Source organism: Bufo bufo, chromosome 2 (genome assembly GCF_905171765.1).
Source record: "Bufo bufo chromosome 2, aBufBuf1.1, whole genome shotgun sequence".
In the NCBI taxonomy this organism is placed as follows: Eukaryota; Metazoa; Chordata; class Amphibia; order Anura; family Bufonidae; genus Bufo; species Bufo bufo.
The window spans coordinates 348,372,173-348,516,351 of NC_053390.1; the positions used below are offsets into that span (position 1 = coordinate 348,372,173).

Here is a 144,179-nt window from a genome sequence, read left to right on the forward strand (position 1 = left end):
TCGAAGCATCGTGCATTTAACTTTGGCACACGCACGGACACATCGCAGGCACAGATGGCTTTTATTATATACGATTTTTTAACTTTTTTACATGTAAACCATTTGATAACTATTCCTTACAGTCTTCTGGTATACATTTGCCCCATCAGTCTACGAGGACATTACAGTACATTAAAGTGGTTATGCTTAAAGGGCTTGTCCAGCTAAACAAAAAGTGGGGAATGCACTTATTAATGTACATCGTGTACCATAGCTGCTGAAATTTCCCACCACAAGCACCAGGCCTACTACATTTCTGGCGGGGTTCTGACACGGAAAGGGCGTCCCCGATGTATGTGAATGGCTCTGATAGCTAAGCCAGAGAAGAGGGCAGGCTTGGTTATTGTATTGAGCCACTCTCCTTCTAGTTCATTACTACAGCCAGGAGAAGGGGTAGGAGTAGTACAGCATCCTATGGGACATGGCAGAACGGTTGGCTGTTATCTTCCATATGTAATCACATAGATACAGTATGGCATCCTACCGAGGGGGCAGCATGGTGGCTCAGTGGTTAGCAATGCCACCTCGCAGGCCTGGGTTTGAATGCAGCGTCTTCATGAAGCTTGTATGTTCTCATGTTTCCTTCTGGGCGCTCTGATTTTGTTACATACTGAGAAGACACTTAAAGGCTATGGACACCTTCGGAGGCAATTTTTGTTTATGATTGCATTTTACTCATTTTTGGCTAAAAATCATATTTTCAATTGACCTTTATTAAAAAATATTAAGCCATTCTGTCACAGAGGGTTAACTGTTTTTCTAGCTGACTGACACTTTCACTTTGTGCCGTCATAAACCTTATCTCTAAACTACTGAGAGCTCATAAACGCTTATTATCAGTAAGGCTACTTTGACATCCGTTTGCATTATTCAAAGTTAATGGGGACGGATCCGTCCTGACTTACACTGAAAGTCAATGGGGGACGGATCCGTTTTCAATTACACCATATTGTGTCAGTGAAAACGGATCCGTCCCCATTAACTTAAATTGTAAGTCAGGATGGATCCGTTTGGCTCCGCATCGCCAGGCGGACATCAAAACGCTGCAAGCTGCGTTTTATTGTCCGCCTCAAAAGCGCAATGGAGACCAAACGCAGCCAAATTGATGCATTCTGAACGGATCCTTATCCATTCAGAATGCACTGGGGCTGAACTGATCCGTTTTGGGCCGCTTGTGAGAGCCCTGAAACGGATCTCACAAGCGCACCCAGAAACGCCAGTGTGAAAGTAGCCTAAGATGAGAGCTGAGCTATAATGAGTGTTTATAATGTCAGAGATCAGAGATAAGGAGCCGTCAGCATCTGGTCTGACAAAAAAGACTAGTACTAGAGCATCTCAGCTCTGTACAGAAACAAGGGTTCCAAATTTTTTATAAAGACCAATTGAAAAATGATTTTTACCTCAAAATGAGTACAATACAATAATAAAAAAAATTGCCCCCCAAAGGTGTACATGGCCTTTAAAGGGGTTGTGCCAAGTTTAGAAGTTATCCCCTATCCACAGCTTGTTGGGGTTTAACTGATAGGACCCCCATCAATCCTGAGAATGGGCGTCCTGTTCCCCAGATCTGATGAAGCACAGGTTGAGCACGTGACCTGCTGCTCCATTCATTCTCTGGGACTGTTGGAGATAGTTGTCCATTGCTGCTCCATCAGACCAGAGGAATGGGCCCTGATCTCAGGATTGGTGGAGGTCCCAGCAGTAGGACCCCCTGTGTCATGTAGATAGGGGATAACTTCTAAACTTGGCACAACCCCTATGCCACTGATGACTCTACCTTTTTCCAGTAGACCAAACCTGCAGCTGGTACATGCTGGCACCATGAAGGTCCTGTGACCCTACGTACGGTAAAGCTGGTACGGTCAGCGCTGTGGAGTATGTTGGCGCTATGAATATTATAGAAATAAAATAAGTATAGGGTTAAAAGCTGCTTCATATGCTGTCAGTATCCAGGGTCCTGTCTTCCTGAGCTCACACCCCAGATGCCGGCAGGGGGCGCAGCGCCAGCAGGGTGAGCGCAGACTCCGCCCTCTGTCCTCCCGCACACACATATATATGGTCCCCGGGACCGGGAAAGTCTTCACTCTCAGCGGAGCGGAGGTTCTGATTGCCATTGTCTTCCTCCCAGTACGGGTGATCGCGGGGGGTGGATGGCAGTCCCAGGCAGACGCCACAAAGAGGACTAAGCGCAGGCAGCAGCCCCTTTGTTGTGCGCGGACGAGCGGCAGAGTTGTGTGGAGACGTCATTTCTGGGAGGAAAACTTCTTACAGCTCCAGCAACCGGTGCCTTGTGCCATGGGCAGGAGGGCAGTGCCCGGCGCTGTGCACGTGTGAGACACCACCTGGCTCCGGTAAGTGTCCTCTCCAGTGACTTCTGTCAAGTCTCACTTCTCCTATGTGGACCTTACGTGGAAGACCCGGTGGCCAATCAGGTTTCAGCTTGTGTTGCTTTCGTGAAGGTTTGATGTTCGAACCCGCGATCTGATTGGCCGCGGCTCTTCCTGTTGTCTCGGCAGCTGCCAGTCCTCTTTGTGCTCTAGCTGCTTGTATGGTATATATGGAGAGCTTTGTGGAGGTGCTCCGAGCTGGAGATGAGCCAATGACTATGGGGGTCGGCAGTTTCCTGACTGACTTTATGGCAGTGGTCCCATTGAAAGGAGCCGTAAAACCAGCCCAGCTGATAGGAGAACAATAGGTTCTTTGCATTGTGCCTTTAATAGGAGAGACCCCTTTGATTTAGGTTTGCTGAGGGGGCTTCTAGTGTGTCCTTTAGGCTTTGTTCACACCAGTGTCTTTTATCTGTGTGCTATCTGCGACCTCAGTGGTTGTTGCCGATACGTTTCTCTGTTCCAAATGCTCCACGTTGGGGACAAGAATAGTCATTTTTGTTGGACGCGAGGAAATGACAGAACAATAGTTTATGGATTCACTGTGTGCATGAAGCCTGGACGTCTCCAGGTATATGCTGGCACCCCTTCATTCCCATGTGACGTTCCTCCAGGTAGTCATTACAGCCTGTCATGCCCCCTGTCACGAGCCGTCATCTACAGCAGAACCTTGTCACCAAGCTTTCCTAGGGCCCTGAATGGACAGTCAGCATGCGTGACCTTGCTGCCGCCGTGCACAAAACATCCACAAGATGCAGCAGAAGATAGAATATTCCATCTTTTGCGACACGGACATGCAATCGCGTGAGATGCACGGTTCACCCGGCCGTTTTTTATACGAATGCGTAGTTAGGTGGATATGCTGTTCAGGAGTCTTGGAAAGCTTGGAGAACCTTCAGTCTTCATCGTGGAGCTATAATGGTGGACACAATGGTTTTTACAGTTTGCACCCCTCCCCCAATTCCAAAAAAGACACCATGTCAGAAGAAGTCGTCATGTGGGGGTCTACATCCTGCACAACAAAGTGACCATGACCCTTTCTGACCCGGTGATGCCCTTTCCTAGTGATCGGTGGAAACCACAGGGCCCCATCATACGAGGATCTCTTGGGGACCCCTCTCATGAGCTACCAACAGCATCTTCTGCAATCTGCCCAGATAGAGATGTCTCGGTGGTCCTATGATTGCTGGGGGTAATCAGATCTCTCTGTGCATTTCTTCTGTCACTTTCGGCAGATGTGGCCAATAGTTCATCAGTGTCACCCCAAGGGCTCATGCACACGACTGTTGCCCGGCTGTGGTCGTATTGCAGCCCGCGGGTCCGCGATACACGGGCACCGGCTGTGTGCATCACAGATCGCGGACCCGTTCACTTCAATGGGTCGTCAATTCGGGAGATGCGGAACGGAGGCACGGATCAGAAGCCCACCGACGCACTAGGAGTGCTTCCGTGGGTTTTCTGTCCGTGCCTCTGCACCGCAAATAAAGTAGTGCTTGTGGACAGATCACGGACCCATACAAGTTGAATGGGTCTGGATATGTCCCGGCCGCCGAACGGACATTACCCGTGCATTGGTGACCGCAAATTGCTGTCCTCAACGCACGGAACGGCCAGCACACGGTCGTGTGCATGAGCCCTAAGGCTACCTGAACACGTTGGAGATTTTTATGTAGAAAATCCACATCGCCCATAAATCTGCATTTTTTTGGTGCAGATTTTCTGTTTTATTAACCCCCATTGAAGTCTGTGGAGAGAATCACTATGTAGAAGGTGAGGAGTTGCACAGGCTACTGACTGTAGATTGTACAATCCGCACAACAGGTACACAAAGGGGAGAATTATCATCTCCCTTACGCCTGAAAAGTGACCTTAAAAAGACACAAACTACGGTATATGTTTGACTTTTAGAAAAAATCTCTTGAATTTATGCCACCCTCGCCACTTTCCTTGAAAGGGGCATGGCAATGGCAGGGAGGGCACGTGTCCAGCTGCCCTGACAAATTTCTCTTCATTTACACCAGTTTTGGTGCACATCTCGCTCTTCCATTGAACGGATGAAATCCGCAGCTAAAACTGCAAACATGACGTGCGCAGATTTGGAAATCCGCAACGCAGGTCAATCTCTGCACGGAACAATCTGCAGTGTGTACGCAAGATTTGTTCTCCTACACTTTGCTGGGACTGTACTACTCTGGTTTTTCTGCACAGGAATCCACGTGAAAAAAAACACGCGTATTCTGCAATTTGTGCAGGTGGCCTAAGGGTGAATACACACGTGACAGTAAAAATCCACGGTGCAGTACAATCTGTGGACATTTTCTGCGTGGAAAAATGAGCAGGCGATGGATTTTCAAATTCTCAACATTCAGTCTTCGATTTTTTTCAGTGCACATTTCACCAGGTTCAACGCAGTGGCGTGAAATCCATGGAAATCGCATCAAAATCTTCGTTTAACACGTGTGGGTTTTGCGGTTGTTCACTGCCGGGTTGATACGAGATTCACCGTGCATGGACTTAGCCTAAATGCTAATGCACACGACCTCATGTATTTTATGTGGTCCACATTTTTTTTTAAAAGAACGGAAACGGAAGAAAAATAAGTTTGTGTGCATGAGCCCTAATGCAGAACGTACTGGTAATCCATAAAGTTACTGGATTTCTGGATTCTCCTTAGTTCATGGAGCAGCCGATCCTTTCAGGGACATGTCTGCCTCCGGAGTGTAAACTTCCACAGTCTGCGTAGTGCGGCCATCTCTGCTTACTGAATGGAGTCGCTGCCTGTGGCATGAATGCCCGTGCTGAAAACCAGATGCACAGGGTATGTATAAAGGGGTTTCAGAGCCGAACCCGGACATACCCATAACTTCGCCCAGGCAGCTGTCCTGACCGGAGCATTTAATGCTCCGATGCTCTCCTTTGCCCTGTGCTGACTCGCTCAGGGCAAAAGCATTTTCAGGAGATCATATGACGTACCAGGCTCTCCTTAGGGCTGCCAGGTGGAGGATTCCATCCAGCAGCATTTTCGGTGACATCACCGGCACTGATGGGCGGGCTTTAGCGCTGCCCTAGCCTGTAAAACGGCTAGGGCAGCGCTAAAGCCGGTGACGTCACTGAACAACTGCTGGAGGGAAGCCTCTGCCCGGCAGTGTGTTATTGTAAATAAGAGCCCTTGCCCTGCGCGACCCAGCGCAGGGCAAAGGAGAGCATCGGATGCTAACATCAGGGGTTAGCCGGGGTGAAACTATGGGTATGTCTGGGTTGAGATCCGAACCTGGACAACCCCTTAAGACTTGATGCAGACATTTATTGTATGTGACTGTCCCTTTCATCTGAATGGCACTTGCTGAAACACTTCCATTCACATATACATATATAGAATAGATTTGTCGCTAAGGTTTCTGCAGCAGATTTGCTCCATGTGAGTACACCCTCTTCCCGTTCTATCTCATGTGCCCATTGACTCCCATTGGGATGTATCTGCTGGTGTTTGTTCCTGGCAGCCCCCATCTTGCTCCTCACCACAGGTATGCCTGATGGCACTCCGCACAATGCATTACCCAAAATGATTTGCCGATGTGCGTTCACTGCTGTTAATAACATGTTGGACAAACCTGAATTGACCGTCACGGTTGGTGGAACATAGGACCTACTGTAACTTTCTGTACTTCTTGGGGTACTTTCACACTAGTGTTATTCTCTTCCGGCACTGAGTTCCGTCAAAAGGGCTCAATGCCGGAAAAGAACTGATCAGGTATATCCCCATGCATTCTGAATGGAGAGCAATCCATTCAGGATGTCTTCAGTTCAGTCATGTTGACTGATCAGGCAAAAGAGAAAACCGCAGCATGCGCAGACCGAAAAAAAGGTGAAAAAAAATAAATGCCGGATGACACCAGAAAGACTGTTCCGGCATTTCAATGCATTTTTAAGACTGATCAGTCTTGGGGGTACTTTCACACTAGCGTTTTTCTTTTCCGGCATAGTTCCGTCACAGGGGCTCTATACCGGAAAATAACTGATCAGGTATATCCCCATGCATTCTGAATGGAGAGTAATCCGTTCAGGATGTCTTCAGTTCAGTCATTTTGACTGATCAGGCAAAAGATAAAACCGTAGCATGCGGATCCGGCATTTTTTCCCCATAGGAATGTATTAGTGCCGGATCCGACATTCAGAATGCCGGATCCGTCCTCCCAGCCTGCGCATGCGCAGACCGGTGAAAATAAAAATACAACACTGATCCGTCTGTCCGCATGAGAAGTGGAAAGACTGATCCGTCTCTCAAATGCATTGCAAGAACGGATCTGTATCACATCCAAATCGGCGGATCCGGCGGGCAGTTCAGACGACGGAACTGCCCGCCGGATCACACTGCCGCAAGTGTGAAAGTAGCCTTACAAATGCCATCAGTTGGCATACGTTTTGCCGTATCCGGCAGACAGTTACGGCGATGGAACTGCTTGCCAGATCACTCTGTCGCAAGTGTGAAAGTAGCCTAAGGGTGCATTCACCTGACTGTATGTATTTTGCGGTCCACAAAACACTGATCCGCAAAAAAATACAGATGACGTCCGTATTGCATCCCCTTTTTTTTTTTTTTTTCTTTTTTTTCACACTGATTTTCGCGCAGAATTACCTCGCCGTAATACAGTACTAGCAGAGTCTATGAGAATAGACACATCTCATGTTCACTTTGCTTTTTTTTTGGTGTGGATTTTGAAATCTGCAGCATCTGTTTGTGCAGATTTCCCCCTTTGCAATGGAGAGGGTGAGAATTGGGGCAAAATACGTCAAATTCTCCAAGTAATACATGCAGAAATGCAGAGAAATCAATGTGGAATTTCTGCTTTGAATCCCACACCTGTGTGCAGGTACCCCAATAAAGGAAGTCCTTCTGTGGGATTTGCCTGGATAAATATGCAGGTCTCTGTCCTTCTGGAGATTTCTGTATTACTATATACAATGACGCCTAGTTATTACATTATTTCACAATTATATTTGACTGAATTTAAGTGGGCATTTCCGTAGTGCCCCAGCAGTACTTGCACAAGGATATAAACCACACAATTGTTTGAGAAACTCTCTGGCTCTCAGCCAGACCTCAAGGAAACCATTACAACTCATGACTCCTGGTCGAGTCATTCACCTAATTAGACATAGCTGTATGTGGACTGCTATCTCTCTAATCTGGCCCCAAACATGGCATTGTCTAGTAGATTGGTAGCTCTTAAAGGGGTTCTCTGGGATTTTGATATTGATGGTCTGTCCTTAGAGAGGTCATCAATATCTGATTGGTGGGGGTGTGTGCTGATCCGCTGTATGAAGAGGTCAACCTGCTCTGTGACTGCATAGGCCTCTTCCTAAGCCATGTAATGTCCCGTTTATTGGTCACCTGGCCTAGGTGCAGCTCATTCCGATTTTATAGATATGTAAATTAACCTGCGATGAGTCCTGTATGTGAGATGAGTCAGGGACAGGACTCATCTCAGGTTAATTTGCATATGTATCAATTTTTTATATTTTTTATTTTTACACAATAAAAGCACACAGAGCTATGGGGACTGGGTATTGCTGATGTGCTAGCGGCCATCTAGCCACCCATGTCCTCAGCTCTATACACAAAATCCAGATGACAGGTTCCCTTTAATTTTTTTTATAATTAGGAAGGGAGAAGGGCGCAGTGTAAAATCAAATAAAAATACCTTAACTTCCATTAAAAGTCTTCACTTTTCCCATGCAGCCGATCCCTGATTGGTCTGCAGCAGTCACATGCCATTCATTGTTCATCTGATGCTGCAGCCAATCACGGGCCTCAGCATTTGCCAATCATGTACACATGACCAGTGAGGCCAGTGATTGGCTGTGGTGGTCATGTGAACTAGTAACTTGATGTCATCACTACAGATCCAGTGAGGATCGGAGCAGCAGGGACTAGAGCAGTGGCCATTTTAAAGGTGAGTAAGTTTATTTTCTATTTTACAATGCTTTATCAGAGAACCCCTTTTAGCACTGTGGGGGACATTTATGGAAGAAACTGTGCTCCCTCTCCAGCTTTACTGTATTTCATACTCTGCTCTTGAACAGTGAAAGCTGCGCTGTGGTTGCTATGGGCATAAAGGCCGTTTATAAATCTATGCCTTCCATATACAAACTTCCATGTCTGATACATGTCTGCTGATTGGTCATGTGCTTGTTTCTGATCGCTAGGGACAAGAAGAATAAGCCTTACTTATGTAACACTGTTAAAAGTAATGTCAAATGATTTTGTACTTAACAACATAGCATTATCTCCGAAAAGGAAATCGTTGCTATTTCCCTTCATAATTCAGTGTTTAACTTCAGGAAATGAGTTATGAGTTATTGGGCACTTTCTGTACAAAGGATTGTGCATCAGAACATCCATTACCATCCTGACATGCTTAAAGATGGTTTTAAAGTTAGTCTGTCAGCAGTTTTGGCCTCATGCACACGACCGTATGTATTTTGCAGTCCGCAACGGAACAGCTGTCCCCTAATAGAACAGTCCTATTCTTGTCCGTAATGCAGACAATAATAGGACATGTTCGTTTTTTTGGCGGAACGGACATACGGAATGCACATGGAGTACAATAATAATTATTATTTATTTCCGGACCCATTGAAATGAAACGGAACTGACACGGAAAGAAAATACATTTGTGCGCACGAGTCCTTAACCATGCTAAACTGGGGACAGCACTAGCTAGTGCCTGGGGAGAGCAGTAGAAGCATACTTTCTGTGGAGCTTTTATCAGGAGTAGTGTGAATATAAACTTTTTTTGTTCTGCCAGGTTTTGCTTCTGCAAGTGCCATGAAGGTGGAGCTTCAGCATGAAGCGCTCTTGGCATTGCCCTGCCCCTCTGCTTTGAGTCACAGCTGTAGCATCCAACTACGAGACCACTACAGCTGTCACTCAGAGCACTGTGACACAGATCAACACAGAGAGCACTTAGATGCTTTACCTCCATGACCCTTGCAGGAGCAGAATCTGGCTGAAGAAAAACTTCATGTTCACACTTCTCCTGATAAAAGCTCAGCAAAACATATTTTTCTTGCTCTCCCCAGCACCTAGCTAGTGCTGTTGGCAGTTTTGCATGGTCCCTTTAACCCCTTTGGGGTATGACTGAAGTCTGGTCTTTAAAAATGGTGCTTGCCGTAGATATGATAGGCTAGTGGCGTCCACTATTGGTTGTGCAGATTGGACGCAGACGAAAACTATGGTTGTGTGCATGAGGCTTGAAAATAAGCTGCTGCACAACCGTTTGGCCAACGGCTATTGAATGTCTGTGGTAACCTTATCATTAAAGCTATTGTCTGGAAATTTGATATTGATGGCCTATCCTCAAGATAGGTCATTAATATGAAATTGGCAGGGATCCAACTCCGGGCACCCCCACTGATCAGCTGAGCTCTGCTGTCTCTTCACAACTAATACAGCACAGCGCCGTATGTTGTATAACAGCTCTGCCTAGCATTGTAGCTCAGCCCCATTCACTTGAATGGCTGATGTATGGTAACATTACTGGCCCAAGTTCTCTGAGTGCTGTGGCCTCTTTAACACAGCTAATTGGCAGGGTCTTGGGAGTTGGACCCCTGCTGATCTGATATTGATGACCTATTCTGAGGATTAGGTTATTATATATTACCAGATAACCAATTTAATGATGAGCAAAACTAAAGGTTACCATAAACATTCAATAGCTGTTGGCTGGTTAGTTGTGTCTTCAGACAGAGATCCAGCGAGTAGGGACTCTTTAGGGCAATGCTCCATGAAGAAAAAAATCTGCTCCTCTAGTGCCACCTGTTGATGGCTACCCTTGAAGTCAGTGTCTGACCCCATCTTCAGCAGAAATCAGTGTCAGGCCTCATGCACATGGCCGTGGCCGTACTGCAGGTCCAAAGTATGCGGGCACCGGCCGTGTGCTCCCCGCATCACGGATGCTGACCCATTCACTTAAATGGGTCCGTGGAACGGAGGCACGGAACCCTACGAAAGCACTACGCTAGGGCTTCCGTGGTGTTTTTCTCCGTGCCACCGAAAATAGAACATGTTCTTCTGTGTTTTTATTTTTATGGTGCAGATGGATCACAGACCCATTCAAGTTGACCGTGCATTGGGGACCGTAAATTGAAGTCCCCAATGCATTGAAAAACGGCCACACAACGGCAGTCTGCATGAAACCTCAGCCTCCAATTTGTGCCCGGGGTCGTCTTGTAAATCTATGTGGGATTTGCCTTAGATTTGCTGGTTGGTATTAGCTTAGGCTACACGATGAGCAGAGCCCTGAGCTGTGGAGTGCTTTCTGGTGAGCCACCCCAATACTAAATACATTGTGTTACTTATCTTGTGCTTATCCACAGTTCAGCCTGGTGTATAGTCTAGGGATGAGCGAATCGACTGCAGATGAAACATCCGAAGTCTATTCGCATAGAACTTTGCTCCGAGTGCTCCATACATTATTAGAATGTATTGGCTCCGATGAACCACTGGGAATCGAGCCTGAGTTCAGGAAAAGGTTTTTAACAGTAGAAATTAATTTTTGAAGTTATTACCCAAAGTCTCGCAAGACTTCATTAAGTAGTAACTTCAGCTCATCTGAGCCAATACATTCTAGTACTGTACGGAGCACTCGCTCCGTACAGTATTCAAACAACGTTTTATGCGAATTGGCTTCTATTTGCTCATACTATAGTCCAGATCTTCTATTCACATGAATCGTATTACTATTCTGGTTATCACCTGAGCAGATGATTACCCCAGGTCCTGCTCCAAGCTGCTTGCTTTCCCCCTGCAGAATTCTGGAGTCTGTCAGAAATGTGGGCGCTTGTACTGAGCTGCTCTCTTCTGGTCGTCAGCGGGCGGGACCACCCTCCTTGATGTCCTTATACCTTAGGGCATGTTGATAGGGGTTGTCGTCATGAGACCCTTTCATGCTTATTCTAGCATTACTGCCAAGCCATTGTCAGAAACTGTGTGCTTCTGGTGCCGGCATTGTTTTTTTAGAAATGGCCTTTCTGCTGGTTTATTGCATTTGTAGTTCAGGCTGCAGAACTGCTGTGAGCAATTTCCTGTTGAAATGAGAAGTGCAGTATGAAGTGATAGATGTAAATCCTACTTTTTAGTAGCTAGTGTGTTTTGACAGAAGTGAGAAATAAGTCGCATTTGATATTTGACTAGAAGTCCAGCTTACAACCAGAATTGTGCATCATAAGATGTACTGGCACGGCGTTCCACTGGAGAGTACGCACTGGTCAGGATGGATTTAAGATTTGTGTCCAGTTAGTGGACCTGGGTTACTTTTATAGGTGATTTTGTTCAAAAGACCAACCCAATAGACATATCTGTTTAAGGGCACTTTCACACTTGCGGCAGGACGGATCCGACAGGCTGTTCACCCTGTCGGATCCGTCCTTCCGCTATTTCGCCGCTCCGTCCCCATTGACTATAATGGGGTCGGGGCGGAGCTCCGGCACAGCACGGCAGTCAACGGCGCAAAGCCGCCGGACTAAAATTACATAGCACAAAAACAAATCGTAACCCAAACAATGTGGTGGGCAACATCTACTCCCCTCAAAGAAGCCAACTCAACATAGACCAAGCAAACCTACACGAAAAAGAGAAGTCTCAAATGGCTCAAAAAGTAATAATCTTCTTTATTGAATACATATATACAACATTATAAAAATAGAGATGAAATACATAAAAGTAGAAGTGCAGTGTACACCTGAGGAACAGTGTAATAACGCTCTCAATACAGATCGCCCCCAGATGACGTGTCGGGGTGTGCGGTTCTCCTTAGGTGATCGTTCTAATTATGGGTATGTAAGGATTTGTTCTACTTTACATTTGTTGCCTCTTTGAGGGGTTAAACTTATTCATTTATACAGACACAGGTATTGCCGCTGTTTTATATTAAACCTGATTCCATATTGCTATCTTTTTATAGTTGAAGGGAACCTGTCATCTGGATTTTGTGTATAGAGCTGAGGACATGGTTTGCTAGATGGCCGCTAGCACATCCACAATATCCAGTCCCCATAGCTCTGTGTGCTTTTAGTGTGTATAAAAACCGATTTGATACATATGCAGATTACCCGGAGATGAGTCAGAGCTTGAAAATATGACTTCTCTGGTCACACAAGTAAGATATGACTCTTCTCTACAAGTAAGATATGACTCTTTTATGTTAATTTGCATAAAAGGCAGGAAGTACAAAAAATACATGATACTTATTTAATATTTCTGCAAATTAAATGAAAAGTGTAATTTATATGTTTAGGGTAACACAATGAACATTTTAGAAACGCTCAGTGAGGGTAGCATAGTAGTGGTGACAGATTCCCTTTATGTTCTGCATGCATGCAGGACTTTTGTCTCCGCTTCAAAATCATCTTCTGAGCGGAAACATAACGGACCCCTTTAAGTGGTATATACCGGTAGTCGCTGTACTCCCTCTGTATTGAGAACATTATTACACTGTTCCTCAGGTGTATACCGCACTTTTACTTTTATGTATTTCATCTCTATTTGTATCATGTGGTGTGTGTATATGTATTCAATAAAGAAGATTATTATAACTTTTTGAGACTCCCCTCTTTATCGTGTAGTTTTCCTTCATCTTTAGGATTTACTACATTTGGGCCTATTTGTCTCTTGAGATCTGACATGAGCCCTGGCTGTTTTCCAGAAATATGAGAGATTGGTCACATAGTACACTGCTGAGAAGTAAGGCTTTGTTCACATCACCGTTTAGCCTTTCCGTTCTCCTGCTCCGTTTAGGAGCAGGAGAACGGAAAGGACGGAAGAGGCACATAACTGACGCCAAACGGAACCCTTAGGACCCCATAGACTATAGTGGGGTCCGTTATGTTTCCACTCAGAAGATGATTTTGAAGTGGAGACAAAAGTTGTGCATGCAGGACTTTTGTCTCCGCTTCAAAATCATCTTCTGAGCGGAAACATAACGGACCCCACTATAGTCTATGGGGTCCTAAGGGCTCCGTTTGGCGTCAGTGCCTTTTCCGTTCTCCTGCTCCTAAACGGAGCAGGAGAACGGAAAGGCTGAACGGTGATGTGAACGAAGCCTAAGGAAAATGCTGCATGTAACCAAACAGCTGGTTGTACACCCTGTCAATCACATGTTCTCTGGTCACCATGTAAATATGGCCACTCTTAGAGGTGGCTCCTAATGTCCAGCTCCTGAGAAGTGTTGAAGCCATCACTTCTGGTGGCAATCCGATCAGGAAACCTGCTTTACAGAGGAAGCCTTGACGTTCCTGTTACACTTTGATGTCCCCACAAGGTTATTATATTGACAAGTTAGAAATAAAAGCTGCTCCTGCTCCCCTGGCCTGAGCCCATAGTGAAACCGGTGTGGAAATACAAGCAAATGGAAAATGATGAAATAGTAGTTACAGCTTGGAAGGCCTATGCGGGTGTCCATTACAACCACAGTGCACATTCCCGTCCTGTGGCTCCCCTTATCCTCATGCTAACTCTTCCCACAAGTCTGCTCTAAAACCCAATGCCTGTAATGTACATTAATAGGGTCAATTGGAAAAAAAGAAGGGTTTTAACCTCTTCAGGATCAAACTAAATAAAATTTTTTATTTTTAATGGCTTTTTTTTTTTCAATTTAACATCTTTATTACTATGAAAAGCAAATACACAAAGTACAATTCAAGCTTATTAAAAATTTTTCAACATTTTTCCCGCTTAACCCCATTATCCCCCCCCCCCCCCCCCCTCAAAGAAATAAGGAGAAGGCAAGAGAGAGGAGAAGAAAAAAATAAAATAAAAATTAAATGAATATAAATATATTCCAGATACGGTCCTATCAGGACTACCAGCCGTCCCATATCTTAACCCATTTCTCTAATCCTCCTCTCTGCTTATAAAGAATCCGTTTGTATTTGTTCACTTTATTCTCCAGGTTTATGCAATTGTTTACCTCTGGGGCATGACGTGCAAACCAGTTCCGACTAATCAGGAGCCTGGCCAATAGTATAGAATGTTCTGCCTAGTAGGATCTTTTGGGGTTTATGGCTACTTAATGTCGAAAGATCGTTCAGTAAAAACAATTGTGGCTCAAGAGGAATCCGTACTTTTAATTTGTGGGTGAGGAAATTGTTAATACCACTCCAGTATGCCCCGAGTTCTGGGCATGCCCAGATCATATGTAGATAATCCGCACCATCAGTATCACATCGAGGACACTTGGAGGTGTCTCTTATTCCACACTTGTTTAACCAAATAGGGGTAACATATAATCTGTGATAAATATTAAACTGAATTAGAACGTGATTAAAGTTATGGGAAAGTACATCTGGATTAGTGAAAATGCTCCCCCACCCTACCATTTGTATATTTGGGCAGTCCCTCTCCCAGGCCTTCTGCCCTGGTGATTGTGTCTCAGAAAACCGTGACTTAATTAATAATTTATATATATTTGAAATCTTCATTCTTAGTGGTATCTTCCCAAACCTCTCATTTAACAGAGAAGAATTATCTATTTCTAGCAGTGATTTATCATCCAAACTAAAAAGTGCCGAACGAAGCTGAAAATACCTAAACTAAGATAGATTCTCTACACTATGTGATAATTCCACAAACGACTTAATTTCTCCGTTCTTAACAACCTGTGTCGTATAGAGAATCCCATTATTTTGCCAGAATTGATCCCTTGCTATACCATCTAATGTCTGTAAGTGATATTGTGCCAGAGAGGCGTGAATATAAGCGATCCCTTTACCCCCAACCATCCTCTAGTAATAGCCCACATTTTCAATAGTAATTTTGTAGTCCCTTTATGACCCTAGTCCCTATTATTCAATAGCCCAGATTCCAAAAGCGTAAATATATTATTATGTGCAGAGCTTCTTACTAAGATGCTTAAAGAAGTACTATTTGGCCATTCATTACACAGCCATAGCTGAGCAGCGATGAAATGGCCTTTAAACGAGTGAGACTCAAACTAGAATATTTATATAAGCCGCTGGAGCAGGGGGGTTTAAATCTCCCATGCTTTAAAGTTTAAAGCATGGGAGATTTAAACACCCCCCCCCCCCCCCCTGCTCCAGCGGCTTATATAAATATTCTAGTTTGAGTCTCACTCGTTTTCTTCCCCAGATCAAATCATTGATTTAGTCTTTCCATTAGTTTGAAATATTTATCCTCTATCCAAATAGGTACATTCCTAAGGACATAGAGGAATTGGGGTAGAATTACCATTTTAACCAGTGAGACTCGGTCAGCTCTGGATAAGGGGAGTCTCAGCCAAATCCCTATTTTTGCCCTAGTTTTTGTTATCAATGGGGTCAGATTAAGATGTACAGAATTTTCAACCTTGGGGGATATCGTCATACCCAAGTATTGAAAGTATCAACATCTAACTGGGTTATCAAGGACTCATCTTGAGACACCGGGTCTATTGGCATCAGAATAGTCTTTGACCAGTTTATATCCAGGCCTGATACCTCACCAAATAGTTTAACCATCTCTGTGTTATCTGCAAAAAAAATACATCATCCGCGTATAGAGAAATACGATCTTCCTCTCCCAATGTTCCAAATCATTTAATTTGGACATCCTGCCTAATAGCCAAGGCCAGGGGCTCAATATAGATATCGAATAGAAGTGGGGATAATGGGCAACCCTGACGAGTACCTCTATTTAGATCAATACTGGCAGTAAGGCTCCCATTGATACTCAACTTGGCTGTAGGGGATCTATAGAGTGTTTTGATCATGTTCATAAATCTCTCCCCAAAGCCCATTCTCGCCAAAACCCTCCATAGGAACCGCCACTCCACCCTGTCAAAGGCCTTAGAGGCATCTAAGGACAGGATGGAGCGAGCAGACCCCCCCCCCAGGAGCCTGTATATTGGCAAAAAAGAAGATTGTTGTGTAACTTTGTTTTGAATGAAACCGTTCTGGTCCGGGTGGACAATGGAGGAGAACCCCAGAAAGTCTTGTGGCCAAGATCCTCGCCAGGGGTTTTATATCCGCGTTCAACAGCGAGATCCGTGTATAGGATCCCATATCTATGGGGTCCTTACTTTTTTTTTTTTTTGGAATTATTATTACAGCCTCCATCATTGAATCTGGCAGGTTCCCCTCCTCCACCGATTCAGCAAGGACCTCCAACAATCTAGGAAAAACATCCTCTTTATATTTACCATAGAATTCATATGGGAGTCAGTCTGAACCGGGGGTGGAGTTACCCAAACATAGCTTGATTGCATCTTCCAGCACCTGAATAGAGAGATCGGCCTAGAGTACCTTCCTTTGAGCCGGAGTGATAGTAGAAAAGACTATACCATCAAGATAAGAGTCCATCAATTCATCCGTAATCCTACAATCGGCTCTATAAAGGTCTGAAAAGTAATCAAGGAAGACCTTCTCTATGGAGTCTTGTCCCCTAACCATCCTCCCATTGGCCAATCGTATATTATCTATATTCACCCTAGATAGAAGTTTCCCCGGTCGCCCCGATTCAGTAAAATACTTTTGCCCTTTGAAGAATAAACTCTGTTGTGCCTTCTCCAACAAGAAGTCAGAGTATGCTTGTGCAGTCTTCTGCATATTTTCCCTATTTTCTTCTGTCCTATTTATATAGAAAGATTGTGTGGCTGAGGAAGCTTGTTCTTTAAAATTTTTCTCATTTTTCCCATACTCCTTTCTCAGATTTGCAATATGACTGACCACTATACCCCTCATATAGGCCTTAAAGGTATCCCATACCATTTGGATTTTAGTTGACCCATAATTGGTTACCCAAAATTGGTTTATTTCCTTTTGTATTATTTCATGATTCTTTATTAGTGATGGCCAATAAGGATTTAATCTGAAAGGAGACCTCCCTATTTGTATGTCCCGGGCCTGGCAAAACTCAGAGTATCGGTAGATGATCCGAAAGTCACCTAGTCTCGTACTTTATTCGTGTTACATATCGTACATATTTTTTATTAATCAATGCAAGGCCTATTCTGGACATGGATCTACCTAATTTACTAATACATGAGAAGACCCTTCTCCCCTGACCCAGACCTCCCCAAACATCCTCGGAACAGAAACGTGCCAGGGGGGACCACTGGACAGGGGCGTCTCCCTCCACACCCATAGCAACCCTATCTACTGTCGGATTAATAACCCAATTGAAATCCCCAATAATCAATGTGGGGCATTCCGGCCATTTATCAATAAATGTTAGCAAGGAGTTAAGCACTGAGAAAGAGAATGGAGGTGGAATATAGACAAATGCCAGAATGCACATCTTCCCGGCCGGGAATGGCATTTAGGCTCCATTCACACGTCCGCAAAACGTGTCCGCATCCGTTCCGCAATGTCACGTGTGGACGGAATGGATGCGGACAGCACACAGTGTGCTGTCTGCAGCCGCAATTGCGGAGCGCGGCCCCGATTTTGGGTCCGCAGCTCCGCAAAAAGATAGAGCATGTCCTATTCTTGTCCGCAGCTTGCGGACAAGAATAGGCATTTCTATGGGGGTGACGGGCTGGTGTGTTGCGGACACCGTCGCCCGAACTGCCTGCAGGATCCTTCAAAACGTATGCCAACTGATGGCATTTGTAAGACTGATCAGTCTTACAAATGCATTGAAAAGCCGGATCCCTCATCCGGAAAAAACAGATCTGGCATTTATTTATTTTTCACATATAATATATAAATATTTTCAGTCTGCACATGCGCAGATCAGAAGGACGGATCCGGCATTCCGGTATTTTGAATGCTGGATCTGGCACTAATACATTCCTATGGCAAGTGTTCTTTTTTTTTTTTTTTTTTTTTGGCCGGAGATGATAAATACTGTAGCATGCTACGGTATTATCTCCGTCCTGATCAGTCAAAGACTGAACTGAAGACCTCCTGATGCATCCTGAACGGATTGCTCTCCATTCAGAATGCATGGGGATAAAACTGATCAGTTATTTTCCGGTATTGAGCTCCTAGGACGGAACTCTATGCCGGAAAAGAATAACGCTAGTGTGAAAGTACCCTTAGATATGTCAATTAATTTCACTCCAGATTTATCATTTGACTTTTTAAGAAAGTGTTAGGTGTAAAGATGCATCAATAATAATGTCCCCCTCCCATTACTTTAGTCTGTGGCGTTATGACAGTATATACAGTGATCAGCTTTTATTTCCTTGCAGTGCTCTTGTATAAGAGCTTGACATACAGGGACAAAAAATAAAATAAAATGGGTGATGGTTCTGGTAGTTGGACCTCTGCTGATCAGATGCTGATAACCTACCCTGAGGATAGGTCATCAGTATTAAATGCTCGGCCAACCCCTTTAAACACGAGTGGATACAAAAGATAGGACAAGTAGCAAGCTTTCCTTTATACTTTTTGGGTCTACAGAAAACTTCCCCCAAAAAACTGCAAGTTTCCAGAGTGAAGGTAAATGTAGAACTATCCCTCTGCATAATGGTAAAGTTTAAGATGGATGGTAAGTCTGGGACGAGAGAGTTGAGACGTTATAGGCAGGAGGGGAGGAATGTACCGTGTAAAGCAGTTCACAAGAGCACCTATCGTTTTGGTGGAGAGTGGGGGGTAAGGGTCTGATATGTAATGATGTGTGAATACAAAAACCTAAAAACAGACTACACAGAGCGACACAAACAAGCTTCACCCATTGACTTTTAACCTAGGTGTGTCTGGAATGAGCAGAGGTGCGCCGTCTATATCCTGTCCCTAAATAGCCACCCCTACGTCAAGCTTTCTAACGTGCAGAAAAGATCCTGGGATCCGGATGACCCCTTTGTGGGGCATTACTTATCTGCCTTGCAGCTGATATTTTCCTGGAAAATCTAAAGGAAGAGAGAAAACCATAGCTTCAGCTAAGTTCTGGGAAATAACTGCTGACAAATCCTTTTTACATTGATCCTAGGACTGCCGACCCCAAGTAATGAGTCACTCTGTATATTCAGCAGGGCCGCACTGGAGAATAGAGAATCAAATGGGCTCCCCGAAACCCTTGGGGAAAAAGCATTACTAATGGTGGGATGTAGACTCCAGCTGAGCCACGGGATTGATCTCTTAAAAGCAGAATGGCCGCCCCCCTCCTCATGAATGCAAGCAATTATAGCTTCAGTTCAAGAGTAAAAACAATACAGATGTAATAAAAATGCACCCATCAAACACACAAAGCCATCCATCCATAACTGCACCGCTGGAAAGAATGTGAATGTGTAGATTTTCTACAAGACCAGGGAAATATGGCCCTCAGTCAGTTCTAAAGAGAACTCCAATAGTAGTTTAGTATCGTGAAATTACACGCCTAACTGATTCTCCACTCGCTTGGTTTACTGGACTCTGGACCAGTTTATAGGTGGCCACACACGTTTGAGTAGGGTTGGCCTGACCAATTTAAGTGGCACCAGCTGATCATGTAATGTGTATTTGATGGTCAGCTAAAGTTTTTTGGGCCTTCGTCGGAGAGCAGGGGTGTAGTGCATGTTGAATTGCCCCTTCCCTGTGTAGAACACATTGCACACTCTGCCAATAGGAACGTAAAGGAGGTCGAGGGCAATGTTGGCTGAACAAACCTTTGACAACTTTTGAATGTCTATAGCCTTCTTAAATGCCTGTGCACCTCATGCAAGTTATACTTTCCCTGCTCCCCGGGACCCACGTCGCTCCTGATGCCTGCACAGCCGCCGCTGCATCTCCCCATTGCGTGGATTAAAACGTCCAGTAATACGGGGTGGTGGTGGGGAGGGGGGGCAGCCAATAGCAGGCCGCGACGGGGACGCACCTCCCTAGCGTCACCCGCTATAGGGATAAGGGACTGATGTGGATAACATTCTCTGTACAGAGCTAAGGAATATTTAAGTGCTATGTAAATGAATAAAATAACTACACTGGTGTCAGTCACGCGGGGGGAGGGGGATGGGGGGGCGACGCTCATGAGTACCAAAGGAGCTCTGAAAAATGAAAGGAGGAATCTGGTTGCTATAGACAACTAAGCCACTTCTACTTTACACCAGTTTGATAAATCTCCCCCATTGTCTTCTCATACTGTATGTCCTCTTAGTGCATGTGTAAAAGTATGAGGATTGCAGTTCCCCCACAATCACAAGACCCCACATTTATCAGCTTTTGCCAGAATAAAACAATGGGTGACATCTGATAGCCAAAGAGAAATATATGAGCGCTGATGCTGAAAGGTGAATAAGTTACTTCCTGTGATAAGCTCTGCTAAAATCCTGAGGAAGGATACACTAACGGCTATCTGTGCCACAGTGACCATATAGGTTATGGAACACGTCATCAGCCTGATCTTCCCAATAATGTGTGGTTGTAGGGAGCCCGCTAATATACACAGCAGCTTTTTTCCCTGGAATACCATCCACTTCCAGCACAGTGTTCCCATGTCAGAACAGTATACTGACACTTCTAACCGTGAGGCTGCGTTAACATAATGTATTTTTTTTTTTTATTATAATGTTTACTGTACACCCATGACATATACTTAAACCGGATGCCTCAGATGGATGCCATACAGTGTTATCCTTCACCATAGGGTTCCATTGTGTTAAAGAAAAACAAAAAAATTGCGGAATGAATCCGGACCCATTCATTCTCTATGGGGCCGGAAGAGATGCGGACAGCACAAAAAAAAATAGAACACATTCTATTCTTGTCCGCAATTGGGGACAAGAATAGGCAGTTCTATGGGGGTGCCGGCCGGGTGTATTGCAGATCCGCAATACGCGCTACGGACGTGTGAATGGACCCTTAATGATACATCTCTTAGACTCTCCCCCCTCCCCCCCCCCATTTTGCTGAGAAGTGTTCATGGGAAGACTCGTTAGTGATTATCTGGCGGTGTAAATATGCCACTGATTACCCGATAAAGAAGGGAAACGCTAGACAAGTACGCAACTGTTCTTTCCTGACAAGAACCTGCTAAATTGGCCAGTGTAAAGGGACCTTAACTCACGGTGATTGTTAGAACAAGTCTCCTGTGAAGTCTACTCTGCCATAGTAATGGGTCATCTATCTTTAAAGAGAACCTGTCGCCTCTCCTGACATGTCTGTTTTTGTAAACAAGATGGCTAAATGTTGCAGTAGTGTAGGCGGGAGATGATGAGGGCATGTACCAGCATTTTCTTGAGGCCTCATGCACATAACCTATGTTTTGTACTTCACACACACCTCAGATCCATAAAATAAGGACACTGGATATGTGTATGCAACATCTTCTTGCTCCCTTTACTAAAGCTTCCTATTCTTGGATATCGCTGATGCATATCTGAATGTTTTACGTACCTTTTTAAAGGGTTCTCGATGACTTGCCTATAGATGAACTATACTCAGGGTAGGTCATTAAAGGGAACCTCTCATCAACTTTATGCTTCCCTCACGGAGGGCAAAATAAGGTTGTGGGTGACATGCCTAAGGCTGAGTTAGTGACGCATTGTGACATTAGTGGTCAGGAGCTAATAAGTACTTGCTGTACATGAATCATCTCCTGGGCCTGAGAGAGTCGCGCACGGAGAAGAGTCTGCTACTCAAACTCCTGCTTTCTCTGCCCACCCGCTGATTGGCAGCTTTTTCATAAGGAGAAAATTAATGCAAACCCTGCCAGTCATCAGCAGGTGGACTGGCATAGGGAGAGCTTATGAATAACCATGACTCTTCTCATGAAGCTGTGACTCTTCCCCATCACGGGCTGTGATTATTCAACAAGGTCTCGGCAACCATTTAATATTAGCTCATGAGTGATAGCTGAAATCGGTGTGTCTGTCGCGACTTGCCAGGGCTTGAGGTTGATGACTGGTTTCCTTAATTATCATATTGGCCGGGGTCTAACTCCTGGGAGCATCACTGCAGTAACCAGGCACAGCCACTACTCGGTGGATAGAGCTCTGCCGCTCCGACAGCACAGAAGTCCGACACCCTCCAGTCTGAAACTGAAATAGTTACTGCATGGTCATTATAATAATTTAAAATTATAAAAAAAAACACACACAAACCTGCTGCCAAATGACAACAGGAGGCGCCCATAAACCATGGCTCCATTATCTCCTTGTGGAATATCTTACACAGGAAGATGTCCCATATTTTCCATAAAGATACCAGTTAATAACATGGAACCGTAGAAACACGTACAGTATGGCATCTTGTACCATGGTCCTGGGTCATCGGTATGTAAGAGCCTCAGCAGATCGCGTCAGACCTCGCAAACTTTCCCAGGAACAGCCGACTGCCATAGGAGGACCTATTCCAACACCGCCGGTGGGTGGGTAAGTGAACTCTGTAGCCGCAGACAGCGTGGGACGCCACGCTTAGGCACAGAGCACCTCTCTTTTTCCCACAGCACTGCGCAGGATCACAATAATTGACTGTACTTCATCAATGTGGCATATACAGCCTTAGATTAAGGAAGTCTGCTCCTGTATTGAGCACTACATATTTCTATTTTTGCAGGACTATCCCACGGAGGACTACTTTTATTAATACTACCATTCCTTTTAACATCATCATCATCATCTTTTATACTTATACGCACATGTGGCCTTTTTATATCTTATCTATTTTTATCATACCATATTCTATTCATTTTATTTGCATTCCCCATTATCTATATTTGATTCCTTGATCTTCTATTCCAAGACATACTTTATATATTTAACTATATATTTGAATTATTTATTAAACTAATTTCATTACCAAACTATTCAACATATACCTATACCCATATAAATAAAATGGCAATATTAATACCCTTATGAGTGTGCCTGCTTACCTTCCTATCTTCCATTCTATACTGTCCTGACTGGGTGAGTCAGATCTAGCAGTCTTGCACCTCTACCATTTGCATGAACAGTAGAGCCGTCTATATTAATTATATATATATATATATATATATATATATATATAATTTTTTTCCCCCACTTGTATTCAATCTCTTTACGCGATTTGAACATGCTATGGAGCAATCAGTACATTCCTGTGCCATCTAAAAAATGCTATGCTGCCTGGGGACAGGCAGGCAGGGCTCCATATGAATTATCACTGTGGTAGCCACAGAGATTCTACCAAAACTAAACTGCTCCCTCAATCGCCATGTGAGGAAGCCATTTGGGCCTGGGAAAAGCCTCTCGGATGCCTTGATTACAATTGAACACAGCACCTGATAGGGCCAAATGTCTGATTGCTGATATCACTGATCAGACATTAGCTTTGGGCGTCTGCAGCTTAAAACGGCATAACACTGGTAGTATATTATCTTCTCTTTAGCTTAGTCAGGTCCCCTTTCCTCCCCTGACAATCCAGTGTCTGGCTGTAAGATAACTGGCTGAAGCAGGAGCTGCCTCCCCTATGCTCTGTCTGCAGCAAGACACAAAGATCTTTGAGCTCTGTCCCTTTTTAAGAAGGCCCACCCCTCAATTGTTCCCCAGCCTAAGTGGTAAGGATCAGCAGGAGATTAGCCCCTGTAGCTGGGCCATTATTGGGAAGGTAGTGCTCCTTCCCGAAAACTGGCTGATCGTTAAGTGGAGGTGAAGGTGTGCATTTACATGCAGTGATCACCTCCACAGCATGAGGATGAGAGATGGCTATTGCGATTACTCGTACAGCTGCATTGTTTCTGGGCAGCAGATCGCTGTTTAGACCGCACCATCTGCTGTTCAGAAACGATAATTTAGGTGCCTAAAGGAACAACGGTTTAACTCTGACTAGCGTTTCGCTCGTTGATCAGGTGATCGGCTGCACCTTTTTAGATGAGCAGATTGTTGGGAGCTTTCGTAGAAACATTCGTCCCCGATAATGTGCCTGACAATCGAGCCGTGTAAACCCACCAGAAGGCTCTGCATGCTGAAATCCCCCTCCTTATTTCCCCATCAGGAGACCATTTACTCCATATTAAGAAGCTGCTGTGTCATGCACGTTCCAAGTATATTCACAGAAAAGCACACGTACGCTTGAAACCTCAAGTTCACATTGCAGAACTAGTTTAGCTGGTAATTGCACAGTAGTTTCTAATGAGTACACATCATTGCAATGCTGAAGGCATAGATTCGCCCTTAAAGGGGTTGTCCCATGAAGAATTCTACAGTTTTCAAACTGACTCCGCTCTTGGCATAATGGTGTTGCCCTTTGTGACGCTGTATATTGCATATTATGGCTAATCTGGGAGTGGGCTTGGTAGATTTCTACAATAGGAGGGAAGTGCTAATCCTGGATGGTCTCCATCGCCCAATTATTCTGTCATGGTTTATCGTTGCCAATCCTAGCTTTGCATTACAACTCACTGGATACTTTAGAACTAATTTGTAGTAAATTCTAGGGCAGGGGTCAACAACATCCAGCACTCCAGTTGTTGTGAAACCACAACTCTCAGCATGCTCCATTCGCAGATGTGCATGCTGGGGGTTGTAGTTTCACCACAGCTGGCGTGCCAAACCTTGCTGATTCCCACTTCATCTATTTTTAGTTACTGGTTGTATTTTATTAATTCTTTTTCCTGAACATGGATTTTGGGGGCGGCCATCTTGCCTGATCTGTTTTTAACAGCATTTAGAGAGCTGCTTTATAGCAGCCACCATGGGCCAGGTCGCTCACTCTCCACCTTGTTTGGTATCTCCTTATATTTTTTGTAATTCTCTGTGCTCACACTGTTCTAAAAACACACACACTGCCCCCTGCCAAGGTGGAATCTGGTTGCTATGGACCACTAAGCCAGTTCTACTTTACACCAGTTTGATAAATCTCCCCCTATATTTTTTTGTATCGACAGACATGGAAATTTAAAAAACATCACCAAAAATTCTTTAATGGGGTTCTGCACTTTGTTTAAACTGATCTATCCTCTGGCTAGATCAGCATCTGATCGGCGGGGTCCGACACCTGGGACCCCTGACTATCAGCTGTTTGAGAAGGCAGCGGCGCTGGCATTAGTGCCTTGGCCTTCTCGCCGTTTACCGGAAGCCCAGTGACGTCACAACTAGTATCAATGGCCTGGGCGGGGCTAAGCTCTGTTCACTTGAATGGAGCTTAGCCCCGCACAGGCCAGTGATACTAGTCATGACGTCACTGGGCCTGCAGTAAACAGCGAGAAGGCCGCGGCACTACTGCCAGCGCCGCTGCCTTCTCAAACAGCTGATCGGCAGGGGTCCCGGGTGTCTGACCCCCACCGATCAGATGCTGATGATCTATCCAGAGGATAGATCATCCGTTTAAAAGGGGTTCTGTAGTTTTTTTTTTTTTTTTTTTTTTTTAAACAGTAGGCAATTTTAAGATGACCCTTCCCTTTAAAAATGTAATACTTGCAGAGACTGATGTACGCTTCTTTAACCTCCTGCCGTCTCGCTAACGCCGAAAGGCATGATTGCAGCGGCTCTCCCAGGTCACACTAACGCTGATCGGCGTCATCTCGCGTGAGCCGAGATTTCCTGTGAATGCACGCACACAGGAGCGCGCGTTCACAGGATCGGAAGGTAAACGAGTTCATCTACAGCCTGCTAGCGGCGATCATTCGCTGGCAGGCTGTAGATGCGATTTTTATTTTTTTAACCCCAAAAAGGTATATTAGACGCTGTTTTGTTAACAGCGTCTAATATACCTGGTCCTCTGGTGGTCCCTTTTGCTTGGATCGACCACCAGAGGACACAGGCAGCTCTGTAAGTAGCACTACACTACACCCCCCCCCCCTGTCACTTATTAACCCCTGATCACCCCATATAGACTCCCTGATCACCCCCATGTCATTGATCACCCCCCCCCCCCCCCCTAAGGCTCCATTCAGATGTCTGTATGTGTTTTGCGGATCCGCAGATTCGCAAAACACATACGGATGTCTGAATGGAGCCTTACAGGGGGGTGATCACCCCATATAGACTCCTCATGGCAGAAAAAAGAAAAGTGTAGCAGCACAACAAAAATTATATATAGTTCCTTACTGTGGTGGTGCCCGCTGTGTCAGAAGCCAGTCTTGAGTTTCCCCTTGAGCTTCCCCCCTTTTTTTTTTTTTTTTTTTTTTTCTTTTTGGCACAAGTTAGCTGAAATTGTATTTTTTGTCACAAGTTAGTGGAATATGAAACTTTGCAAAAAAAAATAAAAAAAATCAATCTCCTATGAACTCGCCATACCCCTCACTGAATCCAAATGCGTAATTTTTTTTAGACCTTTTATATTCCAGACTTCTTCTCACGCTTTAGGTCCCCTAAAATGCCAGGGTAGTATAAATGCCCCACATGTAACCCCATTTTGGAAAGAAGACACCCCAAGGTATTTCGTGAGGGGCATGGAGAGTTCATGTAAAATTTTATTTTTTGTCACAAGTTAGTGGAATATGAGACTTTGTAAGAAAATTTTTTTTTTTATCATTTTCTGCTAACTTGTGCCAAAAAAAATAAAATATTCTAGGAACTCGCCATGCCCCTCACGGAATACCTTGGGGTGTCTTCTTTCCAAAATGGGGTCACTTGTGGGGTATTTATACTGCCCTGGCATTTTAGGGGCCCTAAAGCGTGAGAAGAAGTCTGGAATCTAAATCTCTAAAAATGCCCTCCTAAAAGGCACTCATTGGAATTTGGGCCCCATTGCGCACCTAGGCTGCAAAAAAGTGTCACACGTGGTATCGCCGTACTCAGGAGAAGTAGGGCAATGTGTTTTGGGGTGTCTTTTTACATATACCCATGCTGGGTGAGAGAAATATCTCTGTAAAATGATAACTTTGTATAAAAAAAAAAAATTGGAAAAGTTGACTTTTACAGAGATTTCTCTCACCCAGCATGGGTATATGTAAAAATACACCCCAAAACACATTGCCCTACTTCTCCTGAGTACGGCGATACCACATGTGACACTTTTTTGCAGCCTAGGTGCGTAAAGGGGCCCAAAGTCCAACGAGTACCTTTTAGGCTTTACAGGGTTGCTCACAATTTAGCCCCGCCCAAAATGCCAGAACAGTAAACACACCCCACAAATGACCTCATTTCGGAAAGTAGACACCCCAAGGGGCATAGTGAGTCCGTGGGAGTTTTTTTTTTTTTTTTTTTTTTTTTTTTTTTTTGCCAGAAGTTAGCAGAAATAGAAACTTTATTTTTATTTATTTTTCCTCAAAGTGTCATTTTCCACTAACTTGTGAAAAAAAAATTAAATAGTACATGAACTCACCATGCCCCTCCGCGAATACTTTGGGGTGTCTTCTTTCTAAAATGGGGTCATTTGGGGGGTATTTATACTATCCTGGCATTCTAGCACCTCAAGAAACATGACAGGTGCTCAGAAAGTCAGAGCTGCTTCAAAATGCGGAAATTCACATTTTTGTACCATAGTTTGTAAACGCTATAACTTTTGCGCAAACCAATAAATATACACTTATTGGATTTTTTTTTTTTATCAAAGACATGTAGCACAATAAATTCGGACACAAACTTGTATAGAAATGTAATTATATTTTAACAATTTAACCAGAGTTAAAAATACACTTCTTTTTTTTTTTTTTTTTTTTTTTTTTTTTTTTTAGAAAATTGCGGCCTATTTTGATTAATATCGGAAAGACAAAAAATGTCAGCAGCAATCAAATACCAAAAGAAAGCTATTTGTGAGAAGAAAAGGAGATAAAATTCATTTGGGTGCCAAGTTGCATGACTGAGTAATTAACCGTTAAAGTTGTGAAGTGCCGATTTGTAAAAAAAAGGGCCTGGTCACTAGGGAGGTATAAACCTGTGGTCCTTAAGTGGTTAATGACCAATCTAGAGTAAATAAGTGAAGCCATCGATGGATCTTGTATTGGTATTTCGCTGAGTGCAGCCTTTTGGAAGAAAATGTTTTGCTTCTTATTGAATTAACTTCTTCAAGTTAGGCTACTTTCACACTAGCGTTCGGGTGTCCGCTCGTGCGCACCGTTTGAAGGGGCTCACAAGCGGCCCCGAACGCATCCGTCTGGCCCCAATGCATTCTCAGTGGAGGCGGATCCACTGAGAATGCATCCGCCTGCCAGCGCTCAGCCTCCGCTCCGCTCAGTGAGCGGACACCTGAACGCTGCTTGCAGCGTTCGGGTGTCCGCCTGGCCGTGCGGAGGCGAGCGGATCCGTCCAGACTTATAATGGAAGTCAATTGGGACGGATCCGCTTGAAGATGACACCATATGGCTCAATCTTCAAGCGGATCCGTTCCCCATTGACTTACAATGTAAAGTCTGAACGGATCCGCTCAGACAACTTTCACACTTAGAAAATTTTCTAAGTTTTAATGCAGACGCATCCGTTCTGAACGGATGTGAACGTCTGCATTATCGGAGCGGATCCGTCTGATGAAACATCAGACGGATCCGCTCCGAACGCTAGTGTGAAAGTAGCCTTATCTGTGCCCTCCTGGGCATGGTGACATGGTGTAGCAAGACGAGCATAATACAGAGGGTGGATGTTTCAGAGGTTATTTAGCAGCAGCCTTCATATGTTCAAAATCTGTCCATGAATGAATGGTACGTTTCCTTCAGGTTCTTCATGGAAGATAACCTGTAACTAGATCAGCCTGGTTGAACAGTGTGGTTAATAAAACTAGTGTTTGTGAGAATCACCATCCAGAGTAAGATTTCTTCTCAGGCGTTATTTGAAGCTTACATGTGGGATAGAGGTTTAAGTAATGTATTTTGCCTATAAATGGTGTTTAGCTCCTCTCCAAATGGTACAAAGCTCAATATGAAAGTGCGTAGGGTTAGTCATGAAGTTTCTTCACACTGTGTTGGTTGTGACATGCTTGTTTTCTACCTCGGCAAGCTAGAATTACAAGAAAGGACCACAAGTGAGTCACACAATTGCACTATATCTGGCCTGAGCCCTCGGATCACCAGACCCATCTGTTAATGTAACTCCCCTGGATTGACAAGGCTAGGTGACATGTCTAGCACTATCTTCTCGTGCCTGCACCATGACTCAGTGTATTGGAGCTCGTGCAGTGGATCTGCACATGCTTCCCAAGCTGCACTGATTTTAAGGCACAAGTGTGAGAAGACCGGCCTACACAATAGAATAAGGTAAGAATTGAGCTCTGATAAATGTAATGAGTGTTTGAGCTGTCAGGAGCTCAGAGATGAGGGCTACAGACTGAGTAGTCAGAGCTGCTGTTGATTTAGGCTAGTATCACATCTCCGGCAGTAATTCCAGGAGGCTGCTGAGGTTTGTGTCTGGGCAATTCCCAGCATTCTCTGCTGGATCACAATGCTGGAGGTGTGAAACTAGCCTTGGGGTCCATTCACACGTCTGCAGTGTATTGTATGTGATCCGCAATACACTGCAATTGCGGACAAGAATGGGACATGTTCTAATAAAAATAATATATAAATATAAATATTAGGGGTGCACTGAAATGAAAATTCTGGTCCGAAACCGAAAATTCAGGATGCCCTTGACCGAAAACCGAAACTGCCTTTTTGCCCAAATACTTTTAAAATACTTTTTTTTTTAAATGATTTTATTAATAATTCTTTTTCATGAATGAAATTCATCTGTGGATGGCGCTGTTATGGAGGGCGGGATATGTGCACTGTTATGGGCATAGCAGTGCACAGATCCCCCCCTCCCCATAGCAGTGCACAGATCCCCCCCTCCCCATAGCAGTGCACAGATCCCCCCCCTCCCCATAGCAGTGCACAGATCCCCCCCCCTCCCCATAGCAGTGCACAGATCCCCCCCCTCCCCATAGCAGTGCACAGATCCCCCCCCTCCCCATAGCAGTGCACAGATCCCCCCCCTCCCCATAGCAGTGCACAGATCCCCCCCCTCCCCATAGCAGGGCACAGATCCCCCCCCTCCCCATAGCAGTGCACAGATCCCCCCCCTCCCCATAGCAGTGCACAGATCCCCCCCCCTCCCCATAGCAGTGCACAGATCCCCCCCCCTCCCCATAGCAGTGCACAGATCCCCCCCCCTCCCCATAGCAGTGCACAGAGCCCCCCCCCCCCCCATAGCAGTGCACAGATCCCCCCCCCCCCCCATAGCAGTGCACAGATCCCCCCCCCCTCCCCATAGCAGTGCACAGATCCCCCCCCCTCCCCATAGCAGTGCACAGATCCCCCCCCCCTCCCCATAGCAGTGCACAGATCCCCCCCCCCCCCCATAGCAGTGCACAGATCCCCCCCCCTCCCCATAGCAGTGCACAGATCCCCCCCCCTCCCCATAGCAGTGCACAGATCCCCCCCCCCTCCCCATAGCAGTGCACAGATCCCCCCTCCCCATAGCAGTGCCATAGACCGATCCCCCTACCCATAACAGTCCCGGCCCTGCTGCTCACAGCAGACTAATCACTCACTGCATCTTTATTTTACCTTACAATCGTGACGCTCCAGTAACAACTCTGCAGGCAGAGCGGAGGGCGGCGTAACGTCACTTACTCACATGACGCACCTGCTCCGCCCACTTTATGAATGAAGGAGGCGGAGCAGGCGCGTCACGTGAGTAAGTGACGTTACGCCGCCCTCCGCTCTGCCTGCAGAGTTGTTACTGGAGCGTCACGATTGTAAGGTAAAATAAAGATGCAGTGACTTAAAGTAAACCGCCCGCCCGGCGCGGGTGACAAATCCCACAAATCCCAAACCCCATATTTTCTGCCGATATGGATTAGGCCCATTTTCGGCCGATATTTTCGGCCGCCGGAATTTCGGTGCACCCCTAATATAAATAAATAAAAAATAAAAAATATATATATATATATATATATATATATATATTTTCCATAGCATCATCACGACGGCATACAAGGAGATTGACCTCTGTAGGGGCAGGAACAGAGGTTAAATACCCCCCCTCCCACCACCAACACCAGTGTTTCCTGTCCCTACAGAGGACAGGGCAGAGAAAGGTCTCCCTGTATGCAGGGAGATGAAGCTAAGGAAATTTAATCTACCTATTTTCTTTCTTGTTACCTGGAGAAATCGCCGGCATCCTGAATGGGTGTGGGGTATAGTCTCGTCCCGGTTAATCCGGGGCCTGATCCCTTGGCGTCGACTCCCTCCTGGCCTGCAGAGGCTTCAGCTGGGTTGCGCGCCCGCGGTGCATAGTTATGACGTCACTTCCGGCGTTCCGGAAGTGACGTGGTCGGCGCCCGGCTTAAGGCCGAGGCCTGGACACCAGTATGCTTCTGTGGATCGGTTCCCACAGCCTGCGGAGCCCTTACCTATTCCGGGAAAAGGACGAAGCATCCGGCCACAATGTCTGGGACAGAGCGGTCCCCTAGAGAGCCCGAACCGACGCTGCCACCATCATCCGTGAGTCCCCTTCGGGGGTATTGTTGCTTGGTCAGGGAGTCTATTGATCCCCCTCTCCTGCTGTAAGAAGAAAAGGGGGGGGGGGGGAGAGTTTGTTATCCCAGTTTAAGCTGTGGGTCTTATCTCTCTTCCTGGTGGGATATCTTTTACAAGAAGCTCTCCTCAGCCCGGCCCCCCCCCCCCCTTTAGTTTTGTCCATTCCCTTATAGCTACCTTCTCCCTTTTAGGTGTCTAAAGAAACCCCAAAAAGATCAAGAGATCCCTCAGATGTATCTCCTGTAGTGGCAAACTTCCTGACAATTCTCAAACTGTGCAAAAATTGTATATCAAATATTGTACAGGATGAAGCACCCTCTCTGAAGGAAGAATTAAAATCTATGATTCAGGAGGAAATCCGTTCATCTTTAGCCCACCTATCTACTAATCCCCCCCCCCCCCCGATTTACCGCAACGTAAGAAAAAGCGTGTTGGATCACCGCCCATTCTGACTCTGAAGCCATAGCGGACGAGAGCGTCCACTCCGCCAGGTCATGGGAAGAGGGGGGAAAGTCTCTGATTCGGACTCGGTAGATAGTGGTCGTAGATCCAATTTTTCTACTGAAGATATGTTCGACCTATTAAGAGCGGTCAGATCTACTATGGGAGTGGAGGAAGTACAACGTACCCATTATGTACAGGAGGAGATGTTTGGGGGATTGAGAGTTAAAAAAACACGTGTATTTCCCATAAACGAAAGTATTAAAGATATGGTTCTTGAAGAATGGGCAGATCCGGAAAGACGTCTGGGAGTCTCGGCTTCATTTCAAAATAGATTACTATTTGACCCTGAGGAGTCCAAAATTTTCAACGAGATCCCCAAAATTGATGTCCAAGCTGCTAAAGTGAACAAAAAAACATCCCTTCCATTTGAGGATGCCTCCCAACTCAAGGATTCTATGGATCGTAAAGCTGACAGCCTCCTCAGTAAGTCTTGGGAGGCTGCCATGTTTAATATTAAAACAAACATTGCGGCTACCTCAGTAGCTAGATCCATGTATCTCTGGTTGGGAGAATTAGAAGACCATATAAAAAAATAAAACATCTAGAGGAGAAATCCTCAATTCTCTCCCTCTTTTAAAATCTGCCATGGCCTTCCTGGCGGATGCTTCGGCCAAGTCGGTCCGATTCTCTGCCAGAGATGCGTCACTTTCCAACTCGGTCCAGACGAGCACTTTGGATGAAATGCTGGTCTGGGGACAAGACTTCTAAATTGAAACTTTGCTCTATACCCTTTTCCGGAGCATATGTTTTCGGCCCGGTACTAGATAAGATTTTAGAGAAGGCCGCGGACAAAAAGAAAGGGTTTCCGGAAGATTGTCCCTTCAGGTGCCGATTTCCCTTTCGCTCTTCCTCGAATCAATAGAAAAGCTACAGGGGGGAAATGGAAGTCAGGGTGCTGGAGTTATCCCAAAGGGGGAAGAGGAAGAGGTCAATCCTCCTCCCACCAGAAATCGTCCGAACAGCAATGACGCCAGAGTGGGGAAGACTCTCAGAATTCCTGGAGACATGGGAATCTGTTTCCCAAAATCCCTGGGTCTCCAAAGTAGTCGGTACAGGCTATCAAATAGAGTGGTCTTCAAAACCCGCAAACAAATTTTCACTGACACGATTCCAACCCAACCTTTGGCAGGGAGTCCAGAAGCTTCATCAGATGAAGGTAATCTCACCAGTTCCACCTCCAGAAAGAGGCAGGGGTTTTTATTCAACATTATTTCTAATCAAGAAAAAAAGGCACATTTTGGACAATCCTAAACCTGAAGCCATTAAACAAGTTTATTCTTTACCGAAAATTCAGGATGGAAACCCTTGCATCTACGATACCACTTTTAAGCAAAGATGTCTTCATGTGTACAATAGACCTGCGAGACGCTTATTACCACATTCCCATTCACGCCGATTCACAGAGTTTTCTCCAATTTGCAATCCAGGATATATCAGGGAAAATTCATCACTACCAGTTCAGAGCCCTTTCCTTCGGGATCTCATCGGCCCCGAGAATCTTTACCAAGGTGGTGGTAGAGATGGTCGCTTTCGTCAGGAGAAAGGGACTTATGGTAATTCCCTACTTGGACGACTTTCTTCTGATCAGCGAAGATCTCAATCAGATCAACTCAAATTTGAGATATTTTCTCTCCATCCTAAACGACCTCGGGTGGATTGTGAACGAAGACAAGTCTGTCCTCACCCCCTCGAGGAAAGTTCGATTTTTAGGCATGATTCTGGACTCCCGGAAGCAAGCGGTATTCCTACCCCTAGACAAGATATTGATTCTTCAACAAAAAATCTAATCCTTTCAGAAAAGAAAATCTTGCTCCATCAGAGAGGCAATGAATATGCTAGGTCTGTTAACCTCCTGTATTCCGGCAGTTCCCTGGTGCCAGATTCACTTCAGACCTCTTCAGTCCTGGATCCTGAGTGTCTGGAACAGGTGCCAATCCTCTCTGGATCGTCAAGTGATCCCACCAATCCTGGGTACTGCAGACTCTAAATTGGTGGAAGAACCACTAAAACTTATCCAAGGGGGCTCCCTGGCAGAAAAATCCCCTATTGCAAGTAGTAACAGACGCAAGTCTGTCCGGCTGGGGCGCAAAAGTGGGGGATCATCTATCAGATCCCAGTCGTCTAATTTCAGGGAACTGAGAGCAGTCTGGGAAGCATTGAAGGCAGCAGAGGGAAGACTATCTCTTCATCACATAAAAGTGCTATCAGACAACACTACGGCCATCGCTTATCTTTCCCATCAAGGGGGAACACTGTCAAAAACTCTTCAAACGCTGATAACGAAAAAATTTTCATGGGCAGAGCAGAAGGTGGCCTCCATATCTGCAATTCATCTGAAAGGAACACTAAATTGGGAAGCGGATTTTCTCAGCCGCCACAGGATTGATCATACGGAATGGTCCCTAAGCCCGGAAACATTCAGGTTAGTGGTAGAAAAGTGGGGGATGCCCGACGTGGACCTATTTGCCAGCAGGGCAAACTCAAAGGTGGAGACATTCTGTTCCTAAAACCCCAGGGACAGACCTCATGCCTTGGACGCATTCGCCATCCGTTGGCATTGGAAACTATGCTATGCCTTCCCTCCACTCCCCTTAATTCCGAAAGTAATCCAGAAAATTCGCCAGGACAAGGCCACGTTAATTGTGATCGCTCCCCTATGGCTGAAGAGAAGTTGGTTCACATCTCTCCAGAAATACTCCCTCCAGGATCCTTGGCCCCTTCCTATGCGGGGGGATCTACTCAATCAGCATGAAATTAGCAGCATGGATCCTGAGTCCCAAACCCTGAGACTTCAGGGCTTATCAGATAAAGTTATTACTACCTTAAAAGTCTCCAGAAAAAATGTAACATCAGCAATCTACCTTAAAATCTGGAAGCGCTTCTGTTCCTGGAGCGGTGACAAGTCTCCACACTTGCATAGACCTAACATTCAAAGAATCCTGGATTTCCTGCAACAGGGTCTCGACCTGGGGCTTAGACCCTCTATCCTGAAGGTCCAAATCTCAGCCCTAAGTCTCTTTTTTGACCAAGACATAGCTAGTCATCGTTGGATCAGAAGATTCATTAGGGCAGCTACCAGACTCCGCCCAACAATCACCTCCTGGGATTTGAATACCGTTCTTACGGGTCTCACTCTACCACCATTTGAACCCATCTCTGATTGTTCAATAAAATTATTGTCTCTAAAGACTGCCTTCCTAATTGCAATAACCTCGGCCCACAGATTAGGCGAGTTGCAAGCTCTATCCGTCAGGGAACCCTACCTCCGCGTCCTAGATGATAGGATCATTCTCCGACTTGACCCCGGGTTTCTCCCTAAAGTTGTATCCAGTTTTCATCAGAGCCAGAAAATTACCCTGCCTTCCTTTTGTCAACACCCCTCTAATGTCAAAGAATCCTCCTTCCACTCTCTGGATGTTAGATGGGCAGTCCTAAACAAACTATATTGCTGCGACTGAAAAGTTTAGGAAATCCGACAACTTGCTAGTTCTCTTTGGAGGAAGGTTTAAGGGCCAAAAAGCCTCCCGGTCTTCTATAGCTAGATGGCTCAAAGAAACTATTTGTCTGTGTTATCAAATACAAAATCTTCTGTGTCCAGTCAACATTAGGGCCCATTCCACTAGGCCATGTCTTCCTCTCAGGCAGAAAGAGCTGGGGCATCCCTGGAAGAAATCTGTCGTGCTGCCACTTGGTCCAGCATTCATACGTTTATAAAACACTACCGCCTGGATCTTTCCAAATCCTCTGATCTGTCCTTCGGACGGAAAGTCCTCCAGGCCGTAGCCCCCCCCCCCTCCTTAACTGATATATATTTTTTATATCTCCTTGTATGCCGTCGTGATGATGCTATGGAAAAACCGGAATTAGTCTTACCGGTAATTCTGTCTCCATGAGATCATCACGACTGCACGTTATTCCCTCCCTACTGTTCTAAATTTTTACTTTGGAGGGTCTCCAGAAGGTATGAAGCAATACCCTTTTTTTTTTCACTGTTTGTCACCACCGGGTTACTCTGTGTGATTTTGGAAACACTGGTGTTGGAGGTGGGAGGTGGGTATTTAACCTTTCTCTGTTCCTGCCCCTACAGAGGTCAGGGGTCCATCTCCTTGTATGCCATCGTGATGAGCTCATGGAAACAGAATTACCGTAAGACTAATTCCGTTTTTTTTATATATATATTACAGTTGCAAGAGAAAGTATGTGAACCCTTTGGAATGATATGGATTTCTGCACAAATTGGTCATAAAATGTGATCTGATCTTCATCTAAATCACAACAATAGACAATCAGTCTGCTTAAATTAATAACACAAAGAATTAAATGTTACCATGTTTTTATTGAGCACACCATGTAAACATTCACAGTGCAGGTGGAAAAAGTATGTGAACCCTTGGATTTAATAACTGGTTGAATCTCCTTTTGGCAGCAATAACTTCAACCAAACGTTTCCTGTAGTTGCAGATCAGACGTGCACAACGGTCAGGAGTAATTCTTGACCATTCCTCTTTACAGAACTGTTTCAGTTCAGCAATATTCTTGGGATGTCTGGTGTGAATCCCTTCCTTGAAGTCATGCCACAGCATCTCGATCGGGTTGAGGTCAGGACTCTGACTGGGCCACTCCAGAAGGCGTATTTTCTTCTGTTTAAGCCATTCTGTTGTTGATTTACTTCTATGCTTTAGGCCGTTGTCCTGTTGCAACACCCATCTTCTGTTGAGCTTCAGCTGGTGGACAGATGGCCTTAAGTTCTCCTGCAAAATGTCTTGATAAACTTGGGAATTCATTTTTCCTTCGATGATAGCAATCCGTCCAGGCCCTGACGCAGCAAAGCAGCCCCAAACCATGATGCCCCCACCACCATACTTCGCAGTTGGGATGAGGTTTTGATGTTGGTGTGCTGTGCCTCTTTTTCTCCACACAGTGTTGTGTGTTTCTTCCAAACAACTCAACTTTGGTTTCATCTGTCCACAGAATATTTTGCCAGTACTGCTGTGGAACATCCAGGTGCTCTTGTGCAAACTGTAAACGTGCAGCAATGTTTTTTGTGGACAGCAGTGGCTTAGTCTGTGGTATCCTCCCATGAAATCCATTCTTGTTTAGTGTTTTACGTATCGTAGATTTGCTAACAGGGATGTTAGCATATGCCAGAGACTTTTGTAAGTCTTTAGCTGACACTCTAGGATTCTTCTTCACCTCATTGAGCAGTCTGATCTGTGCTCTTGCAGTCATCTTTACAGGACGGCCACTCCTAGGGAGAGTAGCAGCAGTGCTGAACTTTCTACATTTATAGACAATTTGTCTTACCGTGGACTGATGAACAGCAAGGCTTTTGTAGATACTTTTATAGCCCTTTCCAGCTTTATGCAAGTCAACAATTCTTAATCGTAGGTCTTCTGAGAGCTCTTTTGTGCGAGGCATCATTCACATCAGGCAATGGTTCTTGTGAAAAGCAAACCCAGAACTGGTTTGTGTTTTTTATAGGGCAGGGCAGCCGTAACCAACACCTCCAATCTCATTTCATTGATTGGACTCCAGTTGGCTGACACCTCACTCCAATTAGCTCTTGGAGATGTCATTAGTCTAGGAGTTCACATACTTTTTCCACCTGCACTGTGTGAATGTTTACATGATGTGTTCAATAAAAACATGGTAACATTTAATTCTTTGTGTAATTTAAGCAGACTGTGAGTGTCTATTGTTGTGACTTAGATGATCAGATCACATTTTATGACCAATTTGTGCAGAAATCCATATCATTCCAAAGGGTTGACATACTTTTTCTTGCAACTGTGTATATACATTTTTTTTAATTTTTATTTAATTTTATCCCCCGGAGCTACAGACCGGAAGATTGGGGCTGCGCTCTGAAAATGCGGAGAGCACATAGTGTGCTCTCCGCATCCATTCCTGCCCCATTGAGAATGAATGGGTCCGCACCCGTTCCGGATATTGTGGAACTGATGCGGACCCATTCCACGGACGTGTGAATGGGCCCTTAGGGTACATGCACACGTTGAGGATTCATGTTCGGAGAATCCGTTCTGAAATCTGCAGGTGTTTGCAGGCAAATCTGTGCGGTCAATCCACATCAATTGGTGCGGATTTTACTAAGTGAATGAAGAAAATACGATCAGGAAAAAAAAATAAAAAATTGCTGCGGATTTTAAAATCCGCGCGGAAAAAAATCTCCATTGTGTACATTGAGAATTTCAAATTATCATAGAATACAATGTACATGACCTACGGTACGGATTTTCCACACTCAAATCCATGCGGAAAATCCGCACGCAATCCTGATCGTGTGCATTTAGCCTTAGTGTCAACAGAAAGCAATAGTCTGCAAAAAGACAGAAGCTGACAGCTGTACAGAGAAAACTGCTGAAAACCTTTAGTAAAAACCAATAGAAGAAACGAGCTTCCAGTGGGACGCAGATTTCTTCTATTTCTCTGTAGAGATGTTTGTGCAATCCTTCATGTAGTAATCCATCTTCCTCTAGTGAAGTTTCAGCAGGAAATGTTGATAGAACCCTTACTGGCCGTGTTTCCTCTTCATCGGTAAATAGGAATTGAGGGCAGGAATAACTTCCCCAGGTTGGTGGAGGGTTGGACATGGTTTGCTTGTATGGAAATCTGAAACACATTTTTTATTGTTTAGGATGATAAGTACTTTTCATGTGTAAATGATTAACCAGTGTCTCCCCATGTGGATACCAGTCCTGCGTCAGATTTGTCCTCCACCTGGAGCTGCTGGTAAACTTGATGCAGTCCCATACAGCTTAAGTTTACACAATCTATCGCCTTAGTAAACCAAACCCCCCCCCACCACCACCACCACCACCACCACGGCAGAGAGATTTGAGTGATGAATACATACATGTCAGTGCTGAAAGGAATTTTCTCTACACATAATGTTGGCATAGGTCTGCCTGTACATGTTGTACCATTTGGTTTACTGCATGCCTGTCCTAGCCCTGTAATCATCCAGCGTAATGGTAACATGGCTGAGTTAGGTCTAAAACGCCATGTAAAGCTGCTATATCTGCCGACTTGTTTCTTGAAGATTGCTTCAGAGTATTCGCAAGGCATAGAGAAATGAACGCCCTTGTGCAGAATGTTTTAAAGCATTCCATATTGCAAAGCTACATAAAAAAAGTGAAAACCGTTGCCTACGTCGGAGTACATTGCAGGGTGTAACAAGGACCTGTGGGCCCCATAGCAAAACTTAGGATGGTCCACACACCATCATGACCACTTTTGGTAGCATGAATATGGGAAAACAGTGTATATAGCAATGAATGATAGATAATGGCGGTTTGTCACAGTATCATATGTGTCATATTGGCAGATCACACCGATAATCGAATACTCACACGGCAATCTGACTATCCATCCCTAGGGAGATCTTTCTGAGAAGACCCAGAACTGTGCATATTCCCCCAGTAGACATGCTGCACATTATGCCAATCCAAGTGTGCATTGTGTATGGCAATTCATGGGAGATGACGTGGCCACCATAAGCAAAATAGCTGAAAAGTGACCCAGCATTTTCTCAGGGTATATTAGTGAGTGCACTTGGCGCCAAAGGCCATTGGGTGTACTCCTGTGGTAGCAGAGCCAACCTCGTTGTAAATGGTTGAGCAGAGGTCTGAAACGGTGCTTGGTCCAATCTCAATAAACAGGCCTTGTAGAATGGAGGAGTGTTATCTCAGCCATGTATGGTCTGCTTTGACCCCTATTTTGTGCTGGAGAAGAGGGGGACTTGCACATCCTATTCATTAAAAAAAATATATATATATTAGCGATAGCAGTTGGACCTATAGAAAGCTTCTTTTTTTTTGTGACCTGACAAGATGGCATGTTTTATGTCTAGATAAAAGAAGGTTTCAACTTCAACATAGACAGGGATTCTTTATCATAAAGGCATTGAGACTATGGGACTTTCAAGTTCAAGAAGGCCCTAAATGCCCTAATATGGGGTAATTGGCTACCACCTCAGGGGTTTTTGCCTTCACTACTTGGTAGAATTATTGGTTGGACTTGATGGGCCTGTCATTTTTCAGCCTGGTCAAACAAATATACAGCACCTGTAGAAACGTATAACTGCTGTCTGTTTTCAAGGCCACGCGGCAGAGTTCTGGAAGCTCCTATGCTTAGGTAGGAAACCGTAATTAAAAAAATAGAACAAACCACAATTTTTTTGTAGGAATTTTCAGTGTTCTGTAGATTTGTCCAGATGTTGGTGTGATCTACTGAGTATGCATGATGTTGTGTTGATCAGTCTCTTCTTTTTATTTCAGGAAAGCATCACATCCCAATCATGCAGTCTCCTGACTACAGGGGAGGATCACGTCTCTTCCTCCAGCCTCAGCCACAGAATGTCAGCAATATGCGATCACCAGGCTACGTACCTGGCAGAATTGTCCCATTACGTCCTCCACCTCCTCCAAAGAGTCAAGCAACAGCCAAATTTAATTCCTCTGGGCCGGAAGCACATACAACATTTGGGTTTTCAGGAGATGGACAAAACAATCACGCACAAGTTAGTCGCAAGAGAAGACACAAAAACACACTAATATGCGTTGCAATTTCCAGTCTGACTTTTTTCATCACGCTTGCCATTGTTTTAGGAATATCTTCTAAATATGCCCCTGATGGTAAGTGTGATCACTGATACTCAATCACATCCTCTGCATATCAAGAAAACAGTACAGATTTACAAAAGAAAGCTGACCGTGTTTGCACAATAAAAATGGGGATGTTACATCTGGAAATAACGTCAAGGTTTTGTTAAATGGTTTTTATAATTTTTTGGGTGGGTTTTGTTAGAATTGTCATACCCCTAGCTATATTTATAACATTTCTAAAATCCTGCATTTTTTTGCAAGCTGGCCACTAGGCCTAAAATGGACCATAGACACAATGGACAGGAGGGGACCTCATTGACTTCTAATGATGAGCTTTGATTTCATCAGTTGTGAATGGTGTATCCTGTGATATCTGTGATTGTAATCCTGCCTGTGATGATGTTATGACTGGAGAAAAGTGATCTGTAAAGAGTAGTTTTGACACTTTTTTTTAAGCCCATTATTAGCCACATTCTATTTAAAGGGAACCTGGCAGCATAAACGGGCACACTGATTCCAGTTTGATCTGTTATGTTTGAATGCTTGTATGGGTCAAGGTGGCGCACCCGTTCTCTGATGTGGAAATGGTGCACTGATCGTTATGACTCACCCAATCAACCGTTAAAACTTATTTACTTCGAATGATCGGCACTCTGCATCTGGGATCACTCTGGATATACACTTTATTTATAAATAAAAACTTCCCTTTTATGTGCAATAAAAATAGTGAAACAATACTGTAAATAAAATGGTCGAAAGTCTCTCTTAGCAGTGAAAAATCGCCGCCATGGAAATGTTCAGATGTGGAGTGAATGTGTCACGCCCCACAGCAATCAATTGTGACAAGACCTGTCGGCGGTATACCACTGCTGAGTGAGCGCCATCAAGGGTGTATTATATGATATACAGAATAAGTTCCGTCGTCGGGGCTCTATGCCGGAAGAATCCTGATCAGGATTATCCCCATGCATTCTGAATGGAGAGAAATCGGTTCAGGATGTCTTCAGTTCCGGAACGGAACGTTTTTTGGCCGGAGAAAATACCGCAGCATGCTGCGCTTTTTGCTCCGGTCAAAAATCCTGAACACTTGCCGCAAGGCCGGATCCGGAATTAATGCTCATTGAAAGGCATTAATCCGGATCCGGCCTTAAGCTAAACGTCGTTTCGGCGCGTTACCGGATCCGACGTTTAGCTTTTTTTGAATGGTTACTATGGCTGCAAGGACGCTAAAGTCCTGTTTGCCATGGTAAAGTGTAGTGGGGAGCAGTATACTTAACGTCTGTGCGGCTCCCGGGGCGCTTCAGAGTGACGCCAGGGCGCCCCACGTGCATGGATGACGTCATTCTGGAGCGCCCCGGGAGCCGCACGGACTGTAAGTATACAGCTCCCCCGCTCCCTGCTCCTACTATGGCAACCAGGACTTTAATAGCGTCCTGGGTGCCATAGTAACACTGAACGCATTTTGAAGACGGATCCGTCTTCAAATGCTTTCAGTTCACTTGTGGATCCGGCGGGCACTTCCGGCAAATGGAGTACATGACGGATCCGGACAACGCAAGTGTGAAAGAGGCCTAAAGAGACCAACAAAATAAGAATGTGAAGTGTGCTTCAGCAGTACAATTGGATACCGTGATGTATCCAAGTTTATCTCTGGATAGTGAGTCTATGGACGAAATTGATTCATTTTGATTTGCATGCTTCATGTGCACATTTTGTAAAAGTATTTTTTGTTGTTCATCCAAATTTGTATGTCTCTAATAGCTGGATCTTTTTCTATAGACAAATATTGGTTAGTGAATCAGTTAGTGTAGCACACAGTTGCGCGATATGTTGGTTTATTACTCACTGTTGAGGAGCGGAGCTGGGTATCGGTTGTAATGTCCCACGTGTTGCAGAGCACTGTTAGGAAGCGGGGCTGAGTGTTTGTTGTGGCGTCCCACCTGTTACAAGGCACCTGTATGACTTGCCTCCATGTCTCCTAAGTCGTGAGTGTCATGCCCTTGCTCTAACTTTCGTGTGGTGCAGAGAATCTGGTTGGCGTCCCACGTATCAGATGGTTTGGTTGTATTCTTTCCTTCTGTTATTCAAATAGTAACATAAGGATCCTGGAGTGCTCCTACTTCAGTGGTCACTGAAGAAGGAGCACATTTAAAGCTCACTCTCCCGGGATAAACTTGGATACATCACGGTATCCAATTGTACTGCTGAAGCACACTTCACATTCTTATTTTGTTGGTCTCTTTAGGATATTGTATCAGGTGCTTATTCTGTATATCATATAATACACCGTTGATTGATGGCGCTCACTCAGCAGTGGTATACCGCCGACGGGTCTTGTCACAATTGATTTATGTGGAGTGTGACACATTAACTCCACATCGGTGAACTTTTCCATGGCGGCGATTTTTCACTGCTAAGGGAGACTTTTGACCATTTTATTTACAGACTTATTTCACGATTTTTATTGCACATAAAGGGGAAGTTTTTATTTATAAAGTGTATATGCAGAGTGACTATCTGTTATGTGCCTATAATGTAGTTTGTGTTTATTAGCAGTAGTGGTGTGAGGAAGTTCTACTATTCTTAAACTGCTGCTGATCTTTCTCCCCATTACTGTGCCCATGGAGAAGGCTATCAGTCATCGGTGGGTGGGCAGCGTTATCCCCACAGCTCATCAATGGGAGGGCTCTTCCCTACAATGCAATACCAGCTTTGCCGCTAATAAAGTTAAATTCTCAGAATTAACATTTATAGGCACATATAACGGAGACACTACAATCTGCATGCTTGTCACTATTTGTAGTGACAGATTCCCTTTTAAGAGCTACTGAATTTTTGGTATCTGTATTAGTTGTATGATAACTACTGTGTATTATGTCTTGCATCAGAAACCACAATGACTTTTTATGGTCACTCAGTAGTTTGTTTGAAGTTTTGTGATTAGACTGTAAAACTAATGTAATGGTGTTAGAAGGTCCTGACTTGTTTTATTATAAATATACACTCACCTAAAGAATTATTAGGAACACCTGTTCTATTTCTCATTAATGCAATTATCTAGTCAACCAATCACATGGCAGTTGCTTCAATGCATTTAGGGGTGTGGTCCTGGTCAAGACAATCTCCTGACCTCCAAACTGAATGTCAGAATGGGAAAGAAAGGTGATTTAAGCAATTTTGAGTGTGGCATGGTTGTTGGTGCCAGACGGGCCGGTCTGAGTATTTCACAATCTGCTCAGTTACTGGGATTTTCACGCACAACCATTTCTAGGGTTTACAAAGAATGGTGTGAAAAGGGAAAAACATCCAGTATGCGGCAGTCCTGTGGGCAAAAATGCCTTGTGGATGCTAGAGGTCAGAGGAGAATGGGCCGACTGATTCAAGCTGATAGAAGAGCAACGTTGACTGAAATAACCACTCGTTACAACCGAGGTATGCAGCAAAGCATTTGTGAAGCCACAACACGCACAACCTTGAGGCGGATGGGCTACAACAGCAGAAGACCCCACCGGGTACCACTCATCTCCACTACAAATAGGAAAAAGAGGCTACAATTTGCACGAGCTCACCAAAATTGGACTGTTGAAGACTGGAAAAATGTTGCCTGGTCTGATGAGTCTCGATTTCTGTTGAGACATTCAAATGGTAGAGTCCGAATTTGGCGTAAACAGAATGAGAACATGTATCCATCCTCTGGCTACTTCCAGCAGGATAATGCACCATGTCACAAAGCTCGAATCATTTCAAATTGGTTTCTTGAACATGACAATGAGTTCACTGTACTAAAATGGCCCCCACAGTCACCAGCTCTCAACCCAATAGAGCATCTTTGGGATGTGGTGGAACGGGAGCTTCGTGCCCTGGATGTGCATCCCTCAAATCTCCATCAACTGCAAGATGATATCCTATCAATATGGGCCAACATTTCTAAAGAATGCTCTCAGCACCTTGTTGAATCAATGCCACGTAGAATTAAGGCAGTTCTGAAGGCAAAAGGGGGTCCAACACCGTATTAGTATGGTGTTCCTAATAATTCTTTAGGTGAGTGTATGTGTGTTTGATTAAAGTGGTTAAGGATATTTATGGCCTATCAAAAGGAGAGACCACCAATATCACATCAGTGGGGGTCCAACCTTGGGCAGCCCGCTTATCAGTCACTCAAAGGTGTACCATGGCAGCGCCACTGTCTTTGTTTACATTGTTCTGTCTGCAGCAGTGCAGGGTATTTCAGCTTTGACCAAAGCTCCAATATCCTACACCACTGCAGGTAGAAGGCCCATGTCAACAGTGTCATCTTCAAGCAGCTGATCAGGGTGCCACAATCTGGTATTATCCATCAGCCCACCACCGATCTGGTATTGAAGGCTTGTCTTGAGGTAAGGCAGTGCATATCCTGAATCTGGAAAACCCCTTTAGTTTTTAACACTAAACCCGGACACCAGGTGTAACTTTTTTTTTTGCATGTCCCGGTTCTACCACTTTTTATGGTTTAGGATAACCATGGGGAGGAGAACATAAACCAACTGCTCTCCTCTTCTCTTGTCCCAACCCTACTTTACAAATCTTGATTTATATCCCTGACTGATTGTACTCTTGTGCACAAAATGGCACCCCCCATTCTTTTTCTCTCCTTCTTTTTTTTATTTTTTTTTAGCGAAGGTACAGGGAATCTTTGAAAAGAACTACTAGCAATACTCGCCTCAGTATACTTTTGTTGTGTCCTGCATTGCAACAAGGAAAGAGTCGGCTCTGCTTACCTTGACTTGAAGACAACAATAGGATTGGATGGGTTAAAATCAAGTCATGGGTAAAAACTTGAATTCAAAGCCTGCCTGATAGACCCAATCGGGAAAACTAGGATCCAAAGGGGAGATTTATCAAAACTGATGTATTGCCCATAGCAACTAATCAGCTTTCACCTTTCATTTTTAAGACCTCATTTGGAAAATGAAAGGTGGAATCTTATAGGTTGCTATGGGCAACTATGCCAGTTTTTCGTTACACCAGTTTTGATCTCCCCTATGCATCCTAGTTTTCCCTATTGGATATATCAGGCAGGCTTTCAATTCATGAAGACTTTGGAGAGGACCATCTATTGGAGCAGTGCTGTTTTTGCTCAATTGCAGGTCCAGCATATTTTTGGAGATAAAATGTGACACATCCTTGGTTAACTTGTCCCTTAAAGGGGTTGTGCAAGAATGGGGGCAGGGGTACTGGCAGACCCTAGCATTCTGCCAGACCTGCAAGGGAAAGATGACTTACCTTTTTCCCGGCGCTGGTAAGTTGTCCTCTTTTCCCTGGGCAGGTTCCCCTATTTGTGCACTACCCCTTTAATTTGTCAATGCCAATAATCATACAAACTCTTGTCCCCCATACAAAATATGCTGCTGATCACCTGCTTAATAAGCAACCTACTCATTTGTTCAGTGACCCGTAGTTTGCAGTGCAAAAAGTGAAATCTGTGGTAAACCCACAGAGGTTCTACACTGACATTTGCAACAGATTTTTCCTGCAGATGTAACCTGTCAGTCCTTGACAGGCGGACTGTACTCCCCTCGGGTACATGCTACTGGCATTAAAGAACCACTGCCATTCCTCCCCCCCCCCCCCCCCCCCCCCCCGACTGGTCTTTCAAATAGATATTTAAGGGAATCTTTCACCAGTTTTATAGGTCACCCTAGCAAAATGCTGGATCACTTTCTTTCATTGATCTAGACCTTTTTCCAAAATCTTGTATTGAACAGCACCAGCCCATGCCAGTGAGTCCCCATATTGATCAGCTCCTGGCATTCCCTGCCCACCTGCTGCTGATACATATGGGGGAAAAAAAAAAATACCAAAAGTAAGTCAGAGGCAGGTTGACGTGGAGAGCCGTAAGCTCATCAATATGAGGACTCATTGGCATTCGCTGGAGAAGTGGTTAGGATTTAAAAGGAAGGGCAGCAGAAAACTGGTGACATTGCCTTTAAACCTCTTTACTAATAAAGTAACATTTTTAGATGTGTAGTTTATACAGAAATTGGCATCTTCATTTTCAGTTTCTGCATCATGTGACTTAGATGGGACTAACCAGTCTGTCCTCCTACTTGTGTGTTCCTCTGGAAGTCCGTTTCTCTCCTTCCTGTGGAGATGGAAACTACAAGCAGAGACTAGCGGAAGATCGTCATTTGCTCAGCAGCTCTTCAGTCTTCCCACTATAGACCCCACCTCCTCATTGGTTTTCCCACCCTGTACAGTAGCCTTGCACAACACAATATTGTATGAATATACACAATATTATACTGACTGAAAAAATTACTGTTCTGTAAATGTCCAAGTGAAATCTGTATTATAAAGGTATACAGACAAACACCAGCATAGAGTGCTTAGAATCACTTATCTGAAAGGACCTTTTGACAAGTGACTAGATCAAGTCACATGGGGGTTACGCTTTTCAGAAAAATGAAACCACAAGCAAATGCATGGATCTGGTAACTGTCCCTTTTAGGCCTTATTCACACGTCCGTTGTTTCTTTCCTGATCTGTTCCGTTTTTTGCGGAACAGATCTGGACCAGATCTGGACCAGATCTGGACCCATTCATTTTCAATGGGTCCTGAAAAAAAACGGACAGCTCAATGTCTGATTTTTTTTCAGGACCCATTGAAAATGAATGGGTCCAGATCTGGTCCAGATCTGTTCCGCAAAAAACGGAACAGATCAGGAAAGAAACAACGGACGTGTGAATGGACCCTTAATATTAGGAAAGTAAAGGTAATAATTTAAAACAACTGGTGAAGTGTGAGAACTGAGGTCACATGACCAAGTGACCGCATAAGGTCCTGTCAGGAGGGGTGGAAACAACATTATAGAGGAAATGCCCACCCTCCTTTACACTCCCCCTTAGGACAGCAATATTCTGGGACTTGTAGGCTAGACTGGAGCACCATGGGAAGGAATTTAAACGCAGCAGCCGCCGCCGCCATTTTTAATGAATATAGTAGAGAAAAGGAAGATAAAGCTAGACCAGCACATGAAAAGCAGAAATTAGACTTGTAGTAGGGATAAAGCAACAGTAAGAACTGTTTTTCACATACTTGTAGAAAGATTCTTCTTTATATAGTAAATTCTCAGTAAGTCTGTGTCCCTGTGTTATGCTGCTTTCAGTGAAGACACATAAAAGATGGGACTGTTTCCCTTTAACACGTTGTGTCAAGTTTAAGATTGCTACATCTGTATGTACTGGAAGCCCTATTTTACATATTTAGTCATTTGAAAAAACTTGTTCACACATGCTGGTTTTTTTTAGATTTTTTATTTTTTTTTATGGAAATACTGTCGATATTTTTACAGGATCTTTTTACAGTCATTTTCCACGACAGGATATTGCCTATTATGTAGTCTAACAAGAATACTAATGCCTTTTTGGCAACTTTTCCTATGTCATATAACAGATGCACAATAATCTCATAAAAGTCACATGTACAGTGCCTTGAAGTATTTGTACCTCTTGAACATTTCCACATTTTTTCACATATGTGATAGACCAACACAAAGTAGCAAGTTGTGTGAAGAAAATGATAAATGGTTTTCAAAATTTTTAATAAATAAAAATCTGAAAAGTGTGGCGTGCATTTGTATTGAGGCCCCTGTACTCTGATACCCCTAAATGAAATCCAGTGTCACCATCTGCCTTTAGCAGTCACCTAATTAATAAAGACCACATGTGTGTAATTTATTCTCAGTATAACTACAGCTGTTCTATGAAGTTCTCACAGGTTTGTTAGTGAACATTTGTGATCAAAAAGCATCATGAAAACCAAGGAACACACCAGACAGGTCAGGGATAAAATTCTGGAGAAGTGTAGGCAGGGTTAGATTATAAAAATAAAAAAATATATATATGTGTGTGTATGTATGTATATATATATATATATAAATAATATTCTCCCAAGCTCTGAACATCTCATGGAGCACTGTTCTATCCATGATCTGAAAATGAAAGAAGTATGACTCAACTTTAAACCTACCAAGACATGGTCAGCCACTTAAACTGACAGCCCAGACAAGGAGAGCACTAATTTGAGAAGCAGCCAGGAGGCCCATGGTCACTCTGGAGATGCTGCAGAGATCCAAAGCTCAGATGGGAGAATCTGTCCACAGGACAACTATTAGTTGAGTATTCCACAGAGCTGGCCTTTATGGAAGTGGCAAGAAAGCCATTTTTGAAAGTAAGCCATAAGAAGTCCAGTTTGCCACAAGCCATGTAGGGGACACAGCAAACATGTGGAAGAAGGTGCTCTGGTCAGATGAGACCAAAGTTGAACTTTTTGGCCTAAATGCAAAACGCTATGTGTGGTGGAGATTTAACACTGCACATCACCCTGAACACACCATCCCCACCGTGAAACATGGTGGTGGTGGCAGCAGCGTCATGCTGTGAGGATGCTTTTCTTCATCAGGGACAAGGAAGCTGGTCAGAGTTGATGGGAAGATGGAGAGAGCTATATACTGTACATGACAACCCTGGAGAAAAACCTGGTAGAGGCTGGAAAAGACTTGAGACTGGGGCAGGGGTTCACCTTCCAGCAATCTGCCTGAGTTTGAGCTATTTTGCAAAGAATGTGAAAACATTTCAGCCTTTAGATGTAGTAGAGCTGGTAGAGACATACCCCAAAAGACCTGCAGCTGTAATTGCAGCGAAAAGTGGTCCTACAAATTATTGACTCAGGAGGGCTGAATACAAATGTACGCCACACTTTTCAGATTTTTGTGTATTCAAATTTTTGAAAACTATGCCTCCATTTCTTTTCACTTCACACATACTTGCTACTTTGTGTTGGTCTAGACACATTTACATTTGTGGCTGTAACGTGACAAAATGTAGAAAAGTACAAGGGGGGGGGGGGGGGGTATGAATGCCACTTGTTTTACTACAAAGTATGGGTAGCAGTTGCCTAAAAGAGTACAATTAAAGGTGTATTCTGGTAATTTAGAAGTTTTCCACTATTAGATCGTCAGAGGTCCCACTGATTATGAGAATGAGGGGTATCCAAAGTGAACAAGGCAACAGATTGGGCATGTGCATTGCAACTCCATTCATCTATATGGGACCTGTCAGAAATGCAGTAGTTGAGCGCTATACTTTGCTGTCCCCAGCAGTCCCATAGAGATGCATAGAGTAACAGTGCGAATGCAAATTTTATTTTAGGGGACCCTGTAGTGGGGTCCAATTAGTAGGACCTTCACTGATTTTACTAGGTAGGGGATAACTAGAATACCCCTATAATGAAATGTTATAACAAATGCAATAGCACTAATAGCCAATGTATTTGAGTTTTATAAGAGCACTTTATACATAGTGATGCACACATTGCTTGGGGAGAACAATCATTTGTGCTGACCTTCATTGGTATACTGTCACTCTGTATTGGAGCCAGTATATAATAGTCAGTTGGCTTCACCAGCTTTACAAGTTCCAAGGCATAACTGGAGCCAGACCTCCCAGGAGCAAGCACAATATGATCCGAGCCTGTCACTTGGCCAGCGGATGTCCACATGGGTGTTGGAACCGTGCAATGAAGTTTCTGTGTGTAGCACTTAGATTGGTCCAATCATATAAAAGGTTCGTCAGCAGGATATTTCATATGAGACCGGGAACCTCTCTATATAATTAAAGCCACGCCAGAGGTGTGCTCTCTATGATTCATGCTCCCACACTCGCTCATGTTTCATTAGATCATCCAGATGGTTGCAATACACAGTTCATTTTTTTGCAAACCTCATGCTTTACAATTTAGAAGGATATCAGTTTGCAGAAGGGTAAGCTGACTACTAATGATTTCCATATTGGGCTTCTGTGTGTGCAAATCCACCCTTTCTGGCCCAGAATGGTGTGAAGTGTATCAGCCTCGCCTCTAATGTTTGACGGTTACTTCTGAGAATGGGCCACCACTACATAAAAGAAAGGAAGTTGTGTAGGCTTCTTTCACACTGGCGTTCGGCTTGTCCGGCAGGGGAACAGCCGCCCCGACCCCATTCACTATAATGGGGACGGGCTGGAGATGCGGCTGCAGCATGGCAAACATGCCAGAGGCAGCCGGACAGAAAATGCAACACGCTGCGGTTTTTGCGCGGCCGCATCTCCAGCCCGCCGGCATTATAGTGAATGGGGCCGGGGCAGACTTCCGGCAGCACATATGTGCAAACGTTATTACGGATCGGATAGGCTGTTCTCCTGCCGGACAAGCCTAACGCGAGTGTGAAAGAAGCCTTAGCTTGCACATAGGCAAAGGGAAATCTTTTGTTTTAACAGCTTTAGTAACTGGTACAGTTTGTAAGTTTATTCTCATTTTTATTGACCCCTTTTCTCTTTTCTTTACTTTCTGATTGACCAGAAAATTGTCCAGATCAGAACTACTTTCTCAGTAACTGGAATCCTGGCCATGACCCAAATAGGAGAGTTGTCATCAGGAAAGGGGACCTTTTGCGTTTGCAGTCTGATGCCACAGTGCACTCTATAACCATAGAGGATGGAGGTGTGTACAGTATTACTATACGTGTCCGGAGTCGTCAGCTTTAAGCCTCAGTCACATGTCAGTGTTTTGGTCAGTGATTTGGAGCTAAAACCAGTTGCGGCTCTAAACACAGAACAGTTGCAGACCTTTCCCTGATACCGTATGTCTGTGGAGGCTCCAATCCTGGTTTTGGCTCACAATCACTGATCGAAATCGCTGACCAGAACACTTATGTGTGAATGAGGCTTAATATTAGATGTGTATTGGCTAAACCTACCAAGTTTGGTGGGATCGGCTGACTAATGTGTATGGCAGCCTTCTGCCTCTTTCCTCTTCGGCCAATGTCTGGAGAGATGAGCATCGGTCATGTTGGATTTTATCTATGTGATCCCTTTGTTCTTGGACAGATGAGGAGCAGTTAGAGGTGTCTGGCAGAAGCTTTTTCCCCTCTCCACATTCATTGCATGTCTTGCCAGCCTGAGCCAAGCCTGCATATGTAAGGGAGAATCGGGAAAGATGGTGTTGCCCAAACCGTTCTCATGTGTATGGCCTTATACAGCCAGATGTTATGAGATCATTTCTGATTTTAAAGGGGTTGTCCAACAGTGGACAGTTATCATCGATCTACTAGAATTAGGATAACCAAGACCCTCGTTCCTCCTCATTGGACGATCTATTCTCAATATTATGCAGACATTTCAAATGTTCGTTGTTTTTCAGGTAAACTAGTCTTTGGTGACGATGCAAGCGGTTCAAAAAATATAACTCTTAGGACTCGTTTTATCCTAATAAAGGATGGTGGAGCGCTTCATATTGGAGCAGAGAAATGCAGCTACAAATCCAAAGCCAATATTATCCTATATGGTAGATCAGATGAAGAAGGCAGTGTGTCAATATTTGGGAAGAAGTTCATTGGTGTGTCACCTGGTGGAACACTGGAATTACACGGATCTGAAAAGCTATCTTGGACCTTACTAACAAAATCTCTTACGTCATCTGGACTTCCAGCAGGAGCATACAGCTTTGAACGTCTTTACTCTAGAGGTCTTAACGTGAGAGTTGTAGACCCAGAAACTGCTCAAGTATTGGCGTCTGAAAAATATGACACCTTCCTTTCTGAAGTTGACAGCAAGAAGCTGCAGGATTTCCTCAAATCTCAACCACCGGGGCGTATAATTGCCATAGCAGTAGGTGACTCTGCGGAAAAAAAGCTGCTTCAGGAAACTCGCTTAACTATTCAGCGTCTTCTTGGTAGTAATCTTGTGAAAGGCTTGTCATATAGGTATTTGGACTTTATTGTCTATGCTGTCAAATTTAGCTTTATATCATGTAGTGCATGTGGAATATTGTTTTTTATTCATTGCTTGGTGACAAACCTTATTCTTTAGATCTTCTAGAAAATCTCATGTGACCTTTGTTTAGGGTCTGTCGTAAAATGAGGTTATCCCACGAAACCTATTTATCACCTATCCACAGGATAATTATAGTATATTAAGGGTAATTTCGGCGTCTGCACTGCTGCCTCTTTTTGGGGTGTACTTAGAACGCTTCTCGTGCGATCCATAGGTGGTGCTCAGCAAAATAGACCAAGTTCATATGGGATGTATAGAATAAATTCCTTTTCAGCTTGTTTATTCAAGTTTAAAACATAGCTGCTGGTGCAGGCACTCGCTCAGCTACAGGCGATGGCCATTTTGCGCTATCCGCGTTTCGTCTGGCCTCCCACGTGATGGTGTCAGCACCGTTACACAAATTGTTAAATGAAGACTGCTAAATCATTCTGATCATTAAAGCCTAGAGGCAGATTTATGATTAAATCTAGATATTTAAACATAGGAGGAGTAAAACATATAGTGAGACAGTTTCTCATGTAAAACACAGTTTTTGGTTTACGTTATATTCTGCCCATGTGGGAGATTTTATATAGGTAAAACCATAAGCTGTGTGTGTGTGTATGTGCAGGAATAGAAATAGAAATAGTGGGAGCACTAATAAATGGAGGAGATAGACATCGTGCATTACTTCAAAAAGAAGCCTCTATGGATAATTAAGACGAACGCAATGGGGCCTCTAGGCTTTAATGACAAGAATGATTTAGCAGTATTCATTTAACAATGTGTGTAACGGTGCTTTGTTTTTAAATATATGTTTGTGTATCGTTGTCATAGTAAAGACGTCAGACGTAGCATAAAGAGATGCGCGTGCTGACGTCATCACGTGGGAGGCCATACGAAGCGCGGCTAGCACAAAACGGCCGTCGCCTGTAGCTTAGTGAGTGCCCGCACCAGCGACCCATATTTTAAACTTGAATAAACAAGCTGCAAAGGAATCTGGTGAGTGCCGCAAGTTTATTTCTTCTGTCCACTGGATAGGTAATCGTAGGCGGTCTGGCCATTCGGACCCCCATATATCCCGAGAACAACTGGACCCAGAATCCTTCTTGTGAATGGAGGATTAGTTGGCATGTTGGTCAGCCACCCTATTGCGCCTCTTTCACACGAGTGAGTGTTACGAGCATATGCGATGCGTGAAGCAAATGCATAGCATCCGGACTGACCCATTAATTTCAATGGGTCTGTATGTATGAGCGTCATTTTTCACGGATCATTTCTGCTATCAATTTGTAGCATGTTCTATGTTCTGCTTTTTTGACACAGCCCTGGCTTCATAAATGTGAACGATGCTTGCGTGAAAAACGGAAGGCATTCAGATGCAAAGAAATGTCATTTGGAATTAATTTTTTAAATTTTTTTTTTCCCACACGCGTAAAAATGCATCAAAACTGACTGAACTTGCGTGCAAAACCACCCATTTTTTTTCTGAACAGATCTAGACACAGTCCATATCATTGGTGTGAAAGAGGCCTTAACCTCTATAATACTGATGGAGTGCTGCCAACATCAGCATTATTGAGGAAGGATCTGTAATATATGTTGATCCGAAACATGTTGATGAAATGAGCCTGATGTTTGGTTTTTAAGCACGTTTCCTAATAAAACACGCACTGCGAGGTGAAGCTGGACAATCTATTTTTTTCGCTACTTCTCAGCCTTGGTTCTGGTTCTGTGTCCGTGCTCCTCGGCGGTGTATGGTGAGGTGAGCTCCAACTTGGTGTTTTAACATCAGCATTACTGTTCCACTCAGAAGGGACTTTGGGACCCATTGTTCTCAGGATTTCTGGGGTCCACCCCTTCCTTCCCCCGCAATGCCATAATTATCATCCGTCCTGTGCATAGGTGATAAATACTTTGTAGGATAACACCGTTAGTACACCTTATACAACTCGGCTACTACATCCCTAAAGCCATATTCAGATGGAGTGTATTTGTGGTACTGGTTTGGCATTGTGAACCCACAGCAGTTTGCAATACAAGTTTCTGTATCCACATACACACATAGTGATATGATAGCTATGAAAGCCTGTAGCGGATCTCGCCATTTGCTCTTCGTAAGGTGATATGTATGGTGAATCTGTAGCATTATCCCCTGCATATATACAGTGAGATCCATAGTAGGATTATTCCTCCACTTCTGCAGATCTCCCATGTATGACTACCTAGAATTTGGGCCCTATAGCCTAGAATGCCCAAAGGCACAGGGAATAACATTGGGTGTTCTCTCTGCTTTTCTATATCATGCCTGCATCCTATTATTAATTACAATAATATGATAAAAAATAATCCCAAACTAGTCATTCCAGCAATTATTAGCAACACACCAAAATGTTAACTTAAGTGTAGATGACCTCTCCTCCTTCCTTAATAGCTGCTTGTATAATCTGCTTGCCCACATTGGTCTTGTTCAGATGGGATGTAGTTCTGTGTATTGCAGTGGTGTGACATCCATATTGTTTCTGTTTCTTCATATTTCCTTATAATATGCTTTTATGCATATCACTGGCTCCTCTATCTACAGACAAGCTTGGGCTCTCGTCAGCGTTATCGGTGGTAGCAACACCTCGTGTAGTGAAAGTGCCAGAGACTACGAAAATCACAGCACGCAAGGAAAAGCAGAAGCCATGAAAGTTTTTACGACTTTGGATGGACAGAAATTTTCTGTGAAAGCATACAGTGAATGGAATCTAGGTAAATCTTGTCGGTTTAACTTTTTTGGCTGGCCTCCAGGCTTTAAAAATGACTCGTTAAGGTGGATTAAACATAACTGGAACCAAAATGACCTTTTAGTCAAGAGTTTTCCCCTAGCAGCATGCTATCCCCATGTGATGGCATGCTGCTAGGATATGCTGTCCCTTTCTGATCATTGAGAGGGGTTCATCCTCTGGAACCCCCACCAGTCCTGAAGATGAGGAAACCACAGTGCTGTTGTAACACTGCATCTCCTTAAAGAGTAACTCCAGTTTTTTACATTTTTCTTATAAACTTTTCTAAATAGCCCCCAAATAATTTTTGTAATATACTTTTTATTAATTAACAATGCGGTTTTCCATCTTAAAAAAAGGACCCAAAGTCCTGGATTTTACCACATCTTAAAATCCTCATTCTGGTACAGCGCTGGCTGCCGTGGAGAACGTTGCACAGGACGGAGGACAGATCGTTGCTCCTGCCTGTGCTCCCCTCAAGCTAATTCTGGCACAGCAAATCGGTACCATGTACCAATGTGTTCTGCCAGGATTTGGCGCTCCTGCCTGTGCCCGCTTCTCTCAGCTCAAGGTTCCTCTACCGATGTGCTATAAAGAGCCTTGACAGGAGAGGTGCTGGCACAGGCAGGGGCCTGCTCCGCTCAGCTAAATTGTGGCAGAGCATATTGGTACAGGGTACAGTGTACCAATGTGCTGTGCCAGAATTAAGCCAGGCTTAAGGGGAGCACAGGCAGAAGCAGCTCTCTCCACGGCATCCAGAAATCCATACACCAGTACAGTGCTGACAAGCCAGCGCTGTACCAGAATGATGGTTTTAAGATGTGGTAAAATCCAGGAGTTTAGGGCCTTTTTTAAGATGGAGAACATCATAGTTAATAAAGTATATTACAAATATGATTTTGGGGCTATTTAGAACAGTTCACTTACTCTTTAATGTTTCTCTTTTCTCCTGCAAAGTGGGGCCCTGACCGACTACAGAGCCAGTAAATGGATTTGTCCTACAGTCCCCTGCCGGGAGCCCCGCTGTGCACAGAGAACTTACAAGGGGATGCAGTGCTAAACTCTTTACTCTGTGTTGTTGGGGGTCTACAAATAGACTTTTATGGGCTCATTTATCAAACTGGTGTAAAGTAGAGCTGGCTTGGTTGCTATGGGCAACTAAGCCAGTTCTACTTTACACCAGTTTGATAAATGACCCCCTTAGTGTTCTGTGCTAGTGTGTGTATCCTAATTCTTCTTTCTTCCCCCGATTTACTATGTGGTTAAGCTCCAAAACCGTATACACCTCTATGGCTCATTGACGATGGCTTGTTTAGCTGTACTCGTCAAGCTGTGAGTGCTACTCAGTGTAGACGTACCACTTGTCTACGTTTCTGGGGTATGCACTCGCTTCTCCTGTTACACAGATTTATTTATTTTAGTATAATGTGCGAGATCTCTCCTCATGAGTTTTCAGACCTCTTTAAGATCTATTTCCATGTTGTATCTCCTCCAGGTAAAGCCTTTTCTGGATTCACCATTGACGCTGTTGATGGTGTCGTGCTCAACCTCATGGATGATGTGCGCAGTTGGCAGCCAGGGGATCAAATAGTTGTTGCAAGCACCGACTACTCAATGCATCAAGCTGAAGAATTTACCCTTCTTCCCTGTCCAGAGTGTAATAAGTTTCAAGTTAAAATTAAAGGTAAAATTAAACTTGTGTTTAGTCACCCGAATCGGTCCCGTCATCTATAAGCCCAAATACCTATAAAGAAAACTGTGGCTCTATTTGGACACCCACTGCTGGCTAAATATTTCCTAATAGGACGTGCAGCAATGGGGTTACTGAAGCAGATAACTTTTATTTAATTGGGGCTTTGTAAGGAAAGAATCACTGTATAAATGAATAGCTCTGTAACTTTCTAATATATTTTAACTTCCAGTTCCTCACTATTTTGAAGAAACATACGGTACTTGACATAATTGAGTATGAGGACCATTATTTTACATACATCAGGCTGCATACCAATATATAGTTAAAGCGGTTGTTAGAGCTAAAAGAAATGTCCCTGCCAGGCATAAAATAATACAAGAACATGTATTGTCTCAGATCACCCGCTGCAGCTCTGATCCACCATGGTTACAGATGACTATGCTTTACTGTGACATGCGGCAGGCGCGGTGAGGGAAAGACGCTCACAGGTTGCCAGCTTCCTCACCGACTACTGAACGGCGCGAGATTTCACCAGAGCACAAGGCTGGCAGACGGATGCGAGCGCTGCCTGGCCCTGTCAATCAGGACTCGGAGGGAGGCGAGAAAGGTGGGAGAACGGAGCCTCTAGGAGCAGGAACAACGCCCCCCCCTGCTCCTAGAGGCTAATTAGCATAGTATAAAAGTCAGATTTCTGGCGTAACGGGGGCATAGATAAAAGTAGGAATAGGCTAGTTAGGTTTAGCTGACATTAGCACATCGCTAATGTCAGCTAGCTTAATAGGGTTAAATCTAGTGACAGAAACCCTTTAATGCTGTACATCTGTTTAGCAGGGTTTTGTAAAGTTAATAAAAGATGATGGTCACTTTGTATGGGTAAAGGTTATCTGTATAATGTTTCCTGTCATGTGACCACAAGAAAATATCAGGAAAGACATTTATGCTGAGGTTGAAGCCTTTTCTCTCTGTTTTTGTACTTGCTAAGTGCTGTTTTGACAGTGTTCTCGATTTCCCCTTATGTTACCACTTGACACATCTGGTACACAAGATGTAAGGTTCGACCACAGGATGGCCATTATTCTTCAAACTGCCATGTCTCATACTGCCCTGAATAGCCACCCTTCTGATTTCTCCAAAGTAACAGGATTTGCCATGTGACAGCCATATGATGTGTGCAGTTACTTTGGGCTACAAAGAGGAGTCGTAGTTTAGTGTTCCTGGAAAATACAGTGTTCTCGATTGCCATGTGTAGTTTATTTTGCATATTGGAGTAATTTCCCACGAAGAAATGTTGTAGATATAAGGATTTTTACTTCTTGGATTTAGAAACACCCATGTATTTCCATATGGGAGAAATCACAGAAGGTTTGGACATGAGGGCTGAAGTGGGAGTCCTTACAAGGAACATTGTCATCCAAGGAGAAATGGAGAAGACTTGTTATGGCAATAATCAATGCCAGTTCTTCAATTTTGATACCTTTGGAGGGCATATTAAGGTATGGCAGTACTATTATGTTTTAACTTTTTGGAGAACAGTAATACAGTGTGTCTAAATTTTAATGTGAATATTAAAAAAATATCCAAAGAACTTTCATGGAAAGTAACCATGCTATACAACCATGCGGGATTGGTTAGAATTCCATCTGCTTGATTTAGGACGCTTTTACACGTGCAGTTTGAGTAGTGGTTACTGCTGTTTGCCGGGCTGCACCAGGAAGTGCCACTTCAAACAAAGGTGCTATCCAGGGTGCAGCCCAGTAATCGGTGGTAAGAGCAGTGCAGTACCCCCGGCATAATCCACATGTCAACTAGCACTCTTGGCCTGGTCTTGAATTGGTTAAAAAGCCTGTGTCACCAAGGTCAACGCTATTAAACCTGGCATACAGCCTTGTAAGCTTGATCATGGTGACTAAAACAGACTATGGTGACTATGCAGTTGCAGAGAAATTATTTTAGTTATATGCAAAGCTCGGAGCACCGAAAGGTTGGCCTAGCCCCTCGGATCACCACTTCACCTCCCACCACTTTCCGCTGCTACTCCCCCTTCCAGTGAGGTTGACAGGGTCAAGCATCCTCACTTCTTCAATACCGGTCTCTAAAATCTTGTGCAGGTGCCGGTGGCAGTACCATGAGTGCATGTACAGGGAAGATCTCAGAGCAGGGACAACTGCAAGAGATCTTCACTGCATCAGTGAAATATTTCAGGGCCAGGCATCGGAGACGTGAGTATGCTTGACCCTGTCAATCTTACTGGGAGGGCGAGTGGCAGCAGGGAGAGGCGGAAGGGAAGCAGTGAACCCAGGGTCTAGACCAGGCCCTTGGTGCTCTGAAAGCCTCAATAACATTTAACTAAAATTTAAAGAATTTCACTGCATTGGTAATATTGATTTAAAAAAGAAATGGCCCATTTTAGTCATTATGATCAATATAATGACACCTTACACTTAGTGATCCGTTGCTTCTTTCTGGGTGCAGAAGTGCAGTGAGGGCGGCCCCAAGCCACTGTGTGCCCATTTGTTCCTTCTGCTTTTTCTGCCAGCCTTTCTCTCTCCTCCTTGATTAACAGGGACATGTTTCTGCTTTATCATGTCACCTGGCACTGCTAGTCCAAAAAGGATCGGGAGATGCTGGCAGAGGAATCATGAAAAGTGAGGGTGCACAGAGTTGTTTGGGCCCACCCTTAGTGCACTTAATTGCTAATTTACATATGGATTATGTAAAGAAGCAACTGATCACTAAGTGAAAGGTATCATTTTATTCAGCTAAACTAGCTCTACCAGGGCTTGTGGCTGCTTTAGCAATTATTTTTATGGTCACAGATTGCTTTTAATGAGAGGTTTATCCTGTCTAAATCATAGTAAAAGTATCCTTTAGAAAGAGTGTATAAATACATCAGAATTACAGTATCACAGTGGCTCAGATTGTATGATGATTCTTGTGCATTTATAAAACTGCATGTCTAGCAGTTTAAAGGAGTATTCCCATCTGGGACATTGAAGGCATATCGCTAGTCCCACCTCTGGGACCACCCCTATCTCCAGAACAGGGCCATCAATCCGGCCAGATATTACATTTATCAACTAAACCCTTACAGGCAGCAGAAATGAAGCTGCTTGGTAGGAGCCTCTCCTTTGTACCAGCGCCATCATTTAATTTGTTTAATTGGGTGAAAGATCTAAATTTGTTTGCAAGGAAGCTGAGATGGCGGAAACGCTTTCAGCTCTTGAATAAAAGAGAAAGTAAGGAACTGGGTATCCCAGTAGACGTTTTGCAGGATGTGCGTCTCCTATATAGTCTAGGGGAAAGTGTCCCTCAAGAAGAAGGCCCGTTTACGGCACTAAAAAACAAAAGTTGTTGCATGCCACCAATGGGAGACCCCTCCTGCATAGACGTCTTTGTGAATCAGGTTTTCTGTGAGTTAGAAAACCTGACACTCGATAAATGTAAATTTAATTGTACGAAGGCTGAGTTTAAGGCCTTGTCTTCTTTGGAAAGAAATAAAGAGCTAGTTATTCAAACCCTCAGATAAGGGAGGTAACATTGTCCCCATGGACTCGGCGCAATATAAGGGAATGTGTTTGAACCTTTTACAGTATATCAAAAGAAATTGATGACTATCTTGCGGGCAGCCAAAAGTGATGGTTTAATTTCCGACTATGTGTCTGATTTTTATCCAATGTAAGCATCCTACAGTGGCGACCTTTTACATTTTACCAAAGGGACTACCCCGTTAAAGTGGCGTCCAATTGTGTCAGACATTAATAGCATGAGCCAAAATGCTGGAATTTAGATTGACTCAATTTTGGCACCCTTTGTGAAGACCCTGCCCTCCTATGTGTGGGGCACAGGGGACCTGCTGGGTCCCTTAGAGGGAGTCTTTCTTGAGGAGGAAGCACTGCTGGGGTCAATTGATGTTGAGGCCCTGTACTTTTCGATCCCACACCATCAGGGGATGAGGGCAGTGGCGGAAAACACGAGATGTGGTCGGCAGATATAGACCGGTGGTGGATTCGCCAAAATTATTTAGAGGCCGGTGCCTCTACATAACTCAAGGGCTTAATAAATGACTGGTCTTAATAAATGACGCCCATAGTGTAGTAGATTGCTCCACTTAACAGAAAATAACTACGTATTAGTCAGTTTGCCTTGACTTTGTAAGTCTAGCTCCTTACTCCTGGCATCAGTGCTGTGTTCTATTAGATTGGGCACATGTGGATATAAACACCTCCTTGTGACTATAGTTTGGGACTAGGAACTCCTAATGAACTCCATAAATAGCAGTACGCCTTCTAATTGGTAGCTGCTGAAGCTTCTCTTTCATGTGCACTCGTACCGACGCCTTATGTAATAATATGCATTTTCTTTTGTAGATATTACAGAACTTCACCTCTGTTCATTTCTCCAATGTTGAGCTGAAACACATGGGTCAGCAAGTAATGGGCAGCTACCCTGTGCACTTTCACGTGTGTGGGGATGTTGATGAAATGGGAGGCTACAACCCTGGCACCTATGTGGACGGCCTGTCGATTCATCATAGCTTTTCCAGATGTGTGACCGTCCATGCGACCAATGGCTTGTTGGTATGTACAGTTGGAATTCCTCTCACATCTGACATTCATGTTGATTTAGACAAGATACCAGACAACCCCTCTTCCTGTAATGCTGCATAATTTGGTGCTGACTCTGTGCCAGAAACCGCGCAGAGGCGGATCGGAAACATAAGCCCATTGTTTTCTATGAGAGGACATGGTGTATGGCCGCAACTGGCCCAATTAAGGACATGTCCTTTCTTGAAACCGTTGCAGCCATAAACTGCAGATGCATGAATGGCAGTGCTGCCTTTCATTGAAAACAATAGGCAGATTCTGCACGGCTGGCCAGCAATTTTTATTTATTTTTGGTACAGAATCCATGCCAAATTCTGTTTGACCGTGTGAATGGCCCCACAGGAAAGATAATAAATGTCTAATCACTGTGCCTCACACTGATCACTAGAAGGGGGTCCCTAGCTCCCATCTAGCTCCCTGCGAGACCACAGTGAGGAGGTGTTTGAATGAACTGGCCTACAGGCATGCACCCTGCCTCTCTGTACAGTGCCAATGGGTATGATGAAAACGGCAGAGCACTGTACTGTCTCCGTCAGTCCCATACGTTTTGAACGAAGCAGCACTATCCATGCTCAGCCAGTAGTCCATTCAAACATGAGACCTCCATTCTAGTTATTAGTGGGGGATCCAGCAGTGGGGCCCCCAGTGATGAGACATTTATCACCTATCCTGTGAATAGGTCATCCTGTGTGGAGTACTAGGGTCCTCTGGACCCCCCTTCTAGTGATCAGTGGTGTCTCTGTGATCAGACGTTGATCAGCAGTCCTTTGGATGGTTTATAAATGTCTTTTGTGGCAATGTCCTTAATTTGGTGGATTTGACGTCCAAAATAGTTGACAGTTGTGTGACTACCTTTTAAAACGTCTCCAGCTTTCCCCAAAATGGACTGAACTAAAAAAAAAAAAAATGCTTTTCTCCAAACAGAACCAAGACCTTGCTGAATTCTCCAGTAAACACTGTGAATGAGTTACTAAAGTTACTTTTCATAACTAAGACTTGCCAAATTTTAAAACTGTTGCAAAATCCTTACTAAGAGAACCATCAGGCTTATTTGATTGCCATGAACTAAGTGTACTGATATAGGAGGTCACAACAATAGAAATTGGCGCTCCAGATTACCAAGAATTAGGGCAAAAATCAGAAAGTGGGTAATCTAAAATTTAATATTTATTGATAATGCAGATAAAAAATGGTTTCCAAAATAAAGTGTGCAAAGGACATACCTTGGGATAGAAATGATGTGTAAACCCTAGGGTAACCCAGGTGTCTATCCCAAATGAAAATAACAAAAAATTACACTAGTATAGTGCACGGCGGCACCAGTAACCGTTTGTCCTACCGGTACCGCGCAACAGGATGCGGATTGATCACCACCGTCGTCAAGCCTTCGGTTTAGGTTTCTTCAATTCAAGGTAAGGATTGAAAAAATAAATGAACATTAGGCAGTGATGCACATGTGTGCAGGGTCCCTGTTGAGGCCCTATGGCTAGCTACGATGTATATCCCTAATACTAGATGTAAGTAGCAGCCTCCCCACAGGGCACTCGTCCTTACAAGGATGACCCCGTCCGGATCCTGTCCCTAAAAGGAATAAACTATGTGTCCCTAAAGGATCTAAAAAGAACTCCCTACACGCATGTTTCACTGCCTAAAAAACTAAATTAAAAGGCAATTCATCAGGGGAGAGATAAGGGAAAAAGTACTAGGGATAGGTATAAGATAAACCTTTCATCCCTAGAGACCAGCCTAACTAGATACGTCAGCCAGTAGTGGGGGTAACCAGATGGTGGAAACCTCCTGGGGCGGTCTCTATAGATACGGAGACTATGGTGCATGCAGTAACATGATAAAGAGAAGACTGCACATCATTTTAGATTACCCACTTTCTTATTTGATTGCCATGCAAAGCTTTCCGGTAATTTCTTGGAACATAATCAGACCTTGAAGTCAAACAGTTTGGCATTTCCAGTTCTACCCAGTTTCAGTATTGGGGCTGTATGTTTAGCATTTGGGGGGGACAATGCAGTGGAGCATGTGGTTACTGTAAAGACTACCCTTCTAGACATCCCTCTGCAGATGATTAGCCAGCAACAAATGCTGTGAGATTTTAGCTCTGTAGCTTTCAGAATTGTGAATACACCACTGAACGACAGTAAATCTGTAAATTTGAACTTGGTCTGAGCAACTTAAAGAGAGTCTGTTAGCAGTTTTAAGTATGCTAAACTGCTGACAGAACTAGATCGGGACTCGGGGGAGCAGTGCAAAACATCAACAATCATTATCAGGAGTAGTATGAATATAAACGTTTATTCTGCTACACTCTGCTCCTACATACAAACTGCAAAACCATTATTAAATAAAAGGGAGAAAAAAATCAGGAGACCTAACATTGATGAGCCTTCTGTGCCTTGAGGGTAGGCAAAGCAAATGGATCCACATCCCATCTCATTCTTGAATGGCCCCCATAAAAATATGAATCCTGATTTGTTTTAAACATTCTTAGTACCTTCATGCTTAGGTTCAGGTTTCAGAAGCTCTCAGTAACTTATTAGTCAAAAGCGCGGGTTACTACTGGACAGTAGCCATTGTGCATTTGCCATCCATTCATTTGCCGTTCTTTGAAGGCAAGAGGATCCAAGCTTTGGGTATCATATCTCACACTTTGTACTGGCCAAGAGATGAACCCACCACTCTGGCCACATGGTCCAGCACACACAAATTTGTATGGCCTATCCACCAGAATTTAACTCCTCTGTGGCCAGTGCCATATAGTCATGTCAGTTTTTCATTACTGATATACAGTGAGGAACAGAAGTATTTGAACACCCTGCGATTTAGCAAGTTCTCCCACTTTGCTCCTGATGAAGGGGACTAAGGTCTCTCCCCGAAACGCGTTGAGCCAATTTATTTAAATAAAAAGATTGACGAAGAATCGCTATTTCGTGTGCCGTATATATCCAACTTGGTACAACTGGAGCGCTGACGTCAGATCTTCTACAGGCGACCTTGGCTGGGGGGTTTCTGCTCCAGGTGTCTTGAGCTTTATCCTGGTGGCACACCCCCCTGTGACGTGAGTGCATCAAGATTGTACACAATCTTGATTTTTTTAATTTTTAACTAATTATTTTATGATCTATGTTTTAATAATTCCAGTTGTGATTTTTAATTGGCAACTAAGCTCATATCACTGACAATAATTGTGAGTATGCGTGCTTTGGTATCTTCCTAAACGTTGTCGACGCAGTGTGTGGTCGATACCCCAATATATGCATGTGACATTTATGGTTTACCTGTGGGCTTTCAACATTATTATTATCATCGTTTACTATGAGTGGCGCCGAATTTTGTTTATTGTTTTCTTTTTTGTGGTGGGGATAAGGCCGTCTTGAGACTGCTTTTGTGGACGTTTCAGGCACACACGGCCCATCCTTGACCCATCTCTCCACTTAGAAATCATGGAGGGGTCTGGAATTCACATTGTAGCTGCATTCCCACTCTGAGAGACAGAATTAAAAAAATATTTTCAGGAAATCACATTGTATAATTTTTAAAGAATTTATTTGTCTTGCACTTCTGAACATAAGTATTTGAACACCTGAGAAAATCCGTGTTAATATTTGGTACAGAAGCCTTTGTTTGCAATTACAGAGGTCAAACCTTTCCTGTAGTTCTTGACCAGGTTTGCACACACTGCAACAGGGATTTTGGCCCACTCCTCCACACAGATCTCCTCTAGATCTGTCAGGTTTCGGGGCTGTTGCTGAGCAACATGGAGTTTTAGTTCCCTCCAAAGATGTTCTATTGGATTTAGGTCTGGAGACTGGCTAGACCATTCCAGAACCTTGATATGCTTCTTACGGAGCCACTCCTTGGTTATCCTGGCTGTGTGCTTCAGGTTGTTGTCATGTTGGAAGACCCAGCCACGACCCATCTTCAATGCTCTGACTGAGGGAAGGAGGTTGTTGCTCAAAATCTCACAATAAATGGCCCCATTCATCCTCTCCTTAATACAGTGCAGTCGTCCTGTCCCCGTCGCAGAAAAGCACCCCCCAAAGCATGATGTTACCACCCCCATGCTTCACAGTAGGGATGGTGTTCTTGGGATGCAACTCATCCTTCTTTTTCATCCAAACACAACGAGCAAAGTTTAGACCAAAAAGTTCTACTTTGGTGTCATCTGACCACATGACTTTCTCCCATGTCTCCTCTGGATCATCCAGATGGTCATTGGCAAACTTCAGACGGGCCTGGACATGTAATGACTTGAGCAGGGGAACCTTCCGTGCAATGCATGATTTGAAACCATGACGGCATAGTGTTCTATCGACCTTTGGAACTGTGGTCCCAGCTCTCTTCATGTCATTGACCAGCTCCTCCCTTGTAGTTCTGGGCTGATTCCTCATCTTATCATCAGTGATACCCCACGAGGTGAGATCTTGCATGGAGCCCCAGTCCAAGGGAGACTGATAGTCGTCTTTAGCCTCTTCCATTTTCTAACAATTGCTCCAACAGTTGATCTATTTTCACCAAGCTGCTTGGCAATTGCCCCGTAGCCCTTTCCAGCCTTGTGGAGGTCCACAACTTTGTCTCTGATGTCTTTTGACAGCTCTTTGGTCTTGCCCATGGTAGTAGTTGGCGTCTGACTGACTGTGAGGTGGACAGGGGTTTTTAAAGAGCTCAGACAAGTGCTACTAAGTTAGATTAATGAGTGGAGTAGAGGTGGACTTTTTAAAGGCACAGTAACAGGTCTTTGAAAGTAAGAATTCTTGCTGTTTCTCAGGTGTTCAAATACTTCTGTTCAGCAGTGCAAGACAAATAAATTCTTTAAAAATCATACAATGTGATTTGCTGAATATATTTTTTAAATTCTGTCTCTAAGTGGGAATGCACCTACAATGTGAATTTCAGACCCCTCCATGATTTCTAAGTGGGAGAACTTGCAAAATCGCAGGGTGTTCAAATACTTCTGTTCCTCACAGTATATAAACTTGTTTGACCAGCATTTATCTCTCCCAACTCTCTACACTTGCAGTACCTGTCAGCTGAACCCTTGTTTAACTGACTGCCAGACTATGAGCATAGCTTGCCCGTGCATACATGTTTATTTCAGTGACTAGAGGGGAATAAAACACTTTTACCTTGCAGAAACAATGGATTGGGCATATTAAAGCCAATTTTCTTGATCCTTCTATTCGTATGAGATCATTGTTTGACTGCATTTAAATTGGTAAATAATCTGTATGTCTAAATCAAGCTTAAAGCGGTTGTCCATATTTTTATTGATTTTTTTTTAATTTATTTATAGTTGTGCTAACATACTATAGGAAAAAGCACCAGCCTATGTTCACTACCATGGTCCTAGCCACCAGAGAGGCCTGCACTTTTTATTATAGTGATATAGAATGGTCTTAACCCCTGGAAACGAGCAGTGTATAATGTGATGGAAAAATGAATCCAGCCAGCAAAGGAAGCAATATGGACAATCACAATACATTAATAAGGGCCTTTTATTAACTTTCTCTACATGATAAATTGAGACAACTGAGACAACCCCTTTAAAGCCCAAAATATGCTGAGGATCACTCCAGGAAAACGGATCCACCTAGTGCAGGGCCACAGCAGAATGCAGTCATGAAATGTACTGCACCCTATATCATTATGTATTCAGTATATTGTTTGACATTAATCTAGCTATATAGACATAAACACACATTTTCTGATTTTGTCCAGATAAAGAACACAATAGGCTATGAGACGCTGGGGCATTGTTTCTTTCTGGAAGATGGCATAGAACAACGGAATACTTTGTTTCACAACCTTGGACTGGTTACCAAGCCAGGCACTTTATTACCTACAGACCGAAATATTACCGTGTGCCCAGCCATGAGGGAAAAAGTGTATGGAAACTACGTTCCTAATCCAGCCACTGACTGCATGTAAGTATTTGGCAGTGTGACCACCTATTTTCAGGTCAGCTTGTGACACTTGGCATCCATGGTGCAGTGCTAGAAGTTATTAACATTGCCGTCCATGTACATGTGCGAGCTCCCTTTGCTGGCTGTATAGAAAAGTCAGTCACTCCCTGACGGCTGAATGTGTATAAGGCTGTTTGATCAACAAGGGAACGGGTTGGATTTCAATATGCCTGAGTAAAGGCGGGTTTAGGCACTCTGATGTACAGCCGATTGTCGGGGAGGAAGCATTCCTCCTGGACAGTCGGCTGCTCGTTCAGTAAAGGAGACTGCTGCATTCACATGCAGAGACCCCCTCCACAGTATAAGAACGAGGGTTCGCTATTGCGATCATCCTCATACATAATCATTGTTTCTGGGCAGCAGATCCCTAACCCGCTGCCCAGGAATGATTAATGGAGTGCCTGCACAAGCAACAGGATCACCCGATGAATGAGCATTTTGCTCGTTCATCTGGTGATCGGCGGCACATTTAGATGGGCAGATTGTTGGGAACTATATGTGACCATTCTTTTTCTTGTGTCTGCTATTTTTTAGAAGTTTTCCTCTCTGCAGCCTGTAATTCTCCGCTCCCCCAGAGCTAGTGCCTGCCCATAGAGTACACATGGAGACGGTAATTCTGCTCCCGCTCAGAATCCCCTTATACCATATAGGATGTTAGCGATGTTCTGAGCAGTGATATGACTAAGCACTTGGGGTGAGATATGGCTCCAGCAGTGTCTGTCTGTGTTTCTCTGCCTCTCTCTCACTGAAAGCCACTCCTTCACCCCCTCCCTTCTCCATTAATTGGTACGGATGCTTATAATCTCATCCTTCATGTCTTTAATGAAGCGTCAACTAGGGGTGGGCGATATGGCCTAAAATCTATATTGCGATATAATTTTAAGCATGTGCGATATATATTGCGATATATTGTTTTCTATATTTGGGGGGGCGTGTTTAAACTTTATTTTACTTTTTATTTAATAACTATTAGTCTCCTTAAGGGCTAGAACCCTTGTCATATTCACCCTAATAGAGCTCTATTAGGGTGAATAGGACTTTACACTCTCCCTGCTGCCCTGTGCTTTGTGCACATAACAGCAGGGAGCTAATCCCCCTCCCCTAAATGGTGCCATCCACAGATCCCCCCCCTCACCTAAACTGTGCCATCCACAGATCCCCCCCCTCACCTAAACGGTGCCATCCACAGATCCCCCCCTCACCTAAACGGTGCCATCCCCAGATCCCCCTAAACGGTGCCATCCCCAGATCCCCCCCCTCTCCTAAACGGTGCCATCCACAGATCATCCCCCCCCCCTCCCCTAAACGGTGCCATCCACAGATCATCCCCCCCCCTCCCCTAAACGGTGCCATCCACAGATCATCCACCCCCCTTCCCCTAAACGGTGCCATCCACAGATCATCCCCCCCCCTAAACGGTGCCATCCACAGATTTCCCCCCCCCCCCCCCCCACGCTCACAGGAATACGTTTAAAAACTAATCAGTAACTTTAACTTTATTAATTGGTGATCTCTTTACTGTATACCTTACTAGGTCTTAGCTTCGGTAACAGCAGGCAGTGCGGGGGGCGGCGCTCACTCACTGACGTCACACGCCTGCGCCGCCTAGTGGGAGGAGCAGGCGCGTGACGTCAGTGAGTGAGCGCCGCCCCCCGCACTGCCTGCTGTTACCGGAGCTAAGACCTAGTAAGGTATACAGTAAAGAGATCACCAATTAATAAAGTTAAAGTTACTGATTAGTTTTTAAATGTTCTACTGTCAGCGGCGTGGCCCTGTATGTTCTAACCCCCAGGCAAGCGTCCCTGTCACCATGGGAACGCCTGGGGGTTAGAATATACCATAGGATTTGAGTTTTCACGCGCTCACTGAGATCGTGAAAACTCAATGATTTACTGTCAGTCCCTCCCCTCCTCCTCTTGTCATTGGTGGTCAGCGGCAGCCGCGCACAGTGGGGAGGGAGGGACTCTCTCCTTCTCCACTGTGCCGGCTCAGGATCATATCGCGGTCCGGCGATATAGGCGATATGCTCAAAATCCATATCGTGGCACAAATTTATATCGCATATTGCCTATATCGTCTATATCGCCCACCCCTAGCGTCAACCAACTTGCTATATTGTCGATCAGCACTCATCACAGCAGAAATCTGCTTGTGTCAGAGGACCCTTACTCCTATCCCCAGAATAGGTCCTCAATATCTAATCGGTGGGGGGTCTGATATCGGACACCCCCTCTGATTAGCTGTTTGAGGAGGCAGCGGCTCTCTGAGTGCTGCAGCCTCTGACATCACGTTCATCAGTCACATGGCTTATCTGCAGGTCAGTCCAGTTCAAGTGAAAGGGCCTAGGCTGCAATATCAAGGAGGCTGCGCTGCTCAGCAGAGCGCCGTGACCTCTCCTAACAGCTCATCTGTGGTGGTCAGACCACCGCTGATCAGATATTGATGACCTGTCCCGAGGTTAGGTGATCAGTATTTTACTCCCGGAAAACTCTTTTAAAAGTTTGTTGGCAACACTGGTAAGGCATCGGGTAATCTTTTCTGCTATCGGGCATTTCAGGCTGGAGATAGTAATCCTACTGAATAGCACTTCTGTCTGACGAGAAGTACTGCATATCTCTATCCTGAGACCCCCTATACATATGCGTGCCTCTTATTGGAAACTCTTTGAGATTTACATAGTAGAGCTCCACATATTTCTGAATCCTTTGGTGGTTGGATGATGAGTGGGCGATCCAGACGCTTACATCTGCACCGCCTCTGCCCCCTGCATTTTCTTTAATTCCATTGCCTCTAGCAGGCGTGTTGACCTTTTTAGCCCTTGCTTTAATTTTTTTTCTTCATTTTGAATGTGTATACTTGTCAGTTTTCCTATTGTTCTGTTTGATTTATTAGTTTGGGGCTTAAGTAAAATGACCTTTAGAATTGTATAGCTTTTCTCTTATTAATATTGGTGGCAGAAAGGGGATAGGGAAATTAACTTGTGTTTTGATTTGCTTTCAAATTAGTCTACTTTCACGTTTTGGCTTTCCGTTTGTGAGATCCGTTCAGGGCTCTCACAAGTGGCCCAAAATGGATCAGTTTTGCCCTAATGCGTTCTGAATGGATAAGGATCCGCTCAGAATGCATCAGTTTGCCTCCGTTCCGTCTCCATTCCGCTCTGGATGTGGACACCAAAATGCTGCTTGCAGAGTTTGTGTCTGTCTGATGAAACTGAGCCAAACGGATCCGTCCTGGCACACAATGTAAGTAAATGGGGACGGATCCGTTTTCACTGACGCAATTTGGCACAATAAAAACGGACCCGTCCTCCATTGACTTTTTAATGGTGTTCAAGACGGATCCGTCTTGACTATGTTACAGATAATACAAACGGATCCGTTCAGAACGGATGCAGACGGTTGTATTATCTGAACGGATCCGTCCATGACGGATCCGCACAAAATGCGAGTGTGAAAGTAGCCTTACAAAAGTATAAGACTATAATGTTTATCTTATGTAACTGTAGCGTAGATTATTTGATATATTGTAACATCTTTTCGTTGCTTTAATCTTTTCAGGGCGGTATCAACATTCTGGATTGCAAATCCTAACAATAACCTGATAAGTAATGCAGCGGCTGGTTCTCAGGCAAGTTTTGATAAATTATCTGCAATAAATGTAACATTTATATTTGAAACAAACTTAAAAAAATCTCGGTCTGGTTTACAACCTGAATTCTTCCGATATCCATTTCTCTTGTGTTTTGGGATGCAAATTGACCTGTCGGAGCACAGCATTCTGGAAGTCTTTAAGACTGCAGAAAATCTTTCTGTAGTAGGTCTTCTACTTTTGAGGAGATCTATGCATTAATATATACCTAGAAAATGCCATCAGTGTGTGATCAGCAAGAGTCTTTGAAATGAGACCATGGGGGGCATGGCGTTATGTATACAATTGTTTCATGTGTTAAGGTTTCTGGTGGCAAGATATTGAGGACATATCCTCAATATCAGGATATCAGATCAATGAGGGTCCAACACTTAGCACCCCACTGATCATCTGCTCCCTGCCGCCTCCAGTACTACTACTAGAAGCACCGTTCCATTAAGTGTAGTGGCGGCGTCCGGCATTCATGTGAGCTGAGCCGCAGTGACCTGACATGGTCACCACTCGTTGAACAGAGCTGGAAGCACCGCTGTACTCAAAGTGGGAGTTCTGGGGAATACAGGAAACGGCTGGTCTGTGGGGTGCTGGCTGTCGGACCCGTACTGATCTGATATTGATGACCTGTCCTGAGGATAGGTAGACTTTTTAGTAGTTCTGTAAGATCAGCAGGAGAAGGTATCTACAGTACATGTTAACATATCAAAGGAAGGATCTGATGTTGGTGTATTATTACATTATATCAGCAGTAACTATTACATTTTTAAATTTTTGTGGTTAAAGTGTACTTCCAGTCATATAGGCAAACAATTATAGAGCATATCATTTCTCTATATACTAGAAAAGACATACAGAGAGCTGTCAATCACTGATGGGACCTCCTCCTTGACTTCAAAGTCCAGAATGAGCAGGAATTTAAATGAATAAATTACAAGTTATACTGAGTGGTTTCTCTCAAAACTTTAGAGCGATCTGCTCCGCTCCTCCTGCTCTATAACATGCCACATTGAGCCCTAGTAATACAATTATAGTGATATTCTCATCTCAGCCATTCATGTCTGGGATCAGAATGTCCATCGTATGCAGCAGCCACAGATGCCCGGGATTACGGAAACCGCCAAGCTCACTGAGCTACGTTATATCTCTAACTCCCAGTGAAGTGGATGGGAGCTATGGAAACAGCGTGGCAGAGCTTTGTGTTTACTGTGAAGTACCATACTTTGGTGGTGGAGGTCCTGCATCTAAACAAACAAGCCCCAGTGCGATCACTGCTGGACCAGTTTATTCTGGACAAAGGTTTTCCATACAATGAAGGGTTGTTAAATTGATTTTCTTAGCAGTAGGCACTATCATGTTTGGTGATTTTGGAGCTATGGCTAATACTACCTTTCTTTATTTAAAGGATGCGGGGATCTGGTATGTGTTCCACAAGTCTTCAACTGGAGAATCCCACGGGCTCTATCCAGATACCAGATCGGAGCTCACACCTCTTGGTATATTTTACAATAACAGAGTCCATTCTAACTTCAAGGTAACACGGGTTTCATGCTGTACCTGGCTAACGAAACAAGATTCAGTGGCGTTGTCTCATCATAGACAATGACTGTTGTGTCCCCTCCCGATCACTGTATTAAAGAGGCAGCAGCATTAGGAGAGTGCTGTCCAGCTTTGTCTCATTGGCTCCACACAGCCGGCTGGCTATATGGATGGCTGCTATTGGTTGTGACCCTTTACTATATCCATCCGGCCATTATTGGCTTTGACCCTTGTAGTTTGCCCCCCAGTATCTGTGAAGGGACCTTCATATGCTTGTGAAAAGACACTTCCCTTGAATTTGGGTTGTGCATTCTGTATTAATTTAAAGAGTAGATCACTTACAATACAACTAGTTTGGCCTTGCCTTTTTGCACAAAGATATTATTCCCTTTTTTTTTCTTTTAGGCAGGCTTGTTCATTGATAAAGGTGTGAAAACCACAAATGCAACTGTCGAAGACCCGAGGGAATATCTATGTTTGGATAATAATGCCAGGTAAACGTTCATGCTAATACTCAATACTATCGCTTATACATCCTTAAAAGTCCGCAATAGAGCCGTGCATTTGCATTGCTGCCACTTTTACATATATCTTCTTGAATGGCTATCTTTTAACACCATGTTTTTCTCTTAGGTGCAGAATTCTGTGCTGATTCATTTAAAAGGGTTGTCCGGTAAATACTGATGACCTCTCCTTAGTATAGGTCATCAATATCAGATCGGCTAGGGTCCGACACTCGGGACCCCCACTGATCAGCTGTTAGAAAAGGCTAAGCTTTCAGTGAACACCGCGGCCTCTTCCTAGGCCATGTGACGTCGCCGTACATAGGTCACTTGGCCTAGTTGCAGCTTAGCCCCTTAGAGGTGAATGGGGCTGAGCTGCCAGCAAACACAGCCGCTATGCTATGTACGGTACTGTGCTTGGGAGAGATGCTGGGAGCGCAGACTCGGACCCCTGACGATGTGATAATGAGCTGTCCTAAGGATAGGTCATCATTATATATTACTGGATAACCCATTTAATAAAATATGTTTGCAAGGGGCAAAGCTCTTTCTCTAAACCTTAGATCCAAAAGCCCTGCATTGGCATATATTGTAGGTTACAGATATAATTCTGGTTTCTTGCTGTTGTCTTTAGGGGAGGCTTCAGCTCTTACTGCGCACTGTGTTATTAGGGCTTTATATACACAGTATGCAGACTGGAATACTCCAGATACACATGGTTTGTATCCAGTGTATTTAGGAGCAGAGCACTCCTTCCCTCGCCCCTTCCACAGTGTTTGGCTGGTCTCTGTGTATGTAGATACACAGCAGCTAGTGGTCAATCCCTGCAGATAGTGGATTCTGCTCCTGAATCCACAAGACTCATAAACTGTGTCCAGTGCATTCTTCATCCACCTCCGGCAGTCAGATGGCACAATGGGGGTCATTTATCAAAGATTGTCATTTTAGGCTGGTCTTTGATATCCCCAGAACTGGCAGAGGATGCTCTTAATTTATGATAAGGTGCGGGCCTTGTCATGAATTAGGTGCATCCTGTGGCAACCCATGCCCCTAGCAGGGATCGGCAACCTCCGACACTTTAGCTGTTCAGAAACTGCAACTCCAAGAATGGTTCGTTCAGTTCTATAGATGAACAACCAATCGTGTTTGCATGCTGGGAGTTGTAGTTTGATAGCAGCTGAAGTGCCAAAGGTTGCTAATCCCTGCCCTAGGGGAGTAGATTTCAACTGTCATTTAGTCTGACATGTTAGTGAATTTCCTTAATCTGATGCCCCCCCCCCACTCCTTCCCAGTGGTAAAAACAGAGTAAAAACGTCATGTGCGCCTAAATTTAGGGGCCGTGCAACTTTTTTTTATGCCAGTTTCCAGCATAATGGGGGTCATAATAAAACATCCCGAATATTTTTTGGTCCGTTTGGCTGCCCTTACATAGGTGTATGCCATCTCTTGCCAGCCATTTCCATGACTGCCATTTATGCCGTCCAAAATGCCTGGGCACGTCATACAGGTTATAGTTACCCCACTCTTCGGCACCCGTGTCGCTTACTACTAGCTGCCACACGTCGGGGAGATGCAGCGATGCGGGTGCCAGGGAGCGGGGTAAGTATAACTTGTATGAGGCGCCCAGGCATTTTGGGGGTCATTATATGGGTTGGATAACCCCTTTAATGCAAGGACTGCTAAGTCCTCCATATCGGGAGCCAATCTTAAAGTGGCATAAGGGAATGTCTTCATCAGGCATTCCCTTTTTTAATATCAGAATCATTTTAATATCTTCTGTAGTGGGAGATGCTAAAAAAAAGTATATCAATGCACACCTCCTCCAAGATATGTCAAAAAGGACCCTTTATTAGCTTACATCGGGAAAATGGAGTCCTATGGATACGTTCAGCATATGCACCTATAGTTGTCTTGTGTACACTGCAAAGTCACCACTCACACTGACACGGACATATTCTGTTCAGTTTATTTCATTAGTATTTGTAAGCCAAAACTAGAAGAGGAACCTTCGTAGGAAATGTATTTCTTCTATGTTTCGGTTCCTCTTCTGGTTATGACTTATAAACTCTGTTGCAAATCATAAACTAAAATACTGACATTTGCAAGTGGCCAAATGTGAAGGCCATGTATTTGGGATCCACACATGGTCTCTGTGACTACCCAGGGTGACGAAAATACAAGACATGTTGTCAGAATCCCTATGGAAGCATGTGGTCTTTACATTTCTAATCCTAGTTGATATCCTTTGCATGCGCCACCATTGTTCATCGTGGTAAGGGTGGCACCAGTCTAGGGAAGAACTCAAACGGTGGAAGAAAATGGCATTCAGTCGACGGAGCTAGAATTCCAAACCACAAAGATGAAACAGATTTTTGGAATATTTAACATTCCTGTTCTGTCTGGGAATAAAAGCTTGGTGCACAAATGAGAAGGTCCAGTCTTATGTCAGTGTGTAGAACATTGTTTCTGAACGTGTATATATTGTGCTGGGGGTGAAAGTCTCTCATCAGCTAAACTGCGTATATCAATGGGAAGATAAAGCCCCCATTTACAGACTCGTGAATTTTACATTCCAGCATGGAAATCTATTTTACTCTCATTTTATTCTTTCTACTTCAAAGACTTTCCATCTCTCCATCCTCAGGGTGGTGGCATGTTTATCAAGAGCATTTTTCTTTTCTTTTGGGAGCCTATTCCTAGCACTCAGTAGTCTTTGGCAAAGTTCTGCTTCCTGATCTTTCCACCCTGTGTACATGCTGACAGCGTAGTCATCAGCTCTGTTTCTTCATCGTGTACTCCCATCCTGAAGGTTGATGAATTTCTGGGTTTATTTTCCTAATTGACATCTGTGTTTGACTTAAACACGTGCGATTCTTCTTACACCATCTAGTTTTTCCAGCAAACTCAAGGAAGAAACACAAAGACGTTTCAAATGAGGCAGAAGGAAAAGTTGTGCGGCTTTCTTTACTGTTTTCATTGTCCTCCTGCTGTCAGTGAAAGAAAATGACAAGAAGCGGCTGAAAACTTGAGCTGCGGGTTGCTGCAATGTAGGCAATCAAGCAATCCAGTCCAACAACACGATAGCAAAAGTAGTCAGTAGTCAGCCTAGTGAAATAACGAAATGTGCAGGCGACTGTAATGTCAAAGATGCAGCAGTGCTCTGTGAGCGCAAGATATATACAAACGGAATATTTCTATCATTATTTTATATTGTATTAATATTCTTAGAAATTTTTGCATACATTATAATCAAGTAGTGTGAGCCCCCTGTCTCAAGGAAGCCTATTTCAGCAGCCCAAATCTTTTGTCTTGGGGTTTGTTACAGTGTGACAGTGTATATAGCAATAATCTCAGAGGATTGCCTAAACTCTCAGCTCACAGTATCATAGTAACATAGTACATAAGGCCGAAAAAAGACATTTGTCCATCCAGTTCGGCCTGTTATCCTGCAAGTTGATCCAGAGGAAGGCAAAAAAACCCTGTGAGGTAGAAGCCAATTTTTCCCACTTTAGGGGAATAAAAAATTCCTTCCCGACTCCAATCAGGCAATCAGAATATCTCCCCCTCTCTAGTAGCCATCGGATACGTATAGTTTAAAGCCACTGGAAGTGAACAAGAATCTTTCCACTCGCTGGCAGCATAATCGTCATCTTATCACCGTCCACGGGATAGGTCATAAATGTCTAGCCGGGGGCCTGTCCCCATCAGTCACATAGACTTTGAATGGAGTGTCAGCACACATGCTCAACCACTGCTTCATTTAAACCAACAGTTGTGTGATGAGGAGGAATGGGGATATGGGATCCCTGTGATCGGTGGGGGCCAGATACTTATTACATATTATGTGGATAGGTGAGAAAGCCCCTTTAACAGACTGATTTATATTTGATTTTCAATTGTACTGCCTTCTGCTGTCTTAAGACTTGGACAGCGCTGTTTGATTGTAAAGTCTCATTACTATAATGATTTAGAACTATGTGACTGCTTGGACTTTCTTTACTGATATATTTCTTCTTAAAGAGGACCTGTCACCACAGAATTCAATGTAATCTACAGGCAGCATGTTATAAAGCCGGAGAAGCTGAGCAGACTAATTATATTTTTGTGGGAAAAGAATTCAGTATAGTCCCTTTTTTTTTTTTTTTTTTTTTTAATATACAGTAAATCTCTCCTATGTCTGACTTCAGTTGATTCAGTGATTGATAACCTTCTCTCTGTGTATATACATAGCTATCTGTCAGTCACTTATAGTTGTACACAGGGAGGTGTTATCAGTGATTGATGGCATTCTCTGTGTAAGTGTGTATACATAGATAGCTGTCAATCACTGATAGTTGTACATAGGGAGGTGTTATCAGTGATTGATGGCATTCTCTGTGTAAGTGTGTATACATAGATAGCTGTCAGTCACTGATAGCTGTACACCGGGGAGGTGTTATCAGTGATTGGTAGCATTCTCTGTGTAAGTGTGTATACATAGATAGCTGTCAGTCACTGTTAGTAGTACACAGGGGAGGTGTTATCAGTGTATACATAGATAGCTGTCAGTCACTGATAGCTGTACACCGGGGAGGTGTTATCAGTGATTGGTAGCATTCTCTGTGTAAGTGTGTATACATAGATAGCTGTCAGTCACTGATAGTTGTACATGGTGAGGTGTTATCAGTGATTGATAGCATTCTCTGTGTAAGTGTGTATACATAGATAGCTGTCAGTCACTGTTAGTAGTACACAGGGGAGGTGTTATCAGTGATAGCATTTCCTGTGTAAGTGTGTATACAGAGATAGCTGTCAGTCACTGATATCTTTACATGGGGGAGGTGTTATCCGTAATTGATAGCATTCTCTGTGTAAATGTGTATACAGAGATAACTGTCAGATAACTGTCAGTCACTGATTGTTGTACACAGGGCAGGTGTTATCAGTGATTGATGGCATTCTCTGTGTAAGTGGGTATACATAGATAGCTGTCAGTCACTGATAGTAGTACACAGGGGAGTTGTTATCAGTGATTGATGGCATTCTCTGTGTAAGTGTGTATACAGAAATAACTGTCAGTCACTGATTGTTGTACACAGGGCAGGTGTTATCAGTGATTGATGGCATTCTCTGTGTAAGTGGGTATACATAGATAGCTGTCAGTCAGTGATAGCTGTACACAGGGGAGGTGTTATCAGTGATTGATAGCATTCTCTGTGTAAGTGTGTATACATAGATAGCTGTCAGTTACTGATAGTTGTACATGGGGGAGGTGTTATCAGTGATTGATGGCATTCTCTGTGTAAGTGGGTATACATAGATAGCTGTCAGTCAGTGATAGCTGTACACAGGGGAGGTGTTATCAGTGATGGCATTCTCTGTGTAAGTGTGTATACAGAGATAGTTGTCAGTCACTGTTAGTTGTACACAGGGAAGGTCATAAGTATAGAAAGAGGTTTAAATGTATAAATTAAAAGTTTTACTGAATCTTTTCCCTCAAAACTATATATCGATCTGCTCCGCTTCTTCTGAGCATGCGTTGTGCAGATTCCACTACATTTTGTGGTGACAGGTCCTCTTTAAATGATTTTCTATCAGTTGTTTACTGAATGAAACAGAGCTACAGCATCCTAAAGAAAAGTATTGTCGTCCTGGATGCAGTGCACGCTAATCTTGTGTTTCTGTCCCTTATACAGATTTCGACCCCATGTTGATGCTGATCCTCAAAAACCAAGAGTTGCTGCACTAATTGACAGTCTTGTTTCTTTTAAAAATAATGACCACGGTGCTTGGGTGAGAGGAGGGGACATTATAATCAGTAACTCAGGGTACGTATGACTGTACTGATAGAGGCCTATACCGTGTGCTGAAGTGAGTACAGAACGTTCTGCCTGATATTGGTGGTTAGGGTCTGCCCCTGCACCCTTGGGTGAAAACCCCTCATTTGGTGATTGTATCACAACATACCTGTAGTCACTGCTCTGATGACTTTTATGGGGGAGCATTGTAAAGATAAGAATGGTATCAAGAGGCAAAAAATAACCCTGACACCTAGTACTACCCCTCATTTAATAGACATGTCTATGTAGGTAATTATAGTGCCCCACCTAAAGCCTCTTATAATAAGAACTGAAGATGCTAGTAAAATATATATATTAACATTGCTGGCTGTGAGTGCTTGTTTCTTTTTATTATGGTGGGTCCATCTTTTTATTTTGTGTTGTTTTTTTCCAGATTTTCTGACAATGGAATTGGCCTCACATTCGCTAGGTAAGGAGCCATGCTTCTAACACAACTGAAGACATACAGTATATACATATTATATATACATGTGTAAATGCCATCTGGCTGTTGGCTTGTATCTTCTGCACCTCAGTGTAGGAGGGAGAAAATACTGTTTCTGGCACTCCTGGTGCTCTTTGGCATGGGTACTCATAGAATGAATGACATGAAAAGGATTGCGCACTCCTGGGACCCCTGCTTCTCAGCTCAAGCTAGAATAGTGTGTAGTTAAACTGTGAAGAGGACCGCACTTCGACCCCCTTTAAACAGCTGATCAGCGGGGTCTGGGGACTGATGTTGGGTCATAAAAATCGTAGCATGCACAGCCCCTTTAAGGCTCTCAGACTAAAAACGTTGTGCACCCCTGCTGTCTATCTGTATTTTTTTTATTGGCATTGTCTTAATTAGCGATGGCTTCAGTTGCTCTTGTTTTGGATTTTACTATATAAATGCTCATCAGTGAAATTGATGAAATGGCCATCAGTTCATCTCATGTTGTGCAGACTCTTCTCTCTCTAGTTATCATTTTAAGAGAAGCTGTCACCATGAAATGAGCTGAGCACATTGCTATAGTTTCATTCACTGAAATCTCTGCCCTTTCTGTGCTTAGTCCAGTGGCTGAGTCAGCTTAATGATGGACAGCCATCTCTGTATGCCGACTTGTGCAGGGAAGGCTGTCCTTCACTGCGTAGAAAGAGCAGACCTATAGAGTACAAGTTATACTGAGACACTTCCCATAAGACTACATATCAATCTGCTCCGCTCATCCTGCTCTATAACATGCTGCCTGCAGATCAGAATGCATGTTCAATGTGGTTCATTCCCTTTAATAACTTCTGCAATGCCAGACACAGCCTGTAGATGCAAGTGGCACTTTTCCTGGGACAACTAATACTAGACAACTCCTTTAAATTATTTAATATAGGATATGAACTGATGGTGTCAGTGCTTGGAATTCCCCCATTTATAATTCTCTGCTTTTTAGGCCTCATGCACACGACCGTTGTGTTCCGTTCCGCAAAATGGGGTTCCGTGATCTGTTTTTGTTTCCGTGTGTCTTCCTTTATTTTTGGAGGATCGCCAGACATGAAGGAAAGTAAAAAAAAGTCTAAGTCAAGTTTGCCATGCAAATGATAGGAAAAAAACAGACGCGGATGACAATCTTGTGTGCCTCCGCGTTTTTTCGCGGTCCCATTGACTTGAATGGGTCCGCGAACCGTTTTCCGTGAAAAAATTTGTACTGGTTATATTTTTTTGACAGACTGGAACCACGGATCACGGACGCGGATGACAAACGGTGCATTAGCCGAGTTTTCAACGGACCCATTGAAAGTCAATGGGTCCGCAGAAAATCACGAAAAACGGAACAACGGACAAGGAATAAAACAACGGTCGTGTGCATGAGGCCTTACCGTGACCCAGGTGTGAGTCACACGTGCTCTAGGAAGTTATGCTGCTTGGTTGGTTTAGTAGTAGTCTGGGAAGGTTGCCAGGCAGAATATGTCTAAATGGTTTCCAGGCCTGTATCATCAAGAAGCCCATATAAAGGGACTATTTACACTTTATCCCAGCAGCAAAGCCTTTACATAGTAGGGTCCCATCTACATGGAGGGGGGAGACAATATCTTAATGAGACACTTGGGCTTCATGGGAATGTATCATCAGAGGATTACCTTTTTAAATAAAGATTTTATGTTGAACATATTTTTTTTTTAAATGTAAAAAAATATATATTTTTTTTTCTTGGTTGAAAAAAAATCCTGAAAGCTTTCACTCTGGCCACCTACTCACGTATAGGCTGGCACCTTGTCTACATGGAACAGATACGCTGCTGATTTTGTACAACTGATTGGCGGGTGGAAAATCTGCAGCGTATTACAGTACCAGCCAAGTGTATGAGATTTTACCAAGGCCTCATAAACGTATTTTCTTTCTGTGTCCGTTCCATTTTGTTTTTTTGCGGACCGTATACGGAATCATTCATTTCACTGGGTCTGCAAAAAAAATTTAAGTTACTCCATGTGCATTCCGTATCCGTATGTCCGTATTTCCGTTCCACCAAAAAATAGAACCTGTCCTATTATTGTCCACATTACGGACAAGGATAGTACTGTTCTATTAGGGGACAGCTGTTCCGTTCCGCAAAATACGGAATGCACACGGAAGTCATCCGTATTTTTTGCGGACCGCAAAATACATACGTTCGTGTGCATGAGGCCCAAATCTCATCTACATGGTATGTAAAAAAATAAAAAATTTACCTGCGCCACAGTATGTCAATTTATGCAGCAAATTTTCAATGTTGGTTTCACCCTTTGCAATACACAGCAAATCCGTAACGAAATCCACATCTTAGGCTACTTTCACACTGGCGTTTTGGTTTCCGTTTGTGAGATCCGTTCAGGGCTCTCACAAGCGGTCCAAAACGGATCAGTTTTGTCCTAATGCATTCTGAATGGAAAAGGAACCGCTCAGAATGCATCAGTTTGCCTCCGTTCAGTCACCATTCCGCTCTGGAGGCCGACACCAGCTTGCAGCGTTTTGGTGTCCGTCTGACGAAACTGAGCCAAACGGATCCGTTCTGACACACAATGTCAATGGGGACGGATCCGTTTTCTATGACACAATCTGGCACAATAGAAAACGGATCCGTCCTCCGTTGACTTTCAACGGTGTTCAAGGCGGATCCGTCTTGGCTATGTTAAAGATAATACAAATGGATCCGTTCTGAACGGATGCAGACGGTTGTATTATCTGATTGGATCAGTCTGTGCAGATCCATGACGGATCCACACCAAACGCGAGTGTGAAAGTAGCCTAAATCATGCAGACTCATGGACTGTAGCAGTCAGTTTTCAGCAGTCATCTCATTATCATCACAGGCAGGATTACAATGAAATGTAGCACTTCTATATAGATAACGCAAGACCCATTATTGCTTGGCTGTTGCCCCATTCCTCCCTTTTGTGAGGTTGATAGGACTCCAGCAGTTCTTACATCACATTTATAGCTACAATGCTGAGAGAGTATTTACCCCCTTCCATAAATATATATGTACATATAGATACAGTATGTGTGATGGTTTTTCTTTTTTCTCTATTTTCCGCAGTGATGGAAGTTTCCCAAAAGACGAAGGCTCCAGCCAGGAAGTTTCCCAATCGCTGTTTATTGGCGAAAGTAGAAATTATGGATCTCAAGGAGGCCAAAACAAATACTGGGGGACTGGAGGAGTGTATTATAGGAATCGCACACTTCCTCGAAACAGGTACAGCTGAACTCCTGGCATGTCTATAAGATGAGACATTACACATACTATGTTTGATACAGGTTTACAGAATAGACAAAAAATAAATCTAGCTTCACCATGTGATAATATGGCACATTTTATGTGGACTGACCAAACATTTGTAGGAATGGTCAGGATTATTGGCCATCTGTGTGCTGCCTTTTAGAAAAGAATAGGTCTGTGAGCAGACTCCGATACAAAATGCGGTTGTGTTCATAAGGCCTTCGGGTATCTGCACATGTTGCGGTTGGCATGGATTTTTGTGCAGCATAATGCAGTACCAACAAAGCGAATGAGATTTGACAAATCTCTTGTACACGTACACTTTGCGTATATTTCCTTGCAGAATTTGACCTGCCATGCTGCTGATTGCTTGTGCATTGTAAAGGGTTAAATCGGGGGAAAACCGTAACATAAACTTGTTATGGTGGCTCACCTGATTGTTACCATGTATTGGGTGCTCAATGTCTATCTGATTAACCCAATCAGTAAGGTAAAATGTGATATATCTATAGAGACAGGCACTCCTCACCTGGTTGTACGCAGAAAAAATATTTATTACTAAAATGCATAAAAACAATTAGGAAAAAACGATCTATTAAAAATATAAAAAATGTACATATAAAAAAATAGCGTGTTTGTACAAAAATAAATGCACAAGGTAGGAAAATTTCTTCTAAATGTCCAGTTAGTAGTCACGTTTTCCCATAAGATCAGGAACACTTAAGGATACTTTTATCTCTCCCCCCCCCCCCCCCCCCCCCCCCCCCCAGTTCAGCAAAAAAGTGCAAAATGGTCAGTTTTTATGAACAGGCTTCTTTTGTGGACATAAAGCGTCCTCCTGTCATATTTCTGCGGTCATTGTTTCGTTAATTGTCATGAAAAAAGTATTATATAGTGTCCTTTTCTAATTGGCAATATACTATTTATGCTGCCAGCAGTATGTCACTGGGCTCTTTCTATATACAGAATGATGCTACAATAATTCCCAGTGATTTATAGAGGCTATTAAAGTGTAGCAAAGCTCCAGTAATGTGCCAGTTCATTTATGGCAATGTGACTTGATAATGAACTCCCACAGCGATTGTAAAATTGTATCTCATTTAGGCAGCTGGATATTGAGCCATCTGTGGCGTCCCTCGTGGCGGTACTTACAACATCCAGAGCTGCCGTTACTTGTCCTGGAGTCTTCACGGCCTGTAGCTGCTCGTGCAGGTCCGGCTCCCCTTCTGGGGTCTCACGATAGGTTGGACACGTGGCCGTGATGTCAGTCCTTCGGCGTCTTGCGTGTGTTATGCCAGTCTTGTTCGGCCGATCCGCCGATGAGGTACAATGCTGTGGGTGAAAGCGCTTCCCGGAAAAAAAGAGATGTTCACTGTTTGTCACATATGGGATGCGGATGTCGTCCACCTGGTGCAAAAGGACGACATCCGCATCCCATATGTGACTTACAGTGAACATCTCTTTTTTTTTTCTTTCTGGGAAGCACTTCCACCCACAGCATTGTACCTCATCGGCGGATCGGCCGAACAAGACCAGCATAACACTCGTAAGGGCCCTTTCACACTTGCGTTCTTTTCTTCCGGCATAGAGTTCCGTCGTCGGGGCTCTATGCCGGAAGAATCCTGATCAGTTTTATCCTAATGCATTCTAAATGGAGAGAAATCCGTTCAGGATGCATCAGGATGTCTTCAGTTCCGGTACGGAACGTTTGTTGGCCGGAGAAAATACTGCAGCATGCTTCGCTTTTTGCTCCGGCCAAAAATCCTGAACACTTGCCACAAGGCCGGATCCGGAATTAATGCCCATTGAAAGGCATTAATCAGGATCCGGCCTTAAGCTAAACGTCGTTTCGGCGCATTACCGGATCCGACGTTTAGCTTTTTCTGAATGGTTACCATGGCTGCCAGGACGCTAAAGTCCTGTTTGCCATGGTAAAGTGTAGCGGGGAGCGGGGGAGCAGTATACTTACCGTCCATGCGGCTCCTGGGGCGCTCCAGAGTGACGTCAGGGCGCCCCACACGCATGGATGACGTGATCACGTCATCCATGCGCATGGGGCGCTCCGACGTCATTCTGGAGCGCCCCGGGAGCCGCACGGACTGTAAGTATACTGCTCCCCCGCTCCCCACTACTACTATGGCAACCAGGACTTTAATAGCGTCCTGGGTGCCATAGTAACACTGAACGCATTTTGAAGACGGATCTGTCTTCAAATGCTTTCATTTCACTTGCGTTTTTCCGGATCCGGCAAATGGAGTGCACGCCGGATCCGGACAACGCAAGTGTGAAAGAGCCCTAAGACGCCGAAGGACTGACATCACGGCCACATGTCCAACCTATCGCAAGACCCTAGAAGGGGAGCCAGACCTGCACGAGCAGCTACAGGAGAGCTTGAGGATTTAAGATGACCACCACCACCTCTCCCTAACGACCCTTTTCCAGCAGAAAAGCACAGGGCAAAAAAGTCTGGAAATGGGTAATTGAAGAGTGAACGTCCTGTGGTCTTAGAAGACGACTGAAGTCCATGTACCTTCTAACTCAGGTCTTGACCACTGTATGTGTATAGATGACGTTAATCCAACCATTAGGGCCCTGATTTATCATACCTTCACTCCAGAATTCTGGCGTCAAAAAGTTGCAAAAATAGAGCTTTTGCATGTTTTTGCACTCACTTGCGCTAAATTTTGCAACTTTTTGGCACTCACGCGAAACTTTTTACATCACTCACTCCAGTTCTGTAATGTGGGTGGAAAAGTGGTCCTGGTTAGCTATGTAAGGGTACTTTCACACTTGCGGCAGAGGATTATGGTGGGCAGTTCAGTCGCCGGAACTGCCTGCAGGATCCAGCAATACGGACGCAAACTGATGGCATCTGTCAAACGGATACGGATTTTTTTGTGCATTTTTAAAGGTCTGCAGCATGCTGCGGTATTTTCTCCGTCAAAAAAAATGTAAAAGAAACTGAACTGATGCATCCTGAACAGAATGCTTTCAATTCAGAATGCATTAGGATAAAACAGTTTTTTTTTTTCGGTATTGAGCTCCTGTGACGGAAAAGAATAACGCTGGTGTGAAAGTACCCTTAATGAGTTTCACTCCAGATTTATTATTAGAAAAAAATAAAAAATAAGTTGAAATCTCACTCCAGGAGGAGGTGGAGTAGGAAAACTGGAGAAGCTTCTCTAGACAGAAGTGTTGGGACTAAGGATAAGACAAACTTACCAGGTAACATGAGGCATTTGATAAATGTGGCATAAAGTACTCCAGCGTAGACTTAACATTTTCCCCTTATGATAAATCCCCCCTAGGTGTTTTTAATTAACAGGGCCCATCGAGTGCTTTGTATAGAAATACTATAGAGAAATTAGATACACATTTCTCAGTGTGGAAATCATTGAAATAGCTTTCCCATTGTTCATTTTAGATATGTTTGGGTTGTGTACTTAAAATCAGCGCAGTATTAAAAATGAATGTGAAGAAAATAGTTGAAAACAGACCTCCTAAATTATGGCTGGAATGGTCTCTGTGTATTTGTTCTGTAGTGAATTAATGGAATGCTTTCTAATGACTCTGCTTCTTGGAAAGCCTTCTTCCAAATTGTACTTTACATGAGTGTTGTGGACCATCATTCTTCATATGATTGTATCTTTCATAGTTCAGTAATCATGCCTCAGAGATTGTGTTACTCATGCTGAATTAAAGGGAACATGCCATCAGAAAATGACCTACTGTTTAAAGGTAACCTGTCCCCACAAAAGGAAGGGGCTGAGCAGATAGACATAGTTTTGTGGGAGAAGATTTAGCCATACTTGTATTTTGTTCTCCCGGAGCTCAGTAGCCATGTAGACAGTGGTTTCAGTGACTGACAGCCTTCCCTGTATAAGTGTGTATACATAGATAGCTGTCAATCACTGATGGGACCACCCACCGTGCTCAGAAAGAGCAGAGATTTAATTCAATCGACTACAATTCATACTGAATCATTTCCCATGAATGAAAATATATAAATATATTATATATATATTTCTGGTAGCAGAAATGGAGAGAGAAGTGTGGGAGCCCCAGTCTACCAGTACAGCCAGGTCTTTCGCTACTAGGTGGGTATAAGCAAGCGCCAGGGACTCTGAACTTTGAGAGGCCCTGGAAAAAAAAACTAAAAGTGGCCCCCATGTTGTAGGTGGGTCCAGATTGACAGAGGCGGGGCAACATAGGTAGATGGAGCCAACTCGAGTAGCCTGGGTCAATAATACCATAGTGCAGCACAAAGTACTTTCTTAGCGGAACCAAATAACACAGCGCAGCACAAAATACCTACCTAGAAGCTGTCCCTCTGTGGTGGCCAGCACCAGTGCCATGTTCTGTCCTCCTTAGGAAGGTAGATGTTGGCCACAGCACCAAATTAGCCCTAACTTCAGCATGCTGCCTGGTCTTCCCCAAATGTCGACCCTATAGTGCCACCAGTAGTATGCTTCCTAAGTAGTCAAGAAAATAAGAGAAAAAATCAAATACCCAAGTCATGTCTTTAAGTTGCAGCCTCTGATGTCTCTGCTCTATTTGTACGCTGCCGCATATAGTGGCCTATGAGGGTGAGCAACAGGGCATTCTTGTGTACCAGGCCATGGACTTCCATGCCCCATTGCAGTATTCAACTGTATCACACAAGGCTAGAGATACAGTTGAATTCAGGAGGGCACTTGTGGCCCCCAGCAGTACAGAAGTAACTGATGCTCCCAGTGTTAATTACCATTGAGAGCATCAGATCATTTTGTACCTGGTCAGCATCAGCAGCTGTGAGGAGGGTCTGGGCGGCCCCCTGAGCTTTGGCCAACTTGGAAAATACTCTGTAGGGCCTATGGCCAAGACCCCCCAGCCAGGTATGCAATCCCTTAAAGGGAACCTGTCACCACTACTATGCTACCCTCACTGAGCGTTTCTAAATGTTCATTGTGTTACCCTAAACATATAAATTACACTTTTAATTTCATTTGCAGACAAATTCAATAATTATTGAGCATTTTTGTACTTCCCGACTTTTATGCCAATTAACATAAGAGTCATATCTTACTTGTGTGACCAGCGAAGAGTCATATCTTACTTGTAGAGAAGAGTCATATTTTCAAGCTCTGACTCATCTCAGGGTAATTTGCATATGTATCAAATCGTTTTTTTTTTACACAATAAAAGCACACAGAGCTATGGGGACTGGATATTGCGGATGTGCTAGCGGCCATCTAGCCACCCATGTCCTCAGCTCTATACCCAAAATTCTGGTGACAGGTTCCCTTTAAAGATGGGTGTGGAGCAGCCAGAATGAGCTCTCTAGCTGGAGACACATGAAAGATCTGTATGAGAGAAAAGACAGAAGTCATCTCAAGCAAATCTTACAAGCATAGACAGTATATATGTGTGTGTGTATATCTGCTCCTGCTCAGTGTCATGCTGCCTGCAGATTACACTGCATTTTCATTTTGACAGGTTTTCTTTAACTTAAAGGGTTTCTCTCACTTCAGTAAGTGGCATTTATCATGTAGAGGAAGTTTATACAAGGCACTTAGTAATGTATTGTGATTGTTCATATTGCTTCCTTTGCTGGCTGGATTCATTTTTCTATCACATACACTGCTCGTTTCCATGGTTACAGACCACCCTGCAATCTCAGTGGTGGTCGTGCTTGCACACTACAGAGAAAAGCACCAGCCTATGTGCACTCCTACAGTCCCGGCCACCAGAGAGGCTGATGCTTTTTCCTACAGTGTGCAAGCACGACCACCACTAATGGATTGCAGGGTGGTCTGTAACCATGGAAACGAGCAGTGTATAATGGGATGGAAAAATGAATCCAGCCAGCAAAGGAAGCAATATGGAGAATCTTGGTGATCTTTTTAGGGAGATTTTTTTTTTTCTTTTTAGTTTTTATCTAGCATAAAATCCTGCACTTTCTGCATTGGCCACTAAGGCTGACACTTCCTGTTCTGTATAGATCACTTTTGAGCAGTCATCTCATCATAAGCCCAATGACAGATAACTCCTATATATAGCTAACAAAGGATCACACCATAATAGGTGATGACACAGCTTATCTACTACAGTGACCTTTGCACAAGACTAGAACACTCTCCTATAGAAGTCAATGAAACTCCTGTTCTGTCTATGGTCCATGTGACTGCTGTCTCTAGATCACTTTAGCCGCTCATGCAAGGTGGCTGCCCTCATGCAAAATAACATTTAAAAAAATCTACAATCAGAAAATCAAAGCTGATTAGTAAACGTGCGTCAGAATTGGGTTTTAATTGGTAAAAAGCACATAGGTGACACAATGCATTTTCACGCTTTTATTTTTTATTTTTATTTATTTTTGTTGATAATTTGACCCTGGGCTAAAAATATTTTATTTTCAAAATCCGTTTTTTAAGAGTAACAGGTAAATCCAGTAAGCCAAGTAGAGGAAAATGTCTTTCACCAAAAGATTCAGAGAATGATTCTTGTCCGGAAGTCTAGACCCCACTGAGCTGATGTCTGTGGTCACACTTGTTAATCCACAGTGACATGTTTGGGTCCTTCAACCATTTCTAATTTAGCTGCTGCTGCCAAAAATTCTAAGGGATTTCTGGACTTTTTTGGGCATTATTTTTCTGCATTATAATGACAGATGGACATTATAGAGGAGTTCCTACCATGTATTGTATGATCGGCCATATGAGTATATTGAATGGCGGGCACAAACAGCTGCTGTCTGGATGTTGGGGAAGATTGACACCCACAGAACACCTTTTTGAAAGTGAAGCCAGGTTTAATTCATAACTATTGCCGTGATTATCGTGGTGAGGAGCCTCTACTACAGATGGGGGCGCACACGCTGTACACAAATCATGGCACGTATTGAACCATCTTTTGCTTCCACATCTTTAGCATCCTAACAGTCTAATCTGTAATTGTCTTCCAGAACTTTCCCCATCAGAGGCTTCCAGATTTATGATGGGCCGATTCGTCTTACGAAGAGTACTTTTAAAAACTTTGTGCCGACGCCTGACCGCTATACAAGCGCTATTGGCTTCCTAATGAAAAATCAATGGCAGCTCACTCCTAGGAACAATGTTTCATTCCTTAAATTTGGAGCGAATGTAAGTATCTGATCTCTTACTTTACCTTCTTGCAAGACTTCCAATTTGTTGGTGTTTCTCTACATTCCCACCACCTTGTACTGACTCTACAGTATAGCAGGTGTGAGCCTGCCCATCATGGCTGTTCCTTCATACAGTATATGCTAGTGTTTGTTGTAATAAATTGTAGTCAGAATATGAATGTGTCAAATCTAGATGGAAGGATAGCCATGATCAGAGAATATACAATGTACATGCATTAAAGTGGTTGTCTTCCAAGACAAGCCCTTTCAAAATTGGCCCCTGGACTGACCAAGTGACTTCCTTGGATCCCACTCCCAGGACCCCTAGCAAACGGCTAGCTTTGCTGGGGAAAGCTGTGAGAGGTGAAACACCGTATTACATCAATGCTGTTCTTTGTCATACATGGACAGCTTGAGTCCTCCAGAAAAAAGCGGCTCTCCGTTCAGGCTAATAGAAGAGGGGTCGGACCCGCTCTATGACATCTGTGTGCCAAAGTGGGATACATTGATATAAACGCCCTTCTTGAGACAAGCCTTTTAAAAGGTTTGCTAGATATTTATTCTGGCCTCCATCTCTGCTCTGTATCTTCAGGTTGACCTATGGGAGATGTAGTTTTCCTTGAGGGAGAGCCAGCAGAGGACTTGACACTATGAAAAATGTGTTCTTGTTCATTATTTGAGTTACTGCCACCTGCTTGTCAAATGTGACAGACTACGTAGGGGAACGTGTCCCTGAATCCTACGGGGTAGAGCATCGCCTTATCTATCTAGATTAATAGCAGCTGGGGAATCCAGGAGGTGGTGGATCGACGGCATAAAGGACGCTTTCAGATCCAGCCAGCTACAGTCATAGGCCCAGTTTTCAGGTTGGTAATTCTTTCCAGAAGTGCAAACGCTGAAGCTGCAAAGTTGTTCCAATCCCGGATGGGGATAGGATTCTCTTGTAGCCGGACTGTTTAATGTCTGTCTGAGGGGTTACCAGATACAGCAGTGGAGTTTGCTGTTTATTTAGAAGTTTGGATATTTTTCACTTTCACTAGGTCGCTCGTAGCGGTGAAATGTTTTCTCCATGTGCGAGGACATGGCAATGGTCCCTGTGCATATAGAGGTATTCAGCAAAACGGCAGCTCTGATTCTGCAGATGTGAACTCTTTCCCAGTGCTGTGTGTAGCCGATGATGTCATTACCACCAACAGGATGCTTTATGAATGTACAGTTCTCTTAACCCCTTCAAGACCTCTCCATGCATTGACTTTTCAGCTTTAGTCCTTGCTTTTGCACGCTTTTTACACCACCATTTTGTGGCACATTTATTAACATTTCTGTTACATTCATTTATAATTTGGAAGAAACGCCAAAAAGCAAGGGGTTATTTTTCATTTCAAAATTGTTCTTCACTATGATGTAATATCTGCCTGGTGCAGTAAACTGCCATATGGCCAAAACGTAAGCAGAATAGTATGCTTGCAGAATACAGTACGTCTAGGGGTTGTCCCCCAATCGACAGTTGTGTTACAGGGCTGAAACTATCCAAAAGGTAGGTTATAATGTGCTTTTTTTATGTTAATGCTGTACTTTGCTGTCTCCAGCAATCCTATATAATTTTAATGTAGCAGTGTCGCACATGCTCGGCTGCCACTCCTTTCAAACGCCCCCTCAATGTGGTTGTTCTCTGAAGAGGAACAGGGTCTCGAGATCCCCTTTCTGGTAATCGTGGCGGGGCCTCCAGGGATCAGACATTTATCACCTATACTGTGAAAAGGTGATGAATGTCCCAGGGCTCCAGCCTAAAAAAAATACCTAGTAGCCATTGGCTCCTGAACTGAAAAATTTAGGAGCCAAATCAAATTTTTAGTCGCCAAATCGAAACTGAATCAAAATTTTGGTATCGTGACAACGATATGCCGATCAGATCGGCGTAGGGTTGTTTTGATACCAAAATTTTGATTCGCTTTCGTCACCATAAAAAAGTATTGCGATACTCAATAACGCGCAAAAAAAAAAAAAAAAAAAACAACAAAAAAAGCCGCGTGCATTTCGCATTTTATGAAACATTCGGCCCATAATAGAACCGTCCTATCCTATTTTTTGGGGTGACAAGTTGACTAAAAAATGGCAAATGCTCACCGCATAGGAGATATTTTTGAATAATTTAATAGTTTGGACAGCGCTATGTAATATGTTTATTTATTTATTGTTTATATATTTTATATGTAAAATTGGGAAAGGGGGGATTTAAACTTAATATTTTAGGGTACTTTCACACTAGGGTTATTCTTTTCCGGCATAGAGTTCCGTCACAGGGGCTCTATACCGGAAAAGAACTGATCGGGCATATCCCCATGCATTCTGAATGGAGAGTAATCCGTTCAGGATGCATCAGGACGTCTTCAGTTCAGTCATTTTGACTGATCAGGCAAAAGATAAAACCGCAGCATGCTACGGTTTTATCTCCGGCGAAAAAAAAATGAAGATTTGCCTGAATGCCGGATCCAGCATTTTTCCCCATAGGAATGTATTAGTGCCGGATCCGGCATTCAGAATACCGGAATGCACCCGCACTAAATCCGGACCCATTCACTTCTATGGGGCTGTGCACATGAGCGGTGATTTTCACACATCACTTGTGCGTTGCGTGAAAATTGCAGCATGCTCTGTTGTGCGTTTTTCACGCAACGCAGGCCCCATAGAAGTTAATGTGGCTGCGTGAAAATCGCAAGCAAGTGCGGATGCGGTGCGATTTTCACGCATGGTTCCTAGGATGAAAGTCTATTCACTGTATTATTTTCCCTTTATAACAACATGGTTATAAGGGAAAATAATAGCATTCTGAATACAGAATGCTTAGTAGAAGGTCAATATAATAAACATTGGTGGCGCAGTGCGCCCCCTCCAACACCCCAGTATAATAAACATTGGTGGCGCAGTGCGCCCCTCCAACACCCCAGTATAATAAACATTGGTGGCGCAGTGCGCCCCTCCAACACCCCAATATAATAAACATTGGTGGCGCAGTGTGCCCCACCATCACCCCAGTATAATAAACATTGGTGGCGCAGTGCGCCCCTCCAACACCCCAGTATAATAAACATTGGTGGCGCAGTGCGCCCCCCCATCACCCCAATATAATAAACATTGGTGGCGCAGTGCGCCCCCCATCACCCCAGTATAATAAACATTGGTGGCGCAGTGCGCCCCCCCTCAATATAATAAACATTGGTGGCACAGTGCGCCCCCCATCACCCCAGTATAATAAACATTGGTGGCGCAGTGCGCCCCCCCTCAATATAATAAACATTGGTGGCGCAGTGCGCCCCCCATCACCCCAGTATAATAAACATTGGTGGCGCAGTGCGCCCCCCCTCAATATAATAAACATTGGTGGCGCAGTGCGCCCCCCCTCAATATAATAAACATTGGTGGCGCAGTGCGCCCCCCCTCAATATAATAAACATTGGTGGCGCAGTGCGCCCCCCATCACCCCAGTATAATAAACATTGGTGGCGCAGTGCGCCCCTCCAACACCCCAGTATAATAAACATTGGTGGCGCAGTGCGCCCCCCCAACACCCCAGTATAATAAACATTGGTGGCGCAGTGCGCCCCCCCAACACCCCAGTATAATAAACATTGGTGGCGCAGTGCGCCCCCCAACACCCCAGTATAATAAACATTGGTGGCGCAGTGCGCCCCCCCATCACCCTAATATAATAAACATTGGTGGCGCAGTGCGCCCCTCCAACACCCCAATATAATAAACATTGGTGGCGCAGTGCGCCCCCCCATCACCCTAATATAATAAACATTGGTGGCGCAGTGCGCCCCTCCAACACCCCAGTATAATAAACATTGGTGGCGCAGTGCGCCCCCCCATCACCCTAATATAATAAACATTGGTGGCGCAGTGCGCCCCTCCAACACCCCAGTATAATAAACATTGGTGGCGCAGTGCGCCCCTCCAACACCCCAATATAATAAACATTGGTGGCGCAGTGTGCCCCACCATCACCCCAGTATAATAAACATTGGTGGCGCAGTGCGCCCCTCCAACACCCCAATATAATAAACATTGGTGGCACAGTGTGCCCCACCATCACCCCAGTATAATAAACATTGGTGGCGCAGTGCGCCCCCCCATCACCCCAATACAATGAACATTGGTGGCGCAGTGCGCCCCCTCAAAATAATAAACATTGGTGGCGCAGTGTGCCCCCCCCAATATAATAAACATTGGTGGCGCAGTGGGCAGTGCTAATGAGGGTTAAAAAATAAAAAAATAATTTACTCAACCCTAACCCGCCTCCTGTATTTGTATAAGAAACGTTGGTGGCACAGTGCGCCCCCCCCCCCCCCCCCCCCCCCAAGTATAATAAACATTGGTGGCTCAGTGGGAAGTGCCAATGAGGGTTAAAAATAATAAAAGAAAATTAACTCACCTCCTCCAGTTCATCGCGTAAATGCCGGTCTCCAGTTCTTACTTCTTTCTTCAGGACCTGTGGTGACGTCACTGTGCTCATCACATGATCCATTACCATGGTGATGAGCTCAGTGACGTCACCACAGGTCCTGAAGAAAGAAGTAAGTACAGGAGACCGGCAGCTATGCGATCAACTGGAGGAGGTGAGTTAATTTTCTTTTATTATTTTTAACCCTCATTGGCACTTCCCACTGTGCCACCAATGTTTCTTATACTGGGGTGTTTGGGGGGGGGGGGGGGGGCGCACTGTGCCACCAACGTTTCTTATACAAATACAGGAGGCGGGTGCCGGAATCAAATAGCCGGCACCCGACCTCTGTGACAGGGAGCTGTGATCAGCTGCAGTTAACCCCTCAGGTACCGCACCTGAAGGGTTAACTCAACTGCAGCTGATCGCAGCTCCCTGTCATAGAGGTCGGGGTATTTGATTCCGGCACCCGCCTCCTGTATTTGTATTACAGGTCAGTTTTCTTCATTGGTGGCGCAGTGGCCACAGCCCCTCCCCTCCTTCTCCCGTCTCTTCTTATTGGTGGAGGCGGCGGCAGCAGCAGCACAGGGGGGAGGGAGAGACTCCTCCTGCGCTGCTGAGAACATCAGCTCCTGTGCCGCCGCTGTATTGAGCAGAGCTGCGGCGGCGGGTCCAGTCGCAAATGGCGACAAGACTAAAAAGTCTTGTCGCCATTTGTAAATTCTAAGTCGCATTGGCGACCATTTTGGTCGCCATCTGGAGCCCTGTGTCCAGTATAGGAAAACCCCTATAACCCTTTCCCCAACACACAACCTGTATGTATGTATGTATGTATGTATGTACATACACAAACTTACTGATGCATGCACATGTCTTGGTGACCATATGGCTGACTTTGCAGGACAGATAATGTCTGTGGGAAACAGATATATTTTGTTACGGAGAACAGTTATTCATCAAGGATGGTATCAAACAAAATATAGTGGTCTGGATAGAACAGTTAATAAGTGAGTGAATTCCATTTAGCAGTAGTGTGAAGCCTAAATGTACCCCTATGGGTTATGGCAAACTCTTTCTAACAAAGCTAGACCCAGCCCTGTACCTCACATGGAGAGATCTCCTTATTCATTTCTCCAAATAGACTTATTTCAGGCTGGTAGCTCAGGGGTGTGTCCTTTCTCAGGGAGCATGTTCTGTCTGCTTCAGCTCTCTTCCTATCACAGATCAGGGGTGTGTCCTTTTTCAGGGAGCGTGTTCTGTCTGCTTCAGCTCTCTTCCTATCACAGCTCAGGGGTGTGTCCTTTCTGATGTAATCTTTCATTGTAACGGTCACAGCTTCTAACAGAAGATATAGCTGGTGACAGTTGAAGATTTAAACTGAGCATGTGCGACCACATCACTGAGGTGGACAAGAAATAAGGAGAAGAACAAACATGTGGCGCCATACAGATACATTTTATTGAGTAGCTCAGTGACCATACAAAATTTTTAATTACATGCAATTACAAAAGTATTCAGATCCAGGCGCTGGTTTGAAAAATGCATAATATTTTTTATGGGACAACCCCTTTAACCACTACATATGCGTCATGGCAGTCTGTGAATATACTGGCAGTTGCAGTATTTGGGATGTACGGTATAATTTAGTACATTGTGAATTTTCTCCATGCATAATAAACATACTATATTTGGCCCCATTTCGCCATATAACATGTGACATTGCATATGTTCTTCTGCGTTGCTTAATTATTGACCACCAAGAAAAGGATTGTTTCTTCACTCTTTGGAAATCTGGCATGGAGCAGACAGCTTCTCTTGATTATAGCAATGTTTCCTTTGTATATTTTACTATGCCTTTAGACCAGATTTCCTATATTACACTATGTAGGTTAATAACACGTGTCTTTGCTTAAGCTAAAGAACATATTGTAGTAATGTAAGATGTTCTGTTTTGAATTTGTAGAATTGATCTCTTTTAAAAAACAACATGTATTTCTTAAGGCTGATCATGATGACCTGCTGTTTTTTATGTTTATTCCCTTATGCTAATAGTTACACTATGTCCTTGTGTCCACGTGACAGCTGCTTTACATTGCTGAGGCCAGTGATTGGCTACAGCGGTGCCTTAGGTATGTGGGTACATCACTGCTGCAGCCAAGACAGGGACATCATGGCTTTAGCAATAAAGGAGGGTATATGTTATTTTATTAATTTATTGAAAATGCTGTCTTATAAAATATTTCGGACAAGCCCTTTAAAGAAAACCTTTCAGCTCTCTTGACATGTCCAAGTATTTGCCCCCTTACAGATTTCTTTCATTTTGCACATTTGTCACACTAAAATGTTTCAGATTATCTAACAAATTTGAATATCAGACAAAGATAACTTGAGTAAATACAAAAAAATCTGTTTTTAAAGGGAACCTGTCATCAACTTTATGCTGATCTCACTGATGGCAGCATAAAGTAGTGACAAATGCTGATGTCAGAGGTGTGTCTCTCATGAGCTAAAAGTAAGTGGTTGCCGAGAACCAGCATCATAATCATTGCAGACTGGGCCTGGAAAAGAGTCAAATCTACCTGAGAAGAGTCCTGGTTATCCATAATCTCCAGCTCTCCTCGCCCACCTGCTGATGAGTGGCAGTTCTCTCCTAGAGAGAGAGGGAGAAAACTAGGTAGAAGACTGTCAGTCATCAGCAGGTGGGCAGGAGAGCAGGAATTCATGACTAAGGGCTCATGCACAGGACCGTATGCCCTCTGAGACATACGGTCCGTGAGCAGGCCATATGTCCCGGAGCGGCATTGATCGTGCGCACGGGAGTACACAGCATCATAGATTACAATGATGCTGTGCACGTCGGGCCGCCCGCGGGGCTATTGTCCCGCACCCATAAGATCTTATGATTGCGGGACAGCGGCCCGACGTGTACAGCATCATTGTAATCTATGATGCTGTGCGCACGATGTATGCCGCTCTGGGACATATGGCCTGCTCACGGACCGTATGTCTCGGAGGGCATGTGCATTAGCCCTAACCATGACTCTTCTCGGGTAGATCTGACTCTTTTCAAGGCCTGGGCTGCAATGGTTATTATGCTGGTTCTCGGCAACCACTTACTTTTAGCTGATGATAGACACACCGCTGAAACCAGCATTTCTGTCACTACTTAATACTGCCCTCAGTACGGTCAGCATAAAGTTGATGACAGGTACCCTTTAAATGAGGATTTTGTTTATTAAGTTAAAAAAGGTATCCCAAAACAGCCTGGCCCTATGTGAAAAAATAATCTCCCCCCCCCCCCAAGACTTATTACTGCCAGACCTGTAGAATCAAGAAATCACTTAAATAGAACCTGTCTGACAACATGAAGTAGGCCATAAGATCTAAAAAAAAGCAACACATCATGCCCCGATCTGAAGAAATTCAAGTACAGATGAGAAAGATTGACATCTATCAGACTGGAATGGGTTACAAAGACATTTTTAAGGCTTTGGGACTCTAGCGAACCACATTAAGAGCTATTATACACAAACGAAAAAAACATGGAATAGTGGTGAACCTTCCTAGGAGTGGCCGGCCTACCAGAATTACGACAACTCATACAGGAGGTCACCAAAGAACCCAGAATAACATCTAAAGCGCTGCAGGCCCCACTTGCCTCAGTCACTGTTCATGATTGAACAATAAGAAAGAGATTAAGCAAAAGTAGTATCCATGGGGGAGTTCCAAGACAAAAACCACTGCTGACCAAAAAGAACACAAAGGGCAGTTTCACATTTGCAAAAAAATATCTTGATAATCCCCAAGCCTTTTGGGAAAATATCCTGTGGACTGACAAGACAAAAGTGGAACTTTTTGGAAGGTGTGTGTCCCGTTACATCTGGTGTAAAACTAACACAGCATTTCAGAAAAAGAACATCACACCGACAGTCAAACATGAGGGTGGTAGTGTGATGGTCTGGGGCTGCTTTACTGGACAACTTGCTGTAATTGATGAAACCAGGAATTCTGCTCCCTTCCAGAAATTCCTGAAGAGGATTGTCCGGCCATCAGTTTGTGACCTTAAAGGGCACTTATCATGTAGAGAAAGTTAATACAAGGCACTTACTAATGTATTGTTATTATCCATGTTGCTTCCTTGGCTGGCTGGATTCATTTTTCCATCACATTATACACTGCTCGTTTCCATGGTTATGACCACCCTGCAATCCATCAGTGGTGGTCGTGCTTGTACACTATAGGAAAAAGCACTGGCCTCTCTGGTGGCCGGGACCATAGGAGGGAAACTAGGCTAGTGCTTTTTCCTATTGTGTGCAAGCACGACCACTGCTGCTGGATTGCAGGTGGTCGTAACCATGTGAGCAAGCAGTGTATATTGTGATGGAAAAATGAGTCCAGTCAGCAAAGGAGACAATATGGACAATCACAATCTATTAGTAAGTGGGTCGTATTAACTTTCTCTACATAATAAATGCTATTTGCTGAAGTGAAACAACCCCTTTAAGCTCAATGATCCGAAGCACACCATCATGTCCACCTCTGGCTGAAAAAAAAAATGAAATTAAATTTTTGGAGTGGCCTAGTCAAAGTCCAGTTACATCCGAAGTCGCTTCGTTCATAACTTCGGATTAATGCTGTATGGAGATCAGTCTTCGTACAGTATTAGAATGTATGGGCTCGATGAGCCGAAGTTAATTATTCGCGAAGTCGCCCGTAACTTCGGTAATTGATTTTTAAAGTGAAAAAACACTTTAAAACTGAACTCTGCTTTGGTTCCGACTGGTACCTCTGCTTCACTCATCTCTAGTCCAGACTTAAGTCCAATGTGGCTGAATTAAAACCATTAAATCAATATCGCAAACGCTTGATTTCAGTTTTTGCCGCCAAGGGTGGCACAACCAGTGATTAGGTTTAGGGGGCAATTGTCTTTTCACATAGGGCCAGGTTGTTTGGAAAAGCTATTCTCCCTTAATAAATGAAATCGTCATTTAAAAACTAAAGATATCGGTAAGGGGGCAAATACACTGTATATGTGTGTGTGTATGTGTGTATGTGTGTGTGTGTGTATATATATATATATATATATATATATATATATATATCTATCCATAGAAAAGGTCTGGCAGCACTCCCTTGAAGTTTTGGAATGTAGGGTGCCCTCGGTAATCCCTCGATTCAGGACGGAAAACAGACAATGAAAGTCCGCAGCACTCCTTGAAAAATAAAATGTGCTATTTTATTCACACACATATCAAGTGACAACGTTTCGGTTCTCTCTTTCACCTGACTTGAAAAAGGTTCTGTGAGAGAACCGTAACGTTGTCACTTGATATGTGTGAATAAAATAGCACATTTTATTTTTCAAGGAGTGCTGCGGACTTTCATTGTGTGTGTGTGTGTGTATATATGTGTATATATATTTTTTTTTAAATCGGATCCTTTTTATTGAACATTTTACAGTGTAAATACACGTTTTTCCACAATACATACAAGGATGACATAGAGACATATTGTCCATAGGACTAATAACAAAAAGGGCACCAAACTATGTGTATTAATCCAGTTTCAATCCAACCTCCCCCCCCCCCCCCATCCCACCCCACCCTAACCTACAAAATACAAAGGCACATTTTTAAACATTTCTATTCAGACGTCGAATCCCACAATTTTTCAAATTTCGCTGGACATCCACGCTTCTGGTACACCATCCGTTCATAACTCGGCATTGTGTCAACCGCACTTAGGAATTCGCCTAGGATTGGCGGCGCTGTCTGTATCCAATGTAGGGCTATTTAACTTCCTAGCGACATATAACATTCTCCCTGTAGCTATTTTATGCACCTGCCCAGTGGCCAATTCAGAGACATATCCTAACACACACACTTTCGGGTCAGAGGGTATTCGTACCTTGTATACATCCTGTATTGTCTGACGTACCAACTCCCTATGTGTATATATATAATATATTATATTATATAATTTCTAAAGCATCTTCTCTTAGAACTTTTATTCCTCTTTTAGTCTACCTTATTTTTTTCATTATTACATTACAGGTTTCATTGAGGGCATACTTTGGTCAGTCTGGGCCATGGTTTGAAACCGGTGATATGGACGGAGACAAAAACTCTATCTTCCATGATGTGGATGGATCTGTATCAAATTATAATGATACTTATGTGGCAAGAATGGACAATTTTTTGGTCAGACATCCCAAGTGTGTCAATATTACAGAATGGAATGGGGTCATCTGTAGCGGAAAATATGCACAGGTTAGATTACTGAAAATTTGTGACACTTTTTTTGTTTTCTCTTATTTTACATGCTGATTAAAATGCTTTTGTTATTCTGGCAAAATAATTATGCCAGTCCACTAAGGCAGTCAGTGGCAGAAAGTTGCTTTCTAGCAGTGTGACATGCAGCTGCCACACTGAATGTAGGTGCACATACTTACAACAACATATTCAAAGGAAAATACAGCCAGCCAATATACACTCACCTAAAGAATTATTAGGAACACCTGTTCTATTTCTCATTAATGCAATTATCTAGTCAACCAATCACATGGCAGTTGCTTCAATGTATTTAGGGGTGAGGTCCTGGTCAAGACAATCTCCTGAACTCCAAACTGAATGTCAGAATGGGGAAGAAAGGTGATTTAAGCAATTTTGAGCGTGGCATGGTTGTTGGTGCCAGACGGGCCGGTCTGAGTATTTCACAATCTGCTCAGTTACTGGGATTTTCACGCGCAACCATTTCTAGGGTTTACAAAGAATGGTGTGAAAAGGGAAAAACATCCAGTATGCGGCAGTCCTATGGGCAAAAATGCCTTGTGGATGCTAGAGGTCAGAGGAGAATGGGCCGACTGATTCAAGCTGATAGAAGAGCAACGTTGACTGAAATAACCACTCGTTACAACCGAGGTATGCAGCAAAGCATTTGTGAAGCCACAACACGCACAACCTTGAGGCGGATGGGCTACAACAGCAGAAGACCCCACCGGGTACCACTCATCTCCACTACAAATAGGAAAAAGAGGCTACAATTTGCACGAGCTCACCAAAATTGGACTGTTGAAGACTGGAAAAATGTTGCCTGGTCTGAGTCTCGATTTCTGTTGAGACATTCAAATGGTAGAGTTCGAATTTGGCGTAAACAGAATGAGAACATGTATCCATCATGCCTTGTTACCACTGTGCAGGCTGGTGGTGGTGGTGTAATGGTGTGGGGGATGTTTTCTGGGCACACTTTAGGCCCCTTAGTGCCAATTGGGCATCGTTTAAATGCCACGGGCTACCTGAGCATTGTTTCTGACCATGTCCATCCCTTCATGACCACCATGTACCCATCCTCTGATGGCTACTTCCAGCAGGATAATGCACCATGTCACAAAGCTCGAATCATTTCAAATTGGTTTCTTGAACATGACAATGAGTTCACTGTACTAAAATGGCCCCCACAGTCACCAGATCTCAACCCAATAGAGCATCTTTGGGATGTGGTGGAACGGGAGCTTCGTGCCCTGGATGTGCATCCCTCAAATCTCCATCAACTGCAAGATGCTATCCTATCAATATGGGCCAACATTTCTAAAGAATGCTCTCAGCACCTTGTTGAATCAATGCCACGTAGAATTAAGGCAGTTCTGAAGGCAAAAGGGGGTCCAACACCGTATTAGTATGGTGTTCCTAATAATTCTTTAGGTGAGTGTATAGTCGTTTGGTAGATGGTGCCCGCTCTGTTCTGTGTTTTAGCTGGGTCCATATGCTAATATAAAGGGTGTCTTCTGCAAATTTTTCATTTGTGTTTTATTTTTTTTTTCATTTGTAAGATGGATCGTTCCATGAATTAGAATCTGCAGTAAAGCAAATTGAGGCTTCTAAAAAGTGATGTTATTAGTGATCCCTCAAGATACAATGGTCTCAATATACAATATGTTCAGCATACAATGGTCTTTTCTGGGCCATTGTAAGTAGAAACTAGTGTCACCATACAATACTCCGGCTCAGACCCAACAAATTGACATGGTGATTTCTTTGGTAAACACCGGTTTTGGTTGTCTAGTAGCTCCTCTTACAGTACAGTGCAGTACTATATGTCATGTGCTGCCCTCTATCTGTGCCAGGTTGAGTTCCTCCTTTTGGATGAGCTCCTGTCCTCATCATAGAAAGTGATTTACAGTTTTCATCATCTATTCCTGTTATGCGTAAGGATTAGCTTTGTCTTAGTTATCTGCTTATTTGTCATACATTTTTATTTTCTGTTATCTTGGGATGACATTTTAAGGCTTTGGAACCAATTTCTAGTTTTCTATAGTTATGGACTCGAGTTACAATGGGTTCAACAGACAGTAATTGTCCAGGAACCAATTAACATTGTAACTTGAGAGACCACTGTACTGTTTTATAAATGTCCATAATGTTATTCATGTATTTCCCCCACAAGATCTATGTTCAAGCACGAAATCCCCAGAATCTCACCATGTCCATTGTGAGAGATGAGTATTCTTCCAATCCTATGACTCTTCGGGGAATCAACCAAAAGGCTCCTTACCAGCAATATCAGCCAGTGGTGATGTTGGAAAAGGGGTACACCGTTCACTGGAACGCACAGTCTCCACAAACAACTCATCTTTACCTCATTAACTTTGACAAGTAAGCAAATTCCTTTTGCATAGTTCTTTTAGCTTTATCCTCTTCATTGCTTAATCAAAAGTACCTGAACATTGCATCCAAAAAGTGTGCAGATTGTAGAACATTTCATTCCAAAAAAAAATGTTGCCCTTTTCTTTGCAGTTATAGCCTCAAATCTCATGAGTAGAGTCTCCACTAAATTTTAAAACATGATCTAGGTATTCATTAGTTAGATCAGACACTATTAGGTGATGAGTCTTGGTTTTGAGTAAGCAAATGCGTAGAGTAAACTGACTGGTCCTCTTGATTTTCTATGGAATACCATGGCACCTTATGAGGTCCTTCTCATAGATAGTAGTGAATTATGTGTTATTTATTTTATAGGGGGGACTGGCTTAGAGTTGGTCTGTGTTATCCTCCGGACACAACCTTTCAAGTGACGTCACAAATAGTCAAGACCCAAACGTTTCCTGTTGAAGAATATCAGCCAGTATCCTCCATAGAAGAACTGCAGAAGAGACGGACAGAGGGGAAATTCTTTTTTGATAACAGCACAGGGTAAGGTGTTTGCCAGATTACTGCTTTTGCTTTTATTGTGCAATTTATTTATTTAATTTTTTGGGGGAGTTTTTTTTTTTTTTTTTGTTTTGTTTTTACATTCAATAGAAGGTCTTTGAGATCCTGTCACTAAAGATAGCCATAAAACTTTAGATGGCTGTTGGTGTTGGCCATCTAATTTGTTAGGCAGACAGCTACGGTATTCCTCCCAATCTCCCATACAGACGGTATTCCCCCATATACACACATGCTTGGTTTGGTGTGGTGCGAGTGTTCTCAGTAGGGGAAGGTGAATAAGCTGCTGCCTGACACCAGGTGTCTGGTGGCAGTCCCTTGAGAAAAAAACTGATTTGGCATCATCTGACATTTATCTAATGTATGTGCCCACCTGAAGACTGCCTCTATACATCAGAGGCTCAATGTGATACTCGTATGGCGCTGTGATAGTAGTTGCTCCATCTAAAAGTTTACCAAAGTGCCAAATTGGGGGGCTAAAAACCAAGCACTTTTTAGTTTTGGGGATCATATGATCCTTCTCAGCTGGCCAGTAACTCCTCAGAGAAGTCAGACTGCATCATGTGATCTTTCTGAAGGTACGGGCCACTTACGGAGTAAATGCTGAGAGTTTCCCATAGCGGAATTCTGTGCAGAAAGTCTGTGACGTTTTATAGTCGCAGCAAAGTGGATGAGAATTAAATACATCTTATCCATATGCAATGGAAATTGACATGTGGTGCGGATTGTAACATTTTGCTGTGGATTTCAAGCTTGGATTTTACCCTTGGTAATGCACAGGATGAAATCCAGGTCTCCTCTGCAAGCAAAACCTGTGGCAAGAAACTAATTATGGCTAGTGGAGAGCCGTAAGTGGTGTTTCATGACTTATTTGTTTCCTTTGAACCTCTGAGACCTGCACTGCCCCCTCAGACATAATGCATCTGTTTTTCTTGGGAGCAGGAATACTAATAATAGTGTGATCAGGGTGGTAAACCTCAAAAACAGCATCTGCTGACAGTTATCTAATATGTATGGCCGACTTGAGTAATGTTTTATATTTGCTTAAAGGGGTTCTCCAGGAATAAAAAAAAAAATTACTTAAATATTATTTTATAATAAATATATTCACAAATACCTTTCATTACTTAGAATGGCTTGTTTTGTCTAGGGAGCAATCATTAGGAGAAATAAAATGCCCGCTGTCCTATCAGTACACACAGTACCTGTCCTAATCACACAGGAGGACAAGTTACTTCACCGTAATGAGCCATAGTGCTGCCTCATCCTCCTCTTTGCTCTGCTTGTCAGGAATCATGATCCTGAATACATGTGAATCTCTGTGGGAATGGAGATGATGATGAGACATGAGAGGAGGGTGAGGTGTGGCGAATAAGCAGAAGCACTTGTTTACAGTCTCCATTACCACAGTCTGTCCTATCCATCCTCTCTGTACTTCATGTCTCTTCATGAACTAAATTCCCCAGAGATTCAGCTAAAGTTCTTATCATCTATATTCAGGATCATAATCCCTGACAAGCAGAGCAGAGAGGAGGATGAGGCAGCTCTTTACCTCAGTGTTGTAAAGTAACTTGTCCTCATGTGTGATCAGGACAGGTTTTGTGTGAACTGATGGGACAGCGGCCTTTTTGTTTCTCTTGATGATTGAATAAATCATGAAACTTATTTGAGAATATATTTATTATAAAGTAATATTAAAGCATTTTAATTTTCCCTAATTCCAGGAGAACACCTTTAACCTATTCTTACTTTAAAGATTCACTGTGAAATGGGTGTCATAACTGTGCAGCTACGAAGATAATGGGTGCTGGCAGTTAAGTTAAGAGGACAGTTTAAATAATGTAATGGCTAGAATTTTTTTTTTTCCCAATCCATTTTAGATTACTTTTCCTCTTTCTCCAAGCAAAACACAGCCGGGACAGCCACGGCTACTGCTCTTCTCAGGGATGTGAAAGAGTTATGATCAATGCCACATTTCGATCCAGAGCAACCGGCAACTGCATGACCAACGCATACCCTAAATATGCCAAAGCACCTTCCGCAACAAAACCAATGCCAGTTAAATCCACTGCAACTTGCACAGACTGTGGAGCATCCCAGGTACTGCTAAAGATACTTATTCATAAATAATTCTGCAGCTGGATCTCCAATATGTGACCAGCTGAACCTGACATCCCATTACAGGATGACCAACATGGACACACATGTGAACAGGTTGGCGGAAGTGCACCAGTTATATAGCGGCTCTTTACGGCACAGAAACCCAACACGAGAAGACTAAGTAATTTTTTCACAACATATATGAATTATTAGTCCTAACTTATTCATATGAAATTGGAGGCATATGGAGGGACAGTAGAGTCCTACACACATCCATAATTATCTCCATTATGGCTCTCTACAAGACCATAATGCAGCCATATGCGTGAGGCTGAACTGAAAGATCATGTAACAGGAAAGGGTTAAATTGGCTTCACAGGAGAGAGAATATGTTAGAAACAATTACAAACGAGTTCTTCAGCAGTCAAGGATAGAAATATCTGACTGTTCAGCGACAGAAGAATAGGTGCTGTTCACAAGTGTAGGGATGGCTCTTGTGGTATAGCTGCACCCCCATGTTTGCGTTTTATGAGCAGAATTTCTCAGTAAAACTGGACCAATAACTAACTTTAAAATTCGATAAAACTGTCTACTGGGAGCTTCAAATTTGCGAGGTTGACCTCCAGATGTTTGCTGAGAAATGAAGGAGTTGTAACTGTCCTTGTGCAAAAGGAACTTGACATGTTGAACTTTCAGGAGCTAAAGTATCTAGCAAAATCACTCGTACTGAGTGGTTCCTGGACTCCTTAGGAGACCGAAAGGTACATGTTAAGTTTTTATACATATTTATGTGGCATCTAGTGTACCAAGTGTATTAAATTGGCTGGTCAGTGGTGATGTCGCAGGTTATGTAATTAGCCTTCAACACATGCTCTGTATTGAGATGTTTGTCATTTTGGCTGGGCTGCCAAACACCGGTTTAAACTTCAGCCACACACCGCACACGGATGGCCGTGCTGAAGACATTCAGTCTTGTTTGAGGGAAACTGTGTTCCTGAAGTGTCGTAGGTGTCCTTGGTAAAGAGCAAATGAAGCATATCCCCTGAATTTCACTTCACTCTGTTTTTGGCTACTGCTTTTCCTACTGGAAATTTATGAATCTATTGCCGTTGGGTGTTTATAGTTGAAGGTGTTTCCCTGCATAGTCTTTCACTGTTCAATCATTGCTCACAGTGCCATACTGTATTATTATTATTATTTATTATTAAAGCGCCATTCATTCAATGGCGCTGTACATTTGATAAGGGGTACACATACATAATACAGACAATTGCAACGAGCATGAACAAGACGAGTTACAAACTGGTACAGAAGAAGAGAGAGCCCTGCCCGTGAGGGCTTACAATCTAGAAGGTATGGAGGAAGGACACAGTAGGTGAGGGTAAAGCTGGTCATGACTGCATAGCAGCAGCAGGGTCACTGGTTGTAGGCTTGTCTGAAGAGGTGGGTTTTCAGGTTTCTTTTGAAGGATTCCACTGTAGCTGAGATGTAGAGTGTTGGGGTAGAGAGTTCCAGAGTATGGGGGATGCACCAGAGAAATCTTAGAGGCTGTTGTGGGAAGAGGTGATAAGAGGAGAGGAGAGAAGGAGGTCTTGTGAGGATCGGAGATTACGTGTGGGTATGTATCGGGAAAGTAGCTCAAAGATGTAGGCAGGGGACAGGTTGTGGACGGCCTTATATGTATTTGTTAGAATTTTGAACTGAATTCGCTGGACAATGGGGAGCCAGTGAAGGGATTGGCAAAGGAGGGAGGCAGAGGAGTAACGGGGGGAGAGGTGGATAAGTTGGGCAGCAGAGTTGAGGTTAGATTGGAGGTGTGCAAGGCTGCTAGATGGAAGGCCACAGAGGAGGATGTTACAGTAGTATAGGCGGGAGATGATGAGGTCATGTACAAGCATTTTTGCAGACTTGTGGTTGAGGAAAGCTCCGATGCGGGAGATATTTTTGAGTTGGAGGCGGCAGGTGGTGGAAAGGGCTTGGATGTGCTGTCTGAAGGAGAGGGCAGAATCCAAGTTCGTTCCAAGACCGCGTACTGGGGAGAGTGTGCAGCCATTGATTGTGATTGATAAAGATGGGGGAAAGATGATAAATTCTGTTAGACTCATACCCCTCTGAGAATGGAAATGACAACGCCAAGTTGTCAATTTTATCATTACAATTCCAGGAACATCCTAACTCAGAGTTCTAAGGAATGATGCCCCTGAATTTTTTATAATGGGGAATTCAATTATTTATTTACTTAAAATCTGCATCTCCGGAGAGGTGACTGCACAACCAGACTGACAAATATGAGTAGTCTATTGGCCTATCCGTATGTACCCATATCTGGTGGAGGTCTAGCCTGATTGGCTAACTGTCTAACATGCAGCTAAATTTAATGGCTTGTAACCAAAGTAAAGAGAAAATCTTTATTTGCACAATTTGTATATTTGCATTTCAGTGAATAGAATGGGAATTGTATGATTAATATTGCGTATTTTATGCTCTGATTGTAGGTTGTCTTTACCAGCGATCCTCATAATACCTACCTCCCCGTGGAAATTCAATCCCTTAGTAAAGAAGAAATCCAACAAGGGGCTGCCGAGTCTTTTATTTCGGTAGGATACCATGTGAGCTGTGAAGTGGAATAGTGAGATTGTGAGGAGGAGTTGAGCAGCTTGATATTTATACTGATGACTTTGGGCTTATGAGTCCGGTGGGTGGTCTTACTCAATGACAGTCTTTGTGGATCTAAAGATTGCTGTCAATCACACGCCGAAACAGAGGTTTACATCAAAGGATTCCAAATGACACAATATTTTCACGTCACATACATGCATCTGCTCAGCACCTCCTGTTTAATAAGTCTGTCTATAGATAAGGCAGTATGGTCGGTATGACAGGTTTCTTTTAAAGGGTTTACAAGGTTATTTCACCTTTCACTGTGATCATGGAGACTATAGAATTTTTCGCGTTCTGACAACTGTGAAAATGCCACTATTTAGTTCTGCACAGAGAACAGCATTGTCCTTTGAGCATAGAAAATAAAATATTAGCTGTCCTACAAGTTATTGACTTTAACTTCTTGGCTGTCCTTTTGGCCAGGGATTTCTCTATTTTAGGCTCCTGCAGCAGTGAGGAAATGTACATGAAATTTAGCTCTGAGTTTTCAGTCTCTTCAGAAAGATCTTTATTATAAGAAGTGTCATCTTAGGTTTGGATGAGAGGATATGAAAGAAAATGGCTTGTGTTCCTATTATGGTTGGCAATCTTTTTGTTGCTTTCATCTGTTTTCAGGTTAATGGCACCAAGTATTCCTTCCAAGAAGTTGGTTTATTCGTGGTTGTCATTGACGCTTGCACTGGAGCAGTAAAAGAAGACTTGTTCTTTCCGCAAGAAGATCTCGAGCGACTGGAAAAATATTTAGAAAATAAAATCCCTCAAAGGTATATGTTTATTTTTAGTCTTTCTGCATCTTATCGGTTTTCTTGGGAACTTGTTCTGTCTTCAGAAAGTTATCAACGAGCACTGCATTGGTGGTAAATGCAGAAAAATGTCCACACTTCAACATTTAGGCTACGGCTTCACAGAGACTTGGGATTTCTAGGTAAACCACTTAAAATAGCAGTTTACCGCAACTCGCAAGTAACCAGATTCTCTATGATGGGGCTGAGACAGTATGACAATCACAAGACTTCCATCCTGAGGACACAGAGAAACAGGAACATTTTACTTCAGAATTTCTCCAAAGGGTTACAGTTGTTCTCTGGAGGTCCCATCAGTGTGTCACCCTGTATTCAGCTTAACCAAAAAGTAAAGCACTTATAGTGGCCATAAACACAAGATTAAATTTGGGTGGAATGGCTGATTTCAACCATTCCGGCCGACTGTCGTTTGAAAAACTAGTGCGAACAAACATTTGCGATTGCTGACAGTAGACTCTTGTCTGCCTAGCATGCCATCCACCGTACTGGAAAACTTTGGCTGTTCATTGGCCGAAATTGCATCTTGATGGCATGATCAGCTGAATTCAGCCGATCACTTGCCATTGTGCTCAAACACCAGGGAGTCTGTTTTTTATAAAAAACTGACTCCCTGGTTGGGCAATTTAGTTGGTGGGATCATTCGTATGACCGACTGCAATGTGGCCAATCGTTATCTCAAATGTGTGGCCAGCTTAAGGAGCATATTGACATCATGGGGGTGTCTCCTGCTTGGGAACCCCCTCAATAAGCTGTGTAGCAGCACTTCTCCATCTGCCAGACTTGAGCTGTCTTGTTTTGCAGGTATCTGAATGGCTGCCATGCCACACAAAATGCCTAGTAGTTGGCTGCGGCTTTCACCAGCAAAATCAGAAGTTTGCTGGGAGCAGGACCCTAAGGTTTCCTGCACACATTTTGGATTACGCAGGTTTTTTGTGTGTAGATTTTTGTTTCGGGGAAATACCACAGCATAATACAGTACCAGCAAAGTGAGTGAGATCTGACAAATCTCATGTACACTTTACACATTTTTTGTACACGTAAAGTGACCTAACAATATTTTGTGCAGATTGTTAATGTGGATTTCACCCTTTTCAATGTAAAAGGTGAGATGGGGGGGAAACCTGCATCAAAGTCCATAATTAACACATGCGGATTTGGTGCAGAAACACTCAGAAATGCACGTGGGAAATCTGTTTGACAACCCAAAGCTGTGTGCAGGTAGCCGCATTTCTAAAGGGCTTTTTTATTTCTCTGTGATTGTTATTATACTTAGTCTGAATGTTTATTTTATGTACTAGATCAATAGTTGCCATTGCATCGCGTGGATACATTGTGGATTATGGGAATATTGCACATCAGCTGTACTCTCTTGGAACAGCCAAGCCAGCGTTTCTTCAGAAGAAAGGTAAGCAGTAAATGAAAGTACTGGGTGGATATGCACACCTGTAAATAGGCCTCTAGCAGAACCTCTGATGCAGATGTGATAGAGGCCTAAACCACTATTTCTCACATGTGCAGCTAAAAGTACGTGGCAGTAACCAGAATCATTTACTGGGCTGTTGCCTTAGAAAACATTATGTTCTGAGGATAGGCCATCAATATCTGATGGGTGGAGATCCGACCCCCGGCACCCCTGCCGTTCAGCTGTTTAAAGTGGAGGCAGTGCTCATGCAAGCGTTACTTCCTCTTCAAGATTACATTGCAGGTCGCCTTAGAAGTCTCGGTGGCGCAGTGTAATTACACACCCATACTCTACTCGCCTGTTTTCTTGTACCTAATTTAAAGGGTTTCTATCACTTGGTATGACATAATTAGCTGTCAGACACTAGCGATCCGCTAGTGTCTGCTCTGGCCAACCATCCTAATATAATAGCTTATTGTGCAGCCGTTTTGCTAAAAAAATAACTTTTATAAATATGCTAATGAGCCTCTAGGTGCTATGTGGGCGTCATTAGCACCTAGAGGCTCCGTCTACCTTCATACACAGCCACCGCCCAGCGCGTCCCTCCAGCCCGCCCATCTCCTGCTGAATGCGATCCTCCGTGTGACGCAACGGACGAATTCTCGCGCATGCGCCGTGCGCGGCTGTATTCGGCGCATGCGCAGTGAATGTCTGACCGCTTCCCTGCTCAGACATCTCCACTGCGCCTGCGCCGATGACGTCATAGTGCTCCAAGGAACAGGCGTCACACGGAGGATCGCATTCAGCAGGAGATGGGCGGGCTGGAGGGACGCGCTGGGCGGTGGCTGTGTATGAAGGTAGACGGAGCCTCTAGGTGCTAATGACGCCCACATAGCACCTAGAGGCTCATTAGCATATTTATAAAAGTTATTTTTTTTAGCAAAACGGCTGCCCCAAAAGCTGTTATATTAGGATGGTTGGCCAGAGCAGACACTAGCGGATCGCTAGTGTCTGAGAGCTAATTATGTCATACCAAGTGATAGAAACCCTTTAAAGGGATATTCCAATAATTTGAAGTTAGATGAGATTGGGGGGTCCTGCCTCTGGAATCTCCACTGGTCATCCAAACGGCAATGGTTCACCCCACGCGATGCCCTGAAATAAACAGAGTACAGGTTGAGCATGTGCACTGCTGCTCCTTTCATTTCTATGAGACTGCCGGAAATGGACAAGTACAGTGCACAGCTACTTCCAGCAGAGAGGGGCTAACTTTAAATTACAGGAATACCCCTTTAAGCCATTTGTCAACTTTGTGACTGTTATTCACAGTGGGTGGAAACGTTGTAAATTAAATAAAATTTCAAAGTTTATTAGGTATAGGTTAATAAGAAGGGGGAGGGTGTGCGGGCCCTATCTCAATGTGTACAAACATAGATATAAACGACAATACAATGGTCAATCCTCTGAACTGTAAAGAAGGGCGGACAAGTAGCCCCTCAAATGGAATTATTGGCTGTATAAAGGGTTATAACCCAGAGTGTATGCAATTAGGTAAAGCTATACACACTGCAGTGCATTCAAGCTGGTATATCTAATGAGGCTGCTGTGACGCAGTATATCCTCCGGATATTACCAGCCGCTGCTAGTTCAGAGGTAAATAATCGCCAGACAAGTGAGTTATGCGAGGCCGGGATCTACTTATATTCAGTGGCTAACATATTGCTAGCCTCCCCACCAATACTATATAGTCCCCTCACTGCCTCTATTGTAAAGTAGCCAAGTTGCCTGGCTGCTAAAACGTAGCGGCTGTCTACCCTATCCCCACATCAGGGGGTTGTGCCGAACCTGTACCCTCTGCTCTACGTTTCGCCATAGAGGCTCATCAGGAGCTAGGTAACTGGATTTCAGGACAGACATATAGAACGCCGTATGCCTCGTGTGGTGAGGCTGTGGCATCGGCGCTAGGGTTCACAAAATATTACACTTTGATGCATAATTGCATGAAGGTGCTCATGCTAGTGATATTTTCTTGTCTTTTCTTTCAGAAAATACGGTGTATACATTTTTTTTTATATAATTCAGGCATTATTTGTGTGTGTCAAAAGTTTAACACCATTTTGTTAAAAAGTGTATACCTAGGAAATGTTGATGACAATTGAAGCATGTTTCCCATGTTTTTCAAAATGAACCATTTATAATCTTCATGATATCTGCTTTTTTAGGTAGCATTGCCTTCATTGGATACAATGGAAAGTTTAAACCACCTTGGACAAGACTGTTCATGAGTCCTGAAGGGCAGGGCTTGGGACTACTGGATAGCTACCTCCCTTTACAGCATGATGCCTATGAATGTCGAAGAGTCCTCTCAAAGAAAAGAAAAGATATGGAACTATTGAAGAGAGCTTTAACTACACATTAGATTAATATATGCCTTCAAGGGCATGTTAAGCCAAAATGTGAACTAACTTATTTAATTTATGGCAGTTACACTGTTATCCAGCATAAACCACATTGCTGTGTTTATTACAGCTGTGGGCCGAAAATCCAAGCCCCACGCCAGTGCACCTTCTAGTTGTATATAATCCTTAATGAGTTTTTTTAATGACTGTGTTGTAAACCTGGGTTTTGCAGATCTTATGATTTTTGGTGGTTTTGTATGCGCTGTAAACTGTATTTTTATACTTTTTATATTACTGATTTCATGGTGTATATGTTGTGGATATGACTGGAAGCATTTTTAAGTGTGTCTTTATTTGCACAGTGGTTTACATGAAAGATATTTATCATTAAAATTCTTTCTAAAAGTCTCTGATAATGGTATTCACTGATTCTTGGAGGTGGTACAGGTAAAGGCAGGTTTATGTACATATTCCTCTGGTCAGGCAAGCAGCTTTTCACTTCTCTACACAAGCATAGGTTTTGCTACAATGGAAGAAAACTTTGCATAGAAATAATAAAATTTTAACAGCAGGATAACACTGCAGACATATTGACGTGTTAAGTTTGCTGTAGTAACATAGAGGGACATTTATCAAATAAGATGTAGGTTTTGTGGTTTGAAAAAGTCGCAAGCCATGGCAACTGTGCACTTTTCTGCGAAAATTTGGTCAATTACGGGATCCTCGCCACTTTTCAAAGTGGTCAATGTTTAAGGGCTAAAAGCGAGATTAGACCTGGATTATGGCTCATTTACTATGTGTGACCTTTGCAAAAGTTGCAACCTATGCCAGGCAACCCCCTGGTCTACTTTTACATATATAAGCCACATTGCACTCACACCAAATATATTATTAAGGTGCACCATTTCATAAATGTGGGGCAAGCACTCAAAGACAGGCTTATAACAGACACACTAAATCTCCACTGGATATAATTTAGTACCAGGCACAGACACAGTCCATGGACAAGCATGGTCCTGTTTCTGTGTGTACAGTGATCCTTCAAGATAGAATGGCCTCAGGATACAATATTTCCATTTCGTCCACCATGACGGCTCTACTATGAGATTGACCCCTTGACCTCTGTAGGGGCAGGAACACAGAGTTTAAAAGGCCACCACCCACTCTCACCCTCAGTGTTTCCTGTCCCTACAGGGGCACCGCACAGAGAGGCCTCCTGATGGAGGTGAAGACTTTTATTATTTTAAATAAGTCCAGCAACAAAAAACCCTTATATAATAGATAACTAATGTTTATTAGAGAAATGACAAACTAAACTATATAGTTATCCAGGTAGGACCACACTAGGCTAGGTTGATCTAGCTAATGGGTGGGGAAGGTGTCCCTATACTGCTACCCTAGTCTAAGACCTCAGCCCAGGGACGTCCCCTGATGGTGGGGACTCCCTGTCCTCGAGCCTAGCCTCAACTCCTGTCTAACCCTGACAGGAGGTGAAAGCTGGTGTAAGGGTGGCCTACCGTAGGATGACTAACACAATGACAAACAAAATAGAAAAAGGTGCCCGCTGTATGCGACCCTCGTGACGGTACGCCAGGAGGTACAGGGTACACCGAGTATAATAAAAGCTTTTATTATACTCTGTGTACCCTGTACCTCCTGGCGTACCGTCACGAGGGTCGCATACAGCGGGCACCTTTTTCTATTTTGTTTGTCATTGTGTTAGTCATCCTACTGTAGGTCACCCTTACACCAGCTTTCACCTCCTGTCAGGGTTAGACAGGAGTTGAGGCTAGGCTCGAGGACAGGGAGTCCCCACCATCAGGGGACGTCCCTGGGCTGAGGTCTTAGACTAGGGTAGCAGTATAGGGACACCTTCCCCACCCATTAGCTAGATCAACCTAGCCTAGTTTGGTCCTACCTGGATAACTATATAGTTTAGTTTGTCATTTCTCTAATAAACATTAGTTATCTATTATATAAGGGTTTTTTGTTGCTGGACTTACTTTATTAAATCATTACCCTCATTTATCTACTATTATAATCCTTGCTGGACTTGTATTTTTTTAAATACCTTTGGGATCTGTGTGCCTTCCCTCTGCCCTCCTGCGGTTGAGTCCAAAGCTGGGCAGAGGATATCAATGGAGCTGATCTCGTTCCTGTCAGCAAGGGCCTGTATCTCTCCTCACAGCGTCGGTCTCCCTTCCCTACATTGAGGAAGCTGACCACGCGCCGCAGAGACACGCTGCACGCCGACTCCTGGTTGAATAGCCTCAGCGCTGCACTCTGCTACGAACCGGCAGGAGGCTGAAGGGGCGGAGCTTGGACCGGATGCGCGCACCGCGATAACGTCAGACGCCGCTCTGGGTATTTAGAAGCGGCAAGTTTGAATATGCGGTGGAACACAACCTGGTCTTCCTCTTAGTGCTCCAAACTACAGATGTCTGTCCCTGACGCCCCCTGCAGTCCAGATGGAATCTTCTGAAGCCCCCTCGGCTACTCCAACTGTGGGGAGAAAGAAATGATGTATCATATCGACCTGCTATACTTATCATGTCTACTGATACCTGGTTACTCCTCTCTTATAGGGAGTAAAAGAGCCCAGAACCAAAACTAAAATTCATAGGTGTGCGACTTGTAGCCAGAGACTTCCAGAAAATCACAAAAAGAAACTCTGCCAAGTTTGCATCAATGATCTTGTAAAAGAGGATCAACCATCCATACTGATGGAGGTCAAATCCTTAATTCAGAAATAAAGTCCTCCCTGGCCCCTCTCAGATTTGTTCCTCCTACACCACCGGTGAAAAAACCTAGGGTGTCTGTTCCATCCTCCCCTGATTCAGAGGACATGGACGAGGAGGCCTCCACCTCTAGACAGAACGTTGATATTCATAGTCTCAATAGATGCTGAAAAAGCATTCGATAATGTAAATTGGGGGTGGCTAGGGGCAGTGCTAGATCATATGGGCTTTAATGGACCTTTCCGTAAGTACATCACGGCTTTATATACTGACCCACAAGCTAGGATATACACGCCAGGCTTCCTTTCACCCTCTTTTAGTCTATATAAAGGGACTAGACAAGGCTGTCCGCTCTCTCCCCTGTTGTTCAATCTTGCAATAGAGCCTCTGTCGCGTAAGCTCAACGCTAACCAGGACATAGAGGGTATCAAAATAGGCAAAATCTCCATTAAACATGCGCTTTTTGCTGACGACCTACTAGTTTTTCTAGAAAAACCCGAGAGAGACATAACCAAAGTATTTAAACTATTGGAGGACTTTGGGTCAGTATCCGGATATAAAGTCAACGTCACTAAATCTGAAATCCTCTTTCTGAGGAACAACCCTCACAGAAAAAACCTCCATAACCTTGGTGTCCCTGTTCAAATAGCCCCAGTATCCATCAAATACTTGGGAATTCATATTGGCAAGCAACCAGGATCGCTTTATTGCCTGAACTACCCACCACTTTTTAAGAAAATTCTCTCGGATATAGAGAGATGGATGAACCTCCCCCTTTCCCTGGGAGGTAGATGCCAACTTCTGAAAATGATCGCCATCCCAAAACTCCTTTACCCCATGCAGACAATACCACTTCTCCTCAAGCACTCTGACGTCAAGATGCTGTAAAGAGCTTTTAGTACGTTCCTATGGGCAGGAAAAAGACAAAAATTACAGCTGCCCAAAATGAAGGGGGGTATGGCGTTTCCTAGTCTAAGACTGTACAATCTGGCGAGTCTCATGAGACATTGTATTGATTGGGTCTTTAATACCAATTTTTATACCAATGGGTCGTTGGAATCCCAGCTCGTACATCCTTGGAGCCTAAAGGCCCTACTACACACTAAATACTCGGCCCAACCCGCCTTAATAAGATCGAGTCTACTGATAAGAGACACTATTGCCACTTGGAAAGAAATCTGCAAAATTTTTAAATTGCCCTTTTCCCTCTCCAAATATATGCCGCTATGGGGTCATCCGGAATTTCCAGCGAGTGCCCAACTTAAACACTTTGAGGCCTGGAAAGATACGGGCATCATGAAGGTTTCAGACTTATGGCATACACAAAACCAGCGTTTTTACACATATGCTGAACTGAGTGAGAGGCTTCCGTTGAGAGGCCCTCAGCATATTTTTGCTTTTCTTCAAGTAAAGAGCTTTCTATACACTAGAATACAAGACCCCAGAGCGGTATTCTCTATGAGTGACTTTGATCGCGTTATAGGGCAGGGGACAACAAAAAAATCATTATCCGAGCTGTACCAAGGGATCAGTGAAACCAAACAAAAACCTCTTGAGGAGACTCTCTTCTCGTCCTGGAATAAAGTTTTCCCAGACATAGGAATACAGCAAAAAATACTACAAGGATGGGAAAAAATTTGAAAGGTAGTTTTTAACGAGGGTTGGAGGGAAACACAGTTCCGATTAATGCACAAGGCAATTTACTGCTTTCGCTTCTCCTCTCAGTCTCAAAAGCAGGACAGACTGACGTGCTGCCCAAAATGTCACTTAGACGGATCAGATATGGTACACGGAATCTGGTCTTGCCCTAGGTCAGTGAGATTCTGGGAATCCATGAAACAGCTAATTAAAAATTACTTGGAAGTGAATATACCTATCATTCCTGAGTTCATTCTGTTTCATGTTCTCCCAGAAAATAGGCACGTGCAGCCAATTATTCACATTATTGTCTTAGCAGCTAAGCGATTGTATATTAAACAGTTGGCTCCGACCACAATTGCCTACAATGAATGAAGTGCTTCAGCATGTCAAAAAATGCTTTGATATGGAGAGAATAGAGGCGAACTCCCTTAGAGGAAAGAGTATCGAGGTCTTTTTCAAGAGATAGGAAAGTTTTATGTTGGTAGCTTATTCCAACCTGGAGCTGAAGGAGTTAATGTCACCTTTCTTATCCTCTGAATGGTATTTAAAGCGTAAAATAGCGGGAACCCTGGGAAGGTTAGTAGCTGATTAAATTTTAGTACTTACTGGAATCTGGTATACTGGGGGGAATCACTCTGGGAGGGTGGGACGGGAGGGGGGGGGGACAAGGAGTTTGGTTTGACTTGTTTTCATTAAATTTGAGCTAGATGACTGGCTTTGAACGTCACAATTGGAATTAAATGATCATTTTATCAGTATGCAAGTAATACTTGTTGCTGTACAGCTACATGCATATGTAATTATGTCTATCTGACCCCAGATGTAATGTATCTCATGTGTTATACTGTCAAACTGTCATATTAGTGTGACGTGTTGTTGTTGTTACTGGAACGAAAATGATAAAAGCTAATAAAGATTATATTTAAAAAAAAAAAAGAACGTTGATATTGACGCACTATCTGAGGGAGAAATTGTGGAGGATAGTAAGAAATACTTTTTCTCATCCGAGGACATGGAGGAATTATTGGGCCATGTCAGAACAACCATGGGCATTGAGGAGGTGAAAAAACCACGATCTGTCCTGGATGAGATGTTTGGGGGACTCAGAGCCAAAAAACAAAGTATTTCCAGTGAACAAAAACATAAAAGATATGATCCTGGATGAATGGATGGATCCTGAGAGTATCCAGGGAATTCAGGAATAGGCTATTATTCGATCCGGCTGATGTTAAATTGTTTAATGAGACCCCAAAAATTGACGTCCAGGTGGCTAAGGTAGTCAAAAAGACCTCCCTCCCATTCGAGGACTCGTCACAATTGCAGGGCCCAATGGAGAGGAAGGCCGACTCACTTCTAAAAAAATCCTGGGAGGCGTCCATGTTTGGTATTGAAACGAACATAGCTGCGACGTCGGTAGCTAGGTCCATGTGTTTCTTGCTCAATGAGTTGGAAAGCCATATTAAAAATAAAACCCCAAGAGAGGAAGTATTAAATTCTATTCCACTCCTTAGATCAGTCACCGCAATCTTGGCGGATGCCTCAGCTAAGTCTGTGAGGTTCGCCGCCAAGGATGCTGCTCTCTCCAATTCAGCTAGAAGGGCATTGTGGATGAAAGCATGGTGCAGCGTCCCACTACGTGTGTGTTGTCACTGCTTAAAAGCACTTTTTACCTTGTCAATTGCATTATGTTGTATTGTGGTAATTTGTACTGATGTATCTGCAAAATCCCTTTTACCAGGCAGATTAGGTGTAATTTATACATCCCACCACTAGATGGGGATATAACTTAGGTCATATATAGATCTAGGTCAGGCCTAGTTAGTCAGTTGAGATTAGGAGTTGTTGAAAATGTAGTTAGAGATGGGAGCAGATCTGAGGAGATCAGATTAGATTAGTGGGAGAGAATGTACAGTGAAGACTCCATGACACAGATTAGTAAGTGGAGCCAACTTCGCCATGAGGTGGTACTAAGATGTGAGGTGCAGAAGAGCGTTTTCCTTCTGTGGCTGGACTATATACTTGCATCCCTGACCAGTAGGAGAGAGTTTGCCTTCCTGGAATAGAAACAAGCTTCCTAAGGAATCATCTGTGATAACAGCCATTATTGAGGGCCACAGACACCTTTGCGCATGGTGGAGGACTTATAGCTTCTGGCAGCCACACCATACTTCTGAGAGACAGATGAGTTTGCCTGTCCCAATGTTCAGCTTGTAGGGAAAGGACAAGGAATAGGACTGAGCACATCAACAGGAACAAGGTACACCTAACCCACAGCTCCAAGTCAAACCTAAAAAGCCTAGAAACAGTGGATTTGCAGAATCAACTCTGTTAACATCAAGAGACTGTATTTTTGTACTGCTGCAACCAAAGTCATCAACAGTAAAAGTTGTAAGTTGCATCTTACCACTGTCTACCTCATTATTACTACTAATGGTTGTACCACCATTAACGGTACTGGCGTCACGACAAAAACCATCAAGGGACTCAGCCGCAACAAGCACCCTAAGCACCCCTAACATCAAGGGCACCTCAACCACCATCTTGGCTGATGCTTTCCTACCACAGAGCGTGCCCCGGAGGATTTCGTGCTGTCCACCTCAACACTGTGCTGCCAGCCCAGGGAGGCTTTCTGCTAACCGTGAGTAAACTGATGAACTGTGTGTTATTATTTGGCCCCTCATCGGTCCACCGTGCACCTCACGTGTTGCCCCTGCGCTACTGGCTGGCTGCAATGGGGAGGGGATAGAACCTCAAAAGCCAAGCTATGTTCTACAGCTTATTCTGGGGAATATGTTTTTGGACCCGTGCTAGACTCCATCCTTGAGAAAGCAGCAGACAAAAAGAAAGGAAAGTAAAAAGAAGCCCTTGCGTTCCTTTAATTCCCAGACTAGATCCTATAGGGAACCTATTAAACCAACAAGATGTTGGTAAGATGCATGACATCACATAAAAAACCAAAAGACCCTTAGGGACACACATACAGAAAATATGAAACTTTATTAGGTAATTAAAGACAGATAATTACAACAACACATGATTAGAAACAAATATCTAAAAGGTAAAGCAGCAATACAGGTAGTGTTGCATGAAGTAGCTCACCTGCTGACAAGCAAGGTATAAGATCCCAATGCCTAAGCTTGCTCAGCACAAGGGCAAATGAGCAGTAACAAATAGTATACCAATGATCTCCTGGAAACTATCTCATAATCCCAAATTCCTTGTGTGCAAAACTCCATACAAGATACCAGTAGGAAACCATCAAATGATAAAAGCTACAGGCAGATAAAAGGGAAAGGGACAGAAAATACCTGGGAAATGGTAAAGTGCAGGGATCCAACCTTCAGTCAGCTGTGAGCACACCCCGACGCACGTTTCGCTCCGCTTCTTGAAGGGGCGTATGATACCCTTTGGAATTTCCTCTGCTCCAAGGGTATTCATGAAGCTCGTAGTGGAAATAATATCCCCCCCTCAGAGCAGAAGAAATAAAAGTATTTCCGTACCTAGACGATTTCCTAGTTCTAGGGTCCTCGGAACTGGAAACGAGCCTTACCAGGATAGTCCAGTCGTGGATCCTGAAGAATTCGGACAAGAGGCAGTGCTCTCTAGAAAAAAGAATCTCCATCCCAAAGCGCGTAAGATCAGATTTAAACTGGTGGATGGAAAACAAAAACTTGCTAAGAGGTGTACCCTGGATAAAGAATCCAGAAATACAAATATATACAGATGCAAGTGGCACAGGATGGGGAGCAAAGGTAGGCTCACTAAACTACCAGGGCACTTGGTCGGACATCATAAGAATAAAGTCATCGAACCACAGAGAACTGAGGGCGATCTGGGAGGTTCTGAAGGTGTCATAGGACAAGGTATCCGAGAGACACCTGAAAATTCTTTCAGACAATGTAACAGCAGTCGCATATTTGAAGCATCAGGGGGCACAAGATCCCCAAGCTTAAAAAATCGGGCGGAAAAAATATTCTTCTGGGCAGAAAGAAATGTTCCCTCCATCACAGCTATCCATTTACAGGGTACAGAAAATATACAGGCGGACTTCCTCAGCAGGAAGACCATAGATCCAGGAGAATGGGCCCTAAACTCAGAGGTATTCCATCAGATCACAAGGAGATAGGGGACCCCCCAGATAGACCTGTTTGCGTCAGGAAAAAACGCAAAAGTCCATCCTTTCTGCTCCCTTAACCCCAGGGACAACCCTTGGGCAGTGGATGCATTCTCAATCAGGTGGACTTGGGGTCTAGCCTATGCCTTTCCCCCTTGGGCGCTAATACCCCGAGTACTGCAAAAGATAAGATCGGACCCAGTAACAGTAATACTGGTTGTTCCATACTGGACAAAAATAAATTGGTTCCCAGTACCCTTTCTCAGGGTCCAATCTTTCATCAGAATCCAGGACTATTCAAGTTATCAGCGTGGATCCTGAGCGCGAGGTCCTAAAAAGCAGAGGGCTGTCTGAAAAGGTTATAAATACCCTCAAATCCAGCAGGAAAGAAGTCACCTCTGCGATCTATCTTAAAATCCGGAAGAAGTATTGGAGCTGGCTAGGCCAGAACCCTCCGGTAGATTCTGCCCCAAATATTGAGAAAATACTTGATTTTCCTCAAAAGGGATTAGATCTGGGCCTGAGACCAAGTACTCTTAAAGTGCAGGTCTCAGCCTTGGGGGCATGCTATGATACAGACTTAGCCAGTCATAGGTGGATAAGTAAGTTTATAAGAGCCGCCTCCAGGTTAAGACCATCCTTAACCTCTAGGACGCCTCAATGGGACTTGAACTTGGTCCTGAGAGGACTTACAAAATCAATTTTTTTTCCTATACAGGATATTTCACTCAAACACCTGTCATTAAAAGCGGCCTTCCTAGTAGCCATAACTTCAGCCAGACGATTGGGCGAGATCCAGGTGCTGTCCTGCCGGGAACCATACCTCACTATCTTTCCAGACAGAATATTATTGCGTTTGGATCCTGGTTTCTTGCCGAAGGTCGTATCAGACTTCCACAGAGATCAGGAAATTGTCCTGACATCTTTTCCCAGGGATTGTCCATCACACGATCAGTTTCAGCTCCTGGATGTTCGGGATACTATCATACAGTATCTAGCTGCAATAAAGGAATTTAGAAAGGATGATAATCTTCTTGTTCAATACGCAGGTCCAAACAAGGGAAAAAAGGCATCCAAAGCCTCCATTGGACGATGGATTAGCTCTACCATTGCCTGTTGCTATCAAAAGTCAGGTCTAAACAGCCCCACAAATATAAAAGACCACTCTACAAGAGCTATGGCTTCTTCGTGGGCAGAAAAAGGGGGTGTCTCCTTAGACAAAATTTGTAGAGCGGCCACCTGGTCAAGTATAAATACCTTTATCAAACATTACCGCATTAACGTTTCGGCTTCTGCTGACTTGGCCTTCGGTCAGAAGGTTCTGCAAGCAGTTGCCCACCCTATTTAGTAATCTGGTAGCTCTCATGGTGGACGAAATGGTAAAACCGTAATTAGACTTACCGGTAATTCTGTTTCCTGTTTCCTTGTTTCCTTGAGTCCACCATGACTGTTTCATGGCCCAGATATCCCCCCCCCCTGAGAATTAAGGAGGGGTTGAGTATGAATTAATACTCAAAACAATAATAATATTATATAATATTATATATATATATATATATATATATACACTCACCTAAAGAATTATTAGGAACACCTGTTCTATTTCTCATTAATGCAATTATCTAGTCAACCAATCACATGGCAGTTGCTTCAATGCATTTAGGGGTGTGGTCCTGGTCAAGACAATCTCCTGAACTCCAAACTGAATGTCAGAATGGAAAAGAAAGGTGATTTAAGCAATTTTGAGCGTGGCATGGTTGTTGGTGCCAGACGGGCCGGTCTGAGTATTTCACAATCTGCTCAGTTACTGGGATTTTCACGCACAACCATTTCTAGGGTTTACAAAGAATGGTGTGAAAAGGGAAAAACATCCAGTATGCGGCAGTCCTGTGGGCAAAAATGCCTTGTGGATGCTAGAGGTCAGAGGAGAATGGGCCGACTGATTCAAGCTGATAGAAGAGCAACGTTGACTGAAATAACCACTCGTTACAACCGAGGTATGCAGCAAAGCATTTGTGAAGCCACAACACGCACAACCTTGAGGCGGATGGGCTACAACAGCAGAAGACCCCACCGGGTACCACTCATCTCCACTACAAATAGGAAAAAGAGGCTACAATTTGCACAAGCTCAACAAAATTGGACTGTTGAAGACTGGAAAAATGTTGCCTGGTCTGATGAGTCTCAATTTCTGTTGAGACACTCAAATGGTAGAGTCCTAATTTGGCGTAAACAGAATGAGAACATGTATCCATCCTCTGATGACTACTTCCAGCAGGATAATGCACCGTGTCACAAAGCTCGAATCATTTCAAATTGGTTTCTTGAACATGACAATGAGTTCACTGTACTAAAATGGCCCCCACAGTCACCAGATCTCAACCCAATAGAGCATCTTTGGGATGTGGTGGAACGGGAGCTTCGTGCCCTGGATGTGCATCCCCCAAATCTCCATCAACTGCAAGATGCTATCCTATCAATATGGGCCAACATTTCTAAAGAATGCTATCAGCACCTTATTGAATCAATGGCACGTAGAATTAAGGCAGTTCTGAAGGCAAAAGGGGGTCCAACACCGTATTAGTATGGTGTTCTTAATAATTCTTTAGGTGAGTGTATATATACACTGTGTGTGTATATATATATATATATATACACTGCTCAAAAAAATAAAGGGAACACAAAAATAACACATCCTAGATCTGAATTAATTAAATATTCTTCTGAAATACTTTGTTCTTTACATAGTTGAATGTGCTGACAACAAAATCACACAAAAATAAAAAAATGGAAATCAAATTTTTTAACCCATGGAGGTCTGGATTTGGAGTCACACTCAAAATTAAAGTGGAAAAACACACTACAGGCTGATCCAACTTTGATGTAATGTCCTTAAAACAAGTCAAAATGAGGCTCCGTAGTGTGTGTGGCCTCCACGTGCCTGTATGACCTCCCTACAACGCCTGTGCATGCTCCTGATGAGGTGGCGGACGGTCTCCTGAGGGATCTCCTCCCAGACCTGGACTAAAGCATCTGCCAACTCCTGGACAGTCTGTGGTGCAACGTGACGTTGGTGGATAGAGCGAGACATGATGTCCCAGATGTGCTCAATTGGATTCAGGTCTGGGGAACGGGCGGGCCAGTCCATAGCATCAATGCCTTCGTCTTGCAGGAACTGCTGACACACTACAGCCACATGAGGTCTAGCATTCTCTTGCATTACGAGGAACCCAGGGCCAACCGCACCAGCATATGGTCTCACAAGGGGTCTGAGGATCTCATCTCGGTACCTAATGGCAGTCAGGCTACCTCTGGCGAGCACATGGAGGGCTGTGCAGCCCTCCAAAGAAATGCCACCCCACACCATTACTGACCCAATGCCAAACCGGTCATGCTGGAGGATGTTGCAGGCAGCAGAACTTTCTCCACAGCGCCTGCAGACTCTGTCACGTCTATCACATGTGCTCAGTGTGAACCTGCTTTCATCTGTGAAGAGCACAGGGCGCCAGTGGCGAATTTGCCAATCTTGGTGTTCTCTGGCAAATGCCAAACGTCCTGCACGGTGTTGGGCTGTAAGCACAACCCCCACCTGTGGACGTCGGGCCCTCATATCACCCTCATAAAGTCTGTTTCTGACCGTTTGAGCAGACACATGCACATTTGTGGCCTGCTGGAGGTCATTTTGCAGGGCTCTGGCAGTGCTCTTCCTGTTCCTCCTTGCACAAAGGCGGAGGTAGCGGTCCTGCTGCTGGGTTGTTGCCCTCCTACGGCCTCCTCCACGTCTCCTGATGTACTGGCCTGTCTCCTAGTAGCGCCTCCATGCTCTGGACAATACGCTGACAGACACAGCAAACCTTCTTGCCACAGCTCGCATTGATGTGCCATCCTGGATAAGCTGCACTACCTGAGCCACTTGTGTGGGTTGTAGACTCCGTCTCATGCTACCACTAGAGTGAAAGCACCGCCAGCATTCAAAAGTGACCAAAACATCAGCCAGGAAGCATAGGAACTGAGAAGTGGTCTGTGGTTACCACCTGCAGAACCACTCCTTTATTGGGGGTGTCTTGCTAATTGCCTATAATTTCCACCTGTTGTCTATCCCATTTGCACAACAGCATGTGAAATTGATTGTCACTCAGTGTTGCTTCCTAAGTGGATAGTTTGATTTCACAGAAGTGTGATTGACTTGGAGTTACATTGTGTTGTTTAAGTGTTCCCTTTATTTTTTTGAGCAGTGTATATATATATATATTATTTTACTAATTTTTTTTGCCTAAATTAAGGCTGCACCCACTTGGTAATTTGGAAAGCACTGAGAGTGAGAGTGGGTGGTGGCCTTTTAAACTCTGTGTTCCTGCCCCTACAGAGGTCAAGGGGTCAATCTCATAGTAGAGCTGTCATGGTGGACTCAAGGAAACAGAATTACCGGTAAGTCTTTTTTCAGTTTACAATGGTCATATCTAGGCCATTGTAAGTAGAAACTAGACTCGGCATCCAATGCCTCGGACTCAGATCCAACCAATCGGCGTGACCATTTTTCTAGTAAAACCCCTGCATTTGGTTGTCTAGTAGCTCCTCTTTACAGTACAGTGCTGTACTACATGTCTTGTACTGCCCTCTGAGCTGTTCCTTTTGAAGTCGGGTGCGGTCGGTTCCACTTTATTTTTCTGGTACCTTGTGTGCTGTACAGGACCCGAAGAAGCTCCTGTTCTTAGTGATTGACAGCTTCCAGCATCTACTCCTGACTGTTATATATGAGGACTAAATCTTCACTTTCTCTCATCATGGGAACAAGTACTAGTTTTCCATACAGTTAGGGAATCAAGTTACAATGGTTTCAATTTGCAATGGTAGTCCAGGAACCAATTAATATTGTAACTTGAGGGACCACTGTAAATTATTTAAACCCACAAACCCCTTAAAATAAACTTCTTACCGTTATGTGAGTATATTACCCATTTGTAGTTATTAAAGATTACCTATAATAAGTGTAAACTACCTGGTCAGTTGCTCACATTTGCACGTTTCCTTTTGTATTGTAAAAATTCAGCCTATAAAGAAATGTGGACAGTTGACATTCAAATCAACTTTGAGGGTAAAGTTACACATTTAAAAAAAAATATGAATTTATGGCAGCTGAAAAGAGACTTAAAAGGGATTGCCAATTTATAAGAATGTATTTCTTGTATGGCATACATCTGTATTTCATTAAGTAGCTTCCACCATGCTGTAGAAGGCCCTCTGATCCCCATCTGTGGGCTGAATAAAAATCAGCACTTGCCCCCTGCTGCATCCATAGGGCACTGATATGATTCACCCACGTCGCCGTTAACTATCCATCCATATCATGACATATCTGCAATAATTGTCACAAATTGGCCATTGCCTTTTAAGCCAGCCATAGATATTATATGTGTATTAGCTAAGCCTGCTAAATTCAGTGGACCGGTCAACCATCTAATGTGTATGGAGGCCTTTAAAGTGTTTCTCTGGGATTTTTATATTGATGGCTTATGGTTGTAATTATTTATATAACTATGTTCCCAATAGATAGGATGTGACTGTGTCTTGGCATGACTGCATATAGTGATTTAGAAACTGGACTATTTTGTTGAGAACTAATAAAGGTTTTTAATGCAGATGAGCAGAAGGGGGTCATACAATGCATATGTTGTAATTTGCCAGTAAACCCTACAAATACCACTGTATGGTACCATTGTGATGAGATACCAGTGACATGAGTAGCATCACAATGTGAGTTATTTCAAGCATATAACCCATCAGATACTTTATGAATACTGTCACAGATAGAAAATGACCTTGTTAACAACCGGTTTTCTTACAGGAAGCCTAGTATCAGTCAGAAAGAATTTATGCAAGAAAGTGAAAATGATTTTCATAAAACCACATTAACCCCTTCACTCCATACGGCTATACATGGGGTATGTGCAGATAGCACGTGCCTTTAACGACTACCTGTACGAACTCTGCAGCAGGGCAGGTTCTGGGGAGCTTGGTTTTTTTTCACAGCCCCAGTGCCTGCTCATGCGCGACGCATGCAGACTTCTGTGGCCATTTGATGAGATCACCAAGCTGGTCAGTCGCAGCCAGGGCGCCATCAGTGACATCGTACCTTATGCTTTCTTTCTGGAGCATGCATTGCGTCGTGTCATTGATCAAGCCGTCGAGGAGCAGGAGCTGGAAGATGAGGAAGTCGCAATTCTGAATGAATTCCCAGGGGGGCTACTCCATCTGAGACAAGTCAGCAGGAGTCTAAAGAGATGTCAGAGGAGGATGGTGGCCGGGGGGAGGAGGAGGAGCAAGAAGAGCAGGCTTTAAACTTTTCGGAGTTCCCTGGTGTTGTCCGTGGCTGGGGGGAAGAGATCAAGGACGACATTCTCCTGGGCGATGAGCAGGAGCCAGGGCGCTCCACTGCTTCCAATTAGTGCAAATGGGGGCCTTTATGCTCCAGTGTTTGAAGAGGGACCCCCGTATAAAAAGCATAAAGGGCAAGGACCAGTACTGGGTGGCAACGTACTTAGACCCCCGGTACCAACACAAAATGGCGGACATGTTACCAGCATCACAGACGGCCGTCAGAATGCAGCATTTCCAGGCCTTGCTGTGAGAGATGCTGCATTCTGCTGTTGCGGGCACTGGCAGTGGAGTTTCCACCCACAGCGAAACAGGTGCGGGTACGAATCCTAAAGAGGGCGGTTTGAAGTTGTGTTGGTCACTTCGGATATGAGATCATTATTGCAGCCAACCCATCGACAGCCGCCCTCCAGATCCAGCCTCAGGGAACGCCTAGATCGACAGGTGTCCGACTACATCGGGTAATGGCCTATGTGGACGCTCTGAGAAGCGAGGAACCCCTTGACTACTGGGATAGCAGGCTTGACCTGTGGCCAGAGCTGACACAATTTGCCATGGAACACTTGGCTTGCCCCTCGTCGAGTGTCCTGTCCGAAAGGACGTTCAGTGCAGCAGGGGGGATCATGACCGATAAGCGCACTCCCCTAGCTCACGACAGTGTGGACTACCTCACATTTTTTTTAATGAAAGAGGCATGGATCTCGGAGGAATTCAACACCTGTGATGACCACGTGTAATTGAATTTCCTCATGCCAGCCCACACATCTGCCACCACTCAGAACAAAGAATGGTCCTTGCCTTATGTATATACAGCGACATAAAAGGCCTTCTGTCAGGTGAATACCTAATTTTTGGGGCCTGTACTGGCCGACAGTTAAATTTATATCCTGTGACCTCCTAATGTACCTCCAGCCACAGAATCCAAAGTTCTTTGCTGTCAGGTAAATGCCTTTTGCCTAATTTTTGGGGCCTGTACTGGCCGACAGTTAAATTTTTTATCTCTAGCCACATAATCACACCCTTGTTTCACTCCTCTGCCTCTCATTATGTAGGCGTATGAACCGCATTCACCATAAGGACCTTCTAATGTCACAGGGGCATGTGACTGTGCCCTCCACCCCGTACTGTGCCCCTCACCCCGTGCTGTGCCCCCTTATACCCTGCATTGTGCCCTCTTACCACACCCTGTGCAGTGCCCCTATTCATTCCCTGTACTGTGCCATCTGATACCCTTTTATCCGGTCACGGTATGGCTGTGTTATCGGGTCACTGTACAGAGGTATTATACGATCAATTTATGGCGGTGGTATCCACTAACTGGATGGCCATAACTGTATCCTTTTTCCTGCCCACGCCATCCTTTTTTAGACCTGGCATGAGCGTGAAAAATATGCAGATTATGGTGCTAAGGACCTTTGCGCCACAATCTGTGTTTGAAATACGCCTAACATAGACGTATTTCTATATATTAAATGACCACCTAATTGTATTATTATTCAGGGGTAGGGCTAATATCTTTATATTATATAGATTCTAGTGTATTATACTGTGCCCTGTATTTCCCAGTAGAAAATTATCCTTGGGAAACACAGTCCTCATCCCTGACCACCAGGATCAGGTAGCGCTCTGTCAGTACATGGCGGCCTCCCCTCTCCGCCACGCTGCTCCGCTGTGTACTCCGCTGAGTGCTTATTCTGACACTAGCAGGTAAAGAATCCCAGCTGCTGTGTCTTTGTGAATAAGCTTCTTTTTTATTTTTCCATGAAAGTAAAGAGTACTACAACCAGGACGCGTTTCGGCATACAAGCCTTTCTCAACAGGTACATCCAAAATGAAAAATCAAGTCATATATAGCATGTAGTGCCGCCCATTTGGGGACGTCTCCACCCATACTAGTTGGTGGTGTTCAATCAATGATCAATCAACTAATCAAACAAAGTAAAACAAAGTAACACATGGCAGAGTTTGTTTTCTACCTTATTGAAGAATCTAAATGTCCTTTTCGTCATAAGGCTGAGGTCTAAAAGGAAATATATAAGAAATGTATTAAACATTTATATTGAACATATTTATCTGTTTACAAAAACTTACAAGTGTGTGACCTCATAGTCCCTGTTTAGACCCCTTGGATGCAGTGTGTCAAGAGTATGTATCCAAAAGGCCTCTCTTCTAAGGAGAAGTCTTTTGACATCACCTCCTCTTCTAGGTCTCTTAACCTGTTCCAACACTTGAAACCGCAACTGTGCGATAGTATGTTTAAATTTTTCAAAATGATATGGGACCGGTTTATTCAAGAAAAAACTCTTGTTCTAATGTCGTATAATTGGTCCCACTCAATGTGGTTGAAACAGCTTGTATGCCCTCCTGATGACCAATGGAGGTATACAAACTCACGACATCAATGGTTACCAGGAGGCTCTCAGGGGGAACTGGACCCAAATCAGCAATGATCTTAAGAAAATGTGGTGTATCCCATAAGAAGGATTTTGTAGACTTTACCAAAGGGGTTAAAACCTTTTCAAGGACAACCGCTAGAGGGGATAAGATGGATCCCACTGAGGACACTATAGGGCGTCCCGGTGGATCAATCAAAGTTTTATGAACCTTTGGTAAAATATACAGGACCGGAGTACTAGGAGTATGATTCACCAGAAATTTACAAAGATGTTGATCAAGTACACCCAAGATTGAATAACGTTCAACTATCGCCATGATCTTATGTTTAATTTCAAAAAGAGGATCCGTATTCAATGGTTGGTATGTGGATTGATCTGATAGCTGTCGCATAACCTCCTGTATATATTTCACTTTGTCCATTATAACAATGGAACCACCTTTATCAGCTGGCTTTATTATCAGATCTTTATCCTCCACCAACAACTTAATAGCTCTCTTCTCACTGACTGAAACATTATGTCTTAGGTGTAAGTCACCCCTCTTTATAGAGTCCAGTTGTTCCCGCACCTCCCTGGTGACCAGTTGTACATAGGTTTCAACTGGGTGATACGTCCGTAACGACCTGCTCTATAAAAATTTCACATGACCTAACCCCTCAGGTAAATGTTGTAACAATAAATAAATAAAAACTGTTCCAAAATAACCAATTTTTTGGTCACCTTGCCCCATAAAGTGTAATGAATGATCAAAAAAATCATATTTACCCAAAAATGGTACCAATAAAAACATCAACTCTTTCTGCAAAAAACAAGCCCCCCTGCACAAGACAATCGGCAGAAAAATAAAAAAAATAAGGCGTTTAGAAAATGGAGACACATTTTGCAAAACTGAAACAAACAAACAAACAAAGAATAGACATATTTGACATTATTGCGTCCGTAATAACCTGCTTTATAAAAATAGCACGTCAGATGAATGTTGTAAAAAATAAAAACGGTGCCTTGCCTCACAAAAAATGTAATATAGAGCAATTAAAAATCATATGTACCCAAAATAGTACCCATAAAACTGGCACCTTATCCACTGGTTTCCAATTTGGGGTCACCTTTTGGGAGTTCCTACTTAAGGATGCATCAGGGGAGCTTCAAATAAGACATGGCATCTAAAAACCTGTTCAGCAAAATCTGCCTTGCAAAAACCATATGGCGCTCCTTTTCTTCTGCGCCCTGCCATGTGCCCTTGCATCAGTTTACGACCACATGTGGGGTGTTTCTGTAAACCGCAGAATCAGGGTAATAAATATTGAGGTTTGTTTGGCTGTTAACCCTCGATGTGTTAAAGAAAAAAATTGATTAAAATGGAAAATCTGCTAAAAAAGTGAAATTTAGAAATTTCATCTCCATTTTCCTTTAATTCTTGTGGAACAGCTAAAGGGTTAACAAAGTTTGTAAAATCAGTTTTGAGTAAATTAAGGGGTGTAGTTTCTGCAGTGGGGTCATTTATGGGGGGTTTGCACTATATAAGCCCCACAAAGTGACTTCAGAACTGAACTGGTCCTTAAAAAGTGGGTTTTGGAAATTTTCTTAAAAATTTTAAGAATTGCTTCTAAAATTCTAAGCCTCCTAACATCCTAAAAAAAAAAAAATTGCATTTACAAAATGATGCCAACATAAAGTAGACATATGGGGAATGTTAAGTAATAAATATTTTATGAGGTATCACTTTCTGTTTTATAAGCAGAGAAATAGAAATTTAGAAAATTGCGAATTTTTTAAAATTTTATGTAAATTTGGGATTTTTTCATAAATAAAGGTGAAATATAGTGACTCAAATTTATGTCCATCGTAGAGTACAATGTGTCACGAGAAAACATTCTCAGAATGGTTTGGATAAGTGAAAGCGTGTCAGATTTGCAAAATTAGACGTGGTCACGGGGGCATCAATAACCCTTGGCCATGAAAGGGTTAAAATCAAAACCCCTTTTACGCTAGGGGCATTGCCACATTTTCTTGTTGAAAGCGTGTGCATAAGGCACATGTTTGTGTAATACAGGTTTCAGCAAGGTATTATGGGGAATATATGTTTAGAGATCTCACTCGACAAAATCTTCCTATTAATGAGCTGTAAATTTAATGTGGCCTCCCATTGATAGCTTGTTCCCATTGATAGCTTCATGTGCTTGTTCCCATTGATAGCTCACACATCAGAGGAGCAGTCCTGGATGTGTAGTGTTTATTGCCTGGAGGACGGGTCAATAAATACTGTAGATTTTTATTATTACATGTGTTAGCATTTTACTATCTCCTTGGGATGTTGCCCTGTCTCTAGCTAATATTTAAAGCACATTTATATAGTAAGGGACGTCTGCTTTTAAGTTGCACCATTTCATTTTTGGCAGGGGTGTATTAAAAGTTAATTCCATTTATCTACCATGTATTGTCTCCTTGAAATAGGCATACTAATACATAGGTTGTAGTTCAGGACTATTCTCAGATCGTGCCTATTTTCTTTTATAGCTGTATATATTGCTTGTTACTTGGCCATTTCACTTTGGCCATTTCACTGTGATTGCATTCAGTGGTGGACACACATGCTCTGTTCCTCCTCGGAGTGTTGGCATAATGAATTCATGGTGAACCAGGCTAGACGCCATCCATTCTTTTCATTCATAGAAATATGTAGCTTACATTTCTCTGGAAAGTGGAGAACATTAGAGGTGTGTGTTACTATAGTGCTGTTTATTAGTGGAATTGCTGGGTCTGTATGTGAGGGGCTATTTTCTATGCAGGCAAGAAAGGACAGGAGAAGGAGTTAGGAAGACTAACTGCAATGAACTCCTGGAATGTGAAGAGACTAAAATGGGGTGAAAATGACAGTGGAGAGCAGCATTTTTGGCATTGATATGTGTACAATGATGATGTTCATTACGCAAGTAATTTTCTTTTAATTTGTGGGGTAGCTCTTTGAAGGAAAATACCATTGAATAATATGCCAACATTATTCTGTCACAAATATCTCTTTAATCAATCAGGTGAGTTCATCTTATAATGAAATCTTTTAGACCAGGCTTTATAATTTCTGTTGCTGGTTTATGAAACCTACAGTGCCTTAAAAAAGTATTCATAGCCCTTGAGCTTTTCCCAAAAAATTTTGACGTTACACCCACAAAGTTAGATGTATTTTATTGGGATTTTATGTGATAAACCAACATAAAGTAGCAAGTATGTGTGAAATGAAAAGAAAATGATACATGGTTTTCAAAATGTTTAATAGATAAAAATCTGAAAAGGCAGTGCATTTGTATTCAGCCCTCTGTACTCTGGTACCCCTAAATAACATCCAGTGTGACCAATTGTCTTCAAAAGTCACCTAGTTAGCAAATAGATTCCACCTGTGAGTAATTTATTCTCAGTATAACTACAGCTGTTCTGTGAAGGCCTCTTTGTTAGAGAACATTAGTAATGAAAACCAAGGAACACATCAGACAGGTCAGGGATAAAGTTGTAGAGAAATGTAAATCAGGGATAGGTTTTAAAAAAAATATCCCAAGCTCTGAACATATCACGCACTGTTCAATCCATCATCCAAAAATGGAAGAAGTATGGCACAAATGCAAACCTACCAAGACAAGGCCGTCCACTTAAACTGTCAGCTCATACTCGAGATATCGTACTGCATCTGAAGAAATTCTGTCTCCTAGATAAGACTTAGAAGCTTCCTTGCATATACCAAGTACTATAAAACCATACCAAATATGGAACATAATGCAATTTGAACATCTACATTTTATAAAAGGAAGATCTAAGAAAATTAAAGATAAAACTTAAACCTGACCGAGCCTTTACTCATCCACTTCTCTGAGAGCCGCTATAACTAGTACCAAGCGATATCTATTAGGACTCACCTGCTTCCATAGATAAATAGTATTGTATTTTCAGCTCTTGTCTTGATTCCTCATATTACAACCAAGTTAGAAGAGTGAGTTTCCTCATTTTCTGTTGCAGTTACAGTATATGCAATCTGAACGAAAAATCCTTTGCATGTCTCTGTATGAAATTGTGGTCAGCCGACTGCATCACAGCCAGGGAGAAGGAGAGCTGTTTTTTCTCAATAGCTATGATGCGGTCTGCTGTAATTGAACTACGCCACAGCAAGGGAGAAGGAGACGCTAACTTAGAAAAACTGATGTCTCCTCCTCCCTGTACCGATGCTGTTAATTAGCATACCAGGCGCCAAAACCAATCAGGGGGCACTGTGGCACAATAGAAGAGCATATCATGAAAAAAAAAATTGAACATGGGCTACATTGTGAGGTATTGCTTTTATAAAGTAAAACCTGGTGGAAGGTCCTCTTTAAGTTTCACTGAAGACTAGTGGCACTAGGCTAGGTTTGGCCATGATTGAACAATATCCTCACTTTGCATTGTCACCTTCTGTGTGAGGTTCTTTATATTGATCACTCTTTTGTAATTTACTGTTATATATTCTTCCTTGATAAATACCTTTGAATTGAAACAAAAAAAAAACTGGATATCAGATTGGAAAGAACATTGGCAAGAGTTTTACCATGGCTTTGCTGATATAGCAGGATGTCCAGGCAGAACACAGAGACATAACAGAGTGGGCTTGCCAGAATATCAGTTGAATTTGTACAGCAGACCTGAACAAGCCTTCAGTGTTAGAAGGCATTTAGCCAGCAGAGGAGAGGTGAGTTCCAGCACAAAACCTCAGGCAGTGGCTTATCTTCTTTGAAAAGGATAGAATTCCAAAAGCTTGGTCATACTTTCCCCTGATCTCTTTTGCGGGAAAGTTGGGACATACACATAGATGCTTGGTTCATCTTAATGAAATCGACAGGCATGGGCACCTTAAATACCTCCCACATACAAGTTAGGCTGCTTTCACATCTGTGCTTGTTAGTTACATTTTCTGCTCCTTTATAGGACCAGAAGAATGAAAATAACAAAAGTGCCGGCACATAACTTACCCGAATGGAAACTAACAGATCCCTCTGACTATAATAGGATCCCTTCTGGAGAACATTTTTTAGCTGAGAAAAAAGTCTTTCATTCTGTGATGGAAGTCCTGAATGGAGCTTCGGATGCATGTGTGAAAAGAGCCTAAAAGTGAGGGATTTGCCGAGACTATTTTGGTACAAATGTTACGTTAGAACATAAATCTGGACTGCCTCCAAATGTCTCCATTGTATACTGTAAAACAAAACACCTACAATTGTATTTTGTTGAGCAATACAGCAGTTTGTACTTTTTTTTTTTTTTTATATTCTAGATTTCATTTATACAATTAATGGAAAAGAGAAACAAGGATTCTGATAGCTACTCTTATTTTCAAACTACACTAACAATGGTCTTGAATTTCCTCCATCTGAACACAATCTGAATGTGGATTGGTGGAGTCCAAACTCTTTAGATATAGGTTTGCAACCTTTTCCAACCTGATGAGCATCAACAACTCTTCCTCTGAAGTCCTCAGAAACCTCCTATGTTCGTACTATGATACACTTCCATAAACATATATTGTGAAGACCAGGCTTTTAAACATCTCTGTTCTTTAACCACTTCCAGACCGGAACGCTTTTACTTATCCAAGCCATTCTGTTTTCTCGTGACACATTGTACTTTATGATAGTCATAAATTTGAGTCAATATATTTCACCTTTATTTATGAAAAAAATCCCAAATTTACCAAAAATTTGAAAAATTCGCAATTTTCTAAATTTCTATTTCTCTGCTTTTAAAACAGAAAGTGATACCCCATAAAATATTTATTACTTAACATTCCCCAATTACTGGCATAATTTTGTAAATGTAATTTAACTTTTTTAGGCTTAGAATTTTAGAAGCAATTATTACAATTTTTAAGAAAATTTCCAAAACCACTTTTTAAGGACCAGTTCAGTTCTGAAGTCACTTTGTGGGGCTTAGATAATAGAACCAACCCATAAATGACACCATTTTAGAATGACACCCCTCAAACTATTCAAAACTGGTTTTAGAAATGTTGTTAACCCTTTATTTATTCCACAGGAATTAAAGCAAAATAGTGGTAAAATTTCAAAATGTCACTTTTTTTGCAGATTTTCCATTTTAATAAATTTTTTCTTGGAACACATCAAGGGTTAACAACAAAACAAACCTCAATATTTATTACCTTGATTCTGCAGTTTGCAGAAACACCCCATATGTAGTCGTATACCACTATTTGGGCACACGGCAGGGCACAGAAGGCAAGGAGCGCCATATGGTTTTTGGAGGGTAGATTTTGCTGGAATGGTCTTTGGGCACCATGTTGCATTTGAAGAGGCCCTGAGGTACCCCCACAGTGAAAACCCCCAAAAAGTGACCACATTTTGTAAACTACACCACCCAAGGAATTTATAAGGGGAGTAGCGAGCACTTCACTCAACAGCTGTTTCATAGAATTTTTAATACTTCGGTGTGAAAATGAAAAATTACATTTTGTTTTACAAGAAAATGGTGCTTTAGGCCCAAACTTTCTTTTTCACAAAAGATAACAGGAGAATATCCCTCCCCCAATTTGCTACTCACTTTCTCCTGAATACAGTAACACCCCAATTATAGTCGTAAACTGTTATTTGGGGATACGCCAGGGCTCAGAAAGGAGGGAGCGGCATCTGGATTTTCTAATATGGAATTTTCTGTCATGGTTTTTAAGAGCAATAACTTTTTAAAATTTTTTGTTGAATGAGCTGCGTGAGGGCTTATTTTGTGCGAAATAAGCTGTAGTTTTTATTGGCACCATTTTGGTGTACATTTGGCTATCTGGTTGCTTTCTATCTCATTTTTTGGAGGTGAAGTCGCAAAAAATGCAGTTTGGTGTCATTTTTCTATTTTTGTTTTTACACCGTTCACTTGATGGAGTAGATCATGTGATATTTTTATATATCTGGTAATTACGGACGGGACAATACCAAATATGTAAAAAAAAATTTTTTTACGTTTTACACAATAAAAACATTTTTAGAAAAAAAACATGTTTTTGTGTTGCCATTTTCTTAGAGCATATTTGTTTCCTTTTTCTGGCTATAGTCTTGTGTGAGGGCTTGTTTTTTGCGGGACGAGGTGAAGTATTTATTGCTACCATTTTGGGGTACATACGACTTTTTGATTGATTGATATTTTTTGTGAGGTGACTAAAAAAAACTGTTTTGGCGTAATTTTTTCACAATAAGGGCATTTTTAGAAAAAAAATATCATGTTTTTGTGTTGCAATTTTCATAGAGCCATTTTTTTTATTTTTATGGCTATGGTCTTTTGTGGGGGCTCATTTTTTGTGGGATGAGGTGACGTTTTTATTGCTACCATTTTGGGGTACATACAACTTTTTGATTGATTAACATTATGTTTTTTGGGAGGTGAGCTCGCAAAAAAATCAGTTTTGGTGCAATTATTTTTTATTTTTTTACAGCGTTCACCTGATGGGGTAGATCATATGATATTATAGAGCCAGTCATTGCGGACGTGGTGATACAAAATATGTAAATTATTATTTGTTTCTTCTATTTTTTTTTTTAATTTTAAATAACACATTTTTTTATGCAGCTTGTGGATACTGTACAACCACTGTGGACTTGCCACATGAAAATCCATGGCAGCAAATCCACAGCATTTCTGTCACATATGAACATACCCTAGAACTGTATTTTATGTATAGATACACAGAAAAAAATGGAATAGATTAGATAGATTTTGACATTTATAACTCTTTACTTTGTGGTAGCGCATTCAGGTACTGAAGTCATGTAACGCCACCTCTTGACTGAGTCCAGACCAATCCAGCCCAGGCTACAACGGAGGATAGAGCGCTCAAAACAAGCCACTCCCCTGGGTTGGTTACTGGCTGTCAGCTAATTTGGCCGGCTATAGATGAGATGTAAAAAATCTCTTTGTTAAACAGGGACCCATCGGCGGATCATGGCTGTAAGTGATAAAAATACAGGAAGATCGAGGCAACAGCCTAAGTATAATCCATATTGAACGACACTTATAGACGGGGGGTAATAAGTATCTTAATACTGTAAATCAGGCATCAGCTCTGTATGGTATAAATAAATAGCACATGCTTATGTGGTGCATGCCGCTTAGTACCATCTATGTGTATGTGTGTCACCACTGTTGCCCCCATGTGCCATCTATGTGTATGTGTGTCACCACTGTTGCCCCATGTGCCATTCACTATCACTGATTTATGTTTAGCTTCTCCTGGACACATACCCCGGGCCCCCCCATTCAAGCCAGGGCCCCTTTGTAGTGAGGTATATAATGCCCCACAGCACTTCATGCGATTTATGGTGCTGTTTAAGTAGAGTGGAATAAACATTGTGAGAAAAACTTAAATGCTACACGACTGCAGCACGTTATTAGAATCTGGATCCTCAACATGATGTTGCCCCTGAACACGTTACTACTAATCTCCCATCGGTCCTCTATATGTACCTATATCAAGGGAGATAGAAATCATTATAGGGAAACACCCCACTAGGTTAGTAAACGTGTCCAATCTGAATGACACATCGTCTTACAAAAAACACATACAGTATATGATATATAGTCATTAAGGCCCACTAGGTTAGTAAACGTGTCCAATATGAAGTTACAAAAAACACATATATGATATATGGTCATTAAGGCCCACTAGGTTAGTAAACGTGACAATATGAAGTTACAAAAAACACATATATGGTCATTAAGGCCATCGGGTCGTACTGTCCTGAGACGAAATATCCAATGTGCTTCCTTTTGCAATAGTCGTCTGTCAAGGTCCCCTCATGCCCTGAAACCCTGGCATGAGGTTTAGCAATATGACGTGCAATCGGGGTGTCAGCCCCCTTGCGTATGTCACTTAAATGTTCCCTGATACGTCTTCTAAACTCTCTTGTGGTTTTGCCCACATATTGAGTACCGCAAGAGCAGGTAGCCAAATAAACCAATCCCATTGTTCTGCAGTTGAGGAAGGTTCTTATATCATATATGTGGCCTGTACTTGTTCTGGTGAATGTGCCACCCCTTTTAATTGAGCTGCAGGCAATACATTTGTCACATTTATAGTTGCCCCTGTCCGAATTGCCAAGTCACTGGGTAGTTCCAGGTGGTGCTTGATAGAAGCTGTGTATCAACCGATCTCTGATGTTGCGACTGCGCCGATAGGTGATCGATGGGACGTCACCCACCAAGTGTCCAACATCTGGATCCACCTGTAGGATGCCCCAGAATCTGGATAGTACATCCCTTACCAGGGCATGTGCCTCATCAAAATTGCCTATAATGCGGATCAAGGGGGGGGGCGTGGCCGTGAAGCCGAGGAGTATGGCCGCTTGATTCCAGAGCTCCTGCTCCAGCATAGCGTCTCAGACAAGCAGATCCCTCAAATCGTGCTCTAAAGTGTACCTCTTGGTGCCATCTGGTACCGGAACCATCCCTGATGATGACCAGAGGAAAACGCAGCATGAAAAAGCAAGGGAAACTAGAGTTCTTCTTCAGACAAGATCGGGACAAAGATGGCGCCGATGCACGAGTCCCGCATGAGTCCTCCCCCAGCCCGCCATCTATGGCCAGCGTTGGATCCCCTTGAGCATCAGATAATGGAAGCTCACAACAACAGAGCCCTCGGGGGTCACCGCAAAACACTGAAGCGAGTGAGTACAACAACAGGGGGGATAGGACAAGGCAAGACATAACAGCCTCCATTGGCCATGCAGCATTGAGATCCCCGACCACGAGCCCGGCGAAGCAAAGGCCCAGACTTCAAGACCCGGCAGCTGGGGAGAGTGAAGCGGGCGACAGCCATGGTCGGCATACTGCAGACACTCTACAAGAGGTGTTACATAGCTTCCCAACGGACGATAAACCTGCGTCCAGTATTTTGCTAAAAGAAATGTTCCTGGCATTTAACCACTCAGTTACCTCACATATATCACAGCTCCTAGTACCCATCCACTCGTCGGTTAACGACCTGGGGAACAGAATTGATCATGTGGAGAACAAGATGGGAGAATTCGCTGAGTCGCACAATAGCCTACTAGATTCACGTGATGGGCAAGCGGAAGAAATTGCATATCTTAGGGCTAAAGTGGCAGATCTGGAGGATCGATCCCGCAGAAATAACTTAAAGTTGCGTGGGGTGCCGGAATCCGTTCAAGCTGCAGATCTACAAAATTACATCAAACAGCTAATCAATCTTCTACTGCCTACTAGCACCGATCAAGATCTTATAATAGACCGGGCGCATAGAATTGTGAAACCTAAGCACCTGCCGGATGATGTTCCAAGGGACGTGCTAGCCCGTTTACATTTTTTTCAGGCTAAGGAAGACACCTTGGCGGCGGCGAGAAAGATGGACGCGCTACCAGACCCATACCAACAAGTGAAGCTGTTTGCGGACTTGTCCATAGCTACTCTTCAGCAGCGCCGCACGCTAGTTCCTATCACCTCAGCTTTGAGGTCACATTCCATTCAGTACCGGTGGGGATACCCGGTGAAATTGCTGATCCAAAAGAATGGAACTCTAACGGTTATTCGCACAGTGGAAGAAGGGAAGGCGATATTAGCCGCATGGAATATTGCTGTGGAGGATGCCCCTCAAGCAAAGCAACACCGTTACTTGTCCAAGGAGGGAGAGTGGCACCGGGTAGAAAGCAGAAGACAGAAGAAGCACCGATGAGAGGACTCTTCATTTTTTCCTGCATACAGCTGGAGCAGGAATCTGTTTCACTTTACAAGAGTCTCCTGGTGGTAGGCAGGACTGTTTCTGCCCTGTATTGTTCACAAGGGTATGAGCTTTAACCCTTGTGTTTTTTCACTACTGCCCCGACTAATGGGCAGACAGTTAAGATTTATATTGTTTCTGTTCTTATTTTATTTTTTCTACTTTTTTTTATATGTCATGTCAGTTTTTCATTGCATATACAATTATTGTATGGGAAGATGTTGTGCGACTCCCTCCATATCATCTGCGCGATTATTTTCTAGCTAATCTACTACTAAAAAGATGGTACTAAAAATAGTCTCACTAAATGTTCGAGGCCTTAATAGCCCATATAAGAGACGGATGATGTGGAGGGAAGCGATCTCAACCAAATGTGATGTTTTTTGTGCACAGGAGACTCATATTATAGGTGTAGAGGCAGAGAGGTTGAAAAACCCAGCTTTCCCGACTATGATACATTCACATGGTCCAAGGAAAAAAAGAGGTGTACTTCTAGCAATTAGGAATTCGGTGGCTCATACAGAGAAAAATACAGTGATAGATTCAGGGGGTCGATATATCATACACATCTGTTCCATAAACAATATTACATACACACTAGTGGTGGTGTATGCCCCAAATGTTAGACCTATAAAGTTCCTAAGCAAGGTTTTTAAGAAAGTACAGTCCCTGAAGGAAGGTAGACTTATTATATGCGGGGATTTTAACATGATCCCTGATTCGCATCAGGATTCTTCTTCTACAGCAAGAACTGGTTCAAATGCCCTTGCCCAGTCCTTATTGGCAAATTCCCTATTTGATGTTTGGCGTATTCACCATGCTTCAGAAAGGGATTTTTCTTATTTTTCTCCAGCACATAATTCCTATTCTCGCATTGATCTGTTCTTAGTAGATAGAGCCTCACTGACAGCTTCTAAAAGCTCCTCTATTGGGACAATCACGTGGTCGGACCATGCCCCAGTATCGTTAGAATTGGCAGAAGAGTTTGTCTCCCCTCCAAATTCCATGTGGAGAGCTAACGAATTTATATTAGCCAACAACAAGTATCAAGCAGAGATATCTTCAGCTTTGGTGGAATATTTCAAATTTAATGCTAAGTCTGGACCAAACTCCACCATTGTTTGGACTGCCCACAAGGCATACATTAGGGGTATCCTACTGAAACTAGGGCACAGGCATAAAAAACTAAGGGACAAACATCAGAATGATCTTATAACGCAAATCCAAAAAATAGAAGCGCAAAACAAACTCACACCCTTGACAGAGCTTTCTGATAGGATTAGATTGCTTAGGATTCAGCTCAGAGTAAGCTTTTTACACTCATATGAGCTTTCCCTCAAACAGATTAAAGCCAAATATTACTCTCAAGCCAATAAGGCAGGGAAACTCCTAGCAAATAGGGTGAAAGCAAGGGCCTTAAAATAAAAAATTCCTTATCTGTGGGACCCCTCTAAATCACACAAGTTATATGACCCTAAGGATATTGCAAATAGGTTCAGGTCTTATTATTCACAGCTGTATAACCTGAAGAAGGAGCCAGGTTTTTCTCCTGCCTCCCCAGATGTTATGGAATACTTCCTGAGGTCCTTAAATATCCCTTCCTTGGACTCAGCCCAGAAGGAATCCCTTTGTAACCCCATATTGCAGGAAGAAATATCTAGAATAATAAAAGGCTTGCCAAATCAAAAGAGTCCTGGTCCAGACGGTCTCCCAAATTCCTACTATAAAATATTCTCTGATACCTTGCTCCCTCATCTACATGCAGCCCTGTCTAGTGCCATGACAACAGGTATAATGCCTAAAGAAATGTTAGAAGCGGTCATTGTCACTTTGCCCAAACCTGGTAAGGAACCCTCCATCCCACAAAATTTCCGCCCCATTTCCCTACTCAATACTGATCTAAAGATCTACGCAAAGATCCTAGCAGCCCGGCTTGCTGACATAATCCCCACTTTAGTAGCCCCTGATCAAGTGGGGTTTGTAAAAGGGCGCCAGATTACAGATGACTCCAGAAGAGTGCTGAATCTAATTGACTTTGCTAACAGATCAAGAACCCCGACGTATTGGTTACTTTGGATGCCGAGAAGGCCTTCGACCGAGTTAACTGGGAGTGGGTCTTCTCGGTACTCCACAAAATGGAATTCCCCGAATTTATCGTGCAAGCTATAAAGGTTCTCTACTCAAACCCCTCAGCCCGAGTATTAACGAATGGAGTGTTATCTGACCCCTTTGCTTTGTCCAATGGCACTAGACAGGGGTGTCCTTTGTCGCCTTTAATATTTATTCTATCTTTAGAACCTTTGGCGCAGGCAATCCGTCAAGAGGAAGCAGTAAGTGGAATCAGTATAGGGAACAGGCAACACTGCATATCTTTGTATGCAGATGACATAATTTTGTCTCTATCCAATCCCCAGGTGTCCCTGAAGACGGTAATGAATATTATCCGTTCCTACGGGGCTATCTCATACTATAAAATAAATGAGAGTAAATCTCAAGCTCTCCCATTAGGAATCCCAGATAAAACTCTATCTAAAATGAAAGAGGATTTCACTTTGGATTGGCAGAAATCTAAGATTCAATACTTAGGGTTTAATGTGACTGCTACCCCCCAGGAACTATACAAAGCAAATTTTCCACCTCTACTGTTATCATTACAACCTGAGCTTGATAATATGGCAAAGGCGGAACTATCATGGCTAGGCCGTATTGCAGCCTTTCAGCAACATATTCTCCCTAAGCTATTGTACTTATTCCGCACTGTCCCTATACCCATTCCAAGTTCCTTTTTTAATTTAGCAAATAAAATGTTAAATGCCTTCATTTGGCATAAGTCCAGGCCAAGAGTGGCGAAAAGTATAATGTATAGACATAAGAGGAGTGGAGGAGTAGGTCTGCCAAACCTATATGACTATTATCTAGCTTCTAGAATTAATCAGTTGAGAGAATGGTGGAAAGAAGAGATAGGGAAACATTGGGTGCATATTGAACAGTCACAAACTGCAGGTCATAGCTTACGTGCCTTACTCATGGCAGCAATACATGATGAATATTCAGATATACATCCCGCTTATTATGTCTCCACGTCT

The 144,179-nt window shown here is 43.4% G+C and overlaps 1 protein-coding gene across 3 annotated transcripts; it reads left to right on the plus strand.

The window, feature by feature from the left end:
• The first annotated feature begins 2,082 nt into the window (after positions 1-2,082).
• CEMIP2 (cell migration inducing hyaluronidase 2) lies at positions 2,083-113,490 on the plus strand. Of its 3 annotated transcripts, none has more exons than XM_040417082.1 (24): positions 2,084-2,390; positions 40,524-40,880; positions 51,226-51,366; positions 52,066-52,627; positions 55,261-55,430; positions 56,940-57,128; positions 58,461-58,630; positions 61,505-61,714; positions 67,472-67,677; positions 71,274-71,343; positions 72,761-72,889; positions 73,300-73,388; positions 79,073-79,204; positions 79,611-79,646; positions 82,768-82,923; positions 89,891-90,068; positions 100,568-100,783; positions 102,957-103,165; positions 103,529-103,702; positions 105,598-105,817; positions 108,313-108,414; positions 109,094-109,242; positions 110,580-110,686; positions 112,906-113,490. In XM_040417082.1, exons 2-24 carry the CDS (start codon positions 40,544-40,546, stop codon positions 113,100-113,102), a joined length of 4,149 nt encoding a protein of 1,382 aa, XP_040273016.1. In that variant the 5' UTR covers positions 2,084-2,390; positions 40,524-40,543; the 3' UTR covers positions 113,103-113,490. The 3 variants fall into 3 exon arrangements, 2 of the variants coding, with proteins under 2 accessions (XP_040273016.1, XP_040273017.1); XM_040417083.1 differs by lacking the exon at positions 2,084-2,390 and adding an exon at positions 29,320-29,457; XR_005776232.1 differs by lacking the exons at positions 110,580-110,686; positions 112,906-113,490 and adding an exon at positions 105,902-105,998 and having other exon boundaries at positions 2,083-2,390; positions 109,094-109,109.
• Positions 113,491-144,179: the final 30,689 nt, after the last annotated feature.

Excerpts from the sequence above, each read along its gene's own strand:
- CEMIP2 (XM_040417082.1), top strand. The coding sequence starts at position 40,544 with ATGCAGTCTCCTGACTACAGGGGAGGATCACGTCTCTTCCTCCAGCCT. Across the intron at positions 55,431-56,939 it reads ATACAGTGAATGGAATCTAG|GTAAAGCCTTTTCTGGATTC; the intron begins GTAAATCTTGTC and ends TATCTCCTCCAG. Across the intron at positions 103,166-103,528 it reads TACCTCATTAACTTTGACAA|GGGGGACTGGCTTAGAGTTG; the intron begins GTAAGCAAATTC and ends TTTATTTTATAG.